A 144,179-nucleotide genomic window follows, 5' to 3' on the forward strand; every position below is an offset into this window, starting at 1 on the left:
GGCCTACGCTGAAATTTCACTCAGCCCAGAAAGCAACATATTTGGTGCTGCTAAAATACAAACATGTCACACCACCCTTTAGGAAAACTAACTTCTTTGCTCTAAATTGTTCTCTGTACTTTTAAATCCCATCCCTCTCACCCCCAAGGCTGTGATATACAGTCATAGCTCTTGACTGTGAAATTCTTTCCTTGTGCACACCTATGCATGTGCCTGAGAAAAGAAACACGTATGAAAATGGTAAGGGCATGGTAGGAGCCAGAAAGGAGGGGAAAGAATGTCCACCGAGGGAGACCTAGCGGCTGCCTTTGCTGATATCAAATGCTGTGCTAAGCATGCAAATAAATTCTTGCACTTAATCCTCATATCAACCCGATGAGTTATTATTTAAAATGTGGAAACTGAGATGACCTCATACAGAAGCCAGTGTGTGAGTCTTCAAAACACTTTGTTTTACCCTCAGAATCAGTGTCTGTCACTCATTGGCTGAATATCTGCAGGCACTTTCTATACTAATTGCCATGTACAAGGAGGGTGAGATCCAGCTTGTAAGGCTGTTGTGGGGATTAAGGGAAATACGTAAAGTGATTTAGGGTATTGTGTTTCTTCCCAGTTCTAGGAATAAATGTTCAAAATTTGTTTCCAGTTTACCAAAAAGTGATGTTTACATTTTTAAATTAATTATGTTTATTGATACATTTTAGGTATACACAATGATCACATTCATAAGGAATTTGTACCTGTACATGGTACATCTTGATTCTTTTTTGCATTCCCCTCCCCTCCCTTCAGCCCCTCTTCCTGTCATTTACAAAAGCCTTTTTTCCTTCTTTTCTCATGTTTTTCCTTTTCCCTTCCCTCCTTTCCCTTTTCCCGCTCCCTTGCTCCCCTTCCCACTTGAACACTTTCTTCCTGTCCCACTATATCTATTATACATTTTGGTCCTTTTTCATACTTTTGGTTTTTCACACCAGAGAAACAATGCAGTATTTGCACGTGTATGTCCGATTTATTTCACCTCAGAATATGGTCTCAGGTTGCATCCATTTAGCTAGAAATATCTCAAGCTTATCCTTTTTCATGGCCGAGTAGTACTCCTGATCTTTAAATTTAAAAATAACATAAACCCAACCCCTGATTATCTGTTCAACAATAATGAACTGCAAGGTTATCAAACCACAGATATGGACCACTCTAGAAAATCTTCAGGGGAAATCAATGAGTTTTAAGTGTTAGAATGCACTTTGCTTCAGGAAGTTTTTAGTTTGCAAGATGGTAAATTTTTACTTGACTAGAAAGATGTTTCCAGTCCTTCTAAGGACAAGGTCACCAGCTTGATTCTGCTGCCACTTTCCCACCCCTGACTGTGTGTGGGCAGAGACAGAGGAGCAGAAACCAGGGTCCCTGACTCCATAGCTAGCCGTTGCCCAGCAGCTTCAGTGAGCTGGATGTGCCTCTCCAGGAGGAAGCCAGGCGACAGCTCCATCTGCAGTCCTGAGCGCAGCGGACAGGTGGGAGAGCTCCTACCTCCTTGCCTCCTGTAGTCTAGGGAGGGGACAGGGAAGCCACCAGAAGAGGGCATGACCAAGATGAAGGAGGCAGACCCCAGTGGACCAAGAAAAACATGTGCTCCAGAATTTACCCGAAACCCTCACAGCTAACGCAGATCATTAAGGGCAGAAGAATAAAGGAATCCTCTGACAAACGTTCCAGGGGAGTGCTTCCTCAATGCAAATTTACACCCTTTCAAAATCTCCTTTTTACACGGGTACTTCGTACCTACATGTTGAGACAAATAGCCTGGTCCTTCCTTTCAGAATCTAGGTCCCTGTGCTCTTATAAAATGAACTGGCAAAAGTCAACCCTCAGACTCTGAGCCCTGGTCAAGGAAAAAACAAGAGATTCCACATCTCAACAACCCCCATCTCTAATGACAGCAGGTCAGCCCGCGAGCCTCCAGGCAGGGCAGGCAGAAGAAAGAGTCAACCTGTTCACTCTTCGGTCACTAAATCACTATCCCCTATGGATGCTTCGCAAGGCATCTGTAGGGCGTCCATTCTCCACCCAGAATGTCTTCCTTTAGTTCCCTCCACCTCCTAAATTCCAGCTTTAGGGGCTCGAAGCCACAATTTCTGAAAGGGCCACCTACGTGACTTCTGCCACACACCACACTTGGCCGCATGCTGCCAGACTCGTGGCCTCAGCTCCCTGCGGGGGACTGCGCATAACAGGGCTCACCTAGACAGGGACCCAACTGCACTATCAACACCAGGTCAGAAGGACGAAGTCTCTCCTGATCTTCACAAGGTGCCCAATAGGGTGGCTTGGCCCGGGGAGCAGGCAAAACCTTCACAATTGATGAGAATGAGGAGGCAGGCGGAAAACCTAGCTTAACAAATTCTGCTTTCCACTACGGGGAGCACGTTCCTTGAGTCAAGTCTTGGCAGGAGCGCAGCGACGCTCACAGATCCCATTCCTGACCGCGCCTCCAGTCCCCAGCCTGGGACAGGGCCCAGGAGCGGTTCTCAGCGCAGGTGACAGGAGCCTGGGCGGCTCCGCTCCGCCGCCTAGAGCCTAGGAGCTGCCACTGCACCCCGGGACGGTCGGGCAGCGCGGCGGGCGGCGACCCGTCTCGCAGGGACCCGCGGGCGCACGGCGCTGGCAGCTGGGGGTGGTGTCTGAAGTAGGGCGCTTCCTGCCTGCTCCCGGGCCGGGCCACTGGCTCGCGCTGCCAGGCTCAGGGACTCCCAGGTGGCCCCGCCCCGCCGCCCGCGCCCTGCTGGGTGCGCGCAGAGTCCCCGCCCCCAGTCCCAATCCCCACCCCGCGCGCCCTCAGGGGGGCACCCCCTCTGGGGCGGGAGGGTGGTCAGCCGTGCCCTGGTCGCCGAGTGGCGGAGAGGTTCGGTGCCTCCTTCCTATTTCCGCCGGCCAGCAGCGCGGCGGGGCGAGCGCCAGGCGAGAGGCGCTCGGTCCTCCCTCCCGCCCGCGTCGGGGGCCGGCCCTGCTCGCCAGCGCCTTTTTCCCCCGCACCGCGGCGCGCTCCGCCACTCGGGCACCGCAGGGAGGGCAGAGGCTGCAGCCGCCCGCCCGCCCGCCCGCCCGCGCGGAAGATGGTCACCTCGGCCGGACAGCTCGCCCTGCTCGCGCTGGGTGAGTACGCGCCTGCCCCCCGCGACACCCCGCTTTCCCGGGTTCGCTCCCTTTCTCTGTTCCGGGGCGTTTCTGAGCCCGCCGAGGCGAGTGGAAGGAGGCTAACGCGTTTAATGGGTTGGAGCCCGGGCGGCAAAGGGGGGTCGCTGAGAATGACAAAGAGGGGGGCTTGGAGCCCCGGGCTTGCCCGGGAAGGGGCCGCCTGGCTGGGCGGCGCGTGAGAACGCCGAGCCGGGAAGCAGCGTGCGAAGGGCTTGAACTTTAATCCGCCGCGGCGGTGTGTGCTGCGCACATGCCCGCGCCTACCTGCCTACCTGGCTGCCTCGGGGAGCCGGGCTGCGCCGGACGCGCGCGAGCCGCCTCGGAGCGGTGGCCGAGGGCGGACCCCCTGGCTGCCCCCGGCTGCTTTCCCTCTACCCCGCGCCCCGGACGAATAGAAGTTCAAGCACCCTCGATCTTCTAACTTTGGGAGCTCATGAGCTTTGGGGTAGGTTTTGGATTTTTGTGCGGATTAATCGTTCTTTTAATTAACTTCCCTGCGAGAAGTGGTTTCAGTCTCCGGCGAGGGCAGGAGTGAAATCCTAGACAGCGTTGGAGTTGGCTTTGAGTTTGTTCTTGGGAATGATCAGGTGTTGGGGGAGGGGGTTAAACCCGGGCAATGCTAGGGTCAGGTCCAGGTAGCAGGTGAAGTTGACGCGGCGGTCTGTAAGAGGTCAGGGGCGCAGTGCCACGCGCAGCCTAGCCGGCTCTTGCCCCTAGTGGTACCGGCTCTCTCTGGAGACAGCTGATTAGCAGCCAGCCCATGTGTCCCGGTCACTGCGGCAGCCTTCAGGGAACTGAATTATTCCGTCCACTGCCACTGAGTTTAATACTGTAAAGCACAGTTGCTTGCTACAGGGTCGTTATAGTTTCAGAAAAGCTTTAGGAACCCACACACACCTCCCCACAAATGCCCAGAAATGCAGCCTCACCCAGTTCCGTGTACAGTTGCACCAGGTTTAAGGACCCGCCTGCAATCCAGCCCTTGCCACGCTGATTAAGAACCTCAGCAGGAGAGGAGGCATCTTCTAGGGGAAATGTAGGGCAGTGGTGGATGGAGACGCTCCTAGCTGCACCCTCTTCTGAAACTCACCAGCAGGTGACATGACTATGGGCAGTTTTTTCTCTTCCTATTAAGAACTGCTGTGTGTGTGCGCGCGTGTATTAACTGTTGTTTTCATTTTCAAAAAAAGAAACAATGAAACATTATAGATATGGTAAAAGACTCCTGGATACCATTTCCTGACCTAATTTTTCCCAATAATAGTAATAGTAATAACAGCAATAGTTAACACTGTATAAGCGCTCACTCTGTCCGACGAGTTCTACTTTATTAACTCATTAAAGTTTTTACGTCCACCTGATGAAGGTATCCTTCTCCTTTGCATTTTGTAGAAGGAGAAGTAAAACACCTGGGACCCACAGCAGAAAGGTAGAGCAGGATTATCAAAGTGTATGGAAGAAATGTGGGTAACCTGTGGTTGGTACAGTTCCGTCTGGAGTTTAGGACTTTGCTTTAAGGAGAGAGTGTGTAGAATGCCTTGGAACTTGCTGTTAAGTTGGGTTTCCATTGAGCCCCTAGATCTCAGGACGTTTTTCAGTGACAATTAGAGGCAGAAAATGATGAAGGTAAGCAAATTGGAAGAAGTCTTTGGAAGCTGTCATCCCCGCCTCCCATCACAGTGTGCTCACCCATGTAGAAGGAATTCATTCATCATGAAATTTTTCTTTTTCGCCTGAGTGTTCTCCTCAGCTTGATCTTTGTTTCTTTTCTTAAGAAAAAGATGAATAAACATAAAAGACTGATCAGTATGTAAAAGCTAGCACATACAGTCCCAAAACGTGAATGGTTGAAGAAGTCTATTTTTTTTTAAAGACAGGAGTAATTTATACCAGTAAGGACTCCTTTTTATTTATATTTCTTTAAAAGAGAAATCAGAGCTGTTAGTTCTGTGCATTTACTAGAACTGCTGCCTCCCACACACCTCTTTGCTTTGCCATGTTTCATCCAAAGCTGCTTTCCTCACTAATTTTTCTTAAATTAGTTGAAGGCAGTTCCAGGCAAATCAGCCAGTGTTCCATCACTAAGATCTAGGAAACCTTCCTGGGGATCGTCTCAGAAGGAATTGCTTGTTAGGAGCCTGAGTTGCTGCTTAATTACTTGGAACCCAAGTGCTGATTAATGTTTTGAGCAACAGAGTGTGGAGATTGTTGCCCAAATGGCAGTATTGGAAACATAACCCAGACTCCTGTGGTGGCTGCTACCATCCCATGTCGGCTTTCCGTCACTAGTACGCAGACCTCACAGGGGCTTGGCACTTGGGTTTTACCTCTTCCTCTGTGTCCAGGGAACAAGACGTGTAGTCTTGGGCAAATTACTTAGCTTTTCGGTGCCTGGGTTTTTTGGGTTTTTTTTTTTTATCTGTAAAGCGAGGATATTAAGGTCATTGAATATATTTAATATATGTAGAATGGTGCCTGGAATGTGGTAAAAGGTTCATCTTAATGCCATCATCATTCCAGAATTACAGACCCATTGCTGGTTAGGTGAGTTCAGTGACTGGGAGAATTTGTCCATTTTAATTTTTTTACACTTTCCTGCCCCTCCCCCTCCCTAAGCCAGAAAAAATGCCTCTCAACTGAAAAACCTACCTAGGTGATTTTTGGTGAATATTGTTGGGCAGATGACAAACTCTGCTGAGTTTAGGAGTTCTTTTGGATATGGGTATCACGAGTTCTTTAATTTTTATGCAAAGCATTTACATCTCTCCTTTAAAACCCAATGATCAGCTGTCTGTCGAGGTTAGCACTAAGTTCCAGTTTTTTCATCTGTAAGTGGGAATAATAAAACTGTACCCATCTCACAGGTTGTTATAAAATCAAATGAATTAGTAAACATGGAAGTTATGTATAAACTACAAAAATAGCTACACACAAAAATGAAATTTATGACACAGGAGGGGTTTTATAAGAAACATTATTCTTGTAGCAGTTCCCACAAATAAGCCCTGGATGTAGACCTGAAAGAAGGTGGTCATGGGATGTGAAGAATGGACAGAGGTAGAATAGGTCAGCTTCCTTTTGGGACTGAGGGATCAGCAGAGGAACTGAAGTAAGACTTGTGTTTTCTCCATTCCTTGGAAATGTCACCTTTCAGAGTAGACAGTGGAGGTTTGCCTAGGACACATGTTTTCCGTACTGGGCAGTCATAATTAGGGAGTATTCACCCAGAAGTGGGCTGTAGAGGTGTACTATATGGAAGCCTTCAAGCCTGATTTTCCCCTATTTGCTTTTCCAAAATTTTGTTTCCCCAGGATCAAGGTACATTTGATCTGTCTGGAAATAATGTCCCTTGCAAAGGGTTTTTTTTTTAAATAGGAGTAAATGATGCTTTGTGTTACTAGGGTAACCTACAAAAAATGACTTTTCCATTGGACCTGTCTCCAAGGACCTTTTTGAGTGTGTTTTAAACAAGGTCCTAGTCTGTACTGCCCACTTAAGAGGACAGCAATTGGACTAACCAACACCAGCTTGCACACACTTCATTACGCATCTTGTGCTTGGTCCCATGCTCAAAGCTTCTGTAGTATCATCTACAGCCGTGTCCATAAATCAGAATCACCTGGAGACGGGTGCCCACTCAGAGTTCCTCCCATCTAAGGATTGGAGAGTTTCCTTGCCTAGCAAGTTCCCTGGTATGGCACATGCGGCTGGTAGGGAAGAGGCAGGAGGAAACTTCAAGACCCACTACTGTTCAGTTAGCTGTTGTTAGGGAACCTTTTGGCTCACCCAACTTCTATGTATCCAAAGTACATCCTGACATGTATAAATGATGCTGTGGATTTATAAGCCAGTGTTAAAGACAACTTGGAAAGCCTGTCTTACTGATCAGGTCAGAATTAGAACCCTTACTGAGATCTCTTAATTGTTTGTTCTATGTGTTCTCGTACTTTATCCATGGAAGATGCACTGGTCCTGTTATTAAACTTAATCTTACCAATATTAATCATGTCACTCTTCCTTTTTCTTCCTTTTTTTCTTTCTCTCTCTTTCTCTTGAGTGCTGAAAATTGCCCATTATTTTCCTGCCATTTCAAATATTTTTGATAACTGAATTTTATAGTATGAACTTAATTCTATGCTAAAGGACTAATATATTTAGGATTGCTTTGAATAGAGGGGCTTGGAGGTCTTTTCTAATGGCTTTGGTTTTGGTTAGCCTTTCACGTCCTTTATCAAATGGTAAGTATAAAAATCTTTCATAGAATCATGAAAGCCAGAAATCTGAACTACAACACCATCGCTTAGTAGTTTCTCAGGAACAAGACGTTTTCCCTTTAGACCAATTCTAAAAATCTGGGTCAATTCTTTTGAAGCATTAAGGATTTTTTGTATTGACTATGACTTAAATAGTTGTTACCTGACCTTAAAAAAAAAAGTTGGAAGTTTATCAACATTGAATTTTGTGTCTTTTGCTAACAGTTTGTTTTAAGTCAAAGGAATCACAATTTTTTTTCCATGGAGTCTCCTCTGTAATCAGGCGCATTCCGGGCTCCTTTGCATTTAATTTTTTGTTGTCCTCTTACTTCAAAAGGCTTTTTGTTTTCTTCAGCTGAGTGTTTGCGCTCTTCAAGTAGTTGTAGATGGTTCAGGTTTCCTCAAGAAGGGCTTGGACACATAACTCCTTTGTGTACAACTAGCCTGCTATTGTTAGGCCTTTTCATTTTAATCCTTGACTGTGTTCACATTTCTGGCTGGGAAGCTTGGGAGCAGAACCCTGGATCGTCCATGTTTTGCCTTGGTTTATGCTTCACCTCTTTTCTCTGTTAGTTTGAGCGCTTCTTCGTCAGTCTTTGTCTCTGCCTTGGGCACCTCTGAGCATGACCTCATGGACTGTCTAGTGCAGGAGACTCCAAGTACAGACTCCATGGACAAACACTGGGCTCTGTTGTTACATTAATCCTGAACAACTCTTTATTATGAAAATCATGGGTGGTTGCATACAAATTCTTGCATCATCAATGCAACTAGTCTTCAGAATGCTGTTTTCTTGTCTTAAAAAAATAGACTATGATTTAATATTTTTATGATTACAAAATCATACTTTTTCTCTAGAAAATTTGCGTGTGTGGTATCTGTGTGTGTGTGTGTGTGTGTCTCTGTGTTACTAGGGATTAAACCTGGAGCTACAACCCTTTTTTATGATAAGAAATGGTCTTGTTAATTCACTGTTTCCCAGCCCACGCTCGAACTTGCCATCCTTCTGCCTCAGCTTCCCAAGTGTGCAGATGTAATCCTTCCCAGGATTACAGATGTGAGCTACTATGCTGGATAAACATTTGGAAATTTAAGGAAAGCATGAGTGAGTGTTTTAATTACCTATAACTCTACCACTGCAAGATAAACATGATTAATGTTTTGTTTTAGAATCTAGTGGATAAATGTATAGGTAGATTTTCTTTGAAAGTATATATGAATTCATTCATTGTTTTTGTAACTTAACAGTCTTTTGTAATGAACATCTTTGTGTTGTTCATTCATAACACAATATGTAGTGGCTGGGAAATACTCCTTTGACTATATATACTGTAATTTAACCAGTTTTGAAGGTCTTCAGCCATATAGATTTTCCTCTATAGTTGCTATTAGGAATAATCCACACACTGTTATTTGGAGTATTAACTGATACATTTCTTGGAACTTGTGGCAGTTAGCTATCAGTTTTAAGTAGGCATGACTGCTGAGACATCAGTTTTATTTTTGACATGTCCTATGTAAATGTTTGTCAACATATGCATAGAAAAATGTAAAAGATGGTGATTGTTAAACTGTTGCCAGAACCACACTGCTGTAATTAAAGAGATTCATTAAATAAAATTTTTGTATATATCAAAGCAATGATTTACTATATAGCTATTTAAGAAAATAAAGGTTTTCACAGTATATTAAAATTTTAAAAGTAGATTCCAGAACTGTGTGTATAGTAAGTACAGTCCCTTAGTTTGAACTGATTAACTTTTTATAATAAGCATATATTACATTTATACTGCCTGAAGATAAGGAATTGATAAAATAGACATTCTTGTACATGAAAGTTGGGGAATTTTTTGATTATTTAAGATAAATTCTCAGAAATTGGCCTTTTCTCTCACTAGCAGTTAACAAATACCCACTTTCTTGAATCCTCCATAACCCCTTAAATTAGACTTAACATTTACCAGTTGACTAGAGAAAAAGGTTGCGGCCAAATTTTCATATTTGGTATTTGTTAGACTGAATAAATTTGTTAACCACTTGTGATCTTGTTACTATGCATTTTAACCTTTTTGAATTGTCTTCTTACTGGTTGATCATTCTTTACACAGGGCTTTGTCTTATATAGAAAGGATGTTAATCTTTTATCAGTTGTATATTACAAGTGTTTCTCCCCATTTATTGTTTATCTTTTCTCTTTTGTTTATGGTACTATGATATACTTAAGATTTAATTCTTATTTAGCAGATAGTATAAATCTTTCCCACACGTACTTTTTCACTTATATATTCTTTAAAACTTCTTTATCTTAAGACAAAGCAAAAACTTTCTTTTTTCTTCTACTACTTTAGTGGTCTCCTATATTATGTTGAAATATTCTATTTATAATTTATGATAGGGTATAAGGTAGAATTCATATTTTATCTTTAAAAAATAGCTAGTTTATAGTTTGAATTGTCAAATATAGAATAATCTATACTTCTTCCAGTGGTTTGAAATATAATTTTTATCATATGCTAAATTATTAGAAGTATTTGAATCTAATTGTGGAATTTTAATTTCATTCCATTGCTTTGTATTCTTGCTTTTATTATCAATCTGTTTATTCTATTTATTGAACACCTTTTCTGTACTAGGAACACTTCTAGGTACTAGAGAATTAGCCAAGAAGACAAACTCCCTGCCCCCGTGTTCTAGTGAATAAAATATTTCCTCTACTGTCTGTTTTGATTAGTTGTTGCTGGTATATAAAAGCTTTTTCTTTTTATATTGATTTCTTAATGGGTTTTGTTAATTCTAAGATTCTTTCAGTTGATTCTCTTAGGTTTTCTAGTTATATGATCATGTAATCTTTGTCCTTTTCAATATTTCTAGCTGCTACTAGAACTTTAAGACAACATTTTTTTCTGTTTTTCTGAGATAGTCTCACTATGTACCTCAGGTTGGCCTCAAACTCACAATCCTACTGCCTCAGCCTCAGTGCTGGTACTATAGGTACACACTATCACTCCTGATTAGAACATTTTTTTAAAAAGTAGGAGCGATCCTTGTGGGGGGGTTTTCCCCATGGATTTACTGATAATGTTTGTGCATTTAACAGTTTAGTATGAGGATGACTTTTTCATTTTATGTGCGTATATATCTGTATATTTACATGTATTTTATGATGCTAATAAAATATACTTACCTTTATCATTTATTAAGCAATTTGACATTTCATTTTGTTAATTTTTTTAAAGAAGGAGATGATATGTGGGTTTTTTCTGCATGTTTTAATGACATTTCTGACTTAATTATGTTAAAGCCATGTTTAAATTCTTGAATAAATCCTTCTTGTTTGTAATGGTATTATTTTCTGTATGCATTGCTAGATTTGATCCACTGTGAAGTATCTGGGCTTGTTTTCTTTTTTAGGTTTTGATATTAACATGTCAGCTTTATAAAATAAATTTTAGGGCACTCCATCTTTTCTGTACTATGGTAATTCAAACATGGAAAACCAACAGTTCTGTGAAGGCTTGAAAAAAAAGACGCCACGCATGGTGGCGCACACCTGTAATCCTAGCACTTGGAAAGCTGAGGCAGGAGGATTGCTGCAAGTTCAAGGCCAGCCTGGGGCTACATAGTGAGTTCAAGGCTGGTCTAAACTACATGGCAAGACCCTGTCTCAATTTCAAAAAAAAATTTTATTTTGTTTTCTGTGATGATCCTTGTGGGTTTTTGTAATAGGTAGCTATATCTCTAGTATCAAGGCCTCTCTAGGAAAAGTCTATTCACTAGGGACGTCTTCTGTGTGTAAGAAGTTCTTGGTTTGTGTCTAAGACTCTGTCTCAAAAAAAAAAAAAAGGAGCTTACAAAGCTTTTAAGCCTGGTTCTTTTTTAATGGTCAATTCAAGTTTTCTGTTTAAGTCCATTTTGATAAGTTCTCACACTCTGTTCACCTCAGATCTCTTCAAATTTTAGCATAGATTTATAAATCTCTTTTTAATTTAAAATTTTTCTTTTAAATCTGCAGCTTAATGTCACTTTAACAAACTAAATGTGACTTTAACAAACTGAAACCAAAGTCAGCACCAAGGCCCCCAAAATAAATTATCCGTTAAAGTTTGTTCTTCTTGATAGCCTTTAACAAAAGGAAACTTCTTTTAAATCATCCAAACAAAATTCAAGGGAGAGTTTCATAATTAATATTGTTTCCCCCAAGCACAGAGGAGCAACTGTAACTTGTTTGCATAACGCATATTCTGGCATTGTTACAGTAATGCCTTCTCCATCTCTGACTTGGAGGATATGTGGCATTGTGATAGCTAGCAAAGACTGCTAAATCACGTTCTGATCCTTTCTGCTATAACACAGCCAGTGCTAGCGTGAAAGAATTTTTTATTGTTTGTTCACTTGGCTTTTGTTCATCTCTCTTGTGTTTAAGATCAGTACTTCTAGGTAAAAATATTAGATTGTTAAAGGGAGACCATATCTTCAGCTTGGGTTGGGGGCTTTAATCTGACTTTGAATAAGGTCAGTAAACAATTGTCCTGGGTGTGCGAAGCATAGATGTGTCTTCACTGTTCTTTCGTCATCTCTTGCCAGGTCTGAAGTGTTCTCTGTGTAATTACTGTACCTGCGAGAGGCACAGGAGATTAGCTGGCTAAGTAGTACACGTAATGTGGGGACACAAAAGCAGCCAGAGTTGATAAATGAGAGGTTTGCAATTATATACTCTGCTCCCTTCTCTCTGCCAGACCTTGGCAATGAACAAGGAAAACATAAATTTAAGAGACTTTGCTCAGTTGAGAAAAAGAGCTTCAGAACTGTGGCTTTTACCATGGCAGCAGTGGCCTTGAGAAAATGGTATATGAATTATGACAGAATATGATTGTTCACCTTATTTGTCACTGAGCTCAGCTGGACACTCAAGGCTTGAGGCCTCCTTACCTTTTGATGGTTTCTGGGTTATAAGTTTTGCTTTGGAGAAACGCATCAGCAGGCAGGTTTGCATACTGTACATACTCCCCCTGCAGATTTAAACAATGACAGATGTTTTTTGCACATAGCAGACTTGGGTGTTATAATTAGGGTTTCAGAAGATGAATCATAGGTCCCTGAACTGGAATGAAAGCAAGCCTGGGGCCTGAGCATTTTTTTAGGAATATGAGGTCAACTCTTGATCACACAGATGGGGAATCCTTTTGGAGTTGGACTCTCCCTGAACCTCATCAACCACTCCTCTGTCCTGTAAAGAAAATCACCAAAACAAACACACCCCTGTGTTTGTCAGGCACTTCATGTCAACAGAACTTGCGCACCCTCTGGTTGCCACCTTCTCAGGACGGCTGTTTGAGAACCACTCTTTCTTGGGTTAAGTGTTGCTCATTCTTTATCCAAAAGGAAACAGAAGCCAGAATCTACAAACAAGAGAACTTAAAACACCCCCAAATCAATTCATGAGAGATACCTTCTTACCAAGTTTAGCTACCGGTATCTTCCCAGCCTTCTTTCTGGGCATGAATGCATATATTTATATGTTTACTTTTCACTTTTCTCCAAAAATGGCATTGAGTAGATTACTATGGGGTTAAAATCTGATTTTCACTTATAGTAATATTTCTGGGGCAACCATATATCTATAAACCTATTTTATGGGTCTAATATATTCTTTTATACAGATCAGTCATTCAGTTACCCGTTCCTTATTGATGGTGGTAGATTATTTTAAACTTTTAAACATTCAACCCGAAATTAAAATTCTTGAAGCTAAATTACTGCTAGAACATTTGCATTATTTCATATGAATAAATTCCTAGGTATGGATTACAGGGTCAAAAGATTCACACTTTTTCTTCTTAGTATGTTTTTACAACCAGCCTTCCAGAAAAGCCATACAAATTTATATTTCTATCACCTATGTGTGAATGTCTGTTTATCAGCAAAAGTGCTTATGATGAATATTATTTTCTAGACTAGAGTGATATCAAATTATTTTAATGTGCACTTAATTAGTTTTTGTAAGACTGAATACATTTTTATGCTAAAGTATTTAAATTTATTATTTTGTGAGTTACCTGTATCCTTAGACCATGTTTTGGCTAGTTTAGTTATTACTGATTTGCAAGCAGTTTTTTAAAAATATACATTAAAAATTTTTGTCATTTTGCCTTTTAGATTCATATGTGTTGTATTTGGGCTTATAGAAGTGTGGTTTTGTTTCTGTTTTTTGGCTTTTAAAAGCTTAAAATCTGTTCCTTGATGATCTCTGGTTGCCACCTTCCCACCTAATTCCTTGATGATCTCTACTTTTGTATAATGCATAGTTTGGCCATAGGATTTTCTATGGCCAAGGGATTTTCTATGGTTCCTTGATCTCTAATTTTCTCTTGTACTTCTATAGTGTTACTTTTCAGGCCTATATTTTAATTCTTTGGGAATGTATTTTAGTGTAAAATTTTGAGGTAAAGATCTAATTTGCCTTTCAGTCAAATAATGATCCAGTTACTCTAATTGCATCTGTTGAGTAGTTTCTTCTGCACTCACTGATTTCAAATCCCCCTTGTCACTTGATGTATTCTTAGGAGTATTTAGCTCTGCTGGTAGAGTTCTGTTCTGTTCCACTGACCTGAGGCTCACGATTGTAATGATGATCCACAACTTATGGGCTAGGACATATCATTGCCCCAGGAAACTGGGGCAGGAAATATTGAGAACCAGCAAGGTAAACAGTGTATTGTAGTGGCAATTTATGGCTTTTCCCTCCGTGATGGGACTTCTGCTTCCCCTCACCTCACATAAGCGGTGTCGGAGCAGGGGATTACTTACTGTGTTTCCCTGGTGAGAAAGGATGATTTACCACATTCCTTAGCTTGGCTGGAGGCTGTTGGGTATTGGGTCTCACTGTACTGAAACGCCTGGTAAACTGGATTGTGTTCCCTCCTAGTCTTTCTGGAACATTGTGCTCTACAGGAACTGGAGGTCGGGAGGCAGGCCCAAGGTCCGCCATGTCTCATCCTGGTGAACTAAGACTATGTTTTCATGTCCCCTTCTCAAACGGGAGTGCTGTAGAGTATGGCAAGGCATGCTTGGAACCCCAGACCGAACCTGGTACATCTCTTGTAACATGGATTAAGGAGACAATCAAAAAGGAACTTAACTGGCTAGTCCTAGTATTATTTTCTATATTAAAACAGATGCAGATATATGAGTGACTAGAATGTAAGACTGAAATATCAAAACTAATTTTTAGGATAAAACAGAAGATTTCAAATAAATTGTGATTTTCCCCCCATTAGGTTTATTTTAGATTCTGCTCCCAGAATCTAGAGGAATAGGAATAAATTCCGTCTCTTTGCCATTTTGGAAGTTTGGTAGGAAAGTTTGAGAAGTACTATTCTATTTAGATGATTAATTTTCAGATACTTAGAGCAGAACAGTAAGTAACTAATTTTCTATTTATTTCATATTTAATTTGTTCTTCTCTTTCTCATTTCCTAAAGTGGAAGCTTAGAGGATTGAGTTTTAGATCTTCTTTTGTAAGATATTCATTCAATGCTATCAGTTTCCTGCTAAGCACTGCTTTTGCTGCACCGCAAAAATTTCTATAAATTATATTTCCATTTTAATTTAATTCAAAATATTTAACTTCTCTTAAAATGCCTTGCTTGAGCCATATGTTGTTCAAAAATATCTTGTTTAATCTCTAGTGTTTGGGAATTTTTCCAGCTACCTTTCTGTAATTGATCTTTGAGCTCAATTCTGCCATAGTCCACAAACATACATTTTATGATTTCTATTCCTTTAAATTTGTTAAGGTGTGTTTTATGGTTTAGAATGTGTTCTAGCTTGATGAAAGTTCCATGTAAGTTTGGAAATGTATATTCTGCTGTTGTTGGATGCTGTTGCCTCTAGATGTCCATTATACCCAGTTGATTGATAGTGCTGTTGAGTTCAACTATGTCTTTACTGATTTCTGCCTGCCAGATCCGATCCTTTCTGATATAAGGGTATTGAAGTCTCCACGTATAATAGTGAATTTCCCTTTGCAGTTCTATTAATTTTGCCTCATGGATTTTTTTTTTCCTCATGGATTTTGATACTGTTTGTTAGGCACATATACATACTATACACACTAAAGTTTATGTAACTTTATCATTTTTTAATGATTCAAAAGCTATTTCATGGTCTCTCTGAGCCTGAAGATCATCGCTAGTAAACCCTTTATCCACACATGGTATCTCTAGTTGATGTAAAATTTTCATTATTACTTGTGAATGTAAAATTCCATTTGGTCAAGTTTTCTTCCTGACTTAGTTCTACAGAAGTCTTCACTATTTTAACTTTCTTTGTGGAAACAAACAAAAAGAATAAAAGGCATTACTCCAACTTCCTGGAGTAAGGGTTTATTAGGGTGAAGATAGTGGGACCTTCTTCCATTGAGGCCATGATTTCAAATAAGTTCTTTTTTGAATCCTCTATGCATTGTAGAAGGTTTTGGGTACCGGATTGGTTACGCACCAGTAAACCACTTAAAAGTTAAGAGATTTGTGCTTATGAAAACAGCATCAGCTCACTCTGTAATGTGAGCTTATTTTTTTGTGAAGGGCTTCTTTCTCATACTGTGCAACCAGGAAGAAAATAAACAAAACAATCCTTTCATAAATTGGATTTTTTGGATTTCAGATAAAAGGCAAAGCATTTCTCTTTTAACAGTGAGAATATGGCATGTAAAAAATCACAGCTATTATCCCATGTAGGATATATCTAAGTGATGAAACAGCAGTTGTGATTACTGCATCAAGCCTAAAACAAAGTTTGGTTCTTAATTTATTCAATGTAGCTACTGTACTTTATTCAGTTAATGTTGTATTGTAGAGCCAATTGGACAAATATCAAAAATTAGATCTATCAGCATGAAGCAAGGGATGCTGTGTAATTATTCAGGCTATTTTAGATTGTTTTTGTCAGTAGGTGTAAACTCTTGATACAGATACTCTAATGGGTTTGGTGACGTTAATACAAAGAGAGTCGTGACCTAACCCTTGCTCTTAGCCCCCAAATAGTGGCAGAAGTGGACACGTATTTTAAGGACATGAGATACACAGTGTTCACCTTGGGCTAAAAAAAAATGCTCTTAGGATAGTGCGGAAAGGTACTTGCTTGAGGAGATAATGTTCAACAATTAGAAGAGTGCTGGCACATAATTCTTTAAGGGCTTTACATGTTGCACAAACTCCTTTAACCCACCTAGCAGTTCTGTGAGGGCTGAGTATCTCCACTTTGTAAATTAGGAAATTGAGGCACAAACATGTTAGGTAATCTGCCCAAACTACCATAGCCAGCAAGTGGCAGAACCAGGATATCAATCCAAAACCCTTGGCTGCTCACCACCCGGATTCTCTTTTTCAGTCATGGAAGTCTGTGGGCGCTGGGGTACCTGGAGCTGTGTGGTTGTGAGAGCACCATGTGGGACAGACATTAGCTGAATGCAAGCAGACTTTCACACAGCCCCTCTCCTGTATGTTTACCCTATTGAGAAGAATCTCCACGCAGGTCATTGTCATGTTGGCCAAAAAGAAAAACTACATACTTCTCGAGGCTGTGAAATACATAAAGAAACAAGTATAATGGAGGACCTTTTTCCCTCCCTTCAGTCAAGAGTTCAGATGTTCAGGATGACAGATAATTACATGAGGCATGCTATTTGACATATTTTATTGAGACCAGGGAACTCATAATAAATTTGTTAATGGGAGCCTGTTTGCATTTCTACCACACATTGTTATAAAAGTGTTCTTTGAAAGGGTGATCTCTTCTATTGGTCCATCACCCAATGAATGACATGCCTGAAAGTCGCACAGCCTGTGACCTGTGGCCTTCATGGCCCTTTCTTTGGGACCCTGGCCTCACCCCGTCTTCCTCCCTCTTCTAATTCCCTAAAATCCCCTAAATCATAGCAAAGCACTAGAGTCTGTAACACTGTTAGATTAACGCTTTTCATTCTTCACAGTCCAACTAAAGATAGAACCTTCAGCAGCACATTTCCCAATAGCTGTCTTACTTTCAGACCCTTGACCTCCAACTTTAGTGACATGTGCCCACAAAAAGTACAGGGGTTTCTACTGACTCGGTAGAATAGCAGCTAAAAACAAGGCGGGGTGCCAGCTCTCTATGGGAACTTCATTCAGTGGGCAGCATTTGGAGCAGGATTGTACCTCTGACTAGGCACTTTGATATCTGGGTAGAGTCTGGATTCCCAAGTGCTAGGGAAGGGCCAATTTGCAGGCATTCTCCAAATGCTTGTTAAAGGCATTCTTTCAGGTAAAGATAAGGTAGTTATACACATTGGCAAACTGTGAATTACACACGAAACAACTAGTGGGATGGACCTCTTCACAATGAGCGGGGAGAAATGGGTTTTAAAAATATGCCTCTTATTTAAAGGACCTTAGTGACTGATCCTTTTCTAGAACAACCACCCCTTCATTTATTTGTGAGTTCAAATAATTCACATATCTGGGTATGCTTAAAGTGGGTCACATCCACTGCAGAAGCCCCCCTCCCAAATTTTTGACTCATCAGTAACTGTGTGCAGAGCTCATTCTGTTGGTTCAGAGGGGAAAAATGTTGTTTGCAGGATCCAGACACTCAACTGTCTCCTGATATTTAATCACATAGCAGTTCCTTATAAGAAGGCTATTAAAAAAGAGTAATCAAGATATATCTTATGCAGGCACAAATTCCCAATATGATCATTATGTAATTTTAAATTGTATCAATAAACTTAATTTTAAAAAAGAAGATGATTACTTTCAGAGCAGGGGGCCTCCCTTATAGTATTGTCCATAGAATTTTTTCAACATTGCACTATAGGCTGCCTTGATCTTCATTTGAGTCACCTGATCTTTTAGTGAACCTCTACCGAACATTTCCTTCTTGTCTGATTGATGTATTTTAGTTGTAACATTCAGCAGGAACGGGGAAAGACTGTTTAAGCTTTGTGAACAGAGTAATCCCTTTTGATCAAAATTTTTTCATCTTTTCAACATGTGCCTTTGAACCCAAGGATCCCAGATTGCATGGAGCTGGTAGATGATAACTAGAACACTTGGGTAAAATAAGCCTCACTATTTCAGTAAAGAAAATCATCATGCTTAATCAGACATGTGCTTCTGCTACAATCAGGGAGCGATTCTTTCTGGCTGTTTTGGTTCCTCTATGGGAGGAACTGCCCGAAACAGGGGAGGATTCTGCTCCATGTGGTGGAGATGGACAGTCATGAGCAAAGGATGGAGGCGGCTGTCTGAGAGAGACAGACAGTTTATCTGAGTTCCAGCCTTGAGAAATGAACCTCAGGCACAGGAGGGGGGGTTATCCCTGAAAAATAGGATGTGATGTACAACTTCTCTCAAACAAAGCAGGCACCAGCTGCCCCTATGAGTAGGGGTGGGGTTCGGGCTGGGCGTGGGGGTAAGTGATCCTCTTCCCCAAGAGAGTCAAGGCCCCTGCGGCTGCTGGGTTTAGCTTAGTGCAGTATATTCTCTGGGGCTATAATGACATCTGAGTCCTCTGGGAGCATAGCAGAAGTGGCCAAATGGCCTCCCTATTTGGCCTTGAAGATAAAGTCATTAACTTTTATGAAAAAGTCTGCTTAGGCTCCCAATGTGATAATGAGAGCACGAATGAAATGTTTTCTCTATTTTACTTCTTGAAAAAAAATGGCTCAAGCATTGTTTTCACCTGAGTTGTTTATCTTCTGCTGAGCTATTTTCGGAGGCTTCACAGGCAGGAACTTTCTGAAAATCTGGGGCTTTGTTTACATAAAAACCTTTTGCTTTGAGGAGGTGGATAAGTCTGTTTTTTGGCCATATTTTGTTTTTTATTTTTATTTTAAAGACATTTTAAAAAATGACAAAATAATAACATAGACAAAAACAAAACAACACAAAAACAATAAAGATTATACAGGACTTTAGAACAAAATGGTAGGAATTAACAGTGGTGGATAAATCGGTTTGAATAGTGATTGATATACATGCTCTGTCCCTTATATTGGGAGAAAAAGAGTCCATTTTCATTCTGTAGTCATACCAACAGGTGTCTGGGTGACCTCTGGCTGTATTGGCAATAATAATTCTGTGTATGTGAGGTGGGTGTGTGTGTTCTCCCCAGTCTGGAGGTTTCATTTCCTACCTGGTAGACTTTTTATTTCACCTTTTCTCTTGTACCTAGACTCCATTTCTGCAGTAACAGTCAATGGTTGGCCAATATGTTTTTATCGATGACAAATAATTTACCCCCAGAATCTCTTTCCTTCCTTTTCTTCCTTTCCTTCACCAGTTTTCCCTCCTATCACATCACTGACACAGGTTATTTTTTTGAACAAAAGGGGAAAATAGTTCAATCTTCTATGCCAGGTAGAGCCACTTGGCTGTTCTGAAGGAATTTGTGGCTTCATCTGAATTCAGTAGGAAGCAGTGCTGTGATCAACTAGTAATATCTGCTGTGGATTCAGTAGGGAAGTGGGGATATGCTTGTGTATGTGCAGTATATTTGCATTCCTGCTTGAAAAGAAATGGACCATTTTTCATAAGAATGAGATAAAGTTAGTTTTCCAGGAATTGAATGTGTCCTTCTTATTATGTTGCACATATTTCGTGCCTTTTATTATTTTTGAACAGTACTTGGGTTTTTAAAATGTGGTCCATAAATCTAATACCATAACCATGTAGAAATAGTACTGGGCCCTGTCAGACAGGATTGGCATCCCACCAAGGCAAGGAGCCTGTGAGAGTGCATATGGTATGTCCCGTCATCCTACGGGACACTCTATAGAGATACACCTGTTTTCCCTCAAAGTAAGAAGTAAGAAGCAAGAAAGAAGCAAGAAGCAGGAAAGTCTAGCTAATGATTGATCATGTTGGTCGATCTTGGGCCCTTGTTGAGTCATGAGCAGGAGCGTTCCGGCTGCTGCGTAGTCAGAAAGAGCACTGGCTTCTGCCAGGGTTCCTGCATTGATGAGGGTGACTAGCTGTTAAACTCTATCCCCAAGCACTGTGGAGGCACGTGAAGGACAGTGGAGCCCTGACCATGCCCTCTTGGGACCTGGAGGCTGCTGCAGAGGGCCTGCACTCAGGGCAGGGACTCCTAGAGCCAAACATCATCTCTGATGTGTGCTTTACTGCTCGTTCTGCTCAGCAGTCCGAACTGAGCCTGTTGCATTGACTCTTGTGGGTCCTTCCCCTCTGAGCCCATGAGGCTGTTGGGCCAGCTGCAGGGGTAGTTCTGAGGTAAATGTTGAGCAGGATGCAATACCAGGTAAGCTTCCCCAAAGCTGTGAGCTTAGTCATCTTTGTTTGGAAGTGTCTTAGTTACTCTTCTCATTGCTGAGACAAAATGCCTGACACCCAAAGTTAAAGGGGGAAAGGTTTATTCAGCTCACAGTTTGTAGAGGTTTCAGCCCATCATCAGCTGGCTCTGAGACAGGGTTGCTTGGCAGACAGGCATCTCAGAAGAGAAACAGTTCATGTGGGCAGAAGGTAACAAAGCAACAAGGGACGACCATGGCTCTTTCTGTCCCTTTAATCTTATGCAGGCTACTTAGGGCAGGTAGCACTCACAGCCTTAATCCCAGTGCCCTTGATACTAGCATTGCACCATGGGATCAATTCCAGTGTCACACACTCTAGATCCACCGGCCTCTGAAAAAGCCCCACCTATGACCACATAAGGCTTTGGGGCACGTCCAGACACAAGCTGTAACAGGAGGTTAATATATTCTGAGGAGTTCACATGTGTCTCTAGAATTACCTTAGATGAGATTCCTAGGCATGCCTGGGGATTGGTGGCATGCTGGCATAGCTCAGGGATAGTGGACAAACGCTGGAAGGAATTTCCTGTCATTATTTTTGTTTTGTTAGTAGGGATTGAACCCAGTACCTAAGCTTTACCACTGACTACATCCTCAGCCCTTTTTAAAATTTATTCTGAGACAGAATCTCACTCCATTGCCCAGGCTGCTCTTGAACTTGTGATTCTCCTGCCTCGGCTTCCCAACTGTGCCACCCCACCCAGCTTGGATGGGAACTCTTAATAAAATCTCTTTTGAGATATTCTAAACCTCAGGCCAAAGATAAGATTCACTGTGTAGATGTACTCTCATGAATGTTGAGCCTGCTAATGGGCATCACTGTGTTTTTATTCAGTTGTTTGCTTTTTAATTTTTTGAGACAGGATCCTCCACTTAAGATAGAAAGGAAAGGTTCTTGAAGACCAGACATTTGAGCTGACCCTGAAGTTGAACATGACCATAAAGGTGAGGCCAGATGATATAGATGGGGTAGAGGGAAGCACGTGCCCAGGTGCCCCGCCCACATTAGTCCTCCAGTGAGTCCTGTCTGCTCTGCTTGTTATGTTACACTGGCCACCTCTCGTGTCCTGCTGGCTGCCATCCTCGTCCTTCACCTGAATTTCTGCCATGGTCTCACCCTGTTCTTCCAGTGTCCACTATTGCCCCCTTAAAGCCTCTTCTGTCCCCAGTGATTCTGAGTGATTCTTCTAACACCTACATCCGATGCTATATTTCTTTTGCTCAAAGCCTTCCAGGGGCTTCCCACTGTGGAATAAAATCCAAACTCGAAGTAGTCCCCAGAAGAGACATCTTCAGGCATCTCCCCAGCCTCATCCCCACCACTGTCCTGCCCTCGTCATACCAGCCACCCTCTTTCTTGGAAAGGCTAAATTCACTCCTTTCCCAGCTCATTTGCACTTGCTGCTGCTTCTGCCTTGGATTTTCACCAGGTATTTTCAGGACACCACTCTCTGGTTTTATTCAGGCCTCTGTCGGATATGATCTGCTCAGAAAGGATATCCATGATGACTCTGTTTGCGGGCATTCATACACAGAGACACACACGCACACAAGATGAAAAAAGTATCTGTTTCTATATTATTTCCTTGAGAATTTCCACAATAGAAAAGTTCTAACATTATTTTCTTTTTCCAGACTGAAAGAATCTGGATTCCACAGGGTCCTTTTAAAGTTCTCCTGCTTAAGTAGGAGTTCAAAGGTTGTCCTTCGTTCATACCACCTAGACATCTCTGTAGAACTGCCCAGCAGGTTTGGCTTGAAAACGAGCTGAATTCATTCCAAAAGCATGTGCTAAGAGCTATCTGTATGTCAGGTGCTGTTCTGGGCACTGAGAATGAAGTGAACCACAACCCACTCCCCTCCCCACATGCCCCCACATATCCTCCAGCTGATCCCAAGGAGGCATCATGCAAACAAAGATAGACTAAAATGTTGGGTTATGGCAGTGCTGCAGAAAAAAAATAATAAAGCAGGGAAAGGGTGAGCCACTTGTTTGTGGGCTTGTGCTAGGTTTTCACACAGGATGGTGTTGGACAAATTAAAAGCACCCTTTCCTTTTGCTTTCCTGCCTGAACTACAAGAAGGGACCCTGGAAGAGGATGGAAGAGGTCTCTATAGCCGCAGCTTTGTTTTACGATGTGTACAACACCTACTCAGGAACCTTCTCTTAGATGTAGCTGGAGGGTCAAGAAGTTGGATTAACTCCTCTTCTAGTAATTCCTGTGTTCTGCTGCCTCAGTGACAGAGTGTGCTGACAGCCGATAGAAAATTGTGTTGATTCCTTCAGCTGAGAGGTGGAGCGTGCCTAAGATCTGCTGGCTGTTTTCTGTGAGAAACCACACAAGCAAGGTCAGTTGCCCTGAAGCCAGAACTTCTTGGTTATGTTCAAGGCCACTCACATCGCTGGCTATACCTTTCAACCTCTCTAGTGGCAGCCTTCTGTGGGAGACCTCTCACACATGGCAGTGCCCCCGCCCACCTTCTCCCCAAACCCTTTCCATGGGGATCATGGTTTGCTCTGCTTTCTCTCATCTAACATGCTTTTAGCCTGAGAGTGAATCTCAGGGTACGAGGCGGCCCAGCCCAAGGAGATCAGCCGCTGACCAAGACCACCCATTGCTTCTCCCTGAGGGCCATAGTCAGTAACACCTGTTGAGCACAACCCTCCAACGCAGCCCACAACAGAGGAGAAATGACAGTGTCCTGGCCCTTGTGAAGTTTTCAGCTGGGTAGAATTTAGAGCGATCACAAAGGCTGGCTTGTCTGGCATCTTCGCACTCAGCCCAGCCTGTGGAGCAGTGGGTGGATGTGCTGAGAGCTGCGGTGCCCCCGGAGGGCTTTCAGTCTGCGGCTGCACAGGGCCCCCTCTGCATTTCCACAGAAGCACAGCCCAAGCTGAGTGGATAATTCAGAACATGGACAAAAATAATTCACTTCGTATGTTATAGTTGTCATCAGCTGTTGTTGCTTGGTTTTTAAATAGACTATCTTTCACAGCAGTTTCAGGTTTAAAGAAAAACTAAGCAAAAACCACAGAGTTCCCACAGACTCCCTTATCCCACCCCTCAGCTTCACTATTACTCTTTCATTGGTGTAATATTTGTATTACAATTGACGAGTGAATGTACATATATTACTAACAAAGGTTAATATTATTCAACTAAGATTAGATATAAACAAAAGCCTCTACTTTACATGAGGCTTCACTCTTGGTAGTATACATCACATGGGTCTGGACAGTTGTATAATGACCATTATAATCCACTATACAGAGTAGACTCATTACCCGGAAAATCTTCTAGGTTGCTCCTATGTGTCCCACCCTCTCCCCGCTCCAAAATGCCAATCACTGATCTTTTTTACTCTCTCTACAGCTTTGCCTTTTCCAGAATGTTATGTATGTATGATCCCTCCCTGTCTTCTGGTGCGTTGATGGCTCTCTTTTTACTGCTGTATAAGATGCCATTATATAAAGGCACCACCATTTCTTTACCCACTCATCTATTGAGGCACGTTTGGATTGTTTCCAGGTTTGGGAAATTCTGAATAAAGGTGCTAAAACTATTCATATGCAGGGTCTGTGTGTGTGTATATGTGTGTGTTTGTGTGTGTGTGTGTGTGTGTGTGTGTGTGTGTGTGTGTACATTACTTTTCAACTCTTTTGGATAAATACCAAGGAGCCCAATTGCCTGATCATGTGATAAGAGCATGTTTAGTTTCATAAGAAACTGCCAAACTGTCTTTGAAAGTTGCTGTAACACTTCTCCAGCTGGTTTTGACTCCTAAGCCATTTTCATTGAGACCAGACTGGATTTTAGGTAACGTTTCAGAATGCTCTGAATATGGACAATCCGTCACTCTTTTTGTGTACACTCTTACCCGGAGCTTCCATATGGAGCGCTACCCTCTTCATTCTCGCTGTGGCCCTCCTGACCATCCTCCTGTTCTCACTAGAACAGAGCTGTCCTAGCAGAAAACATCCTCTTTTCTAGTTCTTTCTTTCTCTTGCTTCTCACTTCTGCCCTTCCCCCCAAAAAAAGCCAAAATTGTGAATAGAGAAAACAGCAAGAGCAAGGTTGACGGGGAGCTCCCACCCCCATCGTCCCATGGGGGGCATACTGCATCTGCCTATACATACTGTATGATTCCAACTATAGTATTGTATTCTTTTAAATCTTTTTCAACTGACAGCACCAAAAGACACATGACACTCTCTACCCCAGAACGGTGTGGACCACACGCTTTGCTCCTTACTGCCTTATCCACAGAGCCAGCAAATGAGACTCTTCCCATGTGACCAAGTACATTTACAGAGTCCACAGCTTTGCTACATGGGGCCACACAAGCCCGCTGGCCTGGGAGGATAGGTCAGGGCGCTAAAGTCGGGCTGTGTGGGCCAGGAGAAAGTCAAATGCCTCACCCTGTGTTCACTGTCTTAGGCTCCTGAATCTCCTTAGATCCCTGACTCTAAAACTCTGGAAGGACGGATTTTCTTTATGGCTTATCAGTCTTGTACTTTCAAGGTAGACTTTGTGTTAAATTCCAATGCTTAGAGTTAATGTACAAAGACAGGCAGGCACAGGTGGGTGCGATAAAGACAGAGGGAAGAACTTCCAGGGGGAAAGAGAGTCCCAGTTAGTGAGGCAGGGAGGATCCCTGGTCCCACTGCAGGCTTCTCCGGCCATTGCAAGGCTCTGGTGAGTGGCCCTGGCAGTTCCTGTCACTGCCATCTGGTTCCTTTTCCTCTAAGCTTTGGGTACTTCTGCTCCGGGGCAGTTGGAGGCTGACTGGCCTGTGCTTGGAGGGTCATTCCCTGCTGGGACCCAGAATGTCTCAAGAGGAGCACTGTTATCATCTTAAGCAGGACAAAGTCCTGTGCATGGCAGAAGTTTAGCCTCCTGGCCCCACCAGTTACACACCAGGAGTAACCTCTCATTGTGACAATCCAAAAACTATCTGCACAGGTTTCCAGATGTCTGCCTTCCTTTGGGCCTTCCAGCAGCTGGCACCTGCACGTGTCACCCAGGCCTTTCGCACCTATCCCTCCTCTTCACTCTTCCCCCGACTCCTGCCCCTCACCTCAGGGACCCAGGGAAGAAAACTGAAACTTCTGGCCAGGCTGCAGTGTCGTTTAAATGTACGGTGAAAGTGTGAGGCTGTAAGAACTTAAAGATGTTTCCTTTCTTAACTGGTAAAAGTCTGTAGTCTGACACTGTTTCTTCCTCTGCTTGACCTTGTTTCTCAACCAGCCACCCTCCTCTGATCAAACGATGCTGGAGAGTAATGATAAGCCTTGGTGTGGTGCTGTCCCCTCTTGCAGTCTCCCCATCCCAGGGCTGACACTGAGATTCTGCCGGGTCACCTGGTATTTATATGGGCCCAAACCCCAAGCTTTGCAAAGCCTCCTGCAGGGTAGTTCCAGGGTGTCCTGCGTGTTACGGAGCAGTGGGAAGCATGAATTTGTCATTCACACCAGGAAATCGGGCAGAGTTCAAGGATTGCTTGTTTGTAGCTCCTTCCAGCTCACATCCGAATTCCAAGCCACTGCCTGTGAGTGACATCTGTGCCTGGCCTGGCATGGTGGGGGCTATCAAGAGGCCAGCTCTCTGCTGCTGTGAGGTTCACAGAAGCAGAAGCACTACTCCCCAAGCCTGAGGATGGCAACGCTGGAGCCACCACAAGGCCAAGAATCTGACACAGGGCTCAGGCGCCCACACAGATGATATGAGGAGCTCTTAAGATCCCCGTGGACTGGCGAAAAGCTGATCCTTGGTTCCTTTCCTTCCTGGCAGCCAGGTGTACTCTATGTAGCCTGTTCTTGTCTCTGAGGAGCCCGGAGCCTGTTGATAGAGCTTATGGCATCTGCCCACCCGTGCCCAGCCTAGTCTCTGGCCCATTCCCCTGCCTCAGCTCAGCCCAGGATCTTTGCAATATCAGAGCTCACCTGGTAGAGCCTGTTGGTGATTCAGCAGCTGAGGAACTCCAGCCGAACTGGGAGGGCTCCCCCATAGCTGACTGTTGCCTTGCAGTTCCAGGAAGCTGGATAGGGAGCCAGCACAGAAGCAAGGCCCTGAGGAAAAGGAAGTTTGACTCAGCACCCCGGCCCTGGCCCAGGTCTTTGATAAACCTTAACTCTGCAGAAGAGATCTGTTCCCTCCTGGCAAAAAAAAAAAAAAGGTGTGGTGTAGATCTGTGGGGAAAAAAAGTGTGGAAAGAAAAGTTCCAGTGTAGATCTGTGCAGATAGGCATGAGCACAGGGCCTTCCTTCTCCCTGAGAGATGTGTGGTACCTCCTATCCTGGTGACTGATTGGTATCCGAAGACGAGTTGCCCTGGATGCTGTTTGCTCTCTCTTATGGGAGGGGGTCCTCTCAACGAGCAAGTCACCAGGCCGTGGTATTTTGTCATGCTTTGAAGTAGGTGAGGGTATTGGGCAGGCAGGAGAAGATGTCTATGTGACAGGGTAAAGTACTGCATCATACCTATTGGGCCTTAAGAACAGAAGTGTCTCCATGGGACAGGCCAGTCTAGTGCCTGTCTAGGCCAGTCTAGTGCCAGTCTAGGCCAGTCTAGTGCCAGTCTAGAGCAAGAGTCTCTGTAGATTCTGTATTAGTTGTTTATTTTTGTGACTACCTTTCTGTATGTGAGGAAGAGCATATGTCACCTCTTTTTGTAGTCAGGCCACTCCTCTACCAACCCTGCATATGTCAGTCTTGGGCATTTGTTAGGGCCTCAACTCTAAATAGCACAAAGTGTTTTGCGAATGTTTTCACTTGGCCTTTGAAGTGGGGCAGAATGACAGTCATCAGTCCTCCTAAATCAGAGGTGGTGGGAAATGAAAGACAAGGGAACAGGGAATCCTGAGTAGACCATGTGGGTGATCCAAGTGGGATCCACCTCCAGCCCTGGTGTTGATAGAGGTCAGGGGCTTGAGCGGGGAGCCTTGCCTGCTGGAGTGGTGGGAGACATCATGGAGAGGATGGAGTGGAGCTGGGCCTAGAAGGCTGAGTAGGAATGAGGTTTGACAGGAGAGTGAGAAAGTGTACTTAGGAGACCTGGAACAGACAGACACTTGATTGGATGAAGGGGCTGGAATAGGGAGCATTGGAGACCCTCACAGGAGCACATTTTCATGTGTTTGCTTTTCCTCATCTAGAGGGTAAACTCTTTGTGGTACATCCCGCCTTTGCTTGAAGAGGCCCTGGGCACAGAATCATCAGTGAGCACCCCAAGCTGGGTGAGCTGCCCCTGAAAAGCCACTGAATGAGATCTATACCCCTTTCACTCCCTGTATCTTCTCCTGAGGATATGGTCTAGCTTTGGGGCCACCCAGTGCAGGGCTTTCTGCTCTCTCATTAACGTGTCAGGAAAAGCCAACCAACAAAATACCCAGGAGAAGAAAATAATATGCCGTTTGGGGTCATCTCGTCAGGTAACCACACAACTTAGGATCACCGAGCAGACCAGTTCAGCAGACTTAACTTCCGGTAAGGGCCACACTTCCTTCATTCCTCCCTGGAGTGTCTACATTCTAATGAAGCTAGTTAACATTGGTTAAATAGAAGACATATTTTAACTCACCACCAAACTGAATAATAATAGAGCCAAGACATTTATTTTTTAGTTCAATGTAATGGTCTTCCAGAATTAGAAGGATTAGCCAGGCGTGGTGGTGCACACCTGTAATTCCAGTACTCTGGAGGCTGAGGTAAGAAGTTTGCTGTGAGTTCAAGGCCGCCTGAACTGCATAGTGAGAACCTATATATATATGTATATATGTATATATACATATATATATATATATATACATAACAAATTAGGATTATTTTTCATAGGAACAGTATACTCTATAGCAGTGACAGCAAACCTATGGCATGCATGCTGCAGCTGGCTATTTATTATCACTGAGAGCTCTCAAAGTTTCACCATCACTGTTCTATAGACTGTGAGAGAAGGTACTTCTAGTTCCTCTCCAGCACCTGAAACAGTGCCTTCCACATAGCAGGTGCTCAGGCATGAATGAATGAATGAATGTCAGGATCAAGTGTGACCCACTTCCACTAAAGTCAGAAGAAGGCCTGAGACTTAGAGCTGAAATGAATGCTGGGGGTTCCCTTGCTTCCCTGGTGCTCGTGTGCACATTTTTATCACTCGGCTCTCCAACCCTTTTCCCAGGCTGGTGACCTCTTAGAGAAATTCAGTTTCATCTAACTGGAAACCTAACAAGGTGCTGGGCATTGTGCCAGGTATGAAGATAGTGAACAAGAGGCAGCTCCTGGCCACACTAAAGGGAGAGACAGAAAAGATGAGAAAACTTCCAAACCACAGTGCAGAACAAAATAAAGGCTGCTCAGAAGAAGGAATATGGCTTTTTCTGTTTGTTTTGTTTTAGGATGTGTGTGTGTGTGTGTGTGTGTGTGTGTGTGTGTGTATTACTGAGGATTGAACCCAGGGCCTTTGAACTGAGCTCCATCCCCAGCCCTTTTTCTATTTTGAGAGTCCTATGAGTCATGAAGTTGCCCAGGCTGGGCTAGAACTTACGATCTTTCTGCCTGAACCTCCCAGAGTGCTGGGATTATAGGCATGCATCGCCACACCCAGCTCATTGCTAATATTTGGGTGAGACTTGGAGAGACAAGTTTGATTCCTGTGGGTAGAGAAGGGGGTGTGCCAACTTGAAAGATTAGCATTTAAAAAATAATTTTATTGATCCATAATTGTACATATTTATGTGGTATAATGTGATATTTTGGTATATGTATGCATTGTATAATGATCTTTTTTGTTTTGTTTTTTTTTTTTTTGGTTTTCTTCCAGTACCGGGAATCGAACTCACGTCCTTTTGCTTGCCAGGCAGGCACTGTGCCGCTGAGCTAAATCCCCAGCCCCTTGTGTAATGATCCTATCAGAGTAATTAGTATATACCTTAAGCATCTGAGAGCAGCATAACATTAATAGCTGTCAATAACAGTTGCTATTTGTTGCATATTTATTATGTGCCATTCAATACTACACATTTCTCATGTGTCCCCTCATTTTTTAATTTTATATAACAATCTTCTACAAGGGGTGGGTACTTCTTTCTGGCCTTCTACAATGAAGATAACCTCAGCCTGGACAGCTAAATGAAGGTCACCGGCCTCAAGGTCAGGCTTGGGTGGCAGGAGCCCAAGGCAGGGAGCCCAGTGAGAACAGGCAGTGGGAGTTCCAGTGCCTGGCAGGAAGTGGGCAGAGTTTAGGGGGAAAAAGACCTAAGATGAGGTTATGCACTTGAAATCTCTGCCCAGGACTCTGTACTGGGTTCTGTCCCTGAACTGGATTGTGAGCAGTGTGGAGGGCATGAACAGTTTGGCGAGAAAGAGTGATATGGCCCGCAAGCTCACTCTGGCAGCGGGAGCAAAGGTTAAAAAAAAAAAGGGTGGGTGGGGAGGCTATTGGCAGAAGAACCAGTTTGGCAACTATTGTGCTAACCCAGGGAGAGATGGTGAGGCCAGGCTTGGGGCAGGGTTGTAGGGATGCAGGGGATAGGAAGATGGACACGTGCAGGCTGAGTATGTGGGAAGGTTTCACTGGGACTGGGGTAAAAGACTGGGGCTCATGAGGCTGATGGTAGTTATCAGTCTTCAGTCCTGCCCAGAATGCAGGAGGCAGTGGGAGGAGGGGAGTTTACTTTTGAACCTGTGAGTTGAGGTGTAGACCCTGGGAGCGCGATGAGGTTGGAGCTGGAGTTTGAGATGCAGGGTCAGTGTGGTGCCTTTGATGGGTAGTACTGGTAGCTTCAGTAATGCACACTTTGCCTGTGCCACAGTGTGAAAACTCCACTTTTCTTTTACGGTGTGGCTACTGATGCTGTCCCATGTGGCTTGGCCATTTCGAAGGCAAGTCACAGATCTCAGATTTATTTCTTTTTTAAAATTTGTTCATAGTACGTAGGTGCTGCTCAATAAATGTAATTTCAAGGTCAGCGCCTTGCAACGTCAGTGGCCTGCAACCAAGTTACCCTGGGGTCTCAGTGAAAGCCCCTTGGTTGACAGCCTATTGTTAAGACCCAGAGGCAAGGCAGGGATGGGGCCCTGGGACCACTTCTTCCTCATCATCAACTTCCTGAAAGTTATAGAATGAAGCACCATCGACTGCTTTGGACAGTGGGTGCTCACAGTGGTTTAGAGGCTCCATATACTCTGTTTCATTTCTTTTCACCTAACCTTTACCATAGTTTTGTGAGGAGCTGTTGTTCTTATTTTACAGATGGACACCATGCCTCAGCAAGGTTAGATCATGTAGCCAAAGTCTCACAGTTAACAAGTTGCAGAGGTAGGATTTGAACCTGGGCCTCATGGAAAATTCCTCTGAGCTTTCAAATAATGTTGGCCTATTTTCTGTGCTGTCATAGTCACAAAGTATTGCCTTAGACTCATCAAGTCAGACTTCACTGCTTATGGCCCCAAGGATCACTAGGAAGGGCAGCTGAGGGTCCCAAGCTCATTGACCCTTGGGATATATTAGTAAGGCAACATTATGACTGCATTGAAAATATAGAAATGGAAAGTACCCTAGTTAAGGATCTCATTTGTCTTCTGATAATTGATATGAATGCCGTGCTAAATTTGAAGATAAAATTGTCATAAACCAAGCACACTCTCATTGAGACAGTGCACACAGTAATCATCATTTTGTCTGATCCCCAATTAAAGACAGGGGATCCATCTATATAAAAGGTTGAAATAAGCCCAGTATATCCCCAGCTAGACAGCTTGGGAAGATAGACAGTGCTGTATCTTCACAGATGCCTGGAATTTAGGGACATGGCGGACCTTCTGGCCCAACTCTGCCATTTAAAGATAAAGGGGCTGAGATTGAAAGAGGTGACAAGAGTTGTTAAAGGTAACACCATTTACAGATGAGCCTAGTTTCTGGCCCCCCCCCTACTGCATTCCCCAGACTACTGTATGGATCTGGCTATAGCTCGGTGAAAAGGGAAGGAGGTGGTCTTTTCTGCCACACTGTGTTCTTCGGCTGCACGTCACAGGAGTGCACTTAACAAAATGGGACCAGCCAGCCCTGTAACAGGAGCTACCATGTCTGTCACTTACGAACTGGGTGACCCTGGGTAGGTTACTTAATACCCTATGCCTCCACTGTCTTTCCTTGAAAATGGGAGCATAATACAGATTGAGCCATGCCTAATCCAAAGTTCTGAGATCCAGTATGCTCCAAAATCTGAGACTTGTTGATGCCACAAGTGAAAAATTCTGCACCACGGCTCATATGGCAGGGTACAGTCAAAGTGCAGGCACACTGAAACTGTGTGTGTAAGGTACACATGCAACATAAACACATTTCGTGTTTAGATGTGAGTCCCATTCCCGAGATACCTCATTATGTGTATGCAAATATTCCGCAATCCAAAGAAATGTCAGACACTTCCGTTCCTGGACGTTTTTGATAAGGGATACTCACTCTGTAGTACCTACTTTGTACTCTGAGTGTTGAGGGAGATGATCCAGAGCACATAGTAAGCGCTCACACAATTGTTGCAGCTGCTATTATTAATCATGACATCAGTCACAATAATAATCGCATAACTCACACATACGAGGTGGGAACTCAGGAGTCTCCCTCCTCCCTCCAGTCTGTCCCTGCCCCAGGCATAAAAATCCCTCCTGGTTAGCTTGTGTGCTGGCTGTGTTTGAGTGTGGGCATCATGTGCTCACTGACTGGGCAGGCACTGTGCCCAACTAACAGTGGCTCCCACCCTGCACCGTTGGTATCTTTGCTCCGTGTGTTAGTACCTGCCACCTGAGAAAACGTGCTAGCCCTTTAATCTCTCCGTTTGACTCTGCTTGGATTGCAAGGACCAATCTGTGAGGTTGGGATGGTGACAGAAAGAGCCCTCTGTCCCATGGGCCCATCTGCCCAAGGTGATTCATTCCCCTGTCACATATTTCTAAACTCTCTTTTATCATCCTGAGTTCTCCCAAGCCTGTTTGGCCAGTTCTTCCACAGATTCCTCTGCAGCTTCACCTGATGTCCTCTGCTGTGTACTGGCGTTGCTGGTAACAGTGAGCGGGTACCTCTTCCCAGGAGAGAAAGCACAGCTTTCCAATGGGGATGCCACATGGCTGCCTGTGCCCTAATATGCTATGTATGGATGGTCTCTGATGCCCTGTCCCACAGCTCCCCTCTTCGTCCATATCTACACTGTTCATATCTACACCTTTTCTTTCTTTTTAATTCTCACCCTCAAGGCATCTTCACCCAGCTATCAACCTCTTAGATTTAAGAGTATTGATGAAATTGTGCAACTGGGCAATTTTTGGTAGGCAGGGAAAATCCTGCTATGTTCAGATAAAATTTAAGTGCAATTATATATTTTCTAAGGGAAGATGCCATGAACCTATACTGCCAGGCCCGGGTTCTGTGTGACCCATTTGTATATGTTTTTGTGCCTGTCTGGGTGCCCCTGCAGACCTTGTGCAAGGCTGTAAGATCCTATCCTCTAGGTACCACCCACTACTTCCCAGGCTCCTGGCTCTGTTCCTCTTGAGCCCAAGCATGGTAGGGAGGGAAGGGAAACCTTGCACCTCCTGAACACTCCCTTCTGCCTTACCCTCTAGCCCAGCTCTCCCACCTCCCACGGCACCTCAGTCTTCACCCAAAGTGGGGTCCTCACCACCCCTGGGAACCCAGAGCTTCCTTCACCTCCCTCCAACTTCCCCACATCTTCTCTGCACCAGAACGTCACTCTTCACCCTAGAAGCCTGCCTTAGGGGTCCAAACAATAAGACGTGAAGCTGGATGGTCTAGAGAGTGATGGCAAACCTTTTAGAGCTTTCAGTGCTAACAAACAGTGAAGTGTAGCACGTGTGCCATAGGTTCGCCACCACTGGTCTAGAGGGAACCACTGACCCATCCATTGGGATAGGCAGGAGCCTGAGAGCAAAATACTGGCTGCAACAGAGGCCAGAGCTAGACACAGGCTGGCCCTGGGCCTGAGGGTGATACTGCCAGGTCTGGGCCCTGCAACTGAGTGCCCACAGAAGAAGGGTTGGTCAAGTAATGGATGATGGATAGAATATCCCACAATGAAGGCACAGCCTGAGTCCTTGTCCGGAATTGCTTCATGCAGGAGCAAGAGGCTAGAATGAGAGTGCCCTGGTCGGGGGACAGGGGTGCCCCGCAGCTCTCAACAGCATCCCCACTGGCACATCCGTGGATGAATTTCAAAGTGACTCCACTTCTGTGAACGCCCAGATGAACCAGCTGCCCTCTCTTTCTGCATTGTTTCTGTTGCAGTCTTTTGTCTGAGCCCCAAACAGCTAAATTAGAAGCATAGCAACCCTTGTCTTGCCTTAAAGGCAGGCCTGGATCCTGTCTGTTTTAGGGGTGGAGATCAGGTTTCATACGGTTTTTCTTCCGTTATGTGTGGTTTTCCCCATAACACTACCCCTTCTTTTCTTTTTCCTTTTGAAGTTCACAGTCTTGGGATTTCCCATTTTGGAGCTATTTGACAAAATGGGATGTTGGCAGAAACAGCCTGAAAGGGATTCCTGTCCCGGAGGGTGACTCTTGGGCTGAGTGGCCCTGGAGCCTGCCTTCCCACCTCGCGGGCCCGTGCAGAACAGCTCTGAAACTCAGATGAGAGGAACCTGTGGCTCCCGCCACCAAGCCTGTGCCTGAGCTGTGTCTCTCCCTGAGCCACTGCATTCGGCAGCTGGCCTGGAGCTGGACTCTTGCGTTCTTTCCTGTTTCCCTCTAGGGGATCCTAACTGCCACTGCTTCCTGATGGGGTATGGTGGAGGATTAAACACTGAAACACTCTTCTAGGCACAGCGATTGTACAGGCTTGAGTCTGAGTTTGCCTGTAGGAGAATGGACAAATTTCTTAGTCTCTCTAAATCTCAGTTTTCTCATCTACACAACCGAGTATTCCCACCAGCTGGACTGGAAGGCAGGGAGGTGCCTGTGTTGCTATGAGGACAAAGTAAGGTAACATATGCAAAACCCTAGTGCTAGGCCTGAGCCTATAGGTACCCAATCAGTGGTACCCGCCCACCAGAGAGTAGAGGAGACCTTCCACCCCTTCTGAGCCCCATCGTCCTGGTCCAGGGCCCCGGTAGGGAGCTCACTCAGTGGTAAAGAGCAAGCAGAGGCCTCACCTCCCATTACCTGGCCCCCTCAGCCAAGGTTGGTCACAAACCAGGATTGCAAAGCAAGGCCAGCGTCAAGAAGCTCTTTTCCATGGGACTGTGAGGGTATGGAAAGGAATTATTCTTTTGTGCTACTCAAATTATGACTAAAAATGCAGCACCTTTCATCTGCAGAACACAGTGGTTTGCGGACACTAATTCCTGAAACACCTGTGTGAGCTTGGCAGCGTGTAGCTTATAGGTGAGGAACGCAAGGGACAAAGCAATTTGCCCAAGGCTGGGGGAAGGGTCTCAGCTCATGCCCGCCTTTTCCTGGTGTTGTATGTGCTCCAGAGGCTGTTGTGGGGCCTGGGAACTGTGATGTGTTTACCTCGACTGATGGGATATGGGGAGGGAAGGAGGCGTGAAGATCATTCATTAGTTCAGGCGCAGTGCATAGCAGGCCAGTCATGCTCACCCTTAGAGGTATGTAAAGCATCTCCCATATCATCCATTGACATGATTGCAGGTCACTGGCTGACTTCAGCCCAGAGTGGTTTGTGGCAGTGCCAGCAAAGTCAGAATGTGACTACTCCCCAGCTTAAACTGTGTGATCACTGAGACTTTTCCTGGCCACAGCAGGAATGTCTCACTTGAACACTTGCTGTGCGCATTACACTCACCCTCTGAAATGTGCCTGTGCAGTCTTAAGAGGCTTGCTCCCAAAATTAGCATCTGTGGGGCCACAAATGGCACAGAGAAGATATAAGTGACTTTATGTACATCACCCAATCTCCTTGCCCTGACCCCAACTGCAGCCCAAATATCTTGTGCAGAACTCTGTAGGAGTATCACGGAAGCCATGCGAGGCCCCAGTAAAAAGAGTCAGAAGTTCTTATGATGTTTCTCATATCAAAGGCCAGAAGCAAAGTTGTGCGATTGCTCTATCTGTTCTAAATGTGTTTGTTTCTGAGAATTAAGACCCCTGTGTTCCCACCCTAAGTAAAAAGGGACCCGCAGCCCTGTGTAGCCCGCTGGGCAGGGGATGCATGGGTCCCACAATGAGAAGTAGCAGGCTAGACTTTTGTTTTCTGTGCTGACTTGATGCATCTGCCTTTGGGACTAACCTGCCTGAGGCCCAGCCCCTCTGCATGGCCGGTCACTGGGCCATTTCCCTGCATTTCACTTTTGAGAAGTTAATTTGTGCTGATTGCAAAACTCAGGAGAGTTTCCTTCTTTGCTGGAATTTTGCTGCTCTGCTTCCCAAAACTTCTAGTACTATATCATGAGGGCACAGAAGGTCATCTGTTGGCCAGAGCGGTTTTGAGGGTCACACAAAGGCCCAGAGGTCACACTTGTAATGGCCCTGAGCTTGAGATGTAATACTCTGTAGTTGTAGTCTTAAAATTCTTATGGTTTTATCTTAGGATCTGTGTCTTATAAGTCCAATAAGACAATAGAACGTGCCCTAGAGGCTTAGAGCCTTGGTTCCCAGGGTGCTGCCTACCACAATCTCCCGTCTCATCCGGTGGTCATTGTCCCTGCCACACTCTGCCTCTGGTGGAGCCTGGACACTAAAAATGTTGGGATTAGGTACGTGTACCTTTGGCATCCCGGGTTAGTACACGGTGACAGCTGTCACCATCCTAGGCAGGCAACTCCATAGCATATCAGTAGACAGTTAGAGAAGGGCAGGCCTCCCCACTTCCCCTGATTCAGGTACCTACCACATCCTGGCATGGAAAGTACGGTCCTCTTAGAGGTCACCCATCCACCTTGGCTTGGGGCAGCCAGTCCCTGGAAAGAAGAGACGCCTGAGTGGACTTCCCCACCCCAGCTGGGTTATAGCACCTCAGACCACTGCTGTCAGAGTGAAAAAGCCAGCAGCTAGTGGGTCCCTTGCTCACTTTGTCACTGGGGTCCTGTGTTCCCAGGAGGGGCTGCACTCACCCTGCTCTCCTGTAAGGAGAGTAGTGACATACTCAGCAAACAAAATCACCTTGACGAGCACCAAAGTGTGAAGGAACTCAATGTCCGTACAGTGTACACGGAAAAGTGGTTAAAATGGTAAATATGTTATGCATGTTTTACTACTATAAAAACAGATTTTTAAAACTATAAAACACCATGACAGGTGGAGAGAGAGACTGGCAGGAAGGAAACCACTGATATTTTAGTGTCTTCTATGAGCATTTTCTTCCTGCAAACAAGGAGGCCCATGTTGTTATTTTGCTTTGAGCCCCACAAATGAGGTGACCAGGCCTGTCTTTTGGCCACTTTGTAAAACCACTAAGTCTTTGCCTTTCAGAGGGCTTGCCCTCCAATCCTCTGAGGACGCCATTTGCTGAGTAGATGCTTATCTTTTCTCTCTGCTTCTCCCTACAGGTATCGTGTTGGCTGTGTGCCAAGCTCTGGAAAACAGCACGTCCCCCCTGAGTGGTGAGTACAGCCCCCCTGGGGGTGGGAGTGAGCAGTGGTATATGGATCCTGGCTACTGCGGGGTCTGAGCTCTCTCCTGAAGAGCTTCCTCCCTGGGCCTCCTGCCGCACGCACCTGCTTGTCCCTGAGAGGGAGTGCTGTCCTCTCCATTCTCTCTTCATAGGCAGATGGGAGCTCATGGAGAGCTCTTAACTGTGGGCCTGAGAGCAGGTTCACTCCCAGCTAGCATCGCAGGTGTGCTGCAGAACAGGGCTTGCAGGACCCGAGAGCTCAGAACATCCACACTTTTCCTGCTTACAGAATGATCAGATTTCTGAATCCCCTTCTCTGCCTCTGCCTGGTGATCTCTGCTTAGTGATGTTGTGGTTCGTGTTTGGATATTTGTGATAATAGTTTCCTTTTTTATTTAAGAACATCCTAGATCAGCAGTGTGGAGAGCAGGGGAAATGCAGGTAGCAAGCCCCTCAGCGTCCCCACGCTGCAGGAAGTGACCACGGTTACATTGGCACCTAGTGCGTTGCCTTTGATCATGTGCATTAATGTTTTAATATGATTAGTCCTGGGGAAGAAACTGTTTTAAACTTGATGTTGTGCATTTTTCTATGTTACTGGGAAATCCTGAAATCAGTCCTTTTAAACTGTCACAGTGTTCTGTTAAAATGGGCATGTGGGATTTAAATAAGCATTCCCCAAGGGATATTTATGGTGTCGCCAGTTTCTTAAGTTCTGATGCCACCTCTTGCTGCCTGGAAATTTTTCCTCTTTTGGACTCTTTCTCAGGAGATATATATATATATATATATATCTCCAAGGGTAGGAATAAATGCATTTATAATCTTTGCACACACTGCCCAATAGCTTTCTAGGTGGACTGTGTTGATTTATCCTCACATGTGTGAGTAGGACACTTGCTACTCCCTTGTTGATATGAAGTGTGTTTCACTGGCTTCTGTTCCCATCTGCTACTGCTATTTCTCCCTAGTAATTTCAGGGAAGTCCCTGCAGAAATGGGAAGGTTTCCATGTGTTCATAAATTCTCTCACCAACAACATAGTTTCCCTGGTACTCTGCTCTTCACTCTTCCCTACCTTTCCCTCCGAAGTCAGCAGAGGTGATACCAGTATGACTTCTACCCTGTTTGGTACAACTGCTACTGTAGCCCCAACGTTCTCCATTGACTCTGTTATCCTTGATGCATTTGAACCTTAAAGGTACCCAAGCCACTTGGTGATCCACAATGACCCAGAAAAAAACACCTCTTCCTCCATGCCATGTTTTGGGGCTGGACATGAAAGGGGGAGGATCCTAAAACCAGTCCCACAGGGATACCAAGTAATGACTGTATTTTATTCTCTTGGAATGAGATGCTATTTCATACGTAGAGTCTAAGACTTTAAGTGCTAGAATCAAGGTCTTCTCTTCCTTGCCCTTCAGAAGCCCATCTCACAGATGGATAGATAACACGAGAACCCAAATATCGTAATGATAGGCACAACCTTGCCTAACTACTTAATGTGTGATTTAGAAAATAACTGCTACCAGAGTGAAATCAGTAGTCTGAAGCTTGGGATGGAACATTTTTATCTGGTTGGTTGTCAGTTTGTAAAACACAGAAATACTAGCTGGAGGCAGGCAGAAGGTGGCGGCATCCACAGTTTAGAACGTCTGTCACACCCTCCCAAGGAAGGAGTTATGACCTAGCTTCAGAAGGGACTTTTTAATACCCCTTAAAAGGGACAGAATGCACCCTAGCTAAGTTGCTGGGTGGCTGCTTGCTTAACCCTCAGAAATGTTGCACAGTTCTCAGGCTGCCCATCTGGTTCTCATATTTTCATGAGTCTCACCGTAATGACCAAAAGGGTGTGGTGAGGGCTTTGGTCAGGTGCCTGCGAGCCAGGCTGTAGACCTTCCTCTCCTATCTGTCTGGCATGACCTGCAGGCTTGGGGTAGCTCTTTAGACTTCTGAACTTCTACCCCTGCCTCTTGCCTGTGTCTAATGATGTCCACCTAGAATCAGGGTGCTTTGAGGGCTTGCTTCCTTTAGTATCTGGAGACTTTTCAGAGTGACGAACGAACAAGGATGATTCAATGGGGTTATTCATGAGGAATGTTAGTATCATTAGCTTGTTGAGGAGATGGTAGGAAGATCTCAGTGGGAACCTTGTGCTTAAATATGTTGAGGTGGTAAGTTTGGGCTGGGATGCACAGACAGAGGGCAGGTCAGACCATAGGAAAGTTTTTTGAGGCTTTTACTTGTTTGTGAAACATGTAGAACATGGGTCAGCCAAAAAGCAAGGAATCCGCTTCTCGCTCATCTCATCTTTACAAAAGCTTTGCGGAACTGCAAACTCCTTCCCAATTGATCATCTAGAGCTTCCCCATGTGGAACTGCAGTCACTCTAAAATTAGAAAGCTCACGTGTTCAGCCCAGGTACGTGGTTCACCTGCTCCAAATATGTCTATAGCACAAGAGACTTGGTATGTCTTAGTTTGGGATAAACCGCATACACCTGTGTGTACTTGCCTTCGAACTGCGTGGAGGAGCATGGGGACAGAATGAGAGGTTCTTCCTTGCCTCTGCAGGTGTATCCTTGTCATCTACTTCCTCATTCCACCTTATACTTTTCACAAAGGAACTTGTGCTGGGTCGGTTGCTTTTTGAGCAAGGGCTGCTCAGGGTATAACAGAGGCAGAACACAGATTATGGAAAGGAAGACTGTAATTCTGACTCACTGGCTGAGAGATCTTCATAGGGCCCTTAAATCTTCCCAAATCTGTTCCTCATTAACAAAATGAAGGCGTGGGATTAAGACAATATCTTTTCAAAATGAGTTAGCAGATCACATTAGTGGGGCATGATCAACATTAAAAAAAATTGAATTGCTTAGAATAGAGATCAATCTTCAGAGTGCATTACATAGAAGAAGCACAGGTACTATTTCATGACATTCCTGTTTAAGTTATTAATAGATACATATATTATAATTCTGCATCATTTTACTTGCATGAATGGCACCCATATTGGATCCTCCATAATTTCTAGATTCAACCTCTTTGTAAGAATTTATATACTCACAGTATATAGTTACGTAAAATCTCTCATAAGTTACATAAACCTCTCAGACCTGTATGTTCCCCACACACAACTGTAGTCATTTATAGTTGTCTTGTCCTCCCTGATTTGACAGTAGTTATTTTAATGTTGTCATCTTCATCAAGTCTTTCCAAAACACTCAACTTATAGGAACAGAAGCTCTTTCCTTATGCACAGATATTTCATTAATTTACGTAATAAGTAATTAGATTACATAAGTACAAGAATGAATACAACTGACATAAACAGGTTTGGGAACAAACACAGATGATCTCTTGGTAAATATACAACCTAGCTGGTATGAACAGAAGTACCTGGTAAACTACAGTACCAGCTAACTGACCGTTTGCATGCTGAGGGCATTGATCTGGACATTTTAGCGAAGGAATGAGGAGTATGGGATTAGGTGAATCAAATCTTGGATTAAGTAGAACTCAGTGAAGAGAGTATCAATCCTTCAATACCATCTTTGAAAGAAGCAAGGCAAAACTTGGGGATTTTGAAAACTGCAGGCCTATAGAAGCCTTGCTACTCTTTTATGTTTTAGTTTTCAACCTTTATTTTGCACTCATTCGTGAAGTACTGCCTCGGACCAGGCATTGTGCTTGGCTCTGGAGAGACACGGGAGAATTAAATACGAGCCCTGCCATCAGAGAACATTCAGTTAGGCAGAAAATGTTGATGACTTTAACATCTTAAGGGTAAAATCATAAATGCAGACAAAACTGACATTTACCATGATAGATTTCTTTGACAAAAACAGCACTCGTTCCATATTCAGACTTCTTATTTTTAATCTAAGTTCCAAACTGTATATGTTTATGCTCCTTGTTAAATTGCATCTTGCTCAGTTTTTTCTGTGCTGGTTTTCCATCTGATTGGTCCCTCTTACGAGCTGTGACTGTTACCTGAGAAGATGACAAAAGGAACATCTCTACCAGGCATCTGTGTTCCAAGAACAGAACAGGAGCACACAGCCACCTCGGTAAAAGGGAGCTGCTTGAAAGGAGTCAGCCCTCCAAGACTCCCAGGCAGACGGAGCACCCAGCCTGAGGAGTACAGGAGCCAGGGTGACTGTGGGGACCTCAGCTGCTGTGGTTTGCAGCCACTCTGTAAAATGATCTTCCAAGAAGATCATTTTAATACCAACACATTCCATTTCTGTGTCTCTTAGCTCAGTCTTAAGGAAAATAACCTGGTTGGTTTGTCATCCTTGACCAAGCTTCAGAAGCTGTGGCAGGGACAGGAGGAGAAGGGTGCAGGGAGGTGAGGAACCAGAGGCCTTGGACATGACAGATTTTCTCATTAGACCTGGAAGAGGCAAAGATCAGCAGCCCCAGTCCAAACTGACCCTTTGCAATCATCATGCAGCCAACAAATATTAAGTGAGCATTTACTATGTGTCAGGCCCTTGTCCAAACAATGGGTTATTCTCAAGGACCTTATAGTTCCCTAGGAAAGACAGACATAATATATTTTAGTATATGAAGTTGGCATTTTTGAATGGCAATCCTGAACGTGAGTGTGTACAGTGTGAGATGGCTACATATTTTGCTCATGGGTGTGGTTATTGGCATAGCCTTTCTGAAAAAAATAGCTCAGCATTAATGGGGAGCTTAATTGCTTGGTATTAGTAAGCAAGAACTTTAGCATTGTGTGTGTCCTATTACCCAACAATTGCACTTTTGGGGATCTATTTTTTTAAATAATAAGAGGTGTTAGGTTGTTATCCATTACAGTGAAGAGGAATCTACTTAAATGTCAGCAAGAGGGAATTAGTTTTGAGTAGGTAGACAAAGGGAATACTAGACAGCCCTTTAATGTTGATAAAGGATGTTTGGGGGGGCATATGCACATGATGTACACATAGAAAAAGTATATAAAGCTGAGTGATAACAGATTCATATGTATATGCATAACAGGTACAAAAATGAAAGGTAGGTATGGTTAACTTTAGTCATCTCTAGCTAATAAGAATATGGGTCATTTTCATGTTTTTTGTACTTTCCTGTTTTCCCATGGTGTCTTAAGAGAAAGTAAAAATAGTGGCTACTTTGCTGCCCTGCAGGTCTGCAGCCTGGCAGATGCTGGGTGCAGGCTGCCTGGGCCTTACTGCCCAGCAACTGCTGCTGGCACGAGGCTCCTGCCTGTGTTGCAAGCAGGGGACCTGCCATGCTGGCCTCACGTGAGGGCTACTCTGTTCTCTGCAGCTTGACACCCAGGCCTCATTCCCCAGCCCAGCAGCATGCCAGAGCCTCATTGTCTAGCTAGATTGGCCCCCACAGTTGATAGTTTCCTTTACACTTCTGGGGATGCTCATCTGATCTCTAGAGGTGGCTCTGTGGCTCCTAAATCTTGACCCACCTTTGCAGAAATTTTAAAGAGATGATTGCCAATTTAGGATGGTTCAGGTCACAATTTTCTAACTTTGTGATGATGTGAAAGTACATTCATATACCACCCTGTTTTTCACTTTCAGCAGTTAATCTATCATGAGACTTTCAGCACTTTTTTATATAGCAGGAGTTGTGTGAGATGACTTTGCTCAGGTGTAGGCTAATGTAACATGTTTATGGCAGGTTAGGCTAAGCTACGGTGTCCAGGGAACTAGTGTATTAAATATATTTTCAGTTTTCAGTGTCTTCTGTTTATAATTTATTGAGAAATAACCCCATTATAAGCGAGAAAAGACTGATGAAAAGGAATTTCTCCCAACTACTAAATGGTAAGTGGGAAGGAGAAGATGCTCCTGAGCTCCAGGATACATGGTACCTGTGTGCAGGTAGAACTGAGGCTCCCCACTCTACGGCACCCTACCCCTCTTCTATGTTCGTGTAGTCAAGAGACACTACAGTCAGTGCAGCCTGGTTACTTGGTAACCACTGGGTTTTAACAGAGAAGTTAGGCCTCTCCCGGCTCCTAGCACTAAAGTCAGTTTCTTAGATGTGAACGTTCTAGAACTAGTGTGTTTGCTGCTGCTCCTGCCATTGCTACGCTTCTTATTGTCACCAGTGATGCACACGTTGTGAAGCAAGACTGGATCTTTATGACATTTTTATTAATTGGAGCTGAACCCTAAGACAGCGGTTCTAGCAGTGCACTGTGCATGACAGTCATCCTGCTGACTGTTAAAAAGCAGTTTTCTGGGCCACATGCTGAGGGGGCCCAGGAATCTGCATTTCTAGCCCTGACCACATTTTGCTACAGGTCAGGAAAAAAAGGCTGAGCAGTATATGTCCTGGTAGGCTGAGGTGCTGTCACACTCAGGTGACACTTTCTTCCTCATTCCTGGAGCTCTTCTCAGCTGGATCATGGGATGTTTCAGGACTGACTTTCTAGCACTTGGTCAAGAGCTTGGTAGAAAGAAATTCAGCACCTTGGAGCTTGGCCCTCACCTCTAGCATCTTTCTTGCTGGCCTTGCTGAGATGATGTGAAGAGCACAGAGGCTTTGGGGAGTGGTGTTGCTTTGTTTTCGGGAGCCCCAACTTCTGAGTTTGGGGTCATTCTGGAGCATCTGCCTGGGTGGTAATAGAGACTCTGGCTATTCCAGCTCTGCAGGGCTGAGATGCCCCCTGAACAGGCTCTGCAACTGTTGGTGCGTGGATTCATCCTGGATCTCCCTCACTGGTGTCCTGTCTTAAAAATTCACGGCCCAGTTCCCTGATCAGAATGTATAGCGGCAGATGGTTTGAAACATCTGGCCATTTTATAACCAGCTTGCATTGACTGTAATGTCTCTTGACTACACGAACACAGAAAGGAGGTAAGATGAGATAGAATGGAGAGCCTCAGTTCTACCTGCACACAGGTACCATGTGTCCCGGAGCTCAGAAGCATCTTTTCCTTCCTATTTATCACTTAGTAGTTGTGAAAAATCCCTTTTTAATCTGCCTTTTCTCATCCCAACTTTAGGTAGCTTAGAATTTGATGAACATCTTTCCCTTCCTTGCACAGTAGGTCCTCTCAAAAATGGAAGATTCAAGCTGGGCATGGTGGCACACACCTGTAATCTCAGTGCTTGGGAGGCTGAGGCAGGAGGATGTTTGCAAGTTTGAGGCCAACCTGAGCTACATTGTGAGTTCAAAGCCAGCCTGAACTACAAATGGAGACCCTGTCTCAAACAAACAAACAAATAAGTAAGTAAGTTTAAAAAAAAAAAAAGGCAACCCTTTAAAAGTGGAAAATTCAGATTTTGCTATGAAATCTGCCACATACAAATCTCGCTGATACTCTATGACAAGCTGTGGCATGCCTCGATAAAATTTTGGCATCTTCCATAAAAATCTGTTTCTAGTACTCTTCCCAGCTGATATCCTATTAAAGAAAACCGGCATGGTTACTGGCTAGAACCCTGAGTACAAACCTGGCTAAACGATAACTTGGTTGACGTCACTGTGAGTAACTTACCAATTTAACCCTTGGCCAGTACTTCCCAACTTTGTTCAGAATAGACTCCTTCATAGCAAAAAACTGTGCCCAGCCCCACAGATAGTAGTGGTGTCTTTAGTATTACCTGGTAGTAAGTTCATTCATACACATAATGGCCAGATTTGCTACCCTTAAAATGAACTTGTGTTTTATCACAATAGAATTCATATACTATGAACTAATATGTATAGAGCACTTACTATGTGCTGGAGGCTGGTCTTCATGTAGTAATTTTAACTCCTACAGCTACTCAAGAAGGTACATACTGCTATTAGTCCCTTTTACTATTGATAAAACTGAGGCCCAGAGAAGTTAAGGAACTTACCCAAGGTCTCATAATTAGGAAGTGGCAGAGATGGGACTCAAGCCCAGGTAACTGGCTGCAGAGTTCTAAGTCTTTCACCACTGTGCTTTAAAAATGCACAGACAGAGACAGCGTATTATGCAGAACACAGACTGTATTTAAGGGCAGACTTACAAACATTTTACATTAAATAATTGTGTGACTCCTTTTCTATCCCTTCTCCAAGACAGATGGAAATAATTTTCATGGGTTTTTAATTTTCTATTTCATTAAAAATTAGATATATATATTAAAGCAAAGTGCACACATATATGTAATTAAATGTGCATGTATGCATCTGTGTATGCGTGCGTATCTATAAGCTCTTTTAAAATTCCATTTTTTGTCACAAAATGATGAAATCGTGCTTATATGTTTATCCTTTCACTCAACAAAAACTCAGTTCCTATCCTGAGGCATCAGGACTCTTCCCCCTCTAAGTGTTTTTACACAAATCTAACTGCGGATAGGTGGTTAGATCTAACAGTCTCCTGACTGTAACGTGGGGGGCAAACTTACAGGACTCCAGATCACAAAGTGAGCAGGGGCCAGGCATAGCCCTCCCTCTTTAGCTATAATGTGCGAGGTGTCCCCATCTGCCAGATCCTCACGTGGACGTGCAGTGGAGGTGGTTTCTAGGTCAGAGCTTGTGTTTCGCTGCATTCCCACTTCTCATTAGCAGGTGAGGGGATTTCATCTTTTTCATTGTTTAACCTTGGCTTGATGAAAACCTGCCCAAACATGAAAATCATAAGTATTTAAACCTCTCTCAGGGTGGTAGAGTCAGAAACTGGACAACATGGGTTCAAATTTTAACTGCACCCCTTGGGGACTGTGACCTTTGGCAAGTTACTTAACAACTGTGCTCCTCAGTTTTCCCATCTGTAAAGTGGAGCTAGCAGAACCTACTTCATAGTGTTGTGAGAATTAAATGTCAAGAGCTTAGAGGGCCAGTTATGTAGTAAATCCTATGTAAGTATTTGTTTATAAATCTTTTGATTTAGATTTATGGAAATAAAGAATGAGGAAGCAATAGCATGCATGCAAGAGATGGTATGTGAAAAACCAAGATGGCCCGACCCAATTGATAGGGATGACATTAGAGTTTCAAGTCATAAAAGACTTTGACCCAATAAATCACAGAAGTCAAGGCTAAGGAACATCCCCTTGACACTAAAGAGGGATCAAAGGCAGCCTCACTCTGCCTGTTGGCAAGTGGTGTAGAGAATGTGCTATTCTGGTAGAGGCCAAACTTGAGCTTTATTATTAGAATTAGAGTACTCAACAAAGAAGAGCCGCAGTCTGCCCCACTGGTAGAAGTTTTGGTCGATGCGGGGTGTTGGGTCCTACTCTGAGCAACAAGATTCAGGAGGAACGTGGAAAGATGGAAGACAAGCCCCCGATGCTGGGCAGGAAGGCTGCAGGCAGAGAAGCCAGGCACAGGAGGCAGAAGAAGAAGACAGAAGTGGGCGCTTCTGCTTCCAACAGAGGTGCTGCGCATGTGTCACCTGTGCTCTGAGATGAAAAACAGCAGGACTGCTTGGTTGAGCAAGTCACATTCTCAAGCCCTCCCCACTGCCATGTGAAATACAGACAGGTCTCTCTCACTTGTGTGAAGGCTCGAGGAGAGGTTGAGGATCGTGGCAGAGACTATTTATAGCGATTTCTGTGGGAAACTTCAACCTTATTTCCCTTTCCCTGCTAATGCTGTAAGACTCAAGGTGGGAGTGCAAGGTAGAGAGGAAGAAAGAAAAACAATTAGCTCACTAAATGGAGAGAGTATACCTAATTGAGGAGCTAGAGCTACTGGGATTGAATTCTTAACCATCCAGGGGACAATTATATCTTTTCAAAAAAGAAAAAGAAAGTACTTTTGTACCTTAGAGGGAAAAGATATTATTATACTGAAGGGCTTTTTGGCCCAATTTGACTTTTTTCTTAAAAGTATTTTTAAAATCAAATGGGAGGCTTACTGCGGAGGGCCATGCTGTGCATCAGAGAGGCGTGAGGGACAGTCCTGGCCCTCAGCATCTTTTAAGTGGCAGACCTGAGTAGAACTGTAAACCGTTACCTGAATTAAATGACTGTCTCTGCAGTTATGAGCAAATTAATGTTAGGAGGGGCTAGGTGCAGGCTGTCCTGTGCCTGAGGACAGTACCAATATTTTAAGATATCAGTGTATTTTTATTGGTCTGGGGAAGATGCTCAGGTATTTTTGTCATTGGTTTGAGGTTTTTGTTGTTTATTTTTGTTTTTATTTAGACAAGGCCTTGCTACATAGTCCAGGCTGGTTTTGAACTCGCTGTGTAGACCAGGCTGGCCTCAAACTTGCAATCCTCCTGCCTCAGTCGCCCAAGTGCTGGGATTACAGGAGTACATCACTACACCCAGTGAATGTTAGGATTTTAACTGAAGCATCAGTTCCTGGTGCTTGGGCCTCTTGCATGTGTGTCCTGCTTGGAAAGAGTAAGTCTCTAGATGCCTTCAGCAGTTTGTCTAGAGCTGCAAGGCCCAATAAGAGTCCTGCTTGGAAAGAGTAAGTCTCTAGATGCCTTCAGCAGTTTGTCTAGAGCTGCAAGGCCCAATAAGGCAGCCACATGTGGCCATGGAGCATTTGGCATGTGATTAGTCCATAGTGAGATGTGCTGGTAATATACAATATGTACCAGATTGTGAAAGTTTAGTATGCTAAAAATTAATTTCCTATGAGTAAGTGTTTATGGTGGTCATTTATTGAAGTGACACTTTTTTGACTATATTCAGTAGAATAAGATGTATTATTCAAATCAACTTCACCCCAGAGATTCTAATTCACAGGACGTGAGGATGAGGTCCAAGCATCAGTGTTTTAAATCTCCCCAGGGATTCCAATATGCAGGCAGAGTTGAAAACCACAGGCGTAGGGAGAAAGAGTGAAGACCTGCCTGACTCTAATACAGTACAGACTGAATCTCGGTTTGTCTGTCAATGACAGCAAAGATTCAGTGAATGTGTAAGGACCTGCTAACTACAGTACCGAACAAATATCAGCCTTGAGACCCTGGAAGGTGTGCACTTTGTACAGAATGGATTAGTACAAGGTCACGTACATATGGTGGGATTTTCTTCCCCTCCACAAAGTCAGGAGAGGAAGGGTAGCATCTTCTACGTCCTTGTACTTGCTACCTCTTATAGTTAGTAAGTGATGGCCCCTTGTCTCCTGCCCTCCACTTACCTTATTGTAAAGGAGGAAAAGCCCTCTATCCTTATCTTGATTTTCCTCTCCCCAACCTGCCCCAAGCCCTTAGCCTAGGGCTCATGTTCTGCCATCCTCTTCCCCATTCCCTGTTGAGCCTGACAGCCAAGCCTCATACCTCTGGTCACCTGCTACCCATCCCCCGACTGATACCCCATCCCATGCCAGGATAGGCAGGGAGAACCCCAGGGAGCCCCGTGCCTACTTGCTGACAGCTCACCATGCATATGGAATCTGTATTTTCAGGAAGTTTGTGGCCAGGCAGGGTGTGCAGTACATAAGACCAGTTCACAGCAGCTGTACTAGCACTCTCACCTTCTCCCTATAATAATCTGTGACCTGTGGATTCTGAGATCCAACCAACTGATTTTCAAACAAGCTCTTGGAATGCTAGTTTTGTAAGCTGGAAATTGCCCCCAAAATCAGCTTTCTGTGGTTATAAAAATACCATATCAGCTTTCTTCCACTGGCAGAGCTAAGTATTAATGCCAGAATAAGCTGTTTTTAATTATTTTTCTCCTCATGTCTAATAATTTTCAAGGCAGAACAACACTCAAGTACTTGACAGTAAATAAATGCAGCATCATTTATGAAAGTACAATTTGTACCTTTGATATAAAAATGATGGAAAGAGTCCCTTCATCTGGACAGCTGTGATACAGATCCTTCAAAGTGATTCTTACTGCCCAGGCTGATAGAGCCAAGGTTCTTAGTAGAGGAGGTCTTCTGTCAAGCTTCAGATTAGAGGCTCCCACAGCCTTTCAAAAACCTACTGGCTACCCTCTCTTGTCCTGCCCACTTGCCTAAGCCTCCTTCCACAAGTCGTTTCTATTCAAAATGTTGCAGAGCTTGAGTGCCATGTGCCCAAAAGAGAAGATGCCCAGGGAGCTGAGCCTCTTGTAGACAGGGACCAACAAGTGCAGCTTTTCCTAGTTTCAGTGCTTCACACACAACAGGTGCACTAAGCACTTTTCATTGTTTTGCACATAGTGTTAGGTCTGGTTTAAATATTGCAGTGCACTGAATTGAACAGAATTGCTTCCCATTTTACAGATGAGCCTCCTAAAGTGAGATTTCTACTTTGTTGCAGTGAGATAGGCTCGTTGATCATGCGTGCAAACTTCTGGACTGACAAACCCACAGCAATTTCTTTCTTGTCAAAATCAACTACAAAACCAACTGCAATAGGAACACACTATGAGAGGAAAACCAAGCTGTGTTTTGCTCTGCCAGATCTTCCCATGGAGCCCTGCTTCCCTCTCCCGCTACAGCTCACACCTCTCCCGTCCCTAGTGTCTGTGCACCTGGAGGCATCGATGATGGTCTGGTCCCAGCACTTCTTCCTCTAGTTGCAGGAACTTCAAGGTCTGCCCCTGTGGGTGTGCTAGCAGCCTTGTAGCATTGCTTAGACCACACTCACCAGGATGCCTTTTAGAAATAATAAGAATATCCAATAGAGTGCAAGGAGGAAAATGGTCAATACTTGTCCTATAAATCATCGGTAACCAATTTAAACTATACCAGATGTGTGGAAAATGGGGAATTACTGCTCCAGTTATGCAAGATGCAAAGGTCCTAGTGACCCGCTGCACAGCACTGTGCTTGCAATTAAGGATACTGGATTATACACTTAAAATTTTAAGATGTCAAGAAATTTCCAAAATAATTACAATGGTAACAATAAAATATATTGAAGATCACCTTGAAGCAGTTTTAAAATATAGACTGTATAGACTGTATGAATAATTTTTAAAAGATATTTTCAGATTCTATTTGAAGAGTACCATAGATATCTCCTTTTAAGGTAATTTTTGTTTTACTACTGAAGAGACCTACCCCTCCATCAGAAAGCTCACTGTTACAAAATTGTTCTTCCCGTTATTCTGGAATCTAATCCAGCTCTAGTTTTTCTTTCTACAGGAGAGACATGAGTAAGGGAGAACTTAACTAACTGATTCCAAAGTTCACCTTTAAGAATAAGATAGTACAAGAAAATGTTAACTAAACACATGAAGGATTTATACCATCAATTGTTTATAGACACTATAAAGCCGAAATAATTAAAACATTCTGACACTGGCACAAGAAGGGATTCAAGAGCCAACTCAAAAAGAAACCCAATTGCATATAACAAGTTCACATGTAATAAAAGTGGGCATTTCACATCCATAGGGAAAGAGTGGATTTTGTCACAGATAATTCTGAGGTGATATGCTGTCTTTTTTTATTATAAAGAGAATTTTAAAAATAATAACAATAACATAGACAAAAACAATAAAAATGATACAAGGTTTTGAAACAAAATGATAGGAATTAAAAGTGGTTGTTATATTACATATTATTATCTTCACCAAAGTTGCTCAGATTACCAAATGTAAGAATGCAAGATTGATCAAACCATTAAAGAGAATAAAAAATAATTAAAAAGTTAGAAATAATACAGAGCTTCATCAAACAAGATGGTAGGAATTCACCAGTGGTTGTTATACTGCATATTGTTGTCCTCAAATTAGTTGTTCAGATCATCAGATATAAGCATGCAAAATTGGTCAAAAAAGATTTAGGCATTAATTGTTCCTTGCAATAAACCACCAGACATCAGCAGTACAATTATCCCAGCTATCCTATATGCATATATATTTTTCCCTTCCTTCTTTCTTTCTTTTTCTCCTTTCCTTCATCCCACTTGTTCCTTCCTTTGAGCAATTTCTTTCCCTTTCATAATAGTTTTGTACCTTTTGGGTTTTATTTACTCTTTCAGGTTCTTACACTAGGGAGACAATATGATGTTTACACATGTGGGTCCGATTTATTTCACTTATGAGTATGGTCTCTAGTTGCATCCATTTACCTATAAAAGCCTCGAGTTTATCTTTTCTTATATCTGAGTAATACTCCATTGTATAAAAATACCACATCTTCTTATCCATTCCTCAGCTGATGGACATTTGGGCTGTTTCCAAGATTTAGCTATGACAAATTGTGCTGCTATAAACATGGGTGCACACATCACTCTGGTATGATATTTTTAATTCTTCTGGAAAAAAAACCAGAAGGGAAATAGCTGGGTTAAGTGGGACCTCTAATCCTAGTTTTGTGAAGAATCTCCATACTCATTTCCACAGTAGTTTCACCAATCTACATTCCCACCAGCAGCGGAGAAGAGTTCCTTTTTCCCCACGGCCCTTGCAGCATTTGTTATTGGTAGGCTAAGTCTTTAAAAAGATTTTAAAAATTTAAAAAATTTTGATGTAAGTTCTAACTGATTGAAATATTTTAAAATGGAAACCTATGGTTCTCTAACAAAATATAAATAAATATTTGTGTAACTCAGAAGAAAGGAAAATTCATCAGAGCATTGAAGAATAAAACCATAAAAGAAAACATACATCCAGATTGTAAATTTCTGAATATCACCAAAACACAATGGCAACCACTACAGAAAGAAAACTCATAGGCAGTATTTTTCAATATTTGAATCCCAAAGAAGATTCATATCCTTAATATATAAAGTACTCTTAGAAACCAATAATAAGATTTTAATGTATCAGTAAAAGAATTGATAAATTTCATAATAAGCAAATCATAAAAGAATAAGTATACAGTGTCAATAAATATAGAGATGTCCAGCCTAGCTAGTCTTCCAAGAAATGCAAATTAATTAATATGAGGTTATTTTTACTTCTCAAATTAACAAAGATAAAAATAAGTGTTAAGGTACAAAGCAGATAAGGCTAGAGACTCGTACTGCTGGGTGTGTAAATTCTTGCTTTTATGAGAGCCGGTTGGTAATGCCCGTCGTAAGGCTATAAAATAGGCCCTGTTTACTTGTTGACCCAGAAATACCACTTCTAAGAATTTATCCTAAGGAAATGAGCATGGGTGTATTTGTGTGACGCTTTAGCCTTAGCTGTGATAATGTTCATCACGCAAGATACTTATCAAGAAAACTGCAAGTGCTAAGATAGTAAGAGGTTCTGGGGAGGCTTGAGAATTGCCTTCGAACAGATGAGCAGGGCCTATGTGGATATTATTGGACCACATAGAACGTTTTGTGTTCAAGTCCCTGGCTAAGGGTTGAACAAGGCATACGTGTAAACGCAGGGAATGCATCTGGTGATTTATTTGTTCCGGGATTTTTTTTTTCTACATCAATGAAAGTTCTTCAGGTTTATATCTTTCAAGTTACTTGGAGTTTAGGGCCAGATTTCTCATTGATGGTTTTGCCATCACGTACCTGCTTAAATCTGTGTAGCACTAGTGGACATAGTCATGTGCTTGAGTTTCTGACTTCTGTTGGCCTGTGAATTACGATCATCCAAGCAAAAGTGTGGTTTTCCTATTCCTACTGCTTTATTATTTTGCATTTTAGAAGGGCCATCAAACTGGATAGTATTTTTGTAGACAACAGAGAGAAAGTCTCTTGGTTGTATTTGGTGTAGTAGACTGAGTAACGGTGCCCCAAAGATATCCACCTCCTGATCCCCAGAAACTATGAATATGTGACCTTACATGGCAAAAGGGCCTTTGCAGATGTGATTAAGGACTTTGGAAATGAGATTACCCTGGATGGCTGGGCCCATTGTAATCCCAAAGATCCTGATAACAAGAAGCAAAGCGGGTCAGAATCCACATTGGAGATGTGATGATGGAAGCAGAGATGCTCTCCAAGCCAGAGAATTCAGGCTGGAGAAACGAGAAGCAGGTTCTCCTCTACAGACTCCAGAGGAGCTACACTTGCTATCAATAACTCCTCGGTTCCAGCCCCTTGAGCTCATTTCAGAATTCTGATCCCCAGAACTGTAAGGTAATATATGTCTATAGTTTTAAGTCATTAAATTTTTGTTGTTTGTTACCTCAGCAGTAGGAAAATAATACATTTGGAATAGGAGGAAAAATCAAATGTGCACCTTGACCTATAGCTACATATTGGTCGGTCTAATGAGTTCAGAGACCTGGATTCTAGTCCCAACCCTAAGATGTCACCTGTCTGCATCTTACTTTCTTCATCCCTGGGTTGCCTCCTTGCTCTGAAGTTTTGTTCCTCCTTAAGTATTTGTTTACCATCATTAGATACATCATTGCTAGGACACTGATAAGTATGGGTGAGGCGGATGAGCAGATTTAGTTTATTTGTTTTGGAAGCTGGCTGTGCTATTGTTAGCATTTTCCTTTTTGGGGTGTGTATGTGTAGGTGAGTGGTGCATTCCCATGTGCAGGATCCTGAAACATTTCAGTAAGTGCTGTAGAAGCAAATGAGAGTGTGCACACCAGTTAGAAGCCGTCAGAACCCCGACAAGTGGGTGCCAAAATGCACCTGAAACTGGGCACGTAAGCCTCAGCTTCTGATGGTGGTCTTAGACTTTTCTAGAAATATTTCCTAGAAATATATCTCATATCCCTCCTACTGAGACTCACACTCCAAATCCCTGCAAAGTGTACACTTATGGAGTGAGAAATTTGAGCTTCTAACATCGTACCGGGTCCATGCAGAGGAAGGGCCCGGGTCTCTGCAGGTACTTGCACAGAAGGGAGAATGGGCCTTTTGCTCCTCTGCCCCACAGAAAGCCACGATAAATGTTGCCAGAGGAAACTGAAACATTAATGCTAAGAGTTATCACTTGATACCAGAGGGTGTGGCGTGCTTAATAACGTGGTACATGGACATTCTGGAGTTTAAAAAAAAAATTCTGGAGTTTTAGATATACATTCTTTCTGCTACATATACGTACAAGAATCATAAACAATATTCTAAGGAGTTTGTGTATTCTCTTTGAATTTGCATACATTAAAGAGAGATATGTATATGTTGTACTCAAATCTGTGTTTAGGCTTGAAAGGAATCGAGGCTACATTTAAAAAAACAGTGAATCAATCTTATAACCACTGAGAACAAGTTGCTGTCAAATTTAGCATTCACACCAAAAACAAAGTCATTTTTATCAGTTGTTTTACCATGAAAGACACCTTTGTTTTTCAGAGCCCATCTGAAGCACAATCGGTGATTGAGAAACATGCACGGGGGGCCAGAGTTATAACTTGCTCCTCCAGCATGTGAAAGGTTGTGAAGTGGGACAGAGGTTTTGAAGTTAAGTTGGGAATATGGAAAACCCCTCATTTACACCTATTCAGTTCAATAATCAAAAGGGATATAAAGTTGACACGGCTATTATAGTAAGAGGGAGGGGATGAAAGGGTCCGGGCTTGAGTAGCAGACAGCCCTGGGTTCCTAACCTCATTCTGTCACCAACTGAGCACCCTTAGACAGTCACCCAACCTCTCTGATTCTGTTTCCCTGACTGTACAATGGGAAAATAATACTTGTTTGTCTGGTGCTGGTGAGAAATACATTGACAACCGACACCTGCAACCACTCATCCTACCTCACAGGAGGCACAATCGGGCTGGGAAGATGCCAGGGCCATCCTCAACTGACCATGACCCAAGACCGAGCCCTTAATCCCCGCTCTAGCATCCTGTCCCCTCAGCTCCACTTTGGCCAGGCATAGAGAAAGAAATGCCGTAAGCAAGTACTTGTGAAGGTGTAATTGTAGGGCGGTGGAGGGGCACAGATCAGCATGGACAGCCTCGCTCTCTATTCTTTCCTTTCCCAAGCCCTCAAGGTTTTATCTATAGGCAGGCCTTCCCTTCCTCTTCCTCACCTGATCCCTTCATTTTCCTCTGCTGTATCACCACCAACTGGAGTGGGAATACCAACCTCACCCCAGTCTAAAATCATCTGAAAGGAAAGCAGGATTTGCTCATGGTTTCCTCTTTTGTAGCATCTTGTGAGCTTGTCACCACAGAAGAAGAGCTCAGTTAATATTTCGTGTTGGGTTGGGGGGAATACTGTAGAACTGAATCCCATCTCCAAGATGCCGGAGATACGCAGTTCACTTTTTGGGTTTTATGCATTCCTTCTCCATACCATGTTGAGTGGTACCCTGGGGCTTCCCAAATACTGAGGGCAGGAAACTGACAGAGCTGTATGTGAGCCTTTCCTCAGGGGGCGAGAAAGTGGACCCTTCATCATCAGAGCAGAACCTTTGCAACAAGGAAGGCTGTGTCAATAGTCGTGTATTGAGGCCCTTTATGTCATTGTCTCCGGGGAGGGAGCTTGACTGGCTAGGGATAGAATGAAAGGAAAACTTCCACCATGTACATTTTTGTCCTTTTTGAATCTCCAGGAAAATAAAGGGAATGAGCAAGTTTTCGGTAGCCCAGTTCCCAGTCCAAGGAGACTTGGTGGGCTCTGCCAGGCCACCTTGAGTGGAATGGGTTTCCTTTGCACATGGACGGTGGGGGTGACTTCTTCTGGATCCTGCCGAGCTGGAAAGTTTGGTTTGGATCAAAAGAGCTGTTGGTCCCCCACCCTCTACTAAATTGAAAGCCACCAGTCCTGGCCAGCCTCCCAAAACCTCACTGTTGCCCTGTCTCAACACGGGTTTGTCCTGGGGACTCCATTCTGACCCATTCCTGACACTACATGGCTGCTGAATGACCTGGGAGCAGCACCATCCATAGTCTCTGTAGTTGTCCTCACCTCATTCTCATCAAACTTGCTGGCTGGCTGGCTGCTGGGGCCATGGGAGCTCCAGTATCTTATGCAGGAATTAAAGGTAGGTGGGTGGGGTATGAACTTTGGCTGCCTCTGGCCTTGGAATAGGGAATACTAACAGGTTTTCTGCTGTCAGTTCTCACCACATATGGTCATAGCATATGTAAAACCTGATATAATTGGGGAAACTCAAACTGGGAATTGCTGTATATTTTCCTGAGTCAATTTTATGAATGGCTTGAATTCACAGGAAAGGCGTTAACTGGTCCACTGATATGTGTACATGTTGTTTTTTGTTGGCAAACTCCTGGAGCAAATAAACATGCAAAGCACGGGAAACACCGTAAGCCAAGACTTGTCTTTAGGGTTGACGTTCTGCCTAGGTGGCTGGAACGTTAGTGCACATGTCCTTTCATAGCTCACCTATGAGTTGAAAGCAAAATAAGGCAGGAAGTTAGAGAGAGACCAATTCATAGACCCTTGATTATTTACTCAACATGACGCTGAAAGACATTTGTGTTTTTTGGAAGTTCTCTTCCCTGGCAGTGAAATAAAACCTTCTTTCTAAGCTAGAAAGATTGATGTCCAGCTACATTAAAGGAGCGAGAAAGTAAAAGGAAACTCTGTGTTCTACAAGTGAACATAAGCACTTGTACTGTACTTATGTAAGCGTAGTGCAAAGCGCATTATCAGATGGAAACGTGCAATGCCAAACAAATTGTGCCGAGAGAATCAAAGCACAGAACTATTCCCATTTTCTATGGTATGAAATTGTTGTGAGGAAAATTATTGTTGCTCTCAAGGCAAGAAGAGAATGAGAAAAAGGAAGTATTATTTTTAATTCCACCAAAGGGCATGGTTCAATGTTTTTCATTTTCTTTTCATAAGTACATCATTTATGGGCATGGTATGATAAAGACATCAATTCCGTGGTTCAGTGGTCACAAACATGTGCTACAGTGTGCTGTTGTGTATTTCTGAAAGCTCTGTAAGGTTCACCTTCACTGTAACTGGTCAGTTTGTCCTCTGAGTTTTGTAGTAGCTGCTCACAAAGCTTCCTATGACTCTATACGTAAGGAAGGAATTTTTCATTTGTTTTCTTTTAATTCATTCACATGGACTGGTGGCTCTCAAATTTTACTGCCTATTAGATACACTCAGGAGCTTTTTTTTTTTTTTTTTTTAATCCTATTGTCCTGGCTGCACTACAGAACAATTAAATCATTATCTCTGGTATGGAGATAGACCCAGGCACTAGTACTTTTCCAAGGTGGTACCAGTGTGCAGCCCGGATTAAGAACCAGCGTCAGAGCAGCACGTCTCAATCTATAGCAATGTGCCTAACAGTGCTGTCCCGGGGCTGTTAAAACATAGATTCAGATTCAACAGAATGGGTGGAGCCCGGGCTTCTGCATTGCTAATGAGCTCCTGAGCAACACCAACTCTGCCTGTCCATGGACCACATTTTAAACAGCAAGATCCTAGACTCTAGAAGAAAACATGTAGCTAGACACTAGCTAGTAGACACAGTGATTATAAAATGCCACACAGGTTCTCACTTGTCCCTGGACTGCTGTCCTCTGTGTTGTAAACAAACAGCAAAGCCGCATGAGCCTTTATCTTCCTGCTCCTGTAAGATGTTTTTATTTTTCATTTGTAAGGCCAAAGCAAAAGCTGCCCTTTCTCAGATGTGGCCTAATGGTTTCCTTGTCCCTGAGCACATCTGTGACCCCAAGTGCAGGATGGTGTCCTTCTGCCTTGAGTGGGTGGTAAAAGGTGGCCACCCAGTGGTCCTTTGTCCAGGGTTTGCTGGATGTGGGAATGTTCCCATGCAGCCCAGGAGTCCTGGTCTCGTGCTTCGTCTGGTAGGGAGGAGAGATTTTCATAAACACTGTGTGGGAAGAGGAATGAAATAGGCAGAGAATGAGGTTAAGGAATGGGTGTGTGAAATGCCAGGTTGAGTGAGGCCAGGGTGCCTCCGAGCAGCATTCCAACACCCACCTCTCTCGAACAGCTGGTGGGAGAAGGTGCTCACCTGCGGAGTCTGCCTCTGCCCCTGGCTGTGGAGCTGGGCTCTTTCTCCAAGGGATCACCTGAGCACATCTGCGTCCCTGGCATAGCTCTGCATGCCCAGCCTGTCCAAGCCTCACTCTAGGAGTGAAGGGATTACTCCTGCGCATTCCTGGCCTTCCACAGTTCTCACGTCCTGGTCCATCTCCTGGGCCAAGATCATATTTCTCTGTACTTCCTGTGCCCTCTCAACTCCTAGAAAGGCCAAGGCCCTTGAGTGAACTTACTTGGGTTCTTTAATTATCCTTTGGACCAAGGAAATCTTAAGATTCAGCTAACCTTTCTTGAGTAGGCCCTCACTGTTTTGAATGGGTAGATTCTGCAGAACTTCCACCCAAAATGTTGCTAAAAGAAGCAAGACTGAAAACTTGCTCTAATACGTTGCTCTGAATTGCTACTTCTAGTCAAGACGCTACCATGTCCTGCGCTCTCCATTTCCTTCAGATCTAGCCTGCCTCCCCTCAGCCTTGCTTCTCAGACCTGTGCCCGTGGTCTGTATGGGGAGACTTTCCATATGTGTGTTTTGCCTTTTAAGATCCCACATTCAAGCTCCCTGTCTGTAGGTTTCCTCAGACTAAACTAGCCACATTTATTCTTTACTCCTTCAGCCTTTCAGCATTCCAGTATTAATAGCTGCACTGTTTCAGTTTCTCTTGGGCTCCAACCCCCTCAAAGGATGAACCCATCTGCTTTTATTTTTAATGGAATCAGAATTTTAATCTGAAAAGAACCTTGGCTGTGTAGCCCAAACCCATCATTTTTCAGAGAAGTAAACAGACCCAGGGAAGGGAGTGACTTGGCCAGTGTCACCAATAATGGGCGTGACAGAGCTACCACAGGGACCAAGCCTTTGTTCTGTCCCCCTACCAGCCCCGCCACACCCTTCCAGCCTCCCCTGTACAATATGGCAGCAGGCCACAGTGGCCAGAGGCCTCTTCGGATTCTATCAGGAGGAGTTAATGGGAAGCTGAGGGCATTAAAAAAATAATGAATCCAGCAATGGTGATTGTGTGCAGGATTTCATAGACCTTTACTGAATATGCACAGCAGAAATGTGATTAAGTGGAGAAGCTCCGCACAGCTGTGAGTAGGAAAACTCCATATTATGTAGATGGGCCAGTTATATCTGTGATTTTAATATCAGTCCCTGAAAATAGAGGGAGAACTTATAAATGATCCTAAGGTTCACTTGGGAAAAAAATAGGTGGGAATATTGAAACCACTTTCAAAAAACTCAGGGGAAGGGTGAAGGAGTTTGACAAATGTGAACTGTCAGATATTAAGGTATATTTCAAGGTTACAATAAATAAATGGTTTGGTATTGGTACACATAACCAAATCTCAATGGAACTAAATAAACCAGGGAGTAAGTACTTAATGTATGATAAAGATAGCATTTCAAATTAGTTGGAAAGTGATGACCTATTCAGTAAAAGGTGTTGAGGTCACTGTTGGCTGTTTAGAAAGTAATAAAGTACATATTGCACACTGAAATAAATTATAGATGGTTTAGAATTAAATATAAATAAATACTAAAAGGGAACATAGGTAAATGTTTATATAATCTTAAGGAAGAGAAGGCATATAATTATAAGATCAAGGTAAATTCTGCATAAACAAAATGAAGACAAGCCACAAATTTTTGCAGTATGTAGAACAGGATATAGTTATTACTCTTAATATTTAAGAGTGCTTACAAATAAACAACAAACTTGTGCATAGAAAAGTAGGTAAAAGATATAAATAGCTAATTAAACCCAGAGTTGAAATGCAGATGCTAATAATCTTATAAAAACATTCTCCATCACAAGTAATCAAGAAAATGTTATGTTCTTTTCTTTTTTTTCTTTTCTTTTTTTTTTTTTTGTCTTTTTGAGGCAGGATCTCGCTACGCAGTTCAGACTGGCCTTGAGCTCACTTTGTAGCTCAGGCTGGTGTCAAACTCACGACAATCCTCCTGCCTCAGCCTTCCAAGTGCTGGGATTACAGGCATGTGCCACCACGCTCGGCAAGAAAATGTTATTAATATAAGATACTCCCATATACCTCCATGAAATTAGCAAAGAGGAAAATGAAAGTAATATCCAGTGTTGGGAGGGATCTGGAGAAACACATGTCCTCCTTAGGGGAGGATCTATTGTTAACAAACGTCCTGGAATGCAACATGATAGTATATCTCAGAAGGCTCAGAAATGAGTACTACACTAATTCGACTCCCAGGAAGATAATCATACATACGCATGAGCAAAAACCTACATAGATAGATGTTCAGTTCTCACTACTATAATAGTGAGACACTGGGAAGCTTCCACAATGCCTAACAAGAGGAGACTGACAACATATGTCAGTAGAAAGCCAGTCATTGAAGATTACCTGGTCATATTCTTATCAAGTTAAGGAAATGTTCATGATAGTATCATTTCATTCTCTGTAGGTCACAGAATAAAGACAAAAGTTATATTGCAAAATCTTAAAGTTGTTATTTATAAAAGATGGGCTTTCGGGTGCTTTGGATTCTTCCTCTTTGGGGCTTTTCTGTTCTCTCAAGTTTTCTGTGAATGTAGACCATCCTAAGAATCTTTAGTTCTAGAAGAAGTGATTAGAATTCTGACTTCTGAGAAAAGTACAGTGTTGCCCTGGAGGTAACTAATTGCTAGGCATCTGGTCTTTCTTGACTGCCCATGGAACATGATGGACCAACACAAAGCAACCAAAATGGAGTTGTGTCTATATAAAAAATATGTAAGTGTGGCCTCTTGGCCATAGGGATTGGCCTACCATGGCCTATAAGGATTCCAGCAGGAGATGCACTGTAACATATAAAAATAAGGAAGCGTGTATACATTTGGCAAAAGAACTACCAAGCTGATGGATGGTTTCTTAAACAGCAATTTGAGGCAGAGATGATAAAGACCTAAAACTGTAATGCCAGATGGTGTGGGGAAGGTGGTGAATATAGCTTGAAAACTAAGCAGTACTCAGTCCCTTTGGGCTGATTCTCACTCCTCAGTTATACTACTAGATATCCTTTGTTAATTTTATAAACACTGAGGAGGTCATGAAGGTATGTGTAACAGCGTGGGAAGGGTGAGCTGGAGTTAGGGGAGCACAGGAATGATGCAGGACACAGCACTGCTATGAACTGTATGCAAGGCGACTGATAACTCTAGACTGAGCGTTCACCCTGGATACAGTGAGGAGGCAAAACTTGATATCTTGGTCTCGCTTCTGCATCGTGGCTTTGTCAGGGAAATCTGTTTGAAACACACAGAAGTAAAGGGATGTTCCAGTGAACTGAACCGGTGATTCCACAGTCTTGCGGGCGGGTGCTGGAGACTTGGTGAGAAGAAACAGCATTGTAATACACCATGGGAAGAATATACCTTGTTCTGAGTAGCTCACTGGCGCTTCTTTGGTGGCAGTGTTCAGGGGTGACTTGAACAGCAGCAGCCTTGTTGGAAGACTGGGATTCTTTCCCAAAGAATCAGTGAGAAAGCTGGAAATTTGCACTTAAAAATGAATAGCAACTCAGGTAGCTCCAGGGAGCCAGGCATCAGAAATTACTGATTCCATCTCAGAACAGAAACTCTATGCAACATGGCACATGTCATTCATAGACTCAACCTGCATTATCTTTCTGTCTTTCTCTAAAATTCATCTTCTAGGGAGGCAGAACACAAGGAAAGTACAGGACATCAGATTGTACGGGTAAGCCAGTGTAACCCCATAAGGGAAGAGGCAATCCCCTAAAAGAAAATTTAGGTGCTGCTAGGAGTAAAGAGTGTTTGTTTAGTAGCCCACATCAACAAATGTGCTCAACAGAGACATGAACATTTGATAAAATAAGAAAGGACTACCAAAAAATAAACCCATCTTAGATCAAATGTATGGGTAGATGGTTTATCCAAGTAATTAATAGTCCTTGGACCCTGTTATAATGTAGGCCTAAAAATAGACTATAGTTATTAGCAAACTACATCTTCTGGAAGAAATTGCCACAAATTGAATACCTGAAACCATTTGTATATACCTTGTACTTGTGATATTACTTAGAGGTAGAGAAGACAATAGTGACATCTCTTCTTTGGAGGCGATCTTGATCAGAAAGGATAGCAAACCAATATCTACAGGTACTGTTTGCAAATTTATAGAAGTGAAAGAGAAAACATTAGGTGTTGTTCAACTTCAGGAAAGCAGTCTCTAAGAATTCATTGGAAAATCAGTGATGACTTCCTAAGTAGGAATCTAAAGGGGAACATGACCGGGAGAGGTTGTAGGGCTTGTAATGGCTCTGAATTTGTAGTCAGCAGGTATAGGAGAAAATGAAATGGGAAGGGACTTAATGATCCCAAGAGCATCCGCTACACCACCTCATGAGTTCTGTGGAGCCATGAAAAGAATGACACATCCAAGAAGTAACAAAGAACAGTGTAGAAGGGCACTTCGTTGAGCAAACAAGCATGCTGGTGCCTCCTAGGTGTCAGGTGTCACCCTGTATCCTGGCAGCTATTTATGGAAACTGCGGCTTTCCCATCTGGCTGTTGGCCACACACACACAAAAGGGTTTTCTAAACTATATTTGGGGACTGATTTTTAAAAAAGAAAAGGAAGGAGTAAGTCCATTCTTTGGAGCAAGTAGAATAAGTTTCCTGCAGAACCAGGTAGAGGCTGCTGCTAAGTATAATCTTGTCTTCATATTTTCAGCCAAGACAAAGGATAAAACATAGTAAATAAGAAATGACACAGGGTAAGAGATATAGTAAAGGCCCACCCAATGCCATAAATGAATTTACTTGACAAGAGTGCAGATAAATTATACCTCAGTATACTGACGAAACTTGTAGAAATAATTATTCCATCCTTGCTGAAAATTTTTAAGAAATAGTAGCAAATGTAAAAATTCTTCAGACAATAGAAAAAGACAAATGTATTTCTAACTTTAAATATGTAAAAATGCCTGAAGGTTCCGTAGGATACTAAATTTCTTTAAAAACTCAAACACTTAGGAGGCTGAGGCAGAAAGATCACTGCAAGTTCAAGGTTGGTCTGGGCTACCTAGCAAGACCCTGTCTCAGAAAAAAAAAAAGAAAAAAAAAAAACTCTCAGGAAAACTCTAGACTAAATTATTATAACAGAAAATGAAAATCTAGATCCCTGAATGAATGCACCAAAAAGGGGTCACAGCAGACTAACTTCATTTTTAGCTTTAGAGGGGAGGTAAGGGAAATGTCATTATAATGCTGTCAAGATAATACAGTTTAATGCTGGCAAGGAATCTAACAAAATGAAAGTATTCAGGTGAACAAAGTGGAGAAATATGCTTTAAAGAGTTCACAGTTGGCTAACCAGTGGGACAGAACGATGATAGTGACCTCCTTAAATGAATGCATCCCCAGCCGTGCCCAGTGTGGGCTCACTGATGAGCTCTTGGGAAAGGTGGAGAAATGTTAACCAGGGCATCCTCAAAAAACATCCTCAAAAAACCAGGGAAGGGCCCTGTAGAGGGTGCCCGTAGAATTTGTCCTCCTTTCCTGTTGAGACTTTTGTGAGCAAATTAAAGGAAGATATGGAAGGCAAATTGATTAAACGTAGAAGTGACACAATGTCCAAATGATAGATAGAGTTGGGTGATGGAATAAAGACTCAAAAGAGAAAAAAAAAGGATTGTATGAGAATGCTGGATTAAAGTAGAACAGGTTAAGCTGAACAGTGCCATATTTAACAGTCAGTATTTAGGTTGCAAATAATGATTTAATTAGGAAAGATATGAGTGCAAGTTTGATGGCAGTTTAAGTGGAGAAAAAGTAGAGGCTTTCGTTGACCAAGACTGCTAGTGAAGTTGGCAAAGACTGAAGTCCTACTAGTGTGGAAATGAAGTTGTGGGAGATACAGTGGTCTTCCAAGTGTACTCAGTCCCCATCTCATGCAGCTTTAGAGCTTTAGAGCAAGGGCTCTGGGGTCACACTGCCTGTTTCTGAGTTTGCCCTATATTACTTCTCAAGGGCTGTATGCCCTTGAGCAAGGCTCCAAACCTCTCTAAACTTATACTACTCATCTGTACAATGGGTAGAACAATAGAACCTATGTCACAAAGCTTTTATAAGAATTAACATAGATGGTATGTTTAAAACTCTTAACACAGGCCAACATCCCAGGTATCTGGGAAATGTGCTTCTTGTTGTTGCTGCTATTGTCATTGTTACTCAGTAGTGGACTATTTTAAGAATATCATGTAAGAAAAATGTCAATTTGTCCTGAGGTAAAATATTTACAGACTTTCTCACTTAAATAACATTTGTGGGAATTCACTATATTAATTACTTAATGCTGTGGAAGAGAGTACCCCAAAATTTAGGTGCTTAAATCAATAAACACTTATAATCTCACATAAATCCAAAGAAGAATCCAAAAGGAGCTTAACCCAGAGGCTCTAGCTCAAGGTTTGTCACTGAAGTTCTTGTTATTAGGTTAGCTGGGGCTGCTCTGTCCTTTGACACCTAACCAGGCTGGAGAATGGTTTGCTCACAGAGCTGTTGGCTGGAGCCCCTGGTTTTGCCACATGGAGCTTTCCGTGGAGTGTACTGCTGACCTGGTGACTAGATTCCCTCAGAGAGAATGAACCTACAGAATGAGAAGAAGAGGAGGGAAAAGGAGAGAGAAAGAGGAGGAGGAAAGAGCATGCAGGTACCACACAGACTTTACAGTGCCTTTTATAACCTAGTCTCTAATGTCACAGACCCTCTTTATGCTATTGGTCACATAAATCATCCTGACACAGTATAAGAGTGGACTTCACAAGGCAGTGGGTTCCAGGAGGTAGGGATTGTTGGGAGCCATCTTGGATTTGGGCTCTACAGGGAATTTAGGACCACACATTCTCAGAGGAGACTTGGTGGCAGACTGCAGATGTATAAAGGATGACTATTTACAAGAGGAAGACTTACTTTGTGTGGCTTCCAAGGACAGATTGCAAACCAATAGGCAGAGGCTTCAAGAAAGCAGTTATCAACCTAGTTTAAAGAAGGCAAAAATTAACTGCCCCAGATAGAGTAAGCTGGCTTGAGGGTACCAGCCCCTGCATATTAGAATAACCTCGTTCAGAGACACCATAGTCAAAGCTCTGGACTAGCTACATATGATCACCTCCAACTCTGACATTTTATTTGTAGATTAAGGAACAATTTTATGAAATGGAACTCTTCAGAGCTTCATTTCTTTTACTTTGAATGGAAAAGAAAAAAATTTCATTGAAGTATGAGGTCTTTCTGAGGCAGTATGACTTGGAGAAACTATTAAGAGATAGAATGACCCTGATGTTGCTGGACTCCTCTAACATTTCTGTTTTAAGAACAAAGTTCCCCAGTAACTTCTTTACACTTGGCTTGGGGGAAAGGATGGAAGTCTGTTAAGTCAGGAATTCCCAAATTTTATATGAGGCAGCATCTTCGAGCATGGAAAGGGCAGGAATATTGGCTCTGAGTGTTTCTTATGGGAATCCTGGCACTCTGAAGAAGGCATGGGATTGCAGCTCTGGGTAATACAGGACCAGTAGGCTCAGACACCTACTGTGAAAACCAGACTACTCTCTGAGTGAATGAGTCCATACTGACGTTTTGCTGGGGATTCCCACCAGGAGAACTGAGAATACTTTCATTTTTCAAATAGCCTTCTGGAGAAACTTCACTGGTGGTCAAATTGAGTGGTGAGTGACCAAATTGGTTTGGTCACCTGTGTACACATAATATAGAAAATGTCTACAAGAAAATGATGGGCTCTGAGGAAGAAGGCTAGAACATGCCCTGTTTCTCCTTTCCCCAAACTGCCTTTGGACACTCACTGAAGCGATCAGTGGAATGTGAAACTGTTTCTAAACTTATATCAGTACTAGGAGCTCTGCAGGATATCTACTGATGACTATGCAGATAAGAGCCATCCCATCACCATCCAGCAACCACTCACTCCTTCAGGAGGCAAGAGGTTCATCATGAACAGAATCACACCAACAGCCCAACTGCCAAAGGCCAGGGTATAGGCATGTAGGCAGGCGATCTTATCCTAGCAACACCTCAAGAAAGGACACAAAGCCACAGTGAGTGTTGAACTCAATTGGCTTTCACACCTAGCATGGCATGGGTGCCCAGCAAACAGAAAAGACAAAATACCTCTGGCCCAAAGATAGAACTTTGCTGTATATATTGTCTCCTGCTTTTACCAAAGAGATCACAACTATTTGAAAGCACTAAAATTAAACTTCCCCTTTTCTACCTTTATCTGGGCCCACAATATTGAATAGGGCCACACAGTCTCTAAGGAACTTACCTTAACTCTCAATAACACTAAACAAAGTAGATCTTTCTCTGTAAACATGATGATGCAAGAAATTGCTCACCACCTGAAAGGATGCACCATGCAAGAACATTTGTGAGGAATTTCAATGAGCAGCTCTACTTTTAAGAAGCAGACAAAGGTGTGGATAATCTCTGATTGGTATCTTCAAGACTAAAGCTGACACTGCATCTGTGAAACAAACAGCTGCAAGGCAATGAAAAAATATGGGAACCAGTTCTGAATCTACAACATACCAATGACCAATAGATTGGATAGAATAGTAAATCAATGGGTGAAATTTTTTTTTAATGAGCTGGGAGATTGTACCAGAACTCAGAAAAAGACAGATACAAAAATAAAGAGAAAAAAGAAATATGCAAAATAGAAGCAAAGGACCCAAAATATAGGTAATTCCAAAAGAAGAAAAGAAAGTAAACTAAGGTTAACATAATCATCAAAGAAACAACTACAAAAAAAAAGGTTTTAATCTGAAAAGATTGAAAACATTAACTTCAATGTAATTTAACTAGTATTTATTACAAAGAGAAGTCTTAGAAGCATCAGGTAAAAATAAAAAAGATTACTTACAAAGGAATATAGTAAATGTAGCTTCATGTTTCACCAATTACAAGCTAAAAGTCAGTGACTGGAGACTTACAAGCTTAACAGTTTGTGACCCAAGTTGTTCATATGCAAAACCATAAACAGGGATGAGAATGCAGATAGTCTCACACATATACTGTTTTATTTTGTAGTCATACCTCTCACATGCCCTTCCTAGACAAGATGGTCAAAGATCCTCTTCTCCTAGATGACAACTATGTCAAGATAAAATCCATAAATGTAGGAAAGATATAGTGTAGGCAAATCAGTGATAATATGTCCAAGTGATAATGTGCTAATTAAGTTTTATTAATAACAGGTGCCAAAAATAATAAAGTGGAAATTATATATAAAAACAGTGTAATAGGGAGATAGAATCAGATTATAGTCATAAAAACTGATAACTGGGGACAAGACAAAGGGGGACTAAAAGTCTGCCTGATATCTAACTTAATTGAATGTCAGATTTCATTTTTAATAGTGATAGAGAAAAATATCGTTGTAAATTTAAAGATAATCATCAGTAATTTGAAGAGAAAGTCCATATATTCTAAATCACTACAAGGGAAAAGTGGTCAAAGAAACATGGTTCCTTATGCAAAGGACAAAAATGGAAAACTACAAGAAAAAATAAGCATTTGTAAAATGTTCTATAAAAACAGTGTTCACTTTTCAGTGATAAAATGAGAAGCAGTTTTCTTAGAATTCGGATATTTTCTAAAATGTCTATAATGAACATATGTTAGTCATAAAGTAATAAATTACAAAATCCTATGGGGGGCTGCTACAAAAATTGTTTGTGTATATAACACATGACGAGCAAAACTAAAAGGTAGACGAAAGTCCCCAGCCGATGGAGAACACTGTGAAGAGATATGGAGCGGGTTTCAGAATGTCAGTTGGCTTTCTGTATATAAGATGATAACATGATTTCTCTTGTGTACATTCAAACCCAGACTCCTAAAGTCCAGTCTTCTATAAAGCTATACTTCTGTAAGTAAAACATCAAAAACAAAAATTACTTAAACTCTGTATTTATAATCTCATGGAGTTTCAAGTTTAAATATTGTTTTCTTAATTTAAAATATATTGTTTTCAAATTTTCAAATGCTGAAACTTGGAAAATTATAAAATAGAAAATATTTACATATAACCCTACCACTCTTTGAACATCTCAATGTGTTTCCTCTGAAATACAATCTTGTTAGAAGGGTTTTTGTCTAAAAGCAACCCCAAAACCATCAATATGTAACTCAAATGGAAGAAGAAAGGGTCACATTTTTGTCACAGAACAGAGATTCATTCATATACTCCTGTGTTTTTAAGTTTGCTGAGCTTTGCTTTAAAGCAAACTTAAAATGTTTGTATGCCTCAGTTTCTTCGCTTAAAATGAGGATTATCCTCCATCCAGTGAGACTCAGTCTGTAAACTGCTAATGAAAAAGGCATCTGTCAAAAGTTCTCAGGACAGAAAATGATCTAGAAAAGCAAACATATCTGTAGTGTTTACGTGTTCTGGCCATGGAGGGTTTGAAGGGATTATGGTTCAAAGACTTAACAAGAAGAAACAGTTTTTTCCTTCAGGGTAGTTTGCAGGTTTCCTGCCAACCACTTTGCCTAACAATTTTGATATTTATTAAGAGAATAGAGACCCACAGAGACGGCAAAGGCAGATCGCCCTGGGCTCCAACGGGGCTGTTCTTCCAACAAAGCCAAAACAGAATTCCCCAACCCATGGGACTCATCTCTGGTTCCCTAGCCCGGCACATTCTGATTCAAAGCTTACTGATGACAGCCAAGCACAGGTACATCCTTGTTGACTTTGTGAATGGAAATTGGAAGTGGAATGTTCTTAAAATGCTGGTTGACACCCAAGAGGATATAATTAGAATAAGGGGCTTTCTGGTTTGAAGATATGAAAGAAATGCTCTGTCTCTTTGATATCAAATTATTACAGTATTAAAAGAGAGGGGGAAGGTTTGGCTCCAGGCTTCAAAGCAAAAGCATGACCTGCAATTTTATTAATTTTTTTTTCTTTTTTTCTTAAAATTACGAAGGCCAAGGTAGGAATAGAAGGAGCAGCCTAGGGGCTGGGGAATAGGGTTGTACAGAGCAAAGCTCAGTGGGGAGGAAGCAGTCTGTCCAGGGCATGTCCTTTCTATCTCCCCCTCATTTTAACCCATCATAAATCTAGAGTGGAAAATTATCCACATCCACTAGTGGTTGGAAAATTATCTGGGGGTCTCGTCTTTATTTCCCTCCTTATGCCCTTTGGAGGAGGAGGTGGTATTCCCAAGTAGGAGTCAGGATGCAGCTAACAGGCTAAATTGAAATATATATACAGTGGTCTCTAGATGGATACATACAGTTTTTAGTCCATACTTCACATGATTTGGTGGAAGTTTTATTTTAGACTCTGAAAGCCTCTTTGCTAATTACAGTCATTTGCCTTGAGACTATTAGTCCTTTTAATTCTAAAGTACTCCCTGAGGACTTCATGGTAATCCCTGATTCTTATTCTCCAAAGGCAAGAGTTGTCTGGGCTAGGGAGGTGCCCGTTAAGGATGTCTTGCTCCTCTACTCTAAAGCACAAAACAATCACTGAAGTGACACTGTGGTGTTTGGAAAAAGCAGGAGACCTTTAGAGGAGCCAACTGTGAGTTCAGGTTTCAGCTCTGCCATATATTGACGAAGCAGCCTTCAACAAACAACCACCCTGTGCTTCACTTTCCTCAAATACTGACCACAATGCTTGCCGTTAGTAAAACAATCTATGGGCGGTAACTACGATTAGTAATAATTATCATCATCCTAGTCCAACCTCAGAAGATCCACATGGAGTTGAAACTCTAAGCCCAAATACTTCAAATGGAATAAGAACTTGGCAAAGTATTACTGTGTTCAAATTATCTTATTTTCTTCTTGTTGGGATAGGCAAAAAGGCGTTAAACATGATGTAAACTCTGGCTTTGCCTTCAAAGTAAGCACAAGCAGGATAAACCCAGCTGGGGTCCAGTACTACTGGTGACTCTCTGAATCACACACACACACACACACACACACACACACACACACACACAACTTATAGTAACCAGTGTCTTTATAGGAAAGTAGGAACGTGGGTTGTCTGCCTTTGTTGTTTGAACCAATACCTTTCTTTAATTTGGTTCTATCACATCCTAAAGAGGGAACTGATCAAAGGGAATTAAACTGGCTCCGATGTTTCCTTGGGTTCCCCCATCACCTTGCTTAAAGCTGTAAAAACAATTCAGCAGCCCTGCCCTGAAGTAGAAGCTCCTGGTTTCAGCCCAGAGTTTCAGGCTGTGGTGGTGGCAGCGTGTGTAGGGGAAGGCATGGCAACATCTCGTGAGCCAACACCCAACCCACTTCCACTTGCTCTTAGTTAACCATCATCCGTGGACACAGAAATCTCTTTTACATCTGCTTATAGGTTTCAGCCTCTGCTCCCTTGTGGGAATAGTAAGTTCCCCACTCCTCCCCCAAATAAAGTCGTACTTCCTCTTTTTCTTCCTAGAAGTGTTCCTTCTGATTACTAGAAGCTGTTTAACAAGTTAAGTGCTTCCCTTCCTTCCTCCAGCATGATTTGCAGATTTTTATCATGCACCCTCTCAGCATTTGTCTTCCTGGGCTTGAATAGCATCCTAACTTTCACAGCTTTTCAGTTTCTTAATGAGCTATCTCTTACATTGAGATAAGATTTCAATTTATTATTTCCTAGCCATGTGCCATTGGCTAGGTTATCTAAGCTCAGTTTCCTTATCTAAAAAAATAGTTTAATGATGCTTGCTCTCTAGGAAAGTGTTGATGTTTAAAAAGATAATTCAGTGGCCCTGCCCTTACATTGGAGCACATTTTTAAAATCAGGGAAAGGTAAAAATCAAATAGGGTCAAAATGAGCTGGTGTTGGGAAAGACTGCTGAGGAATTCGTAAATCTGTGTTCCAGGGGTTGCATATAGGAAAGATATGTATAGAAGTTTCTCTTAGCAAATTGTGCATCTTGGGGCTGGGGTTGGTTTGACAGAAATGGCCCTTCCCATCCCCCACCCAACTCATCTAGTGAACCAGCAAGAGGAATTACAGCACTGTAGCACTGTGTCAGTTAATTATAAGTGTAAATTAAGCACAGGACTGTGGACTTTTCTTTCACCACTTAACTAAAATAATGCTCCTCTCAAACAATGGCACTGTTATGTATCTGTTGTTATTATATCTACTATTTAAAAGATATTTACTGTTCTTAGTTTTAGTCGTGAATGAGTGATATGATTCTATTTAGGTCATCTTCACCACACGCACACTCAGAACCAGCAAAGTGAGTCCTCCACATGGGCCAGTGGCACTTCGGTGAATTTCCTAGTCCGCCTCAGATGTAATTGGGGTCGCTTTTCTGTGCTCTGCTGACTTCTGCAGCTCATTTGAAGACTGTCCCCCTAGTTGTTCTTCAGGAGTTGCCCTTATAGATTCTCCTCCCCAATGGGGCTTTCCTGTCTCCCTCAAAGGTCATTGACATTGCCACACTAGATTCTGACAATGCCCTTCCTCTTCAGGGTCATTTATAGAAAAATTTTTAAAACTAAAGATCAGGCAACCCATTTGGTTGCCTGTCTCTCAGGGGCTATTCCTATTCCTCATTCCCCATTCCTTTTCTCCAGTAAATTTCTCTACTGTTGAAAAAAAAAAAAAAACTCTAAAGATTATTCTCACCATCCCCCAAACACTGATGGGGGCATGGCCCTGTTCACCAGTGTCTGCTGGACACCTGCACCTAATAGATAATTTGCTCTCTACTCCCTAACATGGCACTTACGTCACCCCACGGGAGGCCTCTGCTGCAGCCTTCCCTTCACACATAGCTAAGTTTGCAGGGTCACACGTTGCCTCCCAGCCTGGAGTTTGTCCCTATAAACTGGACCTCATGCAGCCCTGAAATGAACCTCTTCTTCCCAGCTGAGCCCAGTCCTGCAGGTGCCTATAAGTGGCCTGCAGGTAAAATGCAGACTTGGCCCCCCAGGTGCCAAGGGTACCCCTCAGGCTCCCACCCTCTCCTCACCTCATTGGGGGCTGCTGTGGATGCCTGTCTTCATTGAAAGAATCTACTGCCTTTTCTTCCTGATGCTCGAAAGACATTAGTTGGCTTTGCCATTATAGTATCTGAAAATATTTGAGCTCAGATTGCAAACCTTAGCTGAACATTCCTATGGAAAAGCCAGACATGATGAAATGGTCACAAAGTTAGCCATGATGCTTGAGGAAGTAATGAAATGACTATAAATGATGTAAGCTTTGCAATGATCAAACATGTTTACAACTTTTGACATCTGGGGAAGAGAGTAAAGATCTATGGCCTCAGCTGGCTCCTACCAACCAGCTTGGCAGAAAGTCCAATTAGGGCTGCTTCTTGGGATGGTTGTGCTCAGTGGTGTGGCTGCTACTCCCCCAGGAGCAGGACTGTCCGAAGGCTCCATCCAGATGGTGTCTCCTTGGGTCTTCGAACTGGAAACTCCCACCCCCAGCGCCCCATTGTGAACTGAATCCGGGATTTCCTTGCCCCCTCAATTGCTATTCCAGACCCTCTTCCTGTGAGTGGGGCTGGACTCCAGATCCTATTAGTGAGTTTGCAGTCTCCAGGCAAAGTTTTGACAGCTCCCCTGGCAGCAGTGGTGTCTCCAAGATATGTGTTTAGCTCCCTAGTTGGAAGGGCTCTCATAAATTTCATGACCTCAGGAACTGAGAGCAGCTTTGAAACTCCAGCTGCTGGTGAGTATGCAGTACAAGGGCTGTTCTGAAAACCTGAGTGTTTGCTTTTCCTATCAACCCCGAGCTAATCAGACGTGGTGCCTGGAGGAGTCGAGGGCCCGGAGCCCCTAGGGCCGGGGCCTGCCCTGCCCCGCCTCTCCCCCGCCCCCCCCACCTGCCCTCACTTGCACTTGAATGGGCCTTCTATGGAAGGCTTTCCTGGCTCTTGGTGCCTGTCTTCCCTGCAGAGTCATATTGTCACTTTCTGTCTCTAGGCCTTTCCTTCTATCTCTTGATAGTGCCTTGAGTTTTCATAGAGAGAAAGAAAAAATAAAGAGGAAGGGAGAAGGAAAGAAGGAAAAGTAGGGGAAAAAAGCAAAGGAAAAAGACTAAGAGACTGAATCATGGTTGGGCAAGAGGTTGGGAATTTGGAGGTGTCTTCGTAACTTTTATTTTTATAAAGTAACTAGAGGCAATTGTATTCCCATTGAGGAGATAGCACCCAAAGGTACTGGGCAAATCCTTCCCCTAGGCCTGCCCTGCCTCGGTGTATAAGATGAGGTAAGGAAGGTACCTGGCACACAGCAAGTGCTCAGTACTACGTAGTAGCCACCACCCACTACCCTCTGTAGCCTTCCCCAAGTTGCTTGCCTCCTATGTCAACAAGAAGAGTCATTTATTGGGACTGACTGTGCAGTAGTGGTGGAGATTTTATTTGGGTCTTTGTGATGCCTAAAACAAACACCTTTATATGCTCCCAAACAAGAACAACAATTTCTCCCCCATCACTTGTGGCATGCTTTGCACTTTTTATTGGTCCATTTTCTGTTGCTATAACAAAATACCTGAGACTAGGTACTTCATAAAGAAAAGAGGTCTGTTTAGCTCACAGTTCTGGAGGTTCAAGAACTTAGCACCAGCGTCTACTCACCTCTAGTGAGGGTCTTTTGGCTACATCACAGAATGGTCCATGCCATCCATCTCACATAGTGAGACAAGAAGCCAGAGAGATCTAGGGGCTAGGATCTCTCTTTTTGTTATAGCCCACTCTTGCAGGAAATAATTGGGCTTAAACGAGGATTATATTAATCTCTCCTGAGGGCAGTGCCCTCAATGACCTTAGCACCTTCCACTGGGTCCCACTCCTTACAGGTGCCACCACCTCCCAACACAGCCTTGGGCCTAGGTCTCCATTATAGGACCCTTTTGGAGACACTCAAGCCACATCCAAACTATAGCAACAGGGCTTTAGCAAAGTGCATGAGATCATAAGCTTGTACAGCACCTTGGCACCACAGTGATCCTCCCCTCTATCTGTGAGTCACTCACCTTCAGGGGTCCCAGTGAGAGCAGAACTGCAGTGTAGCTTTCCCTTGGCAATATTGTGTGGCCTGCTTCTCCCTGACCACTTACTTTTTAAGCACAAACCACACCCCCTGTATGACAGCCTGTAACCAGCTCCAAACCTGCCAGTGTGTCTATGGGAATAGGACACATCCCATGCATTGACTGTTGAACTTATCTGGATGGGGGGCCAGGACAGTACCCCGTGCAAAGTGTTTGAACTAAATTCTCCTTTGCAAGATGCTTGTGATCAACAGGAAGCGCTTGCAACAAAATAGAAACAGTAAGCTTATACATGTGTTTGTATACGGTGTGTACTTACGTAGTCCTTGCTAAATGGTGCGTTGAGGATAGGTGTTAGTCTTTAAAATGGTTATTATGATATGTTACTATTTTCAGAATTTTCAAAAATTGTATTTTATAATTAGGAAAAAGGTTTTTTAAAAAATATTTTAACAATTGTGATAATCAACTGGCACTGAGCTCCCTTTGTCTTCTCTGGGCCCTCTGTGCACCAGGTAGGTAGACTGGTGCAAGCCTGGGGGACTAGAAGCTTATGTCATAAGCATCAGGCTCCTCACTTTGATCCTGGTCTCTGACGCACAGAACAAACCCACCATGTATTATCTGCCATTGCTCTGACTGCTGCTTGGAGTTTCTTCTTAGCATGCATTCTACATCCTTAGAGGTGCATGAAGGATAGACAGTGGACATCAGCAGGTGCTTCTGTGTGTGTCTTTGGGATCTGTTGAGGATGCCGTCTGCCATACCCCATAAAATCCCCTTAAAAAACACCCTCAGAAGAAGAAAAGTTGCTCACTAAGCTATAGAATTGGAAAAAGCTGAGCCTGTTCCATGTGTACAGGGCCGGTATAATATCCGATGAACCATACATACTTGCTTAGACTGCTAGGAGGCATAGAGCTAGATTTTCCATTCAGCTGTAGCACACGCATATGGTTTTCTGAAATGTGCTTTGTAAATTAACCTGGTACCTTGACTTCTTTGTTTTTTTGCTACTCCTACCTTTACTTTCCTCTGTTCCATCTCTCCTCTCTCACTGCCCAGATCTATTTCTGTTTGTGCCTTTTTCTCCCTGTCCCCCTCTTTCCATCTCTCCCTCTTTCCCTTCATTCTCTGTCTCGCACCTCTTTCTCATTCACACTCCCTATTTGTAGTACCTATTTCTATAAAAACCCCTCAAGCCATTTCTGATAAGACGCAAATTACCCACCAGTGGAGTAAGTTTGGTGGAGTCTACTCCTCACCAGGCAGTTTTGGAGGAAGGTGAGCCCAAGAGACAGAGCCGGGTTTTTCTGTAGTTTGTTTCCCTTGACCGACACTGCCACAAAGAATCTCAGCAGATTCAGGTTTTGGTATCACGCTAACACTGCAGTGTTTGACGAACTGGAAGATGACCAGCTCCCAAAAGGATCCCTTGCAGGACCCCTGTTGCTTTATGTTTCTGAGAGACTGTTTATTTTTCTCCTTTGTTGCCTGCATGTCCCAAACATTAGTGTCCATCAGAAACATATGCAAGGCAAATGTTACTGTATAGCAATTCTATCTCAATAAACCTGACTTAAAAACTCGCTGGGAGAGCTTGTCACACAGATTCTTGGGCTCCCTCCAAAGATCCTAAATGAGTAGGTGTAAAGCGGGGCCCTTGACTGTGGCTTTCAGACATGCTCTGGGATGGGAAGTTGCTGGTCAGTCCACAGGCTGCACTTGGCGGAGCTGGGCTCAGAGCCCTGACAAGGGTCTTCTTCTAGTGCTTTGTGGTTATTCAACACACTCATGATGGGACCGTAATTCATATGTCTCACTGCCAGGTGGCTTGAATCACCAGTGGTAGATGCATGAGTATCTCATAGAACAGTTTTTAAATTAGTTTTATTAGTAAAAGGACTGATAAAAGTGATTAGCCCCATTTGTACCACTGATGGTACAAGCCACCTGATGGGACAGTCACAAACGCAACACCAGTGGTTCAAGCCAGTGGGAACATATTAAATAGCTTTTTGTGGAGCTTATCAAAGGCCTTTTTTGAACATGAATATCAAATTAGATCTGCTGGTCTCTGGCCCTTTCATCTCCCAACATTTATTTGCTCCTTGATGATCTCCGTGAACACAGAGAAGCCAATGACGTGAACCACAGCGACTCTTCCTGCCTCTGTTTGGCATCCCCAGCATCCACTGCTGGGAGAAAGTCGGGCTTGCTCCTGACCTAAGTCTTGAGGTGACCATAGTCAGCCAAGAGCACTGAGCCATAGCAGATCAGAAGCTGTTGCTCCACAAGATCTTGCAAGCCTGGGACTGCCAAGGCCACCTGGTCCCAGGCTTCTTTGCTTATTCTCATATGGGAGAGTAACTGTCACTAAAGGATATTTTAACTGCTAGTTACACTTCATTGAACTTGGAGGAGGAAAGAGTGTCATCCTATAGGGCTTTTACATGGGGGAGGGGATTCATTAACATTTTAGGATTATAAGTGAGGCTGCCAGCTGAGTGGTTTCTACCAGTTTCATAGAGTGTAGAACTTAAGCATGACCCCAGTAAACGTCAGAGCCACCCATGAGGTAGATAGACACCCTCTCTTGAAAATACAAAAGCCAGAATTCGAATCCAGGTCCCTCTAACTCCAAAGCCTGGGCTTTTCTCCACTGCACATACCCTTGCCTTCCACATCAAGGGTTCAGTTGTATTTTCAGCCTCTGCTTTTTCTACTAGAAGGATACAGTTTCTAAAATTAGGGTACTTCTAGGAGGAACTCATGAATAGAAAGACAGCCAAATGAGTTAAACCATCAGTGATGGCCTAAAACTTCACAGTAGGAAATGATCTGCCCTTTCTCAGTGTGCAAGAACTCCAAGAATGTATCTTTTTCCAAAAACTAAGTGGGAAGAGACTCATTCCTCAGTTTCCCAGAACACAAGCATGAGTAGATATGAGCAGAAAAGCTACGGAAGCCCATCTGCTGTGCCGAGGTGCAGGAGATACCCTCTGCACCTCGAGGGTTACTTACACAGAATGAGGCTATGACACAGCATAAGATAAGCCAAAGTGATGCCTTTGGTGCTGGTCAACAGGCATGGCAGGGTGTTGTGTGACAGGGCCCCCTGAACTGGCTGGCTATTTTTATTCCTACCTGAAAGCAGGGAAGGAAGCCCCTGAAAGGTTCAGTGCCCTCAACCCCAGCCTATGAGCACTGTGGTGCCAGGTCTTTGAGGAGGATCTAATTCTGCCCCTTCCTGGCTTCTCCAATAGGACTGTGCTGCTCTCACATGGATTCCTTGGCTTTAAGTGACCCCTGTAGCCTCAGTCCTGGATGTACCACCAGGAGAAACCCTGCTACCAGTTTAATGTGTACCCTCCAAGATTTCCTCAGCTCTAGATTTCATTTGCATTTTTCTAGTTGAATCATGCTCTACAGACCACTTTGGAAACCCACTAACTTCACCTACCATGTATTGTGAACATCTTTTGCATCATTAACTATTCTGCCTCTCCATCAATTTACTAATTAGAGGCTCCCTCATACTATCCTGGTGTTCCACTTTGAAAACAGATCTTTATGAAGTCTATCTTTAAAAAACAGATCCCCATCACTTTGCAAAAGTAAAATCAGGTAGCTCTTGTGTTAAAACAATAAAATTGCTCGGTATGTTTTGGATTACACAGTCATTTGAGGGAATTGTTTTGTTGTCCAAAAAAAGCAAGAAAGCACATGATGGGAGTTCAGTGTCTTGTACTGAGATTAGTCAGGAAGTGAGAGCTTCTGAGGCTGCCCAGGGGAGACAGGAAGGCCCAGCCATCAGGGCTCCATCCTCCATGGTTGGTGGGGTAAGGGTCCTGAGGACACATGGGGCATCTATGCCCATATCTGAACCCAGTGTTTCTTCTCTCCCCAGCAGAACCACCTGTGGCTGCAGCGGTACTATCACATTTCAACGACTGTCCAGATTCCCACACTCAGTTCTGCTTCCATGGAACCTGCAGGTTTTTGGTGCAGGAAGACAAGCCAGCGTGTGTGTAAGTGTCTCTTAGTGTACTGTGCTTCCGGGCTGGGGATTGTTCAGCACCTGATTCAAAGAGCATTTGCTTCCACAAGGCTCGCTGGAGGCTCCCAGGAGCTCTGGAACTCAGCATGTTGGAGAATCAGAGAGGCAGGCCAAGGGCACCTTCTTCAAACCCAGCTGGCTTAAAACCCATTTCCAGGCCCACAGAGGTACGACCCCTGGGGAGACTGGAGCCTGGGCTCTGCATGGTACCAAGCAGTTCAGGTGACTCCTGGATTCATCCAAATTGGAAAATTACTGGGTTAGAATATAATTCACTATTTAGAGTTCTTAGAGGGCAAGGCCCTGGGCTGGGTACCTTTGGATGACCAGGCATCCTACACAAGGTCTCTCTACTCCAGCAACTTTTCAGGGAAGTACATGCAAAGCGTTCACATACGTAAGTGATCACATAGCAAAGAGCAATGTATAAATAACAATGCATGCCACAGCATGATGGCTTCCACGCCTGGCTGAGCCCACGGTCAGCAAGGCTGGGGAAGAAAGGCCTTCAAGGAAAGCTTCCCTGAGCCGGTGACAGGTTTGATGAGTGTGACAAGCAGAGACCTTGTTCCAGACCTGGAGTGCCGGGGTGGGTAGGGTGGCTGTTACAGTCCAGGTGGCTACAACCAGGAGACAGAAGGAAACAAGTTTGGAGGCCAGAGCCTGTTGGAAGTAAACCTTAATCTTCCTGGCAGTGAGAGCTACAAGTTTTGGAAAGTGACATTTTCAGACATCTATGCATAATTGAATACTATTAGGTAGACCTAGCCTCAGCCTTGGCACTGTGGATATTTGGAGCTAGGGGGCTCTTTGGGGGCTGATCTGTGCATTGAAGGATGTTAACTGTCTTCAGTTGTAACAAAACTGCCACTCCCTGGTTAAGAAGCAGTGATCATAGGAAATTGCCATTTTTATAGGTCAAAAGTCCGCACTGTTGTCTGGCCTAACCTAGTAGTACCACAAACAATACTGTTAATAAAACTATTACTTGTGGAGCTTTTGCTTCACGCTAGGCACTATTTGAAGCACAATTTGTGTGTTAACTCATTTACTCCTCATAATGACCTCGGGAGTTAGGCAGAGAGAGCTTGGGTTGTGACCAGGTCACATAGCAGAGCTTAGACTCTCTGGCTCCTGACGCTGACTCTTCGGCACAAGAGCTAAGGGCATTAGACGCACTAGCTCAGGAGGGACCAGGACAGCCTGCTGTGGTCAGCAGTGGTGGGAGGGCTTTCCTCATCCTGAGGTGCAGCTGGGTATCTCTGAGCCTCACCTGGAGAGGAAAAAGGGAGGCACACTGGCCACCTTCTTCATGGGAATGTCCGCAATGTCAGGACTTCCCCAAAGAAGAGCCCTCCCCACCCAGGAACACAAAGCACAGTGATGTTGATGATAGCAGACAGTGTCATTATTCATGATTATCATGCTTATTAAAATGCACGAGCAACTGCTCTTCTGCCCTCCTGAGTCTGGGCCCATCAAAGTCACATACCATGACATCAGGAATCAGGATGACTGGTTGTCTCTCTCCCTAGTTACATTATAACTATTCCTATTAGTAACAATAGTAAGCTCTCAGTAAAGCCATAGCTTATGCCAGGCATGGTACTCAGCACTGCACATACAGTCTCTCATGGCATCCTTATAACTTCCCTTTCCAGTAGGGATTATTGCCCACATTGTAGAAGTGAAAAAATTGAAGCTCAAAGAAGGTAAGCAACTTGCTGAGAATCCGAGAACTAGAAGGTGGCGAAGGTGAGATTCAGTCCCATCATTCCAGCCCCAAAACCCATGCTCTCAGCTTCTGTCCGAAGGGTACCCTGCCTCAGTTCTCAAAATTCACCTCAAATCACTATGCTTATTTTTCCCCAAGAAGATGTGAGCATCTTCCCCTTGCAGATAAACCTTCCTCCAGAGAAAGATCAGGTCATTTCCACGTGCAAGTGGAACCACAGGCTCAAGCCTGACCACAGGCTCTTAACAAGTCCTTCCTACGGGCCAAGCGCACAGAATGGGAGACAGCCAAGACAGCCTGGCAACCTGGAGAAGCTGATCACCTGGGGAAGGCATGACAATGCAAACAGTTACCACCCCTTTACCTCAGTTCTCCCGCTGGATCTTGGCAGCCCAGGGACAGCGTTCAGCCCAGATACGTTGTATGTAGCAGTAAGTGATGCTCCACATTGTACTTCCATGCCTTTAATTAGTTGTCAGCATTTTAGAAGTCAGGTCCCGCATGTCCCTGCAGAATAAGCAGAAGAATGGCGGGACTCAGGGGTGCCCACCACCACCACAGACAGGCTTGCTCTCCCCAGTTCTCTGGTCCCCACCTCTCTCCAGTACACTCCAATATCGCAGCAGAAAGCTGGTCTCCAGCACCTGCTTAGCCTAGCCACGTGGCTCCCTTCAGCTGTCCCATGACCCCTAAGAGCAGCAAGTATTCAGCCCCCAAGACAGGATTATCTGAAGGCCCCTCCAGCGCTGAGACAGGGGGCGGTGGGCACAGAGAATGACATAGCATCCCACGTGCTTATTGCTCTAAGGCAGCACAGCCTAGCAAGCCAAGTCCTTAGCTCTGGTGCAGGGCTCCATTTGCCTCCCTTGCGCTCCTGCTGGCTCCGAAGCTCAGGAAGACAGGACCACACCTATACCTTCTTGTATGTACAGTAACTAGAAGAATGTTCTAATTAATTCCCACTAGACCAGAAACTCTATGCCGTCTGTGCAGAGAAAGCCAGAACGTTCTGTCCCTGCTATTAAGAACCACCCAAGCTTTGGGAAGCTGACACATACGACATTCTGGTCAATAAAACTGACATAGCTGGAGGTACGGCCTCGTCTGTCATGACCTGATGAAGAACTGATAGCGAGCCAAGATCACAGCCTTGAAAGAGAGATCTCTTTCTCAAATATTGCCATCCTTAGAAGCTCTTCCATGAGAATAATCTTTAGGTCTCCAGAAAACTTAAAATGGCATTATATACCATAAAGTGAGGAAGCAACCATAAAACAAATATCTAGATAGTGAAAATCACCCCCAAACATTTTTGCTCCAGATGAGCCCCGGCTTGTCCATCTGCACAGTGAGGGCTGCCTGTAGTGAGTCTCCACTTGGATCCAGTCATTATCAGAAAACAGATGGGAAGAATGTGCCGAGACAGTGAGGCTATAGAAGTGGGACGAGGCTGGGACACCAATTCTCCCTGAGGCAGATTCCTCAAACTGTTGGTCTACTGCCTGCAGAAGCCTTCAAACAAAGGAAAACAGTCGAGCAAGCCACCCAGGTGACAGGTTGTAAGGGTTCTCATGTCGGCAACCAGAGGCAACTAGTTTGAAGTTTCTCACCTGTCCAAAACACTCCTCAGTGACAGAGCTCCTTGACAACTTTCCCATAGCGAAGCGTGAAAACACATTACCATCAGCCAAGGAAAACATTCCACATGGCCCTGGCCACAGTACATTCCAGTAGAATCTGAACAAACAGAGAGATGCAGCCACCATCAGTTACAAGCAGGCTGCCCTGTGACCGAGACTCAGTTGGCGGGGTTGGGAGGGATGAGTTCCTATGGGCACATGAGCCACTGTATATGGATCTACTTTCATCTCAACAACCAGCCAGTGGGGAAGGCGGGGCTGATTGATACGGCATCACTCACAACCGCAGGTCTGGAGACAGTGTGTGTCCTTGTTCTGGACCTGCCTCCCCCTAAAGCAGAGAGGGTCACCAGGCAGGATAATGAGGTTAAAGACACGGATTTGAAGGCCAGACCTGGGCGAAAGTCCAGCTGAGTCTCTTATACAAATGACTTAGCCCCATTAAGCCTCAATTTCTTTGTGTACAAAATGGGAGTGCTAACACTTTACAGGCTTGTAATGAGGGCTCAGTGACAATCCTCATAGAAAGCAATTGCTGTCCAGGCCAAGAGCCGTTAGACAGGTGGAACTGTTTATATTAATTGATTTAATTAATTAAGATTTAGCTTCTTAATCACACTAGCCACATTTTAAGCACTCGGCACCACCAAGTGGCCCATGGCTCAGATAGAGACTTTCCGTCATCGTCACTGCAAGCTCTAGGAGATGGCACTAGAGAACCTCCAAGCCCTGCTCCCGTGACAGTGTAAGAGCAAGTGTTTGCTACTGCAGCTGCTCTGGGCATGATCACTAGCATATCAGCACCACTGTCCCCATCACCATGGCTCAGGGACAGCGGTAGGTCCTGCTGAGGGCAGGTATGCCATGCGATCCTTAGCCCAGAGCAGCAAAGGGAGCTCTGCCTGCGGTCCTTTCTCCCAGCTGCAGCCTGGAGAGATTATCCCACTGGGTGAATCTAGCTCTTGAGAGGCTAAGAATTGGTCAGCCCAACACACATGCTGTTGTGCCTCATTTACCCACGCTCACCCCGGCTCTGCGGGATTGTTCATGTTAAAGGCAAGTAGGTGTACACTACATCTTCAAAATAGATAATGGATTTTATTATCTCTAAATTTAATCTTATGTGTAAAACATCTCTAAAACTATTTCAAACTTTTCTTGGACGCTTGTAGTTTATCTTGGAACCTATGCCAAAAGCCTTGGCTAATAATCAGGGTCCTAGTCTTCAGCCTAAGGGTACATCGCTGCAAATAAAGATAACATTTCAAGAGCACTAAAAATAGACCCATCCTTTTCTCCATATTTTTAGCACTTGCATAGCCCTTCTTTGTGTCGGGCACTTACTTCTTACACTATGGGAGATACTAACTCATTTAATGCTCATAACTCTATGGGCTAGGTCTTATTATTATTGCATTTTAAAGATGCAGAATCTGTGGCACAGAAAGGTGAAGTAACTTGCTCAAGGCCATACAGGCAGGAAATAAAGACGGGGTTAGGAACCCATGACAGTTTGGCGCAGAGTCTATGCCATGTGGAGCCTACTTTTGGGACTCTGTCCTTGGGACTAATCTCAAATACAAACAAAGACGTGTGCACAAAGTTATTTCCTGGCATTACTTATATCACAACTGGTTATGATCTAAATGGTAACAATTTGGTAAAGCAAATAAGGTACATAAATTACTGTGCAAGTGCTTTTAATAGGCTAGTAAAATAGTGAAGAAATTTTATATAAGTTGATATTTCTCATACAAGAAATTGTAAAAATAACTATGTTTAAAACTATAAACTTTAAAACTTTTGGACCGCCACTTGGAGTTAGGGTGCAATGGTTTGAGCTTTCTTGTTTCCTTTTTCTTTTTCTTTCTGATATATATACTTTCCAATTTGCTTAGAAACATTCATTTTCTAGTTGTGGAAAATTTGTCCTAAAGAAAGATAAAAGTTCAGAACATAGCTCTACATGCATGACTGTATTTCTCAGCATTTGAAAAGGGCACCGTGAACCAAGCGAAGTGCGGGACTTAAGAAAACCCTAAGGCTCTCAACAGAAGAAAAAGGCATTTCACAGGCAGTTGAATTTTTAATGTTAAAATAGGCCCACAGCCACAATGTTTGCACCTAAGAATAGCAGCAACACAACCTTTACACTGAATCAGCAACAAAGTGAAAAACCTCCGGGACCCATTGGCTGAGGCATTCACCTTTTATCCCCCGCCTCCATGGGTCCTTTTGCAGCTCCTGATCCTTCCTTGGCTTTGCTCTCTCTTTTTTTCCTCTTTCAGTTGTTTCTTTTCTGTTTTTATTGTAGGCCACCAGTCTGAATGTTGAGGCCATCAGCCTCAGTTTCAGAATTACAAAGACAAGACAGTGTTGCGCACTCTTGTGTTAGACAAATGGCTGTCACTGGCTCTCCAAACTCACTCTAGACAAGAAACTGAATGGTCAAGTGACATATGAAAATGTTCAGTAATGCGGCTCCCATTCCCCTTTGTAAAGTAACTGCTATTTGTTCAGATTCCTTTCTTAACTTGAGGGGGAGCAATAGCTACCATTTCTCCAGGATCTGATGTGCAGGGCCTATTTTATAGCCTCCACCCTGGGAAAATATTGAGGTGAGGGAGGAGAAAGGGGAACTGGCAGATTTGGGACTTGTTGGCTCTTGGTTCTGTGTGTTTCAGTGGTAGCCCTGTAGCTCTGAGGCCTGGCTGCTGGCTAGGAGCACCTGGTGCCCAGACCAATTAGATGAGCATATTCAGGGGTGTGGCCATGGCCCTGGCTGTTTCCAGAGCTTCCTGGGTGATTCCAATGTGCAGCTGGGTAGGAGCCAGTGCCTGACTGAGGTAAAGGAGAGGACAGCACCTGAGTCATTTGTGACTCATCTGTAGCCAGGTAAAGTGCCTCTTCTTCCTCTTTAGGTGACTTGTGCCTAAAATAATCACCATCATTAAATCTGACATTAATATGAAGCTTGAAAATGTTTTTAAAGAAAGGATATCACCAAACCCCTTTACTTCCCTCCCCATAAAGAGCAACTGAGAAGCAGGATATTTTGTAGAATCAGACCCTGCCCTCCAAGATGGAGCAAGGACAGTGGGAAGAGAGGGGACAGACATGGTCATGTGGGGGTTGAAAGGAGGGCAGGGGAAAGCCATTGAAGGAGCTATAGAAAAATGGATGGATGTGTGACTGGACAAAGAAATGAGCGTGTAAAGTATGTATTTTTAGAGAATGTGGTCTTTGAGGTGGAGTCTGAGGAGGACAGTAAGGCAGAGAAGAAAACAGGAGTTGAGAGTGGGCAGGTGGCAGGAAGCCCCTCATTCATTCTGCGGGTATGCCCTGAGTGCCTGTGTGCTGAGCACTGTGCTAGGTGCAGCACGTGGGGTTAATACTGGGTTTATGGGGTGTGAGGCAACACAACTTGGTGGAGGATAAGGTGGAGAGGGTAGATGAGGACCCTGCAGGGAGGGCATATCATGCAGGGGAACTTAGACACAAATCTGGAATGCAGAGAGTGATCAGTGTAGAGTAAAACCCTGGGGATGGGCTGGAGGAGGGACGTTTTGCCCAGTGTTCTTTAGACACTGACCACTTAGAATTCTGCATGCCTGAGCCAATTGCTAATCACCCCTCTACCTTCAGTCGGGTCTGCTGTCACTTTCCCCTGAGAGGGCAAGGGCCAGTGCCAACTAGATGCGCTGTTTCTCTACTTGGGCCTTTGAGTAGTTTTATTAAAATTAAACCAGACCAAACAAACAACACAGATGAGGCACACACCTGTAATCCTAGCTACTCAGGAGGCTGCAGTAGGAAGATTACAAGTTTGAGGCCAACTTGGGCAACTTAGACCTTGTATCAAAATTTAAAAATTAAAACAAAAGGACTGGAAACAGCTCAGCTACAATCCCTGGCTACATTCCCCAGAACCATGGGGTAAATAAAAACGAACACATGCCTGCCCAGTCTCATTGCCCTGAGCTGTGAGAGTTAGTGAGTCAGTGTTATTCAGATGTTGGCGATCTAAATTCTTCTTCAGGAGAAGCCTTGTAGTAGAGATTGCCCCACACCTTCTTCTGTGATCCTCCATGTACCAGGCCCTGTTCTCCATGCCCTGTTCTGTAGAGAACTACGCAGGGCCTTTTCCACCCCACCCGATTCCTCTCAACCTCCTTCCTTACCAAACACTGTGTACCCTGCAAACCCTGTGTACCTTGCTCAGTTAAAACTCTCAAATGTCTTTGCCCTTTCAAGATTAGGGACTAAACCAAAAGCCAGATTTGATCAAGGGTTTACTCTTAAGCTCCCAGCCCAGTCTTGATCTACTGTGTGGCCACAGCAGTTGGGGAGTGGGAGTGGGCCCAGACTCAGCAGACCTGGTACCAACCCTTTTGTAGTCCCTAGAAGATCAGGTACCAGGCAGACAGTGACTTGATTTTTGCATGCAGTGACTAAATGAGAAAATATATTTTCAATATAAAATCCTTAACCAAAGAACACATGCCTGGATTTAAAATAACAATTGCATTTAAATAAGGTAGGGAAAGCTTGTACACCTTATTTCCCAGTCTGTGACATTCGGCAAGTGGCTTCGAGCACTTTTCTTCCCTCTAGGGCCCAGTGGTCCAGGATCAGTAATAACACAAGTATAATGGCCCTGCGGCCAGCCTGGCACAATGGCAGGTGCCTCAGGACTGTTAATTCCCTTTTAGTTTTCCTTGTTCTTCAGAGGCCTTTTAATCCATAAGTGAAAGTTACAGTTGGCTAATCAAAAGACTGACTCTTTAAAGAAAAAAACTTAGCTATCATTGCTGTATGGAAGGAGAGACACAACTTCACATCCAGCCTGAGATGTGGACCTGTCCCTCAAGGAAGTCCCTAAAAGTGGCAAGCAGATATTTTCAGTAACAATTAAAAAGGACCAGTGTGTAAGCCAATTATCTTCTGTTGAAAAGAATCATGTGCTTGTGGGGAAGATGCCTGTAGAAGGAGATGCCCAACGTTTCATCCTGGCTGGGGCACATGCTGGAGAGTCAGCAGGTGAAAACTCACTGTGCGTGGCAGAAGGCTCTATTGCCATGAGTGAAACCAGGGCAGCTCAGACTGACATTGTTCCTTACCTTTTGTTGGTGATGCATGTACCAGCACACATGTCAACTACATGCACATCCATGTATGACCTTGCTTATGTCCTCATAGCACTGTAGTAGAGGTAGGCCCGGTATTGTTGAATGTGAGGACACCAGGGTTCCAGACCTACAGCAGCAAGGAGGTGGTAAGGGTTAACCCATCACCTTGGAGATGACCACCAAGACTGAACTCCTGTCTCCCTGAGATGATTCATGCCCCTCAAGGGGCCAGGAAGGTCTGCTGAGCCTAAAGGATTGGTAAACTGGGGGTGCTTACTCCTGAGCCCTGTTGGAGATGTGATTCGTCCCTGGGCCAGGGCTCCCTCTCCATTATCCCCTACCCAGGCTACACCCTAGGATATTCCCTGCATACCTGGATACTTGCAGGACTAATTAAACTTGATGAGGAGGGTTAAAAAAAAAAAAAGCTAAGCACATCCTATGTCCTCAACTAACTTAGCATGTTTACTCTCTCTCCTCAGAATTTCTCAATATGCTATACTTGGTTTGAAAATAACCTGCATCTTCAGAACTGCCAAAATGAAGATCTTCTCATAAACACCTTTGCTGCCTTTGTTTCCTACAAGAATTGACAGAGTAACAATAACACAAAGTGCTTCGCAGCACCTTTCATCCCCAGGGAATGAAGAGAATTGGTTTCTCTCCTCTGGGCAAGCAGTGCCTGTGGCAGGGGAGGAGGATTATTTTATTCCCAACATTGTTTCCCTTAGCAAAGGCTGGAGGGGTTCCTCTGGGCTCTGGCTCCCTGTGGCCCAGCCCTTCCTGATCTGAGGCAAAGGCCTTCTTTTAGGAGCATGCTAACATTCCTTTCTCCCCCAGCTGCCATTCTGGGTACGTCGGCGCACGCTGTGAGCACGCAGATCTCCTGGCCGTGGTGGCCGCCAGTCAGAAGAAACAAGCCATCACCGCCCTGGTGGTGGTCTCCATCGTGGCCCTGGCTGTCCTCATCATCGCGTGTGTGCTGATACAGTGAGTGTCTGCTGCCCCTCAGGTCAGATGCTCTGCCTGCCTGCCCCAGCAGGGACATGTGCAGCAGGACCTCATACCAGAGCCGCCTCAGCACGGCTGATTGCTGTGAAGTCTGAGTGATGTCAGCAAAGCTAGGAGGAACTTTGATGACTCTTGGCACCATGTGGCAGCCAAGCTGGGTCAAGGCCCGGAGCACCCTGGACAGGTCCCCTCAGGGGGTCTGTGTACTGCTAGAAGCCAGCGTCAGACCAAAGGCATGCTTCTTCTCCACGGTTAGGTTTAGAGGCTTCAAAATAGTGACGAAATAGGGTGGTGCTCCAGACAGAACTGGAAACAGCTCCCAGGCTCCTTTGGATAGTAGCAAAAGCACTTTCTGCAGAAAGAACTTTGTAAATTCTAAAGTCACATCAAAGACCACTGCTGATATTATTACGAGCTGACAAGCACCACTCTGCATGGATCTTCTTTCTCTACCACTCTGCCCTTGTTCATCCTCCAAATTCCAGCTTCTGTGTTGTATCCTCCAGGAAGCTGTTAGACCAAGGGACACCTCTTCAGGAGTGTCTTAGCCCCATTTTTATTTTAACCCGTATCCTGCAGTGCTCTGCGGTGTCTGAGACTGGGAATAGTATTGTGTTCCTAGCGCCTGGCACCAGGCCAGATTTATTCCCTGGAAATATCTAGAGTCCAAGTCACAGGGCAAACTGTCAGAGGGTTTATACCTCATGCGACAAGCGCCAGGCATCCATAGGTCAGCTCAGTGCAGGTTGACTCACAGTAGAGATGGTAAGTGGATGGCTGGAGCAAGCAGTTATATGCTAATGCCAGAAGCCAGGCTTTAGCCTCCTGGGGTCGTCTAGGTTCACACAGACAAATAAGAGACTCTGTCCTGTTGGTTTGTTGGTCCATGTTATTGGGCCATCTAAAGCACATGCCCCTGGTTCTGACAGAAAATGAAGTGCCACTTGGAGCTCCAACCTTGGCAGTTGCCACAACTTCTCGCCTCCTTCTCTTGGTCTGAGCCAGCACTAAGTGGGAAGGGAGGCGCTCCGAACGAGGTAGGCCTTTCCTTCCTCCTAAGTGAGTTCCACTCCACTTGCAGGTACCTTGGGAAAGCGTGTTTGCAGGAAATGGAAAAACGGTGTTGGCTCAGGCTGGGGCACAGTCCGGGCTATACCCATCACAGAGACCTTCCCTGAGAGAGTGAAAGCCACCTAACAGGCCACTGGCCTCACTTACCATGGCCAGCTAACTGGATGTGCCCACCTGGCACTTCTATAGCACTATTTCCATAGCCAAGAGGATCCCTGATCCTTAGAAAAGGCTGGGGGCCCACTTGGACCTCCTCAAAGGGACTTGAAAGCTAATTTTGCCAGGAACAATCTAGATACCTGGACAGTATCTCTTATTCCCCTGGAGACAGCCAGTCCCACCTCCCCTCTGTCTCTTCCCAGCCTGCCCCTGCCAGAGACTAAGCCTCTTTAGGCCGCTGGTTGCTGGTGGCCCTGCTAAGTTGCACAGTCTAGGGTGGCACCAGCTCCACCCATGCTAGAGGGATCTAGAGGCCTTGATTCCAAAGTCCTGGGACACTTCTGACTGGGAAGCGACCAAGGCATGCCTTCCTGGCTAGTGGCTACAAGAAAGGGTCGTTCATGGGTCTGGAATTAAGATCTTTATATTCTTCTGGTGTGAGATGAGCTGATCCCAGCCCAGACTCTGTAAGTTAGGAGGACCCCGGTGTCCTAGCAAACCAACAGCGGTAGCCTCTTATTTTCTACCTGTGACTGGGCGGGTTGGGCAAGATCTCAAGGCCCCTTCTCAGCGCTGCTGCCCAAAGATTCAAAGGCTTAGTAACTTTTCAAGCTTTGTGTCCCAGGACAGGGCGGAAAAAGAGGGGCTGGGGTAGAGACTGTGAAATGCTACCTAGCACCAAGAGAAGTACAACCCCTAGCTTGTTTCCTCATCTGCCTTTGGGCTCATGTCAGCTGCAAAACTTCTCCCAGCCCCAGTCTGCAGCTGCATAGATTGTACATATGTTAAGGTTTGAATGAGAGGGAATGAAGTCTCCGCTGATATCAGCTGCTGTTGTCTCTAGGTGGTTAATGTTCTCTGTTCTTCTTTTGGGTTCTGTGGTTGTTTTTCCTAACTGAAAACTGCTCATTACTGCCCACAGAGGGACGTAGGAGTCCTCTTAACCCTGTTGCCTCCCAGCTCCGGGTAACATAAGACTACAGAGAGATTGGATTTCCAAAACTCAGTTCAGTCCTTAAAGGAGGACTCAAAGCCCTTGTTAACTCATTCTTGTGTGAATCAACTCAGCACATCCAAATTTCCTGCTCCACTGCAGGCTGATACCTGATGAATGAACTCTTGATTCCTCACAGCCCTGCCAACCAGAGGGAGCTGCTTAGTACTAGTCCTCATGGTTGTCACAAGGCTCTTCCTGCATTTGTAAGGTTTATTAACTGGTTCTTTATGGAAAAAGAAGGTGGTGGATGACCAGTCCCCTCTGACAGCCAGGGAAGTGGGAACCAGGTGACCCAGCAACTCTAGAGCAGAAATGGTGTTGGTACTGTGGGGTAACCAACAGGTGCTATTGTTGGTGGCCAGAATCTACCCCAGAGGGCCACTACTCTACAAGGCCTTCAGCTCCAAATCTTAGAGGCCCCTGGGGAAAGGATGCTTGGGAGACCAGAGCTGCTCAGCCAGGACTTCCTACCAGGCTCTCCTGCCTCACTCCAGCTCAGACGGTCTTCTCTGGGTCTTTGCAGCTGCTGCCAGGTCCGAAAGCACTGTGAGTGGTGTCGTGCTCTCGTCTGCAGGCATGAGAAGCCCAGCGCCCTCCTGAAAGGAAGAACCTCCTGCTGTCACTCAGAAACAGGTAAAGGGGGGCTTCAAGGTAGAAGGAGCCTTTTCTTTCCTGGAAGGCAGTACCAGGTAGAGAAAGTGAGCCCTTCCTCCACAATAGGACCCAAGTTCCAGGACAATGAGGCCAGGAGGAGGAAAGGAGAGGCTGTTCTATTCTACTAGATCAGGTTTGGTTCATTCTAAGGTGTGTTTGATTTAGAAGGGAGCTCTTTCATCCTTGCTGGTGACTGTGTGACCTTTGGCACATCACTTAACATCATACTGCCTGTTTCCTTTTTAAAAGATGGTGTTCAAATTAGGTGAGTACAGACCTGACACACAAAGCATAATGCAGTGATGGTGGACATTTTAGAGCTTTCAGCACATAACAACTGCAGCACATGTGTCATAAGTTTGCCACCACTGGCGTAGTGTATCCCAAATTGTAGACATATAACAGATATTCACTGTCTTCCCACGAAGAAAGACATGTCCCCCTTTCCACTGGTCAATGGAAGAGTTTGACCTACAAAAGGACTCTCAGAACCCTCCAAACTTTTAGATCCAATGATTTTCATTAAGTCTAACATTGTTTTAGGAATTTCACTAATATCTATGAAGTAGATGGACATCTGGATATGGGTCCAAACTGGTAGCTTTGAAATCACTGACTGTTGGGCCCTGGAGTTGAATAATTCCTTTATCTAACCAGGTCCTGAAAAATCTCACCCACATCAACAAGCTATCCTAGGGTATACTTTTGTCCAAGAGAACCAATTATAAATTAAACTTCCTTTTGAGGAAGTACAGGATCAGAAGACAATCACCAAAGGCTAATCTACCTGGACTGTCCTTCCCTAGGCAGCAGCTGGCATTGCAGAAGCTCAAGGTTGCTTGGAAGGGGGTAGGGAGAACTGTGACTGGGATGTCAGACACTCCTGTGTTCATTAATTATGATAGTAATCTGGCTTGTAGGGAGCTGGAGGTCTAATTGTAGTGAGCTGGAATCACTTGGGTAAAGTTTCTTGTTAATGTTACTTCTTTCCCCATACTGAGAAGTTAGCTGTGAGAGGGAATGGGTCTGGCCTGGCGGAGATGACCACCAAGACTGAACCCCCCTCTCCCTGAGATGATTCATGCCCCTCCAAGGGGCCAGGGAGGTCTGCTGAGCCTAAAGGATGGGTAAACTGGGGGTGCTTACTCCTGAGCCCTGTTGGAGATGTGATTCATCCCTGGGCCAGGTTGTCCCCCTCCACACCTCTAGAGGAACTACAGGAAAGATCAAGGCAGACAGATGTCTAGGCTGAGCTTGACTCGGGAGCTGAGGATTCTGTCCATGCTGCCTTACTGTGCAAGCCGCAGAGGAGCCCCTGAGGGCTTACGTACTGAAAAATAGTGGGTCCATTCTTGTAATAGCCTAAGAGGAAGGTGTGCTAGTACCAGGCCCTTAACCAGCTCCTGAGCTGCCCACCAAGCCACCCTTTGCAGGGGACCCAGCCGCAAGCTAGGTTGACACCCAGCTACAACAGGGTGCACCCACCATCCCTATCCCCATCTCTTCTGCTACAACCCATTGCATTTTTCATCAGCCTTCTGGTGTCCTCTGGCCCTGAAAATACAATTGCAAAAGTTGCTGCCTCTGAGGTTGAACTAGCAGAATTGGAATTTGGGTGTAACTGCCCAAGAGAAACTGGTGACATTGGCTGATGCCATCTCCAACTCTTTGTCCCAAGCTCTTTTTCCCAGCATGGCAGGAGCCTGGCCCACAATGCCTAACATGTTTTTCTTTCCTCCCAGTGGTCTGAAGAGCCAGAGGAAGAATTTGGCCAGGTAGACTGTGGCAACCAATGAAGAAAGGCCTTCTTTAGGACAGCAGCACCAGGGGTGCCCGGGATGGGCCAGCGGACCTTTCCTCAGTTGCCCATCCTCACTTGGCAGCGTTTTGTCTTGTGTGGGCCTTCAGAACTTTGTCAGAGCTCTGTCTGCTTGGGGTTATTTGGTGTGCCCTGGAGAAGACATCAATGGACCACAATTTAAAGCCTGGTAGAACAAGAATTGCCAAGGGGTGGCCTTCCTGTTTGCCTACATCAGGTGTGCATCAGGCGGTGTCTGAGTCCGTGTGTGTGCAGTTGTCTCCTGCCAACCATGGATCCAGACTTTCTTCTTGATAGGCCACCTCCCCATGAAAAAATCCTTCCTAATACCAGAGATTCTATAGCTCTTGCTGTTTTGTCTCATCTCGTCTGTTAATCAGTGTCGGAAACGAAGAAGGAGAAGTGGCTTATTGTTACATGAAGTCATTGGGTTTAAGAGGAGCCCTGTCCTCTGACCACCAGACCCTCAACCAACCTGACATCTACGGACACATGATGTTGAAGACCTTCATAAGTTGTTGCTACCCTCAAAGACAATTTCTTATTTATTAGACGGATAATGGTTTTATTTTTAATCTTTTAAGTCAATGTAAAAAGCACACACCCCTTCAGACTTATACACTAAAGATGTAGGTTGCTGGCTGAAAACTTAGACTGATTAGAAATGACTGGCCTCTGAGACAGCTAAAACCAGAGGCTACAGAAATGGAACCAGCGGATGGTTCTGATAGGAGTGAGAATCACGGCCCAGAGGTCATGCCATCAAGAACACAGAAAAGCAGGAAAATGCCCTGATACATTCAGCTGGAAAACTTAGCAACTCCAGGAGGGATCTGGCCCCTCTGCTGGGGAGAGAGGACAAGAGACCTCATGTGTGTGACACATGTAAACACAACACATGCTCTACTGCTTGGTAATTAAATGGTTTAACTTGTGAGCCCAGCTTGGGCATTAGCAGCCAGCATTTCAGGCTGAATCTATGAAAGGGGACCAATCCTTTATTTTCCATTTTGTTCCTTGGTTGGTTTGTTGCTTTATTTTAAAGGAGAAATTTAAGTTTCCTATTTATTTTTAAGCATTAAGAGAACTCTTCCAGTGGGTTTTTTTTTTTTTCCTTTCCATTCAGAATGCCGGTTTTGTGAACAAAAGCACTAACAAGCCTCTTACTTTCCCCTCAAGAGGAGTAGAAATTGTTCTCCTGAGCACTTGAGAACACTCTGACCTGCTGGGCCAGCCTGTGGAAAGCAGTGTGTCCCTTCAAATGATCAGCTGGGAGTTCATCCTTCAGAACTTTCATTAAAAGTTGGAAACAGAATGACAACGAAATCATATATACAATATTCATGTGAAGAAACTATTCACTACTATTTAAGAAGTGAAAGATTTTCACCTTTTAGCCCTCAGTGCATCTAACTTACCATGCCTTGCAAGGGTCTTTGGCATGTCAAGTTGATTTTTACTGGGAAATTTTGTCATCCCACTAATTATTCTTCCCTAATCTTTTTCTGTGAATATCTGGTTTTTACAATCAAGGCGATGATCTCACTTGTGGCTTAAGTTTGGCATTTATTTAATGGTGCCACACCAGAGGCATCAAATGCAAAAGTTGAGTCTGTCGGAGCCAGCCCCTAACAGTGCAGCTGGCATCACTCCAGGTTTTTAAACTATTAAAGAAAATAGGTGCCAGTTTGGATACCTTGGGTCAATCCTATTAGCAGCAGATATGTGAGCCAAGGCTTGGCTAAGGCCCCCTGCTCAGACACCAAGCAATTGACCCTGGTTTTAGACCCTAGTATGCCCTCAGCTTTCTTATCAGAGTCCCTGAAGTCTCAGATTCTGGCTTAGAGAGACCAATGAAAGTAGAGGAGGGGCTGGGGATTTAGCTCAGCGGCAAAAGCGCCTGCCTGGCAAGCGCAAGGTCGTGAGTTCGGTTCCCGGTACCGGAGAAAATCCAAAAAAAAAAGAAAGTAGAGGAGCATGACTTGTTTATAACTTGAGTTCCCCTTTTTTTCTTTAAGACAATCTTTTCCTGGCTTGAGAGAGGTCTGATCGCTTTTAAAGGAGTATAGATTGATGTGAAAATGTGTCTCGGAGCTTCCTTCACCTCATGGGTGAATGATTAGCGTCCACCTGAAAATGCTATCAGTAGCTGGCATCCAAGAGACTTCGCAGAGGTGCAAGAAAATAGTGATGGACAGAAGGTGGAAGCCAAGGCTCCCGGTGAGGACCTCAGATTTAGTGTCTGTGAATTCTCTGGTTCTAGGGTTCAGCTGCTTCCAGCTGCTGGGGCTCCCTTCCTTGTGCCTGTACATCCATTGAACTCAAATGTGTGCCCTTCAGAAATACCTTCTGGATTAGTCCTTGTAAGCCAGCAGGTCTGAGGCTGGGTTGAGTGGGCTTGATTGGACCATTGTCCATGTCTGAGGATAGAATAGCCTTATTGTTTTGATAATTTCTCTTTGGGAAATCAAATGAAGACAAGCACTGGATCCCCATACCATTTATTGGCAGGGGTCGGTCTTTGGTTAACTATAAAAATGCTCTTTTTAGGCTTAAAGTGCATCTTGTAAGCTATCTCTGCAAAATCCTTGTGTCCTTGCCCTTCAGAAAGCCAAGCGTTTCCTATGATTAAGGAACTGTTCAAGAGGCCTGACCTGCTAAGCAGTGGTGCAGTGGAGAATGTAACTCTTCCAGAATGTAACTGTCCCAGAAAAGACTTTAGATAAAGACCTCCAAACCTTTAACGGGGCCTGCATTTCCCCACTGCCCTATAGGCTGCGACAGTAAACACACTGGCAGGAAACTACATAGAAGAATACACAGCAGCCAAATCCAAACTGGAAGTTAGGGTCCAGGTAGATACATGTGAGGAAAAGCAAGGGGTGAGTTGATTATGTGTCCCAGCAGAAGAGGTAGGTACGGTGGCCCTAAGATCCTTTTTCCTGAGCAAGGAGAAGGGAGGGATTGACACTCACCCATGCACACTGATGAGGGAGAAGGATTTGTGGTTCTAGAACTTCTTGGGAAGAAATGTTCTTTGCAGGTATAGAAAACTGCCTGGTGTCTCCAAGCCAGTTTCCCAAAGCCTGTGAGCTCCTGGTGTTTTTTCCAGGCAACTTGGCAAGAATAGACCAATGATGCCCTAACGCTACTCAGGAGGCCTCAGCCCCTTAGTAGGTTCTGGACTTTCAGCTCTCCCAGCATGCCCAGCCTTGGGGAGAGGAATGATTCAACACCCCAGGACCAGGGTACTTCACGAAAACCACATGTGTTTGTTTTCAGTGTTTTAACATAAGACGTGTCCTCTCTAGCCATTGAGCTTACCAGACTTTTTGAAAGACGTAATGGTATACATGAACACACACACACACACACACACACACACACACACACACATACAGTACTGAAAAGCAACCCCTCTTCCTACTGTAATAACTTACCAAAATGTTCAACTTTTCATTACCTTTATTATACAAACCTGATGCTTTTTTTAGAACTCATTACTCTGACTTCTGTATATGTTGCACTGAGAAGGTTAATATTTAATGTCTTAATTTATTTTGTGTGGTAAGTTAATTTTGATTTCTGTAATGTGTTAATGTGATTAGCAGCTATTTTCCTTAATATCTGAATTATACTTAAAGAATAGTGAGCAATATAAGATGCAGTTGTCTTTTTCAGAAATGTGCATTGCTGTTCAGTTGTGCTGTACCTTGTTTGGAAGGATGAAGGAATGAATTCTTTTTTTTTCCTAAATCGAGACTGGAGTTTTTCTTTAACGTAATTAGGATATTGCTGAAACAAATGAATTTTTTCTGTGAATGTGAACTCGAGAAAAAAGTAGATAATCTTTTGCAAAATGTGCAAAACCTGAACATAACCATGGTTGGCTGCTGTCTGCTTGAAAATGTCAAGTTCTCTGAAGTTCTTCCCAATCTCTAAGTATTTAACCTACCGTGTGTTCAACAACCCTAACTGATGTGTAAGAAAAAAATATAACATACAGTCCCTGCCCCAAAGGAATGGACATCTGGCTGGGAAGACAGACTGTCACGCAGAAAATAATTCTGGACTATTTCTCAGCAAAATTCAAATCACAAAATTTTAAGGTAGAGAGTATATGTTAATAACTGTGAGTCTCAAAAATGTAGTCCCAAATTAGCCGCATTGGTGAGGCCAAAGACCTTATTAGGAATGCAAACCCTCAGGTCCCAGCCCAGACCTACCAAACTCTTAAGGGTGGCCCTCCAGGTGATTCTGATGCATGTTCGAATTTGAGAACCATAGTGCTGTAGGGCCCGATGAAGGGACAATTTTGGGTGTAGGGCTATGTTTTTAGGAAAAGCTCTATGGAATCTTTGCAGAGAGAGTAAAACAGTTTATCCCTTTGGGTTCAAGTGTAATAGCCATCAGAGAGCAATGGCGGCCTTTATTCGGATCTTCTCTACTCCATCTACAAAGGATAGATAGACAAGCCTACCCATCACCGTCATATCCCAAATACGCCTGATCCCCACCACCCGTCTCTAACTCTAAGCAATTGCTCTTACAGGAACTGTCGGCCTAGTTCCTGTAAACCCATGGTAAACCCCCTATACTCCTCACCCAGGGGTGGGCCTCACACATGCAACAGATGAGCCCCTCATGGAAAAACAGGGTCAAACAGCTGCTGGATGGTGGGAATTCATGGTCCCCAAAGAAGAGTCAAGCTCTTTACAATGAGATATGAGCATGTGGAGCCCATTGTGCAGACCCTAGAGGGCTTAGGACCAGCCTAATCTGCAGAAAGATGAGAACCCAGGCAACTCTTTGTCTCGAGTTCTCTGGTCTGCTTCTGTCTCTCAGTAAAACCTCTCCTCACTTTTTGAGAGAGAAAGGGAGAAACCTGCTACACTTGTTTGATCTCGCTCGTGATCTTACTCAGTCTTCAAGAACACTGCAGGGTTTCTTTCTGACCTGTGGCATTCTCTACTAGTCCCCATCCCTCTCGCATTTGCTACAGCTCCGTGATTTCTAGGCCCTTCTCCTCTGCCTGCCTGCCTGCCAGAACCTGTGTCCAGTGCCTGTCCTGGTCCTGGGCGGTGCACTGGACTGTTTGAGGTGGGGAGGACCCGCTCTAGGAAGAAGCACCTATGGCCATTGAGCACCTTTGATCTTTGAACAATGAGGAAAGCCAGACCTTTCCTCATTTATCAGATGGCTTGCAGCAGACACTTTGAAGTCTATGTTTCAGACTGTTTGGGTCAGCTTTTTCGGATCTCATTGGCCCAAGCTTCAAATCCCCATTTTTCCTGGCCTCTATGCCTTCAATCCTGCCTGGCCCAGTGTTGGAACGTAATGGCTTTGAGTGTACCCTTCCCTCCTCTCTAGCTCAGCACTCCTTGCCTTCCACCACTGGGAATTCCAGCCCAGAACTCTTTTCCCGTCTCCTGAAACCCACATTTCTTCTAAAAACCCCTCTCGCCTTTGCTGTCTGCAGACTTCCTACTCACAGCAGGCCGTGAGTACCACAGGAACTGTGTCACTTGTCCATCATAATCACAGACACTGGATCCAGTGATGCCTATTCTACTAGCATGGTCTCTTCTCAAGATCAGTGAGGAATTCAAACTCATGGGGTGTCTTTTGGGCATCTTTTTATATCTCCTTGGGTGATTCTAATCCAATCCCTGTTGCCCTCTAGCACACCAAGCCCTAAGGAGCAAGTGGCTTGGGAGAGGTGTGATGCCTGGAGTTCAGAGTGCCTGGTACCCACCCTGGACAGTCCACCCCGGTCCAGCCTTAGCAGATTCTTTAATATCCACCGGATGTTATCCTCTGGGGTAACACAGAGGCCTCAACCTGCTTTTCAAGCAGGTTGTCGAAGGCAGAAAAGTGAGAAGACGCACAGGGTCCTGTAAGGAGTGCCACGTGGCTGGTGCTTGAGTCGTGCCCATGTGAACCGTTGCTTTGCGCTTGGGCATTAAAAATAAGTTGAATGATTTCACTGGAAGGGAAACAGTGCTGGGGATGCTCTTTTCAGGGGCAGCGGATGCTCCAGACTTGGTTCACAGCTCCACAGATATCCTGGAGCTAGAGGAGCTCCTACTGCCACAAAATCCTCCACCCCAACTCCCTCTAGGAGAGAGGGGAAGTTGAGAGCCACACAAGAACCACTCCACTGACCTGGAGCTGAGCCTTCAGCTGTTGGTCTGCTCTGCACACTGCAGGGCAGCTTTCTGCAGGGGAATGTGACACCCCAGGAGGACAGTGCTGTGAGAGGCCAGCATCACGGAAACCTGTCCTTCCAGAACACAGCAGGCAGCTGTGCCCCTTCCTCCACCCGACTCCACCAGCCTCATAATAAAGCTCCAGCCAGCGTGCAAGACTTGAGCCTCTGTGTTCACATTGTTTTACTGTGGGTCCTGTGGTCTCCCAGAGCTTCCTGGTGATAGATGGGGGGGTGTCCCTTGGGCCCTGTCCACCCCTGTCCCGTCCCCTCTCCTGACATCAAAGCCTGCGCTGTAATCATCTTCAGGACTGTCCCCGTGTAGGGACCACAGCCTGAAGGACTCTCAAGAAAGCGTTTTGTCTGGCTTTCCACACTCCCCAGGGGCTAAGGTGTGCTGGTTATTTGCTCTTCCCAGAGCCATTCTCACGTTTTCTGTCTCTTGCAAGGAGGCGGCCCCTGTGGACTGCCACTCTAGGGCTCTCTTGCCCCCCTGGCTTCCAGTTCAGCCAGTGGGAGGTGAGACACGGGGAACAGAGCCTGTCTTCCTCATTCGCTCCGTGCTCCAGTACTATATCTCTGGTGGTAACTCTGTCCCCATGACTTGCCCCAGGGCCTCTCTTCAGCGCGGCTCCCACCATGCTTCCTGACATCACTCCTCCACTTTTCCCTTCAGTCCTAGGAGTAGTACTGGCTTCCCACAGTTGGTAATCTAACTCTACCAATCCCCCTCACCCACTCTTTAATGTCCAGTGATGCTTTACCAGCAATTGCCAACTCAAATAGATCCAAGAGTAAAGTGGAACATTGAATTTGGGCAGCTGCTTAATGCAAGCAGGAAGGGCTATGAGTATGTCTGAGTCTGAGGTTGGGAGTGGGCGTGGTGATCAGCTGCAGGGAACAGATATCTCTGGAAGTGGGAGGTCCCTTCTCAGTCCTAGGCTGTGCTAGATAGCCAGCATGGGGGCCAGATCTGCCCCCATGGAAGAGAAGCAGGAAATCTTGACTTCTTCATAAAATATCTTCATTTCTAAATGTAGCTCAAATTTATTAAGCACTCTGTGGCTCTAGCAAAATCTGTCTGCAGGTCACCATCCGCTAGCAGCCTCCGCTGTCAAGCTGTTAGCTCAGTAGGCTCTGCCAGACCTTTCCCTGCACCCTCACAACTCTCTTTGCTGGAAATGGCTTTTGCTGATTCTTTGCCTAAAAAAGTCCTGTTCCCTCAAGAATAGAATGATGCTTCCTTTTCTCTCTGAGGCCTTCCCAAAGCCCCATGAGAAAATAGTCCCTCCCTCCCCAAGGCAGCCAAAACACTTCATGGAGAATTCTGCTGGAATGCTTGTCTCATCCTGCTGGACTCTTTGTTCCTCCTGAGATGCTATGTACCCCAAGTCATCCTGTGCCCCATGTAGTGAGTTTCTCAAGGTTAAGAACATCTGTTCTACACATCTTTATAGCCCAAGCATCAAGTCCAACACCTGAGGTATGCTAGGTAAGACAATAATATGAAAAGGATGAAACAACCATATATACTGGGATATATTTCTGATCCAGTTGAAGATGGTACATCAAAATGCAGAAGATGGTGGAAATGAAAATACTGGGCTTGTTTCAACCAGCATGTGTTTCTAGAGGACCAGCCCCCACATGGCCCTTGGTCATCAATAAACGCTCCGCATCTGCTCCAGTGCTAACTGTACCTTACCTGTCCAAGCCTTCCAGGGTGGACTCACCCTTATGCAACCCATGGAAACTGACAGGCACCCCACACCCATAGCAAAACACGCTGGGCTCAGAGCCACTAGCGAGCCTGCTCCTTCAGGAATGGTCAAAGTTGATCACAACTGAGGAAGCTATACAAAGACAATATTACTGTGACCACATGGAAACAGCCGATGTGACCTCCCCAACTAACATCCTAAGACACATCTCTAGAACAAAGTCTTTTACTATGAGAGCCACTCTATAAAATTGGTAGAGAAAACTGATTTGCCGAATACACAAGTATTATCACAAGGACACAAGAACCAGAGAAGGCAAGGTAATACAGGGCCCCCAAGGCAACACAGTAACTCTGTCAACAGATCCCAAAGAAAAAGAAGGGAACCTGAAAAAATTCAAAATAATAATTCTAAGAAAAGGCAATGAAATGTAAGAAAATGCAAACAACCCAATAAAACAGAAAAACAATCATTATCCCAATGAGAAATTTAACAAATAAATAAAGATTATATTTTTAAAAAAGAAAAAACCCAAACAAGTCTTGGAGGTAAAAAAACTCAGTAAGTGAAATAAATAGTCAAAAGCCTCAGCAACAAACTAGATCAAACAGAAGAAAGAATTTTTGAATTTGAAGACAGGTATTTTGAAATAGCCCCATTAGAGAAAAAAATCAATAAAAAAACGCATAAAAACTACTAGACTTACAGGTTATCATTAAGTGTAAAATATTTGCATTATGAGTTTTTTGAAGGGAGAAAAGAAAGAAAAAGGCATAGAAAACCTACTTTAAAAATAATCCATGATAATTTCCCAAATACAATCATACAAATCCAAGAAATGCAAATGATTTCTAACACCATAGATTTGACAAAAGTAGATTCTCTCTGAGGCAGAGTATAGAGTATAGTCAGAGTATAGATTCTCTCTGAGGCAGAGTATAGAGTATAGTATAGAGTATAGTATATAGAGTATAGTCACACTGTCAAAAGTCCAAGATAAAGAAAAATCTAAGAAGAGAAAAGCATCAAGTCACATACAAGTTGCATCTCAGGAAACCTTCATTAGACCCAGTTTCTCAAGAGAAACCTTATAGGCAAAAACAGATGGGGAGTGGGGAGAAAGGGAGAGGGAGAAGGAGAGGGAGAGGGAGAGGGAGAGAAAGAGCAGGGCAGGGCAGAAGAAGGGAGGAAGGAAGAAAGGCCAACTATAAATATTATACCCAGCACAGCTATCCTTGAGAAATGAAAGAGAAAATCCAAGACAAAATTCATCACCATCAGTGTGGCCTTATAAGAAATACCTAAGAGAATCCTAGATCTAGAAGAGAAAGGATGATAACTGCCATCATGAAGACAGAAGCATAGAAGCCAATAGTAGAGCAGATACACAACAGAGGAGGACAAAAGACTCAAATTTTGTCACTATAGAAAATTACTCATCCACAAAGATAAATAAGAGAGGAAGAAAGGCACAAATAATATAAAAAGCAGAAAAATGTTACTATAGCAGTACATGCATACCAATGTTTACAGCAACACAAGTCACAATAGTTAAATCCTGGAAATGGCCTGCATACCCATCAACAAATGACTGGATAAAGAAAGCGTGGTGTCTACATATATAATGAAATACCACTCTGCTACAAAGTATGACAGATTTGAGGCATTTACAGGAAAATGGATGCACTCGGAAAATATAATGCCGAGTGAAATAAACCAGGCACACAACCTTAAATACCATATGTTATCTCTCACTTGAGTGAGGCAAAGTGCAAACAAAGAGAATAATAAACGATGGATAGCAGGGGACAAGGAGAGGCTCTCTTGCAACAGGGAGGTGGTCCAAGGGAAAAAGCACCAGGGGTGAGGAGGAGGGGAAAGGGTAAATAAATAGAATAAAGATGTGCCATGTACAGGAACCTCATAACCTCAATTAAGGTAAACATTATATGCCATGACATGAGTTAAGATTACTAATATCAACAAGAATGAGAAATGAGGTGGGAAATTGGAAAGGCAGGGAAGCTTTGTTTCCATTTTTTCTTTCTCTTTTTTTCTTGTCCCTTCCTTCCTTTCTTCCTCCCTCTCCCTTATTCCCCTCCTCATTAGAACATTTTCTTCCACTTCCCAATACCCATTATACATTTTGGTACCTGTTTATACTTTCAGTTTCAAACAAGAGAAACAATGTAATATTTAAACATGTGTGTCTGACTTATTTCACTTAAAAGTATGGTGACAAGGTGCATCCATTTAGCTAGAAGTGTCTCAAGCTTATCCTTCTTTGTGGATGAGTAGTATTCCATTGTATAAAAAATCTTTACCCATTCATTTATAGACAGGCATTTGCACTGTTTCCAAGATGTAGCTACCACAAACTGTGCTGCTATATACCTAGAAAGGGAATAGCCACACCAAAGAGAACCTCTAGTTTTAGTCTTTTAAGAAATCTCTACATTCTTTTCCACAGTTGTTGCACCAGTATACATCCCAGCAGTAGTGGGGAAGGATTTGTTCTTCCCCACAGCCCTGGCAGCATTAGTTATTGGTTGACTTCTTGAAAATAACCATTTTTCTTGAGTGAAGTGGAATCTCAGCATTGTTTAAATTTGCATCTCTTGGGGCTGGGGACTTAGCTCAGCGGCAAAGCACCTGCCTGGCAAGCGCAAGGTCATGAGTTTGGTTCCCGGTACCAGAGAAAAACCAAAAAAAAAAAAACAAACAAAAAAAATAAATTTGCATCTCTTGAGTGATCAGGGATGTTGAACATTTTTTATATATTTATTTGCTGTTTCTACTTCTTCATCTGAGAAGTGTCTTTTCATTACAAATGCCCATATTGGAGGTAGGTATTTAAATGTGGAGGGGTCTGGCTTTTTAAAATTATTTATATATTCTAGATAGTAATCCTTTGTCTGAGGAACAGCTGGCAAATTTTTTTCCCACACTGTGGATTCTCTCTTCACTCTGTTGGTGGTTTCTCTTACTCTGCAAAAGTTCTTTAATAAGATGAGATCCCAATTATTTATTCTCTGTGATACTTCCTGTGTGATCAGGGTTTTGTTCACAAAGTCTTTGCCTACACCAGTCTCTTCAAAAGTTCTACCTATTCTATCTTCCAGAAGATTTAGTGTTTCTGTTTTAATATTTATATATTTGATCTGCTTACATTTTAGTTTAGTTCATGGTGAAAGATATGGGTCTAATTTTAATCTTTAGCATGTCCAAAGCCAGTTTTTCTGGCACTATTTATTAAAGAGGCTATCTTTCTTCCAGTGAAGGTATTTGGCACCTTTGTCAAAGACAAGGTGGCTGAGTGTGTTTGGAGTTGTTTCTGCATCTTCTAATCTGTTCCACTGATCCTCTGCTCTGTTGTTGGTTTTTTTCAGTACCATGCTGTTTTTATCACAGTAGCTTTGTAGTATGATTTCAAATCAGGGATTGTGATGCCCCCTGCTTTGCCTTTGTTGCCTAGAATTACTTTTGCTATTCTAGGTCTTTTCTGGTTCCAAATGAATTTTAGGATTGTTTTCTCTAATTCTCTGAGATTTGCTATTGGTATTTTGGTCAGGACTGCATTAAATCTGGATAACAATTTTGGAAGCATGTCCATTTTCACTATATTGGTTCTTCCTACCCAAGAACAAGGGATATCTCTCTATTTTCTGATATCCTCTTTTATCTCCTTTATCAGAGTACTGTTGTTTTCAATGTAAAGGTCTTTCAATTCCTTTGTTAGGTTACTTCCTAGGTATTTCTTCTCTTTTCTTTTTTGGATATTACTGTGAAAGATGTTATTTCCCTAATTTCACTCTCAGTGAGTTTATTACTTGTGTACAGGAAGGCTATTGATTTTTGAGTGTTGACTTTGTGTCCAGCTACACTGCTGAATTTGTTTATTAAATCTAGAAGTCTTTTGGTGGAGTTTTTGGGGTCTTCTATGTAGAGTATCATGTCATGTGCAAATAATGATAATTTAACTTCTTCCTTTCCTGTCCTTATTCCTTTCATCTCTTTCTCTTGTCTAGTTGCTCTAAAACATTAGAGCAATGTTTTTAGAACTATAATGTTTTTAGAACTATATTGAACAGAAATGGTGATAATGTTTTTAGAACTATATTGAACAGAAATGGTGATAGTGGACATCCTTATCTTGTTCCTGATTTTAGAGTGAAAGTTTCTAGTTTTTGTCCTTCTAGTTTGATGTCAGCTGTTGGTTTGCCATAGATGGCTTTTATCAGATTGAGATAAAGACCACCTACTGCAATTTTTGTTGGGTTTTTATCATGAAAGTGTGTTGGACTATGTCAAATGCCTTTTCTGCATCTATTGAGATGACCATATAAATTTTGTCCTTGGCTCTGTTAATATGGTATATTACATTTATTGATTTGTGTATTTTGAACCACCCTTGCATCCCTGGGATAATCCCACTTGGTCATGGTGTGTAATCTTCTTGATGATTTGCTGCATTCTGTTTGCCAGTATCTTATTGAAGTTTTTTTTCATCTATGTTCATTAGGGAGATTGGCCTGTAGTTCTCTTTTGTGGTTAGATCCTTCTCTGGTGTGGGTATCAGGGTATTGCTTGCTTCTAGGAATAAATTTGAGAGTATTGCTTCCACTTCAATTTCATTTGAGTGTGAGAGGTAGCAGCATTATGTCTTCTCTAAATTTCATGTAGAATTTAGCAGTGAATCCATCAGGGCCTGGGCTTTTGTTTGTTAGTAGCCTTTTCATTACCTCTTCAGGGGCTGGGGATTTGGCTTAGTGACATAGCACCTGCCTGGCAAATGCAAGGTCCTGAGTTTGATTCCCATTACCAAAATAAATAAAATAATTACCTCTTCAATTTCACTGACTGATAGTGGCTTATTTAGAATTTTTATATCTTTTTTTGATTTAGCCTTAGTATATCATATGTATCAAAGAGTCTGTCCATTTTTTTTATGTTTTCCATCTTATTCAAACACAGGTTCTCGAAGTAGGTATTGATGACCTTCTGGATTTCTGCAGGATCTGTTGTGTTTTCACCATTTTTATTCCTAATTGCATGGATTTCAGTCTTTCTTCCCCTTTTCTGATAATGTGCCTAAAACTTTGTCAATTTTGTTTAATCTTTCAAAGAATGAATTGTTTGATTCATTGAGTCTTTGTATTGTTTTCTTCATCTCCATTGCATTAATTTCTGCTCTGATCTTTATCATTACCTCTTTCATATGAGCTTTGGGCTTGACTTATTCTTCCTTTTCTAGAAGCTTGAGGTTCAGCATTCGGTTATTTATTTGAACTCACTCTGTATTTCTAATATGGGAAATCACCATTATAAATTTCCCTCATAAAACTGTTTCATTGCATCCCATAAGTTCCAGTATGTTGTATCAGTATTACCATTTAATTGTGGAAACTGTCTAATCTCTTCTTTAATTTCATATGTGACCCACTGGGTGTTCAGGAGAGTGTTATTTAATTTCCATGTGTTTATGAAGGTTTTTTTGCCATTGATTTCCAATTTCATTGCATTGTGGTCTCTTAATATGCATGGGATAATATCAATTCTTTTGCACTTTAAGCATGTTATATGAGCTAGTATGTGGTCTTTCTTAGAGAACCTGTGTAGCTGAAAAGAATATTCTAATGTTGAGTGGAGCACTCTGAGACATCAGCAAAATTGATTTGTTCAAAACTTTGGCTCTTTGTTGATCTTTTGCTGTTTGATCTGTCTTTTGTGACAGTGGGGTATTGAGGTTCCCCCACTACAACTGAATTACTGCTTATTTGATTTTTCATGTCCATTAATATTTATTTTATATAGTTGGGTGCACTGGTATTTGGTGCATATATATTTATGATTGTAATCTCTTCCTCTTGGATTGTTCCCTTTACAAGGATGTAGTGACCTTATTTATCTCTCTCAATCAGAGCTGGCTTGAAATTCAATTTGTCTGAAAATAGAATAGCTACTCATGCTTTTTTCCAGGTTCCTCTTGCATGGAGTATTGTTATCCATTATTTGACTTTCAGTCTATGAATAACTTTTTGAATTAAATGTTTTTCTTGTGTGCAGCACATTATTGGATCTTGCTTCTCGATCCATTCTGCTAGTCTGTTTCTTCTGATTGGTAAATTGAGACCATTTGCATTGATGGTTCTAACTGATATGTATTGATTTATCCTTTTCATGTTATTTTCCTATTGTTCCCTTTTGTTCCTCTCTGTTTAATTGTTTGCCTTGCCTGGTGGATTCATTCTATTAGGGTTCATTGTGTTGTAGTCCTCATTATCTTTCTAGAATGTCCTTCAGAACAGTTTGCAGTGCAGGTTTGGTGGTCATAAATTTCTTCAGGTGTCCTTTGTCATGGAAGTATCTTGTTATTCCATCAATTTTGAAAGATGGTTCTGCAGGGTACATCAGTCTGGGCTGGAAATTGTTTTCTTTAAGGGCTTGAAATACTTCACTTCAAGCTATCCTTGACTTGAGGGTTTGTGTTGAGAAGTCTGCTGTGATTCTGATGCACTTTCCTTTATAGATGATTTGTTTCTTTTCTCTAACAGCTTTTAATATTCTATTCTTGTGCTGAATTTCTGGAACCTTGACTATTATATACTCAGTGTAAATTTTTTTATCAAGGCTAATTGGAGTTCTATATACCTCACTTACATATATGTCAAAATTATTTTTCCCCACTTAAGTTTTCTGCCATAATTTCTGTGAACGGGTTTTTTTCTGTCATTTGTGCTGTCTTCTGCTTTTTCATTGACTCCAACCACTTATGTTATTCTTCTTTCCATCATTCTACTAGCTGCTGGATTGATTTTTCATGATCCCTTGATATTTGCAAGAAATCTTTCTTTTCATGATCCCTAATCCCAATCCTGTCTTCCAGATCTGATATTCTGTCCTCATTTTGACTCATCCTGCTGCATATACTTTCAATGGAGTTTTTAACCTCCAGGATATCTGTTTAAATCCTTTTCATGGATTCTATTTCTTTCCTATGTTGAGCATTCATGGTTTCTATCATTTTCCTAAGTTCTTCTATTTTTTTACTCTTTCTCTTCTCTAGAGTCACTAACAATGTCTTTCATTATGGTCCCCATTTCTATAGTTATGTGAGAGATTATTTCTGATTTGATTTTTTCTAGAGGCTCATTTATCTGTTTTGTTACTTCCACTGTTATGAATTCAGATAGTCCAGGTAGGTGGCTTTCAAATTGTTCCACCTCATTTCTGTTAGAACTTGTTGTAGCTTGTTTTTAGATGTCCCCTCAAAGCCTCATGTGATCATAGGTGAGATTTTCTTCAGAGGTGGCTGGATCTATAGTGTTTGATGCTGGGGTTGATTCAAGGTGCAATAATAGGATTAAGGGTACTAAGATTAAGGGTGTCAGTGCCAGCCATCCTAAGGGCAGGTAGTCTGGATAAAATCTAAGGGACAAAAAGCAGCTAGTCATTTGTTGCTTGCTTTGCTACTCTCTGCCCTCCATGAACTGTTTCTCCTATGCAATTCCTGTCTTCCATGCCACCCTGCCTTGGAGCCATCCAATTATGGACTAAAACTTCTGTAAAATGTGAGATAAATAAAACTTTCCTCCCTTAACTTGTGGGTGTTGGGTATTTTGTCTCAGCAATAAAAAAGTCACTATGACAGAACTCAACAGCATTGATTTTATATGTTAATCTTGTCTCCTATAGCTTCACTGAATTTGTTTGAGTTCTGTTCACCTCATTGCTCCCTGGGTTTGCCTTTGGTGAGCTGGATGTCTGGGCTGAATCTTGCTTAAATGTCTTCTCATTTTCTATTTGATTTTTAGTTTAATTCCTGGGTTAATGATTATAAAGTGCTTATGGCAAATAGCTTTATTCTCAAGGATGTCTTTCAGGGGAAGCTGGCTTTTGGATTTTGAGTCTGTTGCAGTATTCTACCTCTTTGATTTATTGGGGAAGAGAAGTTGCTGCATATTTTGCCTAGCCCTGGTTCTTTGGCACTGGTCTATACTATTGTTATGACCCTTTGGCAGTCTCGGTCTTGGCAATCCAGAAAGAACAACTGATTAGAACAATTATGTCACCTTGGCTAAAGTAATACAATCAGAGGTTTCAGTTGACAGTCACTTGGTCCCATTGCCTTTGGGACTGTGGCAGCATAGTACATCATCTCAGGAGTGCATGGCAGAGATGCTGCTTACCTCATGGCAGTTAGGAAACAAATAAAGAGATAGGGACTGGGAACCCAATATCACCTTCAAGAACAAACATCCAATGACCTAACATCCTACTACTAGGCTCCACCTCCTAAAAGTTTCACCAGTTTTCAACAACTCCACAAGTTGGCAAACAAGCATTCAACACATGGACCTTGGGGGACATTTCATATCGAAACTATAACCCTTACCATGTAGAAAAATCAACTCAAAATGAATAAAACCACAATGTAAGACATAAAACTATGAAAGAAGTAGAAGAAACTCTTTGGTACAGGCAATGATATTTTAATAAGATCCAAAAACCCAAGGCTACAAAAGTAAAATAAACAAACAAGATTGTCTCAAACTACAAAGTTTCTGCACAAGTGAAGGAAACAAACACAATAGAACAACCTGCACAATGGAAGAAAATATTTTCCAACTATCCATCTGACAAGGGACTAATATCCAGAATTTAGAGGAGACAAAAGACTCAAAAATAAGAAAAATGTTCCAATAGGTAAATAGACATTTCTCAGATAAAGATGTATGAATGGATAATAACTGTCTTAGTTACTTTTCTCTCATTGCTTAGACAAAAATACCCAACACCCAATGTTAAAGGAGGAAAAGTTTATTTATCTCACAGTTTGTAGAGGTTTCATTCCACTGTCAGCTGGTTCCACAGCAGGGTGGCACATGGCAGAGGAGCAACCATTCATGGCAGTGAAAGACAGCAAAAACAATAAGAAAGGAGAGGGAGAAAGACAGGGAGAGGTAGAGAGGGGTGGCCTCTTTCTGTCCTTTATATTGTATGCAGATTACCCACCCTAGAACATGTATAGCACTGACCCTTAATCCCAGCATTGGACCATGAATCAATCACAAACTCTAGAAGCCCACCCCTATGACTGCATGTGGCTATGGGGAAAACATCTAGATGCAAACCATAACATTCCACCCTTGCCCTCTCAAAGATTCATGCACATCCCTTTATGCAAAAGACATTTATCCCATCTCCAAGAGTTGCCAAAGTCCTAACAGTTTCAGCATTGTTGAAAAGTCCAAGCCCAAGTCTTCTCTGAGATTTAAGGCAAACTCTTAGCTGTGAGCCCTTCTACAAATGAAAAGAAAGTTAAACACTTCCAACATTCAGTGGCACAAGATATACATTATAAACAGGGAGCTACAGAAAAATGGAACCAAACAGTCCAAAATCCAGCTGGACACACATTAAGTCCTGCAGTTCCATGTGAAGCATCTAAGGCAATATGTGGCAAGATGTGCATGCCAAAGGGCTTGAGCTGCTCTTCCCCTATGGCATTGCTAGTGGTTGTAGCTCCCATCACTCCTCTCTTGGACCTACTCTGTGCCCACTTTGCAGTTTTCCTCAGATGATCCATATTCCTGGCTTCTCCAAACTTCTGGGGTCTCCACTGCACCTTTGGCTTCACACTCACAGCTTCACACACTGCCTTCTCAGAGGCACACTGCCTGGCCTCCCAGACTTTCTGATATCTGGGTGGAAGTCTTCCTAACCCCACAGCTCTTGCATTATGCCTAAAACCAGTGCCACATGGATGATGCCAATGTCTGCTGCCAGCTGGAGCAGTAACCAGGCTTCCTTCTCTCTTGACTGTAGGGGTCAAGTGCCTAAATCACTGAGCACTCTGAACCCAATTCTGAGGAACAAGTTCTGTAGGCTGCCACCATTCTGGAACATGGTGTGGCCACTGCCATTCTGGAACACGGTACTCTGGGGCTTTCTTCTCAAAGCATAGTCTTTCATTTTTGCAGTTTTAAAGCTACAGAGGGTGGAGTCCTGTTGCTTTTTGTAACACTGTCAGGCAATCTTTCCTATTCTTCTGTTCCTCTTCAGCAATGAAGATCTCTTCTGCTCTGTCTTTTCAGTCCACAGCTTTACTGGAGCTTCCTTTTTGGCCAAACTCATAATGTTTTAAATCATTTTTCTAGGCTCTTTGCTCTTGATTCACAGCATAAACCTGGCTAAAAGTCCCCAGCTACAGTCATGCCACTGCCTCAACATTAGACTGCCTTAAAATTTCTTCTGCCAGATTAATTTGTATGCCACCCTTAATCTTAGTCTCAGGCAAAGTCTCTGGACATGAGCAAAATGCAGATAGACTTTCTGCCAAGCCATAATATACACTGTCTGGATTCCAACAGCTGATTCAGTCCTTCCCAGGAGAAACCTCCCAAACCTTGTCTTTACTGGCAGGATTTCTATTAGCCCTCTGATTTTCTGAGCTTTGACCAGAATCTCCCATACAGTACAGCCTCAGGCATTCCAGCCCTATTTTTCAGCTGACATCTCTGAACCTTTTCAAACTTTTCCCACAAGCCATTCCCAAAGGCTCTTGAACCACATGGTCAGGTATCATCACAGCAATGACCCCACTTCTGGTACCAAACCCTGTTTTAATTACTTTTCTCTCATTGCTGATACAAAATACCCAACACTCAAAGTTAAAGGAGGAAAGTTTTATTTATCTCACAATATGTAGAGATTTCATTCCATTATTAGCTGGTTCCAAGGCAGGATGGCACATGGCAGAGGGGAAGCTGTTCATGGCAACAGAAGACAGCAAAAGTAACAAGAGCAGAGAGAGGAGAAAGAGGAGAGATACAGAGAGTTCTTTTTGCCCCTTATATTGTGTGCAGGCTAGCCACCCTAGGGCATGTATAGCGCTCACATCCTTAATACCAGCATTGGACCATGAATCAGTCACAAACTCTAGAAGCCCCATGACTGCATGAGGCTTTGGGGGGACATCTAGACACAAACCATAACAACAAATATATGAAAAATGCTCAGCATCACTGTCAAGGAGATACAAATCAAAACCACAGTGAGATATCATCTATCCCACTTAGAATAACTTTTATACACTATTGATGGAAACATAAATAAAGATTCCTCCAAAATCTAAAAATAGAGCTACCATATGATACAGCTATCTCACTAATGGATATATACCAAAAAATTGAAATCAATATGTCAAAAAGACATCAGTACTCACATGTTTATTGCAGGACTATTCACAATAGTCAAGGTATGGAATCAACTAAGGTGTCCATCAATGAATGAATAAAGAAAAAATTTGAATATTACTAAGCCACAAGAAAGACTAAAATCTTGTCATATTCAGCAGCAGGGTGAAATTGGAGGAAATTATGTTACGTGAAATATGTTGTCAGTCATAGAAAGACAGGTACTGCATGTTCTCATTCATATGAGGAAGCCACAAATGTTGAATTCATAGAAGAAAATAGAATAATGCTTACCACAGGTGAGGAAGAGTAAGATGAAAGAGGGATTGAGGGACATTGGATCATAGGTACCAAAACACAGTTTCATAGAAGGAATAAACTCCAATACTCTATAGCACAGTAGAGTGACTATAGTTTACAATTTGTTATACATTTTATAAAGAACTAGGAGAGGAATTGGAAGATTACCAGCACAAAGAAATGATAACTGTTTAAGGAGATGGAAATCATAATTATTTGGAGGTAGTCATTACACATTGTAGACATTTGTTGAATTATCACATTGTACCCCATAAATATGTACAATTACTATGTCAATATAAGTTTAAACTATTTTTTTAATTTAAGGATCAAATACTTAGTAATAAGTTTAACAAAAGGAAGGTAAAATAAATATATACTCAGGAAAGTACAAAAAAACTTTTGAAATAACTAAAGAAGATCTAAATAAATGAAAAAATCATCCCAAGTTCATAATTAGAAGACTTAACATTGTTAAAATTACAATGTCCTTCAAATTGATATACAGACTGAAAGCAATGCCTATCTGAATCCCTGATGACTTCTTTAAAAAAACTAACAAGCTGATTCCAAAATATATATGAAACATCTAGGGATCCAGAATAACCAAAACAATCTTGAGAAAGAACAAAATAGGAAGACATGCTTTTTTATTTAAAAACTCGTTACAAAGAAATGTTGCTAGTAGTAGTGCTAGCAACCTATAATGGTAGTGCACACCTATAATCCCAGCACTTGGGAGGCTGAGGCAGGAGAATCACTGCGAGTTGAAGATCAGCCTGGGCTACAGAGTGAGTTAAAACCAGCCTGAATTACAGAACAAAGACCCCGTCTCAAAAAGCAGGGGGAAAAAAAAAAAAAACAAAGAAATGTTAATCAAGGCAGTGTGGCATTAGCACAATGATAGAAAAAAATCACTTAAATAATAGGTCAATAGTATAGAATTGAAAGTCCAAAACTAAAGGCATATATCTATGGCTAAATGATCTGTTTTGCTAAGACAACCCAATTGGGAAAAAATTCTTTTTCAACAAATAGGGGTTGGGATAAGTGGTTAGTCACCAGCAAAAGAATGAATTTGGATCCTTATCTCATACCATATATAACTTAAGATCATAGGCCTAAGTATAAGAGTGAAAACTATATAATTCATAAGAGAAAACATAGAAGTAAATTTGGTTTCCTTGGGTTAAGCGATAGTTTTTAAATACAAGATGAAAGAAAAAAATAGATACATTGGGTTTCATCAAAATCATAGTACTGTGTGCTTCAAAGAAAACCACCAGAAAAGTGTAAAGACAATTTGCAAAAATCAGACAGAACACTTTTAAATCATCTAATTAGTAAGGGACAAGTATCTAAAATAAAAGAACTTCTAAAGCAATAGAAAAAGAACAAGTAATCCAATTTTAAAATGGGAAAAGTATTTGAACAGGCATCCAAAGATATACAAATAATCAACAAACATATGAGAAGGGGCTCATTATCATAGTCATCAGAGAAATGCAAATCAAAATCACAATAAGATACCACTTTGTATTCACAAATGGGATGGCTAAAATTTAAAAATCAGATAATAACAACAGTGAACAAGGATGTGGAGAAATCAGAACACTCATATACTGCTGGTGGAAACATAAAATGATTCAGCCACTTTGGAAACAGTTTGTCACTTCCTCAAATGATTAAACACAGGGTTATTATGTGATTCAGAAATTTTACACCTAGGCATATATACAAGAAAAATAAAAATGTATGTACACAACCAAAACTTGCACACAAGTGTTCCTAGCAGCATTATTTATAAAAGCTTAAAAGAAGAAACAAGCAAAATGTCTATCAATGGAAGAAGGTATTTTTTAATGTGGTAGACTGTTGAATGTTGAATATTTGGCAATAAAAAGAATAGGAGGAAAGGAGTGAAGTATTATGGTATACTATCACATTGATGAATATTGAAAATGTTATACTGTGTAACAGAAGCCAGTCACAACAGACCTCATATTGTGTGATCATATTGCATAAATTATCCAGAATGGACAAATGCATAGATTATTGTCAGGGGCTGGAGGTAAGATAGAGAAGGTATATACTAATAATGGCTACAAGTTGTCCTTGGGAAGCTGTTGAAAATATTCTAAAATTAAGTAGTGGCAATGGTTACATGAATTGGTCAGCTTTCCTGATGCTGAGACAAAATGCCTGATATACACAGTTTAAAGGAGGAAATGGTTTATTTGGTTCATGTTTTCAGGGGTTTCAGTCCATGGTAGGCTGGCTTCAAGACAAAAATATAAGGGCAGAAAGCAGAGCACAGGAAGAGGGCCAGCAAGAGATATACCCTCCAAAGTCATGCCCCCAGGGACCCACTTCCCAACAGCACATTTAGCTCTGGACATCAGTGGATTAATCCACCAGTCAGTATAGCACCTTAGTATTAACCACCTCTCCAGGCATCTCTTAATCCAATCAAATTGACAGTTAAGATTAACTGGCACATTGCACAACTTAGTGAGTATACCAAAAACTGCTAAATTGTACACAGAAGTGAACTTATGGTATGTAAAATATAACTCAGTAAAGCTATTTCAGAAACAAACAAACAAAGACTACTGAAAACTGCATTATGGAAAGAAGGAAAAACAAATCAAAACATTATTGAGGTACCAAAATCAATTAAGCCTGGCATGGTAATGCACACCTGTAACCTCAGCACTCCAGAGGCTGAGGTAAAAGGATCGTCTCAAGTTCAAGGCCAGCCTGGGCTACACAATGAGGTCAAGGCCAGCCTGAACTACACAGCGAGACCCTCTTTAAAAAAATAGACTGAACTTTTAATTTTTTTTGTCTCAACACAAATATGCATTTGTTGGAGATACTGTTAAACATCCTGAAGATAAGTTTAAAAACCTACAGGAAAAGTTACATAGAAACAGATAATTTTTGATATTTCCTTGTAACTGAGGGCAAGGATGTGAATAATATCACAGAAAACATTCTTGAAACTTAAAATAGACAGGTCAAAATTAGTGTAAATAAAAACAGTGCTGTTGTGATGTTGGTATTAACATGGGACTGTTTATGAAACATTTTCGTGCCGGCATCATTTATCAAGGAAACAATTTAAATTCATTTATTGTGTCATTCACCAAGAATCTCTTTGTTGCTAGAACACTAAAAAGAGCACACATGATGAATGCAGTAATTAACTCTATGTGCTTAATTCCCACCCAAGCTTGACCCAGATAGTTCCATGAACAATGAATTGCCTGCATGAGAGGGCTGACTCCTGCCCTACACAGAGGGTATGTAGCCGTCCCTTTATATTTCTTTGATCAGAACTGAGTTACAGACCACGGAAGTTGCAATGGGGTACAGGAAATTGAATAACTAAATAAGAGCATGATTGCCATAATGGCTTAAATCAATTACAATCTATCATCTTGTATGATTTTAAAAATTAGGATTCTATTACTAAAGAATATGAAAGATTTGAATATTGATAAGTAACTAAGAGTATCTACCCTGGTGTACATTTAATTTTATAAGATATTGTAGATCAGTTTCCAAATAAATGATAGTATTTCATGCTTAGACTGACTACAGGGAGACTGGATACTTTCTGCCTCCCTGTTTACCCTAAGTATGACAAGCCCTGTTTATTTTCACTGAGCTGATGAATGAAAAAGTAAATCAGTAACAGATTAACTTTTTTCCTGACAATAAAGTTGAGAATCTTGTAATACTAATTAGCCATTTGGATTTCCTCTTCTTGGACTTGCTCTTCATATTCTTTATTTGTTTTTTAATTGGCTTGTTTTACTTCTCCTTATAACTTGTAGAATCTTTTTATGTGATATTAACTATTTGTCATTAGCGTCATAAATACTTTCCTAATCTCTTGTTGTCTTTGACTCCACTTGTGATGTTTCTGCCATGTTAAAAACTGTTATGTATTTAATTGTTAATTTTGTTATGTTATTGATTTTGTCTAGCCTTTTCTTAATTGGTTCTAGGCTTTGATTTGTTTAAGAAATTCTTGTCCTTCTCCCTTGGTGAAATCTGAATCATTCCACAGCTCAAAAAGTCTACTCATTTCAAGTTTGAAGCAAATATGGCTAGGTGTTCAAACATCACAGGGGAGCAGGAGGATTATAACTCAATCTCATTTATAAATAAATGCTTTAAAGTCCTAGATAAAATTTTATATCTTTACTTTTAATTGTAAGTAAAAGTATCACAACCAACTGGGCTGATTCCAGGACTTCAAGGACGAAGGACAGCTAAAAACATACAATGTAACAAGTCATGGTCACACATATGGGCTTGTGATTGGGTCCCAGGTCTACCATGTGGATCTTGGGCAGGTGAATTAACTTCTCTGGGCCTCAATTTCCTCATGGCAAAATGAGGCTGTTAGTACATCTAACTCAGGGAAGTTTTGTGAGACTTAAATACTCTTAGCTAAGACAGGCTCAATAAATAGCTGTTGCATTAACTATTATTAGTGACATAAACAATCTGCATCATATATCTGCTTATTTTGTTAGTTTCAAACTCACTGATCCCTTGGAATTGTGTTATATATAGACACAAAGCAAGATCTCACACAACACATATTGTGGATGATCTTTGAAAATGCTTCCCACTACTATGTCAAGAGGCTCCTTGATGTTAAGGAGAGCCGAGGGGAGCCAAGCATTCACAGGGGAGCTGGGCCAGCCAGGTGTCATCATGCCATCTGCCTGGGAAACACATTCAGATCTGCGCCAAACAACTCAGCAGACATTGCACAAGACAGAGGAACACACCCTCAGGGAGACTCACGTAGTCACAAAGCGGGTACAGTGTGTCTGCCAGGGCCCCGCCCTCAACCAGAGGGCAGTGAGAGGTGACAGACAGAAAGATGAGGCTCAGAGGCAGCATGACAGTCTGCTTCCTGAGATACTCCCACAGGCCCTCCTCACTGAATCCCTTCCAGCCGGCCTTCAGCTGCCTGCCCTTCAGGGCACAGCCTGAGGGCTCAAGAGGGCTGGCTGCTAACTGCAGGGAATCGGTACTCAGTGAGCATTGCGAGCAGCTCTGACAGGACAGGGCATGGGTTTGCCTGGACCCTTCTGGCATCCCTGGCCAGGCCACCTGAGAGTGAAGTTAACAAGTGACAAGTATTGAAGATTTTAACTCATACCCAGAGCCCATAAGGAGCCCAGAAGCATCCATGGCTTATACCCCAAAAGGGCTCCGTATTTCTTGAATTAAAATCCCTTTAAAAGAATCACAATCAGGGCATGGCAGGGTTGGCAGTTTGATCTGAGTTCCCTTAAAAGGCCTAGCCTTGTTCTTCTCCCTAAATTTCTCTCTCTGTGGAGTCTAACACACCCCCACGGTGTCTTCAGGCATGAGACAGACAATGCACTGCTGTCGTGTGACAGGTGACACTTATGTAGGCAAACAGCAACAAACTGAACTGTAGGAGAGAGTTTTATTGCAATAAAATTGGAGTGTTTGGAGTTACGTGACTCAAAGCCCCCAAACCAGACTTTGATAATGTTACTTAACTGTAAGTTCTCAGAGAACTTTTAGGAACAGGGGGAATGCTCACCGTCTGCCTCCAGAGAGCAGGGAAAAGATTGTAAAGTAAAAGATTTAAAATGGTGCTTTTTTTGGTAAATGAATCAGGAGTGATTTTCTTTCTTTTTGTCTTGTTTGTTTGGTAGTGAGGCATGAACCCAGAGCCTCCTACAAGAGTTCTAGCACTGAGCTGAACCCTCAGCCCTTTTTAAATTTTTATTTTAAAACGGTGTCTAACTAAGTGACCCAGGCTGGCTGGGAATTGGGATCCTTTTGCCTCAGTTTCCCAAGTAACTGACATTACAAGCATGTGCCACCACACCTGACTTAATGCCTGCTTCTTAGTTTCATTATGATGTTTATAACCTGGACCAGAATTCTGTATCTATTCATCCAAAGCCCAACCTCCTGTCCATACCCCAGGACCTTTATCCACCAAGTCTGTAGTCCTAACTACAAATGCCTCTGTCCCCAGGTTCTACTTACAGATATGCGTCTTTATAACCTGCACATGCTAGCAAGCAAAAGGATATAATTTTAAAAATTTATCTTTAGATAGAAGAGGATTATGGCCACATAAAGGAAGCAGTACCCACAGAATGCTCTGAGATACACACCAAGGTCAGCACGGCTACATGAAGGAGCAGAGTCACTGACCACTGAGATACACCCTGAGCAGGGCCGCAAACAGGTGAAGCACACAAAATGGGGAAGCTAGAATAAGAAGAAAAGCTGCCCATCAACCCTGGGTGATTCTCCCAGCACAGGTCCAGAGACACTGTTGTCCGCAGCACTTTCCCCACAAGGACATGGCCTAGAATCTGTAGTAATAACAGCAAACAGATCCCCATATCATAGGTGCAGATTCCAGTGAGGTCCAAAGACATATATATTGTGAGAAGTGCACAAAACTTTCAGAGAAAGAAGGCAGGAGAGAGGCCACAATTGAGCATTCACTCCAGCACCTTCGTCCACTCTGAGGTAGAGTGCACTACCTGCAGGAAACAAGTGCTAAGATAAATTCAGACGTTCAGGGTAGTCAGGACCTGTGCACATGGAGGGTGGACAGAAACACCCTGCTTTCACTGAGAAAACATCCTCCCTAACCCCAGATGCCACTCAAATCATGGAGGCTTTGAGGTGAGATAAGGGGACTGGGAATTCCAGAGATGGAGTGAGAATGACAGGGGAACGTGTTTCGTAAGTGCAGGGCTGGCTGAGAACTCCAGGCTGAAACTCACAAGAGGGAGCAGAGCAAACCCCTCACCACACATCCTGAAAACAACAGAAGCTCCCAAATACAGCAGGAGCATTTATCCAGCCTCAAACCAGCCTGCAGCCACTTCAAGAGGCGGACGCAGCCACCTGTGTAGATCCTCACACCGCTTCACTCCTAAACTGTGGGGGAGGGAGGGGGGAGATGTGTGTAAGTAACTGTGTATGGGTGTTCATTATTGTTTTAATTTCTACATTCAGCACCCAGAGTTGCTTTCCAAGTCTTCCAGCCTAGGGTTACTGCTAGTTCAGTAACTGGTTGGAATATCCTTTAAGCCTCTCACCCCTCCCACTCATGTTTCCTTCCCTTCCTTCTCTCTGCCCCCACACGTATCTTCTCACACCTCCTCTCCCTGATCACTTCTGTCCTGACACAAAAATAATATCTTCAAAACCTATTTTTCATTTTTCCTTTTTCATTTCATTTTATTTCTTTTTTCTTCTCCTACTCCCCAGCCTATTTTGTCACTGTGCTTCCTTCATCTTCCTGAGTTACTGAAAGAGTTTAAAAGTTTTTAAACAAGTTTTAAATGATGTGTTGGTATATGATTGTTTCTTTGGATGTTAATATTACTAGTAGCTGTTTTCTTCTCAAAAGGCAACAACAGAGATTGAGCGAGTGGGTGCCTATATCCTGAATCAGACCCAAAGCCAATGGCACATCACGGAGAAATCCACTTGCCAAAGAGATCTCTACTATAATGGCAGAGGCTTCTATCCCAGCTGAGCTATGACATTCAACACAAATACCCAAGAATCATGAGAGAACGAGCAACAAAATACCCTCAAAAATTCATAACTCCACAGAGATGAATCTCACAGACCCTGAAGTGGATGAATTTCCAGGCAATAAACAAAAAAAGAAGCAAATAAGCAGCTGAATGAATCAATCACTAAAATGAGCTGAAAGCAAAACAAATAAGCAGTTGGATGGCTTAATGAATGCCGTGTTAAAGATGAAAGACCACTTCAGTAAAGAATTAGATGTTGTAAAAAGAAATCAAGTGGAAATCCTGGAAATGAAAAACTCAGCAGAAAATTTTGGCAGTAGGCAAGATCAATCAGAAGATACAATATCAGGTCTTGAAGACAGGGTTGATGTTCTAGAACATTTACTCGGTAGTACTGAAGAAACGGGAGACAATCAAAAGATGATTCAAGATCTCCTAGACGACTTTAAAAGGAACCACGTAAAGATCATTGAACTTGAGAAATGGATACAGAAAGAGACTAATGGTATCAAAAAATTTACTCCCTGAAATTATTACAGAAAATTTCCCACATCTAGGGAATGAGATGGATACCCAGGTAAATAAGCCATTTAGAAACCCAAACAGACACGACCAGAAAAGAACCTCTCCACGATACATCATAGTCAAAATCCCAAAGATTTAGAACAAAGAGAAACCCTAAAAACTGTTAAAGAAAAGCATCAAATTGCCTATAAGAGTAAACACATCAGGATAACAGCAGATTTCTCAACACAAACCTTAAAATACAAGAAAGTTGATAGTGCTTTTCAAGCCCTAAAAGAAAACAATTGCCAACCCACATTACTATATCCTGCAAAATTACCCTTCAAAATTGATGGAGAAATAAAGGCTTTTCATGATAAAAATAAAGAAATACTCTGTTCTCTAACCTAAAGAACTTTATTCCTTTTGCTTTTCTATACTGACATCTTCTGTTATTTTTTCTCGCTTCTGTAGCTTTTCCAGATTTTTTCAGTAAGATATGACCTGAACCATGTCCAACACAATGTATTGTCATGTATTTTTCTGCTGTTGTGGATTTCTTTTCTCTAACAATGAGTAAAGGTAGAGGATATATCACGGAGGACAAAATATAATTGGCCAATAGCATTTGGCCAACCTCACTGGTAATGACATAGACATTAAACTAGCAGTATAGCATTTCTCGCCCATCAGATCAACAAAGATATAAAAGATTATTAACATCAGTATTAATGAGGCAAACTCTACTGGTAGGAATAAAATTTGGAACAAATTTGAGGGGATGACAGATAACCTGACAGTTGTATACAACCTTAAGACTTGCTATGTGGTATCATTTAATATGCTACTTTGTGAATCACTTTTTTCAGGTATGTTAGCACAGTGTGTAAAGAGATAAGTAAAAGAATTGCAGCATTGTTTGCAATAGGGAAAAAATGAAGACAATGTAAAAATCCAACTATAATGGTTCAAACATAACATGCAATTCTATGCAGCTACTAAAAAATAATGGATATCTCTAAGATATGATGTAGGATATTAGGGTAGGAATGATATCTAGCATTTTAAAAATGAAAACAAACTTCAAAATTATGAGTAACACATGGGTCCATTTTTATTAAGCTATTGTGCATATATGTAGGAATACAAAGATAGACACAATTAGAGCATACATAGGAAAAAACCCTGTAGAACTGTGGTTCTCAAAGTGAGGACTCTGATCCAGCAGCATCAGCACCACCAGTGGGTTGATTAAAATGCAGTTCTCTGGCTTCAACAGGCCTGTTGCTTCAGAACCCCTGGGAGTGAGATCTAGCAGTCCTTTTCAACACACCCTCCGGGTGAGTCTGAAACTCAAAAAAGTGTGTAAATCACTGTCCCAGAAAGAGCATTTGTACATGACCAACTACCCACAATGAATACAGTAATCATTAAATACTGGGAACGTTTAGTAATAAAAATAAATTTAAAAAAGAAAAGGCACAGGGCTGGGGATATAGCTCAGTGGCATAAGTGCCTGCCTGGCAAGTGCAAGGTCATGAGTTCAATCCCCGGTACTGCAAAAAAAAAAAAAAAAGAAAAAGAAAGAAAGGGCATTTATCTGGAGGTAAGGAAAAAACACAGCTTAGGAGGAAATTTCTAGTCATTTATTCTCTTTTATGCTGTAGAAAAATATTCAGTCTTTTAGCAAGATTCCTCAAAGCCATATACACATCATTTTAGGTCCTGGCAACTTAGTTCATTTCACTTTGGGCATAAAATCCAACATGGAAAATTTCAGGTTTGTGAAGCCAATAACACAGGCAGGTACTTACTTTACTGAACGATCTCATACAAGGAACACACATCAGGAATTGAATCTGACTCAAGTGGCAGGAAGAACTCAGTCTCTGAGCCTTGGTTGCCTGTGTGTAACTGAGGATGAGAACAGCCACCTTGCCCTGGGTAGGTTACAAGGAGAGCAGGTGACACACAGGAAAGCATGCTACTGATTGTCCTAGGAGTATTACCAGCATTTCTTAAACCATCAAAGTCCCCTCAAGTCATTCCAGTTTTCAGAAACGTATTTACATAAAACTACCCCAAAAAGATCTTTCTCATAGAAACATAGCTAACAGAGAGTCATGACGCATGCTTGCCAGGATCACTGTCATACAGACACATGTAGAACCTTCCCTGAGCTGGTGAATAAGAGCAAGTGATTTCTTTCCTCCTATTCCCAGGCCCTCCCACCCATTACCCATCGCCTCCAGCCTGCTTTGTGCCCAGTGTCTCTTTTACAGCCTGTGAAAGGCCTTCTCCTGGCAACCCCACCTCCCTGTCCTCAGACAACAAAGCAGGCTTTTCTATTTGCACAAAGTGCTTGTTGCTTTCTTGATCCATGAGAAAACGTGAAGCAGAACAATAATGTGCTACTTCTTTCTGCTCCAATAAAAGAGTTATGAAACAGAGGCCTAGGGCAAGAGCAGGCTCCCTGTCATGTATTTTGACAAAGAAATCATTTCTGTAAGCACAGTCCCCAGGCAGATGGCAGTAAACAAACCCGTGCAGCTCACATCATATATGGAGAGGCTCCTCCTCTTCCCAAGTGATCCTGGTCTCAGGACCCAGGTAGGTGTCCAAAGCAGCAAGCAGGACTCCAAACCCACTCTTAGTGTGTAGGGGTGTAGAGGCATCTCCTAGAGCTGACCCTACTCTATCCCACCAGTCTTCCAAGAGTCTCCACCTGGATCCAGGGAAGCTATTGGGAAAAATACAGGTGGATTCTGTTTTCCCCTCTGCAATATTAATTTGATAGGTCTGCAAAAAAGCCCAGGAATTGGCTTTTTTTTTTAAGCCTCTTTGGGTAATGTTTAGGAACGTATTTTAGAGACATCTAAGAGTCAAGGATATAGCTCTGCGACACAAGCCCCTGCCTGGCAAATGCAAGGTCCTGAGTTCAATTCCCAGTACAAAAATATATATAATAGAGACATCTAAGACATTGCTCCTTCTTTGAAACCCTCACCCTCCCAGGCAAAGCTGATCTTACCACCCACTTTGGCCTTTCCTTGGCTTTTTGAATACACCCTAAGGGAACTCATACCAATATGAAACAGATTACAGCGATCCCCCACCTTACTCATGGAGGATATTCTAAGATGCCCACTGGGGAGTGGGCATCCAAAGCCATGAACAGCACCAAATCCTATATATACTATATTTTTTCCTACACACACACATACATAAGATAAAGTTTAACTTATAAATTAGAGATGGTGAGAGATTAACAACAATAATAAAATAGAACAATCATAATGTACTGTAATAAGAGTTATGTTAATGTACAGTTCTCACAGTATATCTTACTGTCTGTACTCACCCTTCTTGTGAGGATGTGAAATGATGCAGTGCCTGCCTGATGAGATAAAATGAGATGAATGACGCAGACGATGTGGCATAGGCTTTGACCATATGTCAGAAGGAGGATTGTGGAGCCAGGTTGGCCAAGGGTCACTGAAAGTATGGAAAGTGAAACTACAAATAGGGGGATTGTAGGGGAAATCACCATGTTCCCCTAACACATCTCTCTGACCTCTATATATGAAATGTTCCCCAAAGACTCCTATTGAGGGCTTGATCTCCAGTATAGCAAAGCTCAGCAGTGGGGTCCAGAGAAGTGATTAGATCATGCGGATGCTGACCTCACCAATGGACTGACCCACAGATGAGTTCATAGCCGAATGGGCTCCGGGGCGGTGGGGCCGCGCTGTAGGAAGTGGGCCACCGGAGCTGTGCCCTTATATGCTGTTCCCAGCCTCTTCCTTCCTCTCTGGTTCTTGCACTCTCTGCTTCCCGCCTGCTATTGAATAAGCAGCTTTCTACAAAATGCCCTTCTGCCATATTTCTGCCTTGGAGCCAGCTGATGAGGTATGGACACTATAGACTAAAATAAACCTTTCCTCCTTTAAATTGTGTATGTCAGATATTTTGTCACAATGTAAAGCAGACTAACACAACCCTCCAAAGGGGAATAAGGGTCAGATCAACTGGCCCAACTCTAAACTTTGCCACCTACCAGCCCACATTCCCAGGAAACGGATTTGACCATGTAAGCCTCAGTTTCCCCTACTGTCAAATACAATAGTAATTACTGCATAGGCCACCTGGGTGGATAGAGACCAGGTGCGCAAAAGCACAAAGCCTGTGCAAAGCACCAGCAGGGGCTACAATAGCTATGCTAAGGCCTTTGTTCAGAGCACCTTCCCGGGTGTTCTCAGCTGGCAATTGGCCTGTTAGGGACACTTCAGTGACCAGCAGCCTTGGTTCATATACAGCCATTCCTCTGCGTGCAAGAGGGGAGAGGTAGCGGGAGGCCCAGCCGGCAGGTGCGTGGGTGTGGGTGTGCCTGCCTGGATGGAGTGACCAGTGACTCTCCCGTGACCAGAGTCTCCACCCCAAGAGTTCCTTTGGGGAAACTGTGCCAATGCCAAAACAAAACCAGGCTACAGTAGAGGTAGGAGGGTGCTGTGTATGGAAGAATTCATAAACTACCAGTTTTAGTAAGTGACCCATATCTACAAAATAATTTTTGTTTTACTTATTAAACTAGCTAAAAATTCTTTCAGCTTTCACTAAAAAGTTCTATAACTATTTTCAATGAGAAATGTGCTCAGATGTGCTTCATTACATTTTTAGATTCTTGCTTAACTTGTTTTGATGCAGTATTTCCAAGACCTGTTCTAAATTGAGCTTCTGTCAATGCTCAGCTTGATTGGATCACATTACTGGAAAAGGCACCGCCCAAAGGTGGGTGAATCCACATGGGAGAAACGGGTGCTGATATACAGTTTTCCAACTGATGGACCAGTTGTACAAAGGTCTTTGTTTACCATCATGTTTTTTGGTTTTTTGTTGGTTTTGTTTTGTTTTTGTTTTTTTGTACCAGGAATCAAATGCAGGACCTTGTGCTTGCCAGGCAGGCCCTGTGCCACTGAGCTATATCCCTGGCCCTAAGGTCTTTGTTTAAAAGGCAGCTGGCAAATTTATTCCTGATGCCAACTATTCCAACAAATTAGTTGGAAGGCATTCATTTTAAGTTATTAACTCATGAATTTGAAACTTCAAGATTTTGAAATAGTAAGAAAAGCATGTTCCTAGTGGTCAGATGTGGGCTTTACTTTTTAAATTTCTTGCAGTGACTCCAAGGCCACAACCTTGAAGAAATAAAACAAAAATGTTTATCATTTTTAAAATGTCTTTTAGAGAGCACACACTTCTAAAGGGCCAGTTGTCATCACCTGTAAATGGACAACATACTCAGAGTCCTTCTCCTATTTATAAAGGGAAATTGCCTAACTGCTTCTTAAGTATCCTGCCACAATATAATCAATCAACCAAGCTCTGCGTGGTATAAAAAATATTTGTAGTCACTACCCATCTCTTTTAGTGTACTGTTAAGTTCCTACTATATTTTATAGCCCTAGTTTTATAATAATTACCAAATTGGTAGTATTTTAGGGTATTTCTGACATCAATCATGTTGATGAATAGTTTGTCTTCTTATCATTTAGTGAACTAATTTTATCCACAGCATTATCTCTGTAACCCTAACTCTGAATCCTCTTTTATGTATCATTCAAAGCTATACAAAGCTATATACTAGTCTGTTATGTCTGTACAAAGCTATATACTAGTCTGTTATACTAGTCTTTGTGATTATACTCACAAAGAAGTATACAACTATAATTTTACATCTGTTTGATCTTAATTTTCATTCTACTAGTATTTGCTTTATGTACTTTGAAACCCTTTTATTAGACACATATATACTTTGATTTGTTACATCCACTCAATGAGCTGACCTCTTTACTGTATGTAATGTCTTTACAACTGGTAGTGTTGCTTCTTCTGAAGTCTACTTTGTCTATTGATATACCTTTCTGCTTTGTTTTAAATTACTGCTTGCATGGTATATTTTACTGTTCACCTATCTATATCGTTAAAGTAGATTTTTTTGTGAACAGTATATGATCAGGACTGCTTTTCTTTCCAATCTGGTAATCTCTAATTTTTATTTGGAATCAATATTTGCATTTAATATGATTATACATATAGTTGGATTTAAGTCTACTAGTTGATAATTTGGCTGATTTATTCATGGTTCTCTCTTCTTTCCTGATTTTTTGGATTAAGTAGTACTCTTTATAATTTTATCTCTATTACTGGTTTATAACTTTTTTGTTTTACTTTTTAGTGACTGCTCTAGGATTTGCAATATGCATGCTATAGCTTGTATGTAGATGCCCTCCAAAAACTTCATGTGGTCATAGGTGAGGCTTTTCAGAAGTGGCTGGATCTAGGGTGTGTGATACTGGGATTAGGGGCGTGATCTGGGATCAAGGGTGCCCACTCTGGGTGTGGGTGGCACTGCCCAAAGTGTGGGTAACCTGGATGAAATATAAAAGTAGGCTTGGTTGCTACTGCTGCTGCTACTGCTGCTGCTACTGTTGCTGCCGCTGCTGCTACTACTCACTGCTTCTTCATTGCTCCACTGCTTTTGTTGCCTCCTGCCTTCCTTGCCATGAACTGTTATTTCTCCTCTGCGATGCCCCTTTGCTGTGCCACCCTGCCAGCCAACTGTGGACTGACACCTCTACAAACTGTGAACCAGATAATCTTTTCCTCCTTTACTTTGGGTGTTGGGTATTTTGGCTCAGCGACCAAAAAAAGTAACTAAGACAAAGCAGTCTACCTTCAAATATTTTCTTTCTTCAAGAACAGTGGCAAAAGTTACCAAATACATTTCGGTATCTTCCTTCCCATCCTTGGTGCTATTGTTACACTTTTTTAACTCTATAAACGTTAAAAATACTCAAGCATGTTTCCTGCCTCTCCCCAGCAGCAACTGGCCTTTAATTCCACCTCTAGCCCCACAGTAGAGTGCTGTGCCTAGGATCAGTGGATGAGAGAGGTGCCCTCCCCACCTCCCCACCCCACACCCAGAATCCTATGATTTATGATTCATATAAAAGAAGAATTTGGGAAGCAAGTGAGGCCCATGCCTGTGCACCACAGAGGGGAGCACTCTCTCAGGTCTTGTACCTCACCCTCATTCTTCTTCCTGAGCAGCTGGATGATACAAAAGAGCCAAGGAGTAAGTATGGGCTCCTCCTGGGTATGCAGTTTCCAGGGATTCCAAATTGTCATGTGAGAAGCATACTTTGCACTGAAGAACTCACTGCAATTTCAACTGTTTTCTCTACCTGCTTTGGATGTTTGTTTGTTTGTTTGTTTGAATAAGGGAGATAACTCCCTCTTTTCCCCATACACTGCCCGAGCTGAGACAGTTCATAAATCCTGTCTGTCCTTGGGGGAGCTCCTCATCCCTGGAGTTTAGTTAACCTGGCTGATTTGAGGCCTCAGCGCTGTAATGGACTCAGAAGCATTGAGTGCCTTTTATTTTTCAGCTTTCAGCCAGCTTTTTGCATTACCTAGGATGGGAGAAAAAAGCTCCTGAAGTGTTCTGTATTTTAAAAGAGAAGGACAATTCTCATGGTATTTGTTTATTGAAATACACTTTAGGAATTACTGTGGGCTGAAACATTGAACACATCCAACCATTTAAAACTGCATAAAACACTTCCCACACTGAGCAACTCATACTAATAGTATGTAATTTTAAGCAATACTTTCTAAGCATCACTGAATAATTTTCGATGTTCTCTTTCCAATGGATAAATGCATCTTAGCTTTTGCCACACTGTTTTCTGTGTATGTCAGCCAAAGGATCAGGAAGTACGTTCCAGCATCAGTTCGTGTTTCTCCAACAGTCTATGGATTTTGTTTTCTTTTGCTATTGCATGAGAAACCTCAAAATATGTATTATTATTAAGTCTACTAAAACTTTCTAACACACAGGACTAATTTTTTATGGCTTTCAACATTGCTGGAAAACTATGAGCCCTGTCTTCTTGTCTAGGAGATGAGCTTTCATATACATTGCTAAATGGGATGGCTCTATGTCACCACTAGCTAATTCCTCACAGAATGACAAAATGTACAAGGGGTTCACCTTAAAGATTGTGGAGACAAATACATATTTCAAATAATCTTCTTTACCAATTTTTTAATTAACTTCTCAGATCTGATTAGATTTTCATTGGTTTTACTTTGTGACGTGGCTAGCTGACACAGCTCATTCTAGGAGAGGAACCTATTTTGTGTGTATGAGGTTTGCTTGTATTTACATTTCAGTATTATTTTCAATTTATGACTTCTCTTTAAACCACTTGTTCACTTTCTAAGAAGTGCTTCACAATCCATAAATCCACTAAACTTATTGCAGTTTGTTTCAATATGCTAAAAGTAAACAATATGCCAAAAGTGAACTGTTAGCTTTCTGTGTGATTGGGACCCCCATTCTAAACTCAGTACAGCTCACGTGTCAGGCATGACGTGTAGTTTCCATCCATTCCAACGCAAGTAAGTTAAATCTCTTTTGTATTTTTTGGATTGGGAAATAAACATAAATGGAAGCCTTAGAATGTTCTTCCTGCTCCCAATGGGTCATCCTTGGGGATCTCATCCCACTCTGAGAATATTAGTGTAAGACACATATTAGGTTCTTCACATGAGTAGGTCCTTTATTTATGCAAATTCTCTTCCCTAGGGGGAAGACGTTTGTATAAATAAGTAAAACACTTGGGATGTCATCCAGTCCTCAGCTCTCAGGTGAATCGTGGAGGTTTGTCTCCACAGGGGTGAGACTCACAGAAGGATAAAGAAAGGGACCAAATGAGAAGGACACTGAGAATTCCTGAGGCTGGACAGGCCCGCACTAGACTAGACCTGCCTGAGGATCTGGAGATGCCTCACTAAGTGATTGCATTCGGTTCTTCACAAGGCCATAAGCCAGGGTCAGCTCTCATAAAGACAGCTCACTCAGACATCCTGAAAGCAGCCTCCTGAAAGGCGTGCAGAAGACTGGCAAGAAAACCCAGCTCTGGCCTGAATAGCAGCTGTCTTATTCCACAGGAGCCCCTGAGCCTTGTGCAGGCAGAAGCAGCTATCAGATTCCCAGCAGTACACATTGTCCTTCACCCAGATACACAGTTCTCCTCTGACCTAAGCATGCTCTTAAAAACAAAGATGGAAACACTGCAGTCAAAGCCACTGGCCCGGACTTCTGCACACCTAGAGCTAGAGATGACAGTGAGTTTTTCTTGTCTTACCCACTAGTATGTCTGAGAGCCGGACAAACCCATAGGCGGCCTTCTCCATCCTCCTCACTACCAAAAGCATGGAAACCAGCCCTGTGTTCCTCTAAGGGGCAGCCTGACAGAGAGTCTCTGTGCCTGCACAGGAGAGCTCTGTGTATCCAGCTGCCAGCTCGCAGCCTCTGATAAAGCCACACAGAGGAAAACCTCTTTCAGACAACAAGCACCACTCGTCTAGCATTTATTGGCTAGTAGCAGTCCTGTGATGCGAACTCACAGCTGCCTTCCTCCAGCCCACCTCAGAAGCCCAACTTAAATAACAGCTTTCATTTTAGGCTCCGAAGGGAGCCAAGGTTTGGGAAGCAACTGGCTTTTGAGATGTAGCTTTGCTCCTGTCTTCAGTGGTCTCCTTTGACTAACCCTAAGTCAGGCTATCAATCAACAAAAATTTTTTAAGCACTTACTATTTCATTTCATTGCAACAGGTTTTTTTTTTTTAACATGCTTTCTGTAATGGCTGATACATTGTGTCAACTTGAGAAGTTTAGAAGTGTAACCAAGGGATGCAGCAGAGAGCCAGGGTCCTCACTTTGTAAACATCCTCATCCTGTGCAAGAGGAGGCTTCGGAGATGGAGTGGGTGCTACACCCACCCTCAGGTGCAGGATGGGGTAGCTGCTTACAATATACGGGAGGAAAAGAGGCTTGCTCTCCCCATTTTTTGCTCTTGTTGCTTTTGCTGTCTTCTGCCACCTTGGACTGTTGCCCCTCACCATGCCATCCTGCCTTGGAGCTAGCTGATTACAGACTGAAACCTCCACAGACTGTGAGCAAAATAAACCTTTCCTTCCTTAATTTTGAATGTCAGATATTTTGTCTCAGCAACGAGAGAAAAGTAACTAAGACACTTATACTCAGATACAAGCAAATCTTCAAATAAAGAGAGACAGGGTACAAGACAGACTCAGAGCTAAATGAGTCTATAATTTAATCTCTGTATTAAGGTGACAAAATTGAGGCCCAAAAGACCAACTACCTTCCCCAGGGGCTTCCAGCTACATCCACTTAGTCAAAGCATCCAAAATTAAGTCAGAAGCTCAGAGTGGAGATGGACTTCAGAGAATGTTTTATCCAGCCAGACTTTGATTTAAATAACTGGGTCTTTCCCCCAGTATATGCTGATTCAGAGGTCTGGGGAAGGTTCAGAGATCTGCCCCCACCTGACCCCCACCTCCTGCAGTGCCAGGTGATTCAGATGCAGGTGGCACACTTTTCGAGAAACTCGAGTCTGGTACAAATTACCAGATGCCAATTTTTCAGGAATCCCTGATGCATGAGCCGCAGCAAGCCCTGTGATAGAACAAGGTCCAGTAAGCATTTTCCAGCATCCAGTGAGCTGTCTGCCCTCAGAAGCACATATTCATTCTTCCCAAGAAAGCAAATCTATTTAAGCCAATCTGTTATCATACTAAAGTCCTCTATTTGGTCAGCCTAGAGCAGCCATGGAAGTGCTTCTCCCAGCCCTTCCCGCTCCAAGGATGTAGTCGGTGGGCTGCCTCCTGCTGCTGCACCTTGGAGATCCACTGAAGCATTCACAAATCTCATGTTAGGCAATCCCAGTCAGTGACTGAGAATAGCAAAGGAATTCAGGCTGGGCCATTTTTGCCTAACAAAAGATTCTTGGCAGGAAATCTTGCTTGAAGACTCCTCATCCATTCTGCTGAGATTTTCTCAGAGACCCACTGCAATCTGAGGCTCTTCCTACACGGTTCCTCTCCTCACTCTCTTTTCACTGATGCCAGGCCAGCTTCATGGTCTGGTGGGTCTTCCCAGCTACTCCTGCTGTATCCTTCAAAACCACGTACCCAGATACATCTATTACACCCCTAACTCCATTGTGACATCTGCATCCCAACTCACACACCACCTGTTGTGCATGGCCTCCTTCAGATACATCCTCTGTATCCATGCTTGCTTTGGCATAGGAACCAACCTTGGCCTAATCCAGTGGTAGAGGTCACATAACCCTGAACGTAACTCTGTGAAAAAATTAATTCCTAGAGTTATCCCTTAGAAGAAGACTATGGTGGGGCCAGGGATATAGCTCAGTGACACAAGCACCTGTCCGGCAAGTGCAAGGTCCTGAGTTTGATTCCCGGTACAAAAAAAAAAATTAAGAAGAAGGCTATGGACATGACAGCACTTGAAGCTTCATGGGCCATCCAGTAAGACCACAACCAACCTCCTACACTGTCTCCTGCTAACCAGCACTAGCTGTGGGCCCCAAAATCACAGACTGCGTTCAGGGAGTGCACGCTCCAGGAGCAACACGAGATACCCTTCAGAGGATGAGAGAAAACACTAGAGCGGTTTATTTCTATCTTCTAAACAAGAAAGAACTTCAACTTTACTAATGATTAGTGTGCACATCTTAATAGGGTGCATTTACTGTGAAAGGGACGAGAACATTTTACTGATATCAATGAATCATTTGTAAAATTTGGAGAGCAGAGCTTTAGAACAATAATAAAGAGAACTTATTCCTCTTTCATATACTTCTAAACATGAAAAAGAGCTGTCCTTCCTAAAACGTCTCTTTTTCTGGAGGAGTACCTTAGGTGCTTCAGTCCACCCTCAGCTGGGCTTCAAGACCCTTCATGAGCCCTGGCAGTGTTTGTTAGTTTTCATGGAACTGTATGTGGCTACGACCCAGGGCTCCTCTCCTCCATCACATGTTCCCCTGTATGTGAACTGTGTACAACTATCAGCCTTCCTTTGACCTAAGGCTCAGTTCTCAGATCAAAGGGAGCTGTCTCCTGGGCCCTTTTCCCCAAGCCTACATCTTCAATTCTTTGACTATTACCTTTCATGGCCTTGAACAAACACCAACCCAAAATGAGAAAGAAAGCTCTTTTTTGAATCCAAATGAACTGACCCCCTTCTGGCCTTTGCATCATCCCAGGCTGGTGACAGCTATGAAGATCTTATCACACATCCATAGGAGAAGACCAAGCCTGATGCAAAGAGAGGCTCAGGTCTTAGCATGAAGACCCAAGAAATATCCTTGCACATGACCCCATACTAACAGACGTCTGAGGGAGGGAATCTTGAACACCCCCTAGAGGATTAATGCAGTCCTGTTACCTTGCATACCTAAAATCCAGGGGCTGGGGATTTAGCTCAGCAGCACAGGGCCTGCCTGGCAAGCACAACGTCATGAGTTCGATTCCTGGTATTGGAAGAAAAAAAACAAAAAACTAAAATCCAGGCCCCTGAAACAAAATACAGCCCCATGCAGAAGACAGTGGCTTACGTCATAGCTGCTCTGCTGTGTCAGTTCAGCCTCAGATTCTAAGAGCTATAGGTCAGATTCTAAGAGCTCAGTAGTCAAGTATGCAAGAAATATCCCTTTCTTTGTTTTTCATAGGTCAGTTTCTGACTCTGGGCCACCTTCCCAACAGAATAAAGTGTAACTTGATTATCTTTGGTGCTTCTGTCCCCAAGGTTATGCAAGAGTTACAGGATTCTATGCAGTCAGTGCCAGTCACTCACTGGGGTGGGATTTGAGCAGAGGGACGTATTAGGCACCAATCATCTGTCCCCACAGCTTTTCCCTGGTTATTTGAATCTAGGACCCCTCCTGGGGCTGTGCAACACACAGGGCAGGGTTTTTGTTGTTGTTTGTTTGGCTGATTGGTTGGTTTTGGTTTTGCAACCACCAAAAGGCTCATGTGCTTGGAGTTCACACACAGGCACTCTCTGAAGTCTGGCCATCTCCTGGTTACACTACCATGAGGCAGAACCCCAGATCCAACTGCTATCCCCTGCCTCTGCTTCCCTATCAGTTTAGACAAATCTCTAATGGGAAGGAGGATCCCAGTCTTCCTGAATTCTTTTTCTCTGCCCTGAATTTTTTTTCTCTCTTCTAATACCTTCACAGACTGGTTTCTCCTAAAGGATTTAACCTTCTGAAAACTACTTTCCTAAATGTAGAATAGAAAAAGGGGAATATATAGGCTGGAAAAAATAATATTTGAAAATATTATCCAGCTATCAGCTTCATTATAGAGCTCACATTGAATATCTAATGCCCAGACCTTTTTCAAGTATATTGCTGTTAAGATTTATCCCCAACATCTTTCTGACTCTTTAATGAAATAAATGATTTAATATCTTACCCCATTAAATTGCATTCTGTTAGTTTCAGTAAACTGCTACCAGAATGGATTGTAGGCTTGATTCCATACCCAACATAGTATATAAATTACCATTATATTCCTGCTGTCTGTACTGTAAGATGCAGTATGTTCACATTTTTATGCTATGGAAATAAAGATATATGTATCTTACTATCAGTGTCAAAAAAAATAACTATCCACCAGGCAGAGAAATAAATTAAAATGCCACTGTTATTGGTCATGCATGTGGGAAATTATCCATGCAAAAACTATTTGTTCGTGTGACTCTTGTTTCAGTTGAATACTTATATGCAATCTTTTAAGCCCATATCTTTAATTACCAGTTAAAATACTTTTGGAGAAAATACATTATGATAGAGCACTAAAACAGAAAGCTTTGTTACACAGAACTTCACCTGTCACCTACAAAGCAGCTTGGTTAAATAACCCTACAGAGTAGGTTCTAGAATCTTCAAAGCTAGGAGAAATTGGTGTGATTAATTTATGCCTGTTGAGAAAAACTACCTGTAAGGTGTTGAACATTTATATATCAAATCCAGCTGATTTTTAAAAGGTATTTTCAATTTTACATAATACTAACTTAACAAACTGAGAGCTTAATAGGCAATTTAACTAATAGGCAAATACTATTTGCTTTTCACATTTCTCTTCTTAGCTTTCTAGATCCAACATCTCCAGTGTAAAGAATAATCACCACCATCGGAAGGAACATTCTGTTTGGTTTTAAACAAGGATGGTGGCCCCGTCCCAGGTCAGAGATTGGTTTCTAAGGGGGTTAGTGACCTATTCTTCCATTGAGCTTCTAGGAGGGTCCCTTGTTCCTAAGAAAGACTGAGAAATGGCCCCTTTTGATCTGTAGACATTGGTGTTAGAGGCAACGTTGGAACTGCTCCATCCACCTGCCAGAAGGCCGGACTGAAGAGCAGAGAGACACAAGCTGGAACTTTGATAACATGGTTGAGCAGCTGAATCAGTCAGTCATGAGGCTGTCTGACCTCAGGACTTCTAAGTATGTTAAATAAAAGACTTCCTGATTGCTTACACCTGGCAGAGTGATTACTGCCATGTGATTACTGTCAATAGCTAAAAGTGATTTAGAAGGATCATTAAATTTTGAATATAGTGTTCTGGCTTGATTTTCACAGACCTGTTGTGAAATAGTTTATATTTGTTGTTGGAGTCAAGGAAATACAGCACACTAGAGGCACTGCTCAGAGGGAAAAGATGCACTATGGGAAGATGTAAATTCCTTCAAAAATGCATCAGTTTCTTTTAATATCATTGAAATATGAATGGAATTTTCTTGAACCCTGATGTGATAATTTAAGAGTTCAGTGGAAAATAACAGGTAAAATAGCAAAGACATACTCAACAATGAGACTCATCTAGTATTTACCCTATCATATTAAAATAAACTATACAACAAAAAAACTAAAAGCAATGTAGACTCACAGAGAAATAGACCTAGACCAGCAAATCAAATCAGTAGAACAGTACAGAAAACCTAGAAAGAGATCCAAATATGTATAAGAAGTTGATACATGATGTTAGTTCACTGAAAAGAAAGATTTTTGCCAATATTGTTTGGACAATTAAATGCCAATACCTTGTACTCTGAGGAACTAATTTAAATATAACAATACACAATGTATTAACCATTGTTACCCTCCTATTATCTCCTTTTTAAATTTGTGGTTTTTCTTTTAAAATAAAAAATTTTAAAGAAAATAATAAAGCATTGAAAATTAATATAAAGTTAGCAAATGTAGAAAATGGAAACTTCTTATGAACTTTAGTTTTTATAAAGAAAGGAAGTATAGTTTAAAGGTAAGGGGGCTTAGGATGGAAATATAGAAGAACATGATGACTAAATGTTAAGAAAAATCTAGTAGAGTTGAAGAGATTGATGATATAGTGATACATGTATTACAATTAATGAACCTACAATCACATATCGCGGTTAGTCAGGTAATAGTTAACATTAGGTTCACTTTTGGTGTTGTACATTTGTTGTAAATTTGGACAAACATAATGACAAGTGACCATCATTGTAGTATCATAAAGAATAGTTTCAATACCCTAAAAAAAATAAATTGATACATGATGATAAATTATCTCAAGTATGGTATGAGATACTCAAATAACCTACCAAGAGGAAGGTGAGAACGAACTATACCCATTTCCTTTACCATATTTCAGCATAAATTACAAAGATTTAAATGCATAAAATGAAATTACAAGATAAGAAAAAGAAATGAATTTATATAGCCTTGAAAGGAAAGTTTTGATTAACATACCAACCCAAAAACCATAAAGGGATTAATATATTTGACTACATTAACATTTAAAATATTTGAAATTTCTTCACAGAAGAAAAACCTCAACTGAAGTTGAAAGTTACATAACAAACCAAATAAAATATTTTCATTAATATGGTAATCGAGGTAGAAAATGTTACATTCTATAAGAAAAAATAGAGACAAAATGAACATGGGACTGACAAAAAGAAGAATATGCAAATTGTCGCACAATGACAATCACTCCACCTTACACATAATGAGAGATGCATTTTAGAGCCGCTACCAGGACTAATATACAGCAGTGTTGCTGGTAAAGCCTCACACTCCATGCCAGTGCTAATACAGCCACACAGCTGATACAGAGCTGCCCAAGTCCCTCCGAGGCCCTCACCCACCAGCTGCCCTGACACCCTGATGCACCCCTCCGTCTGTTTAGATCACCACCACAATCCAGTAACTAAAGGTTTGTGCCTGACCAGCAGAGGACTCCCCAAGAACTTCATTACTCTTTAGGGCTGATATCTGTTCCTGGTTCTCCCAAACACTACCAAAGAAAGTGCCATCTGATGCATATCTGCTGGAGGGCAATTTAGTGCTATAATAAAAACCATAAAATTGGTGTTTTCTTGGGCTCAACGATTTCACTTCTAGGAATTAATTCTGAGGGAATAGTATAAGATGTACATGAAGATAGAAAAGCAAGGTCAGGATTGACCCAAACTGGATAACAACTCTCCAAAAATGGAAGAAATGTTTATTAATGTGACAGAGAGACACTCGTTTCCCCACCACCAGATGGGAAATTTCAGGCAGACAGCCGGCCATGGTGCCAGGGTGGGGAAGACTAGGGTATTTCACGAATTGCTAGGAGAAATATAAATAGATACAATTTCCTGAAGAGCCTAAGATATTTAAAAAGTGCAGCTTCGACTATTTCAACTAGAATCCTGAGGAAATCATGAGTGTGGAGAAAATTTTACCTACATGGTTATTCATCAAAAAATTCACAGTAGAAAAAAAGCTGGAAACTACATTTATGTCCATCAATAGGGAATTGGCTGAATAAATTATGGCATGTCAACATTATGGTATTCTATGACATCATTAAAAATTATCAGAGATAAGAGTAATGCCACAGGCAAGCTTTTCTAGTTACTAAATTAAAAAGTAGATTATAAAATAGTATATACTATTGTTATGGTCTGTGTCTGGATGTCCGCCCAAAGCCTCATACAATCATGGGGCGGGATTTCAGAGTCTATGATTGATCCATGATCCAATGCTGGGATTATGGGTATGAGTGCTACACCTGCCCTGGGGCAGATAGTTTGCATACATAGAGGAGAGAAAGAGGCTGCTTGCCCCCACTCCTCCCTTTTGCTGTCTTCTGAGGCCATGAACTGTTGCCCTCTGCCACGTGCCACTCTGCCTTGGAGCCAGCCAAGTACGGACTGAAACCTCCACAAACTGTAAGCTAAATAAACCTTTCCTTCCTTAATTTGGGGCATCAGGTATTTTGTCTCAGCAATGGGAGAAAAGTAACAAAGATAACTATGCAGTTCTACTTTCATAAAATAAGTGTTTATTTATACATACATAGAGATATTTTAAATGAGACCATCCATGGAAAGCACTTAGAATAATAGAGGCATATGGTAAAGATTCAAAAAAATGCAGCCATTATTTTAATCCTGATATCCACCCTAGAAGGGAGGTCTCATTATTTCCCCCCATTTTTAGATGTGGCATCTGAGACACGAGGAAACGAAAAAGCATGCCCAACATCACACAGCGGATAAGTAGTAGAGAGTTAACCTGTGTGAAGCGCTGAGAAAAATGACCAGAAGATAGTAAGCACACCGTTCCTTTATAAAGCCTCCTTGGGTCCTATACAATCAACTGACAGGGTAACACCTTTTCTTGGGAACTTATGAAAACATTTTTAAAAACGAAAAGAAGCAGCAGCCCTACTCTTGCCCGTGAAGAAACCTCCTGAGAGCTCCTTTGTTGATCCTGGTCCCTCCAACCCTTCTCTCTAGCTTTCCCCAGTGCCACAGTGACCTTTATTTTTCACAGCCTTTAGGACTGAGTCCCCCAGAAACCATCCTTGGGCATCCGGAACCTGGCACTGTCTGACACCAGTGGAGGGGTACTCACATCCACATGTACTTGGCACAGAGCCCAAGGCTGGTTTTTAGAGACAGTTCACTGTTCCCACTGGATCCAAGCTCAATGAAAGCCCACCCACTGGTGTTTCTGTACACTCACTAATGCAGTCTCTAGAGTATTCTGTGGGAATAGAATTTAAGAAGTTTCTCTGCCATCAAAAAGTGAGCATGGGTACTTTAAATAGAAAGGCAATTAGAAACACTCACATGAAAGAAACCAGGTTAGACTATGTAAGAGGGTAGACTGGTTCAACCCTAAGCAGTTGTTAATTCCATCGTGGACATCTCCCAGTTGAAGACCTGGGAGAAACACTTGAAAACCTGGGATTTTCCACATAGAGACTGAATTTCTTCAGTGAGGACCTGTCTAAACCTGAAAGCTTCTATTGGGCTACCCCTGGTGAGGGGCACCTGCTCCCCCTCCTGCTCTGCAGCTAAAGCAGATGGTTTTGCTAGCACAGTGTTGCTCAGGAAATCTCAGGCTGGGGATGCAGCTCAGTGTTAGAGCAACTGCTTATCATGCTTGAGGCCCTGGGTTCCATAACCAGCACCCCCTCAAAAAAAGAAAGGAAATTATATAGAATTATGCATATCTGTAACTATATCTGCATTTATGGAAAACAATTCATTTTTATATGTATTTTAATCTATTTGAAGCCATTCCAGATTTTAATGAGCTTGGATGACAATAAAAGGATGTTTTACCCAGACAATCACTTAACCCTCACTAGGTTATTTTCTGGCTCAAGGCCTCAATGATGTGTTTCATGTGTCCCTTCAAACAATATTTTTCCTCATGGAGAACTCTGGTCACTTACCTCCATCTTACCCTTGCCATCCCTGATGGGCATCACTTCTATTCTCTTAAACTGCACTGCCTGCTCTGGACTGTAAACCTACTTAGGGAAGGTAGGGCTAATTGATGAGATAACTAGACATTAGGTACTACAGAATGATTTTTCACTGTAGTTAAAAATTTTCCCCTGGAAGAATTAAAAGCATCATAAAAACCAGTGACATATGTGCACCCATGTTTATAGCAGCACAGTTTATAATAGATAAATCTTCAAAACAACCCAAATGCCCATCAACAAAAGAATGGATAAAAAAGGCGTGGGGGTTTTTTATACAGTGGAGTACTACTCGGCCATAAAGATGGATAGACTTGAGACATCCCTAGGTAAATGGATGCACCTTGAGACTGTATTCTTAAGTGAAATAAATTGGATGCACATGTGTAAATATTAAAATAGATAAATCTTGGAAACAACCCAAAAGCCCATCAACCAAAGAACGGATAAAAAAGATGTGGGGTTTTTTATACAATGGAGAACTACTTGGCCATAAAGAAGGATAGGCTTGAGACATTTCTAGGTATATGGACGCACCTTGACACTGTACTCTTAAGTGAAATAAATTGGACACACATGTGTAAATATTGTTATTGTTTCTCTGGTGTGAGAAACTAAAAGTGTAAATAAGGACCAAAGTATATAATAGGCATTGCAAAATAGGAAGAAATTATTCAAAAGAAATGGGAACTAAGGAGGGGAGAGGGAGAAAGAAAGGAAGGGAAAAGAAAAAAATGTTAAAGGAGGATAAAATGGAAACAAAGTTTTGTAAATAAGGAGGGGAAGAGAGGTTGAAAGGAGGGGAGGGGAATGGGAAAAAAGAGGAATCAAGATATATCATATACAGGTACAAATTCCCTATGATGAACGTGATCATTATGTATATCTAAATTGTACCAATAAACTTAATTTTAAAAAAAGAAACAGAAAAACTTTTTTCTCTGCTGTTTTCTCCTCCCTCATCCTGAGGATGTCATAGTTATAGTGTCTGATCACAGTTCTTGCTCCAGTGTCCTCAGTGCTTTGGAGAAAATATGTGACTAAAGGGCTATTAAATTAAGGCTTTTCTCTTTTTTATTAGTGTATGCCTGCAATACAGAACAGCAATGTTCACTTTGGGAAGTAGATATGCACACATAATCCATCATTTTCCATCTCTTCATGCCCCTGTCTCTGCCTCCCAGTTCCCAGACCCCCTTCTCCCTCTCAAAGAGTCTGCCATTTAGTTTCCTATCATCACTCCTTTGTTTTATTCATTCATTTATTTATATTTTAGGTTTCTCATATGACAGGAACCATGTGAAATTTAACTTTTTGTGTGTAACTTATTTGACTTAGAGTAAGGCTTAACTTTTCTAACAATCAGATGTCCACATACACTTGAGCACTTTCCATTAAGGATGAAGTTGATAAATAAATAGATGTGATATTTAAACTTGTGAATCTAATTTATCTCACTTCACATTATGGTCTCAAGGTGCATCCATTTTCCTACAAATGACTCAGGTTTATTCTTCCTTAAGGCAGAGTACTATTTAGTTATGTATGAATGTCACATTTCCTTTATCCATTCATAAACTGCTTCCAAGATTCATGAGTTGTGTTGCTATAAATATAGGTATGCATAGGTCACAATAACACTATGTATTTAACTCTTCCAGAAAGATACCTAGAAGGGAAACAGCTGGGTAAAATGGAATTTCTAGTTTTAGTTTTTTAAGGAATTGCCAGACTGATTTCAATAGTGGCTATACTAGCTTATATTACTTCTAACAATGTAGAAGGATTCCGTTTTCCCTCCAGCCTTGCCAGCATTTATTACTTGATTTCTTGATGATGGGCATTCTTTCTGGAGTAAGATGGAAGCTGAGTGTTGTTTTAATTTGCATTTCTCTAATAGCCAGCGATGGTGAACATTTTTTTCATGCATTTATTGGTCATTTGTAGTTCTTCTTCTGAGAGGTATCTATTTATTTCACTTGCCCATTTTTTATTGGGTATTTTATTGTGGATGGGAGGCTAATTTTTTGGCTCTTTATATATTCTAGAGATTAGGCTTCTGTCCAGGAATAGCAAAAGCAAAACTTTTTTCCCATTCAATAGGTTCTCCCTTCACTCTGTTGGCTGTTTACTCTGATGTGCAGAAGCTTTTTGATTTGCTGATTCTTGATGTTATTTCTTGTGCAGTTGAGATTCTGCTCAAAAAGCTTTTGCCAATGCCTAGCTTCAAGAGTTTTACCTATTCTATCTTCCAGCAGAGTGTTTCTGTTTTATATTTAAGTCTTTGATCCATTTTGATTTTATTTTAGTATATGATGAGAGATATGGGTCTAGATTCAATCTTCTGCATGTGGCTAACCAGTTTTCCCAGCAACTTTTGTGAAAGAGGCTATATTTTCTCCAGCATATGTTTTTGATCCCTTGAGAATTTTGTGGGGGGGGTGCTGGTTTGGTGATGAATTTCTTAAGGTGCTCTTTGTTATGGAATGTCCTATTTGTCCATCCATTTTGAAAGATACTCTTGCAGGATGTATCAGTCTGGGTTAGAAGTTGTTTTCTTTTAGGGCTTGCAACACTTCACTCCAAACTCTTCTGGCCTTTAAAGTGTTGAGAATTCTGCTGTAATGTCTAACACCTTTTAAGAGACTGTCTTTCCAAGCATAGTGGCACATCCCTGTAATCCTAGCACTCTACAGGCAGAGGCAAGAGGGTCAACATGAGTTCAGGGCCATCCTGAGCCCCATAGTGAGCTCAAGGCTAGCCTGCATTACACAGTGAGACCCTGTCTCAAAACACCAAAAACTGAAAAACAAACAATTCTGTCCCTATGTTGGGCTTCTGGGATTTTGACTATGATGTGTTAGAGAGTATTTTCTGATTGTGGTTATTTGGAGCTCTATATGCCACATTTACCTGTATGTTAAATTCTCTCCTCATACTTGGAATGTATTTTGCTCTTATTCTGTAAACAAGTTTTTTTATGCCATTGATATCATCTTCCGATTTTTCACTAATTCCAATTAATCTTAAATTAGTCTTCTTCACATCATCTAGGAGTTGTTCAATACATTTTCCATGATCTCGTTGCTTTTTTAGGTATCACTAAGTATGTGGTCACCTGCATCAGCCCTAAAATAATGTGACACTCTGTACTCACACTGGTCACTTCTGCTGCCCATATGTGGAGGTAGGAAGCAAAGAGAGAGGAAGAGTAGGCTCTGGGGTCCCAATATCCCCTTCAAGAGAATGTCCCCAATGACTTAAGCTTCTTCTACTAGGTCCTAGCTCCTAAAGGTTCTACTCATAGTAGCACCAAAGGCTCACAACCAATCAAGCCTTCAAAAGACAGGCCTTGGAGAGCCATTCAAGATCTAAGCTGCAGCAAATCCCCAGGCATTGGGTGGGGCTATGTGTGGACCATCAGAAGAGCCAGCCTTCATCCCACCTGCAGACCAGCCTCTTCCCTCTGAGTGGGCTAGGACCACATTTAGTAAGAATGATGATTCTTAGGCCGACTTGAAGTCAGAACCACCTGAGAAGCTTTAAAAAAAAAAAACACCAATTTAGTCCTACCCAGACCAATTAAATCAAAATCTCTGGGGATGACTTAGGCATGTTCGGCATTCAGAAGCTCCCAGATGATCACAAGTAAGTTTGAGAATCACTGCTAGAAGTTTATTGATAATGTCAGGCCTTGTTTCTGGAGTTTTTCTAATCAAACGCCATCATCCACCCTCAGGCAAGTGTTTTGGGAATAGCCCATCAGCACCATGCTCAGGTGGAGCTGGGAAAGAAGAGGTGGAGAAACAAGCTGTGGTTAACCCCATCTTTCATTTTTACAGGTGCACAGCCAAATGACCTCATCCATGTGCAGGCAAGTTCCTGAGGTTTCCCAGGCTGGGGAGTCCTTGCCACAAGGGCTCTCCTTGAATCTCATGCCAATTCTCAGCACAGAAAACACAGTGTCTCACCCTAACTGCCCCCTTGCTGCTTTATTTTCCTTCACCCAACTGGAGGCAAATAAGAGCTGGTAGCTGACCTCATCCAGGAACAGTTTAGATGCATATTTTTCTTGGAGACACCAGAGACCTCCCTTCTCCTTGCCTTGTCATTAGGGAAGATGAGCTGCAGATACCTTCTTTCCCTCATTCACTCACTCAACAGATATTTCTGGGCACCAACTTCTTACCAAGCATTATGGGCTTTACGAACACAGTTACAAATAAGAATCCCAAAAGAACTAATTGACTAAGGGAGGCTACAGGCATATTGCCCTCAAGGGATATCAACAAGAGGCCACCAGGCTCTGAGCAAGGAAGTGTCCAAAAGCTCCAAGAAGATGTGTATGGATTGGGCTTGGAGAATTCCTTGTCAAGCCAGGGTGGGAATTTCATTCAGAGGATAGAGCATTTATAAAAGCATGGCAACAGGAAAGAGTGTGACAGGGGTATGACTGGAGCCAAGGCAGAGAGCTGTTTAGGGTGGACAGGTTTTGAGACTGGAGCAGGGAGTTGGAGGAAGCTTGGGACTGGCAGGTCAGCCTGAACAAGAGGAAGTGAGTGGAGCTTTCCAGGAGAGGAGCGACTTCGAAAGGAAGCCTTGGCTGGACATGTTGGACCGTGGATGACCACAGAACAGTGAGCCTGCCTGCTGCCCAGGCTGAGCTGCACCAAGTTCTTGAACTCCTGCCATGGGGGTGGGTACACAGAGAAGGAGCTGATTTAGGATATAGTTCAGAAATGGATCCCCCCGGAGGTCCTCGATGTCAACTTCGTGAGTGGTGACAGAGTCCCTGCCACACCCACCAGACTGCTCTGACTTCTTCCTCTGGCTCTGCTTCTGCCCCCACCCAGAGGTAGAGAACATGAAGTAGGAAAATAATGTTGTTGGGGGGAAAATAATGCTGTTGGAGATTTTTATTTTGGTTTTGCTTCTTTGTGTTCTATGTGCCTCAATTATTCACTGGAGTTCTATATACCTCAATTATCTATATGTTGAATTCCTATATTGGGAACGTTTTCTGCTAATATTTCAGTAAACAGGTTTTTATCCATTTATGCTACCTTCTGATTTTCCACTAATTCCAATTATTCTCAGACTAATCTTCTTTGGGTCATCTAGGAGCTGTTGGATCCATTTTTCATATTCTGTGGTTGTTTTAAAGGTCTGTCTCATTAATTGGTCACTGATAACAGCCGTCTTCTAATTCTGACACTTTGTCCTCCCACTGGTTACTTCTGCTACCTATACTTTCAATAGAATTTTTAGTCCACTTGCTTTCTATTTGAAACCTTTTTATGGACTCTAATTCTTTTCTATGCTGGTCATTTATGCTTTACATTGTTTTCTTTAGCTCTGGAGCTTTTTATTAATATCTTCTGTAGACTCACTGCTTGTTTTCTTTACATGGTCCAGTGTCTATTTACTTATATCTTCTCTGGCCTTGCCAAATTCCTTATTGATCTGATTTGTTAACTTCTCTGATATTATTTCATATAATTTGGGTTTTTTAAATTTTATTTTAGAGGAGAAAATAAAACAAAATTTCAAAACAA

The 144,179-nt window shown here is 42.7% G+C and overlaps 1 protein-coding gene across 2 annotated transcripts; it reads left to right on the forward strand.

Annotated features, from left to right (window-relative positions):
- The first annotated feature begins 2,828 nt into the window (after window positions 1-2,828).
- On the forward strand, window positions 2,829-96,162 carry Tgfa (transforming growth factor, alpha). Of its 2 annotated transcripts, none has more exons than XM_005385613.2 (6): window positions 2,829-3,150; window positions 37,310-37,363; window positions 78,038-78,158; window positions 87,532-87,681; window positions 90,453-90,562; window positions 92,326-96,162. In XM_005385613.2, exons 1-6 carry the CDS (start codon window positions 3,111-3,113, stop codon window positions 92,331-92,333), a joined length of 483 nt encoding a protein of 160 aa, XP_005385670.1. In that variant the 5' UTR covers window positions 2,829-3,110; the 3' UTR covers window positions 92,334-96,162. The 2 variants fall into 2 exon arrangements, with proteins under 2 accessions (XP_005385670.1, XP_005385671.1); XM_005385614.2 differs by having other exon boundaries at window positions 78,041-78,158.
- The last annotated feature ends 48,017 nt before the right edge of the window (window positions 96,163-144,179 follow it).

The sequence above is a fragment of the Chinchilla lanigera genome, unplaced genomic scaffold, assembly GCF_000276665.1.
Source record: "Chinchilla lanigera isolate Chin_1 unplaced genomic scaffold, ChiLan1.0 scaffold00023, whole genome shotgun sequence".
NCBI classification, from domain to species: domain Eukaryota; kingdom Metazoa; phylum Chordata; class Mammalia; order Rodentia; family Chinchillidae; genus Chinchilla; species Chinchilla lanigera.

What these genes read in the sequence shown, in the direction of transcription:
- Tgfa (XM_005385613.2), top strand. Translation starts at nt 3,111, where the DNA reads ATGGTCACCTCGGCCGGACAGCTCGCCCTGCTCGCGCTGG. An exon ending in GCTCGCCCTGCTCGCGCTGG is followed by an intron (nt 3,151 to 37,309) that starts GTGAGTACGCGC and finishes TTCTCCCTACAG; the next exon opens with GTATCGTGTTGGCTGTGTGC. An exon ending in GAAGACAAGCCAGCGTGTGT is followed by an intron (nt 78,159 to 87,531) that starts GTAAGTGTCTCT and finishes TTTCTCCCCCAG; the next exon opens with CTGCCATTCTGGGTACGTCG.